General features: G+C 38.8%; 9 protein-coding genes across 15 annotated transcripts; 4 read left to right on the forward strand and 5 right to left on the reverse strand.

Moving 5' to 3' along the window:
* Positions 1–8054: 8054 nt before the first annotated feature.
* ap1m1 (adaptor related protein complex 1 subunit mu 1) lies at positions 8055–31201 on the reverse strand. Its single transcript, XM_061731000.1, has 12 exons — positions 31012–31201; positions 27217–27373; positions 25955–26022; positions 25719–25849; positions 23199–23346; positions 22834–22960; positions 22119–22261; positions 16277–16348; positions 15809–15967; positions 14957–15082; positions 9261–9336; positions 8055–8845 (listed from the first exon to the last, which is right to left on the reverse strand). Exons 1-12 carry the CDS (start codon positions 31051–31053, stop codon positions 8823–8825), a joined length of 1272 nt encoding a protein of 423 aa, XP_061586984.1. The 5' UTR covers positions 31054–31201; the 3' UTR covers positions 8055–8822.
* Positions 31202–38247: 7046 nt separating this feature from the next.
* On the forward strand, positions 38248–54664 carry tpm4b (tropomyosin 4b). Of its 4 annotated transcripts, none has more exons than XM_061731720.1 (9): positions 38248–38605; positions 42353–42478; positions 50140–50273; positions 52670–52787; positions 52890–52960; positions 53058–53133; positions 53293–53355; positions 53439–53508; positions 53675–53902. In XM_061731720.1, exons 1-9 carry the CDS (start codon positions 38492–38494, stop codon positions 53755–53757), a joined length of 855 nt encoding a protein of 284 aa, XP_061587704.1. In that variant the 5' UTR covers positions 38248–38491; the 3' UTR covers positions 53758–53902. The 4 variants fall into 4 exon arrangements, with proteins under 4 accessions (XP_061587704.1, XP_061587703.1, XP_061587705.1 ...); XM_061731719.1 differs by lacking the exon at positions 53675–53902 and adding an exon at positions 54084–54664 and having other exon boundaries at positions 38253–38605; XM_061731721.1 differs by lacking the exons at positions 38248–38605; positions 42353–42478; positions 53675–53902 and adding exons at positions 47102–47263; positions 54084–54664.
* Positions 54665–63687: 9023 nt separating this feature from the next.
* On the forward strand, positions 63688–69050 carry LOC133452430 (ras-related protein Rab-8A-like). The gene is made up of 8 exons (XM_061731723.1): positions 63688–63837; positions 64319–64379; positions 65357–65417; positions 65503–65580; positions 65658–65747; positions 65874–65939; positions 67765–67815; positions 67942–69050. The coding sequence occupies exons 1-8, from the start codon at positions 63714–63716 to the stop codon at positions 68029–68031; spliced, it is 621 nt and encodes a 206-aa protein (XP_061587707.1). The 5' UTR covers positions 63688–63713; the 3' UTR covers positions 68032–69050.
* Positions 69051–71498: 2448 nt separating this feature from the next.
* cib3 (calcium and integrin binding family member 3) lies at positions 71499–78367 on the reverse strand. The gene is made up of 6 exons (XM_061731001.1): positions 78133–78367; positions 77286–77320; positions 76971–77082; positions 73377–73524; positions 71726–71921; positions 71499–71640 (listed from the first exon to the last, which is right to left on the reverse strand). The coding sequence occupies exons 1-6, from the start codon at positions 78181–78183 to the stop codon at positions 71619–71621; spliced, it is 564 nt and encodes a 187-aa protein (XP_061586985.1). The 5' UTR covers positions 78184–78367; the 3' UTR covers positions 71499–71618.
* A 3703-nt stretch (positions 78368–82070) lies between these two features.
* Positions 82071–85926, reverse strand: admp (anti-dorsalizing morphogenic protein). Its single transcript, XM_061731410.1, has 5 exons — positions 85635–85926; positions 84677–84813; positions 84451–84573; positions 84168–84357; positions 82071–82489 (listed from the first exon to the last, which is right to left on the reverse strand). Exons 1-5 carry the CDS (start codon positions 85924–85926, stop codon positions 82071–82073), a joined length of 1161 nt encoding a protein of 386 aa, XP_061587394.1.
* A 1755-nt stretch (positions 85927–87681) lies between these two features.
* pnhd (pinhead) lies at positions 87682–105428 on the reverse strand. 4 transcript variants are annotated; one of them, XM_061731005.1, is made up of 8 exons: positions 105409–105428; positions 94053–94194; positions 93683–93778; positions 92312–92451; positions 91371–91647; positions 89721–89902; positions 88861–88919; positions 87682–88193 (listed from the first exon to the last, which is right to left on the reverse strand). In XM_061731005.1, the coding sequence occupies exons 2-8, from the start codon at positions 94111–94113 to the stop codon at positions 88043–88045; spliced, it is 966 nt and encodes a 321-aa protein (XP_061586989.1). In that variant the 5' UTR covers positions 94114–94194; positions 105409–105428; the 3' UTR covers positions 87682–88042. The 4 variants fall into 4 exon arrangements, with proteins under 4 accessions (XP_061586989.1, XP_061586987.1, XP_061586988.1 ...); XM_061731003.1 differs by lacking the exon at positions 105409–105428 and adding an exon at positions 105274–105375 and having other exon boundaries at positions 94053–94223; XM_061731004.1 differs by lacking the exon at positions 105409–105428 and adding an exon at positions 96985–97092 and having other exon boundaries at positions 94053–94223.
* On the forward strand, positions 99026–104343 carry LOC133451860 (serine/threonine-protein kinase NIM1). The gene is made up of 4 exons (XM_061731002.1): positions 99026–99379; positions 99501–99776; positions 101180–101448; positions 103404–104343. The coding sequence occupies exons 1-4, from the start codon at positions 99310–99312 to the stop codon at positions 104154–104156; spliced, it is 1368 nt and encodes a 455-aa protein (XP_061586986.1). The 5' UTR covers positions 99026–99309; the 3' UTR covers positions 104157–104343.
* A 4886-nt stretch (positions 105429–110314) lies between the features above and the next one.
* On the reverse strand, positions 110315–112293 carry ccl25a (chemokine (C-C motif) ligand 25a). Its single transcript, XM_061731007.1, has 5 exons — positions 112169–112293; positions 111680–111776; positions 111258–111375; positions 111033–111135; positions 110315–110941 (listed from the first exon to the last, which is right to left on the reverse strand). Exons 2-5 carry the CDS (start codon positions 111741–111743, stop codon positions 110912–110914), a joined length of 315 nt encoding a protein of 104 aa, XP_061586991.1. The 5' UTR covers positions 111744–111776; positions 112169–112293; the 3' UTR covers positions 110315–110911.
* A 4594-nt stretch (positions 112294–116887) lies between these two features.
* LOC133452190 (C-C motif chemokine 25-like) lies at positions 116888–117499 on the forward strand. The gene is made up of 3 exons (XM_061731411.1): positions 116888–117003; positions 117114–117216; positions 117309–117499. The coding sequence occupies exons 1-3, from the start codon at positions 116888–116890 to the stop codon at positions 117336–117338; spliced, it is 249 nt and encodes an 82-aa protein (XP_061587395.1). The 3' UTR covers positions 117339–117499.
* The last annotated feature ends 7501 nt before the right edge of the window (positions 117500–125000 follow it).

Consider the following 125000-nt stretch of genomic DNA (forward strand, 5'->3'; position numbering starts at 1 on the left):
CCCATCCTTCCTTCCTTTTCTCCCATCCTTCCTTCCTTCCTCCCTTCCTCCCTTCCTCCCTTCCTTATTTTCTCCCTTCCTTCCTTCCTTCCTTATTTTCTCCCTTCCTTCCTTCCTTCCTTCCTTCCTTCCTTCCTTCCTTCCTTCCTTCCTTCCTTCCTTCCTTCCTTCCTTCCTTCCTTCCTTCCTTCCTTCCTTCCTTCCTTCCTTCCTTCCTTCCTTCCTTCCTCCCATCCTTCCTCCCTTCCTTCCTTCCTTCCTTCCTTCCTTCCTTCCTTCCTTCCTTCCTTCCTTCCTTCCTTCCTCCCATCCTTCCTCCCTTCCTTCCTTCCTTCCTTCCTTCCTTCCTTCCTTCCTTCCTTCCTTCCTTCCTTCCTTCCTTCCTTCCTTCCTTCCTTCCTTCCTTCCTTCCTTCCTTCCTTCCTTCCTTCCTTCCTTCCTTCCTTCCTTCCTTCCTTCCTTCCTTCCTTCCTTCCTCCCATCCTTCCTCCCTTCCTTCCTTCCTTCCTTCCTTCCTTCCTTCCTTCCTTCCTTCCTTCCTTCCTTCCTTCCTTCCTTCCTTCCTTCCTTCCTTCCTTCCTTCCTTCCTTCCTTCCTTCCTTCCTTCCTTCCTTCCTTCCTTCCTTCCTTCCTTCCCTCCCATCCTTCCTTCCTTCCCTCCCATCCTTCCTTTTCTCCCATCCTTCCTTCCTTCCTTCCTTCCTTCAGTTTTACACAAAAACGTCATCAACAGGAATTTATCGTTTTTTACCGCGAGATGACAAATTCTTACCGTGGGAATTTTTTTGACGGTTTATCGTGAACGGTAAAATATCGCCCATTCCTAACGTGCACTTGACTGCCTTTTATTCCAATCTGAAACACGAACAGGTTCCTGAAAGCTCTTCCCAAACCTTTGAACTTCTATCCAACAGCCAGGTGTCCTGGGCTTCCTCAGAGATGACAGACAAAGGCTTTAAACTCTATTGTGCGACAACAAAAGCCTTCTCGATTACCACACTGCCACATTTATTTTGATGGTCTCATTCAGGGACAGAAAAGAATGAAAGACTTCCGTCTTTGTAATAAAACATAAATTATGCCTGGTGCCATTTATGTGGAAGACATTTTTTTTCTTTTCTTTTAAAGGCAACTTCCTTCTCATAGAAACCAGACACATCTATATTTGTTCAGCGGGGGTTTGTTTACTTTCCAAGTTTTCCGGTGCCATCACACAGAGTTGTGAGGGGAGAACATTATTCAGACTCCATTAGAGCTGAATGGAAATGTCATTTTAGATATGTAATTTCCACATAATACCTCATAGGAGTGAAGGATGTTGTGGCGCTGGAGCTCCTCCGAATAAAGGAGAGACAAATGTGTGACCATGAAGAATATACAAACAGGGACATATTTAGAAAGCTATAACTCCAGTCTTGACTTTAAGTTTGGATAGCAGTAAATGGAGGACACATTACTAACAGACAAAACAAACAAAGCTCAACTGACAGTAAGCGGTAAGTGTCTTTTCTTTTTTCTTTTTTTTCTGCCTGACTGCATCCACAATATTTTCCAGGGCTGTTTCCCAGGAATATAAGCAGTGCAGCTTTAAAGGTTGAGCTGGAAAAAAAGAAAAGAATAAGTCACATATCCATGTATTTTCAGTGAATGGTTGGGCCCACTGCGTGTCACAGCAGGATCTCAGTGGACTGCATTTTCAAACGTTTCTTGGCCGTGGACTCTTAAGATAAAGCGATGTCTGTCACCTTATCATAAGCTGTGCACTTTACGTGGGCGCGAGTTATGAGAATTTTCAGTCATGCTTACACGTCTGACCTGTGCCAGACTGAGCTGACTCAGCAAGTATTGAGTAGATTTCCAATGTTTTTTATTCTAGAGCAGTGGTTCCCAACCTTTTTTCCTTGGAGCCCCCCCAACACATACGTACTAACACCAAAATAGTCTTTAATTGAAAAAATAAACATTAATTATGTTTTTTTGATACATTTCTCTTTGGTTTACTCTGTATACATATGACTTTGTTTTTCTCCAATGTCACCAATGTATAAAATACACACAAAAGGACATAAAGAGAAATAAAAATATTTCTAAAAAACGTCTCTTTTAATATGAGATCAAAATTTTTTACATTTTTCCTTTAACAACCTGTCGGAGTAGATTAAATGATATAATAATAAGGAATGAAATCATTTCCTGCAGTGTCACCAGTGTATAAAAAACACAAAAAATATTCAAGACATTCATAAATTATTCCTAACAATGTCTTATGAATGACTCATTCGCAAATACAATTTTTACAACTGCATAATTTCAAAGCAGACAAAGTTTTGCGCCCCCCCAGAGATCTCTGGCCCGGACCCCAGGTTGGGAGACACTGATCTAGACCAGGGATCAGCAACCCAAAATGTTGAAAGAGCCATATTGGACCAAAAACACAAAAAACAAATATGTCTGGAGCCGCAAAAAATGAAAAGTCTTGTATAAACCTTAGAATGAAGACAACACATGCTGCATGTTTCTATATTAGTTATAACTGGGTCCTCGGCTGCAAATGTAGCAAATGTCTTTCCACATGACTCTTTTTGTTACGTGAATCTATGGAAGAGTATTAGAGCAAGGCAGGAGAAAAATAAAAATAATATTTTAGAGGAGGAAGATTTTTTTTTTCATTATGCACTTCGAGAAAAAATGTTTTGAAAAAAGTCAAAATGTCGAGAAAAAAGTCAAAATGTCAAGAAAAATGTTGAAATGTTGAGAAAAAAGTCAAAATGTCGAGAAAAAATTCAAAATATTTTGAAAAAAGTCAAAATGTTGAGAAAAAGTCAAATTGTCGAGAAAAAAGTTGAAATGTCGAGAAAAAGTCAATATTTCGTGAAAAAAGTCGAAATGTTGAAAAAAAAGTTGAAATGCAGAGATTAATGTTGATGTACAATTTCGAGAAAAAAAGTCAAAATGTTGAGAAAAAATGCGCAGTTTCGACTTTATTCTTGAAATTGTATTTCAACATTAATCTTGACATTTTTACATTTTTACCCCCCCCATCTATTTCAATTTTCAAACATTTTTGAAAAAGCTCCAGGAGCCACCAGGGCGGCGCTAAAGAGCCACATGCGGCTCTGGAGCCGCAGGTTGCCGACCCCTGGTATAGACGATCCAATACCACAATATTTCACTAATCCAGACTAACAGACTAAATATGAGGGAAAAAAGTAGAAAAAATGAATCAATTATATATACTGTGCATAAATACACTGTGTATGCATGTATATATATATATAAATATACACATATAATTACATTTTTTTATCTCTTTAATTTTCTACTGACCCTCGGGTATATCTTGGAACCACTTGGGGGGTCTCACCCACAGTTTGGTATTTAGTTTACCACTCTGTAATAATACAGTCTAGTGTACAGTGAATAGGGTTTTATGTCGTCTTGCTGATCTTTCAGACTTTGCACTCCGTCATTCATGAGTCAGTTTCCATGACGAGACCCAGCGCAGCTTAAGTTGCAGGAAATCTTTAAAAGGAAGTAAATACTGTATAGCAACAGTGCCAAATGTTTACACCAATTTACACTTTAACCCAATGACATTGTAGGCGACCGATCCCATGTGAGAGCAATGATGAGGTTATATGACGGACCGTCACGTACTTGCACCGAGCTGTTTCTGCTATCTTTCAGCCGTGTGTGGGCTTGAGACGATCAGAGATTACAGCAGCATCTCAAGGCCGGTACGGTTGTACACTCAGCTATACGCTCTTTAAACCAATATTGTTCTAAAGTCTACACACGAGGGTGGAAATTTCCCTCTACTGGAGGCCTGCTGTAAAGCAGAGTGTAGACCACACACACTGAGCTCCTGGTGTTCTTCAACCAGTGTAACAACTATTTCAGGTTTCTGCGGGAGGAAGCAACCCCTCGCACCGTGATTTCACCCTAAAGTAAAATACCTTTCCTCCAGTTACAGCCTCAAAGTGATTCACCGACTTATTATTTTTCCACAACAGAGGGAGAGAGAGACTTCACACGAGATTACAGGGGCACTTCGCATACCTGAGAGAGGAACGACCTGGTTTTTGACGTCACGCTCAGATCAGAGTCCTGATGTGACACCAGAGGATTTCCCTCGGTTGCTAGGCGCCGGGGCTCCGTGTGTGGATAAACACAGGGTTCCTCATGACACACCTGTATTTGTAGTTGAGACTGTCACGCTGTCAGATCTTTACCTGTTGCTACATCGTTGTTCAGTAACCACGGTTATTTTCCATTGCCGGAAACAACTTAAAGGCATTCGGTATAATATTTACAGCAGGAGTACAACGTCAGCATGGCAACCAAATATAAAACTCAGGGAAAGGTGAATTTCCTTTTTTTAATTTTAATTCAGCTGAGGGCAAAAAAAAAGTTCATTAATTTCCTTTAACATCTGATTAAAGCTAAACTTATTAATCTTTAAAGCTACAGTGACCAGAGGAAAATTGGTGGTTTTAAGTTTCAAATCACTTGTTTATAATTCCAGAGGTGTCTTCAGTATTCACATTCATTACTCAGGTAGAAGTATAGATACTAGAGTTTAAAAATACTCCTGTAGAAGTTGAAGTATCAACTCAAGTTTTTTACTCAAGTAAAAGTATAAAAGTACTGGTTTCAAAACTACTTAAAGTATAAAAGTAAAAGTAATGTAAGGGGGAAAAAAGCCATTAAGGACAAAAGCCATTGAAAATGAATGTATCTTAGTATAATACAAGTATATTAAAGAACCATATATGTGTACTATTGAGCATTAACATGTGTTTCAGAGAGCAGACGCGTACAAACCAATAGGGTTTCGGAATGGTATTATGTTTATACTTCTCATCCAACCACAACCAAATTCACTCTATCCGGATGGAGCAATTTAACTGGATAGTTTTTTTTTTAAAGGCCGAAATGAAATAGAGTAACGAGGCTGTTTTTAAAATTTAAGGAGTAAAAAGTACAGATAATTGCGTGAAAATGTAAGGAGTAAAAGTAAAAAGTCATAGTCCAGTGAAGTATAGATAACCAAAATTTCTACTTAAGTAAGGTAACGAAGTATTTGTACTTCGTTACTTGACACCTCTGTATAATTCCTCCTCTTAAAAGGTATAATAACCGGGTTCGTATTCATTCACACGTTGTACTGAAGTACAGATTTAAACATTGAGATGTATTTTTAGGGCCACACGGTAGCGCGTTGTTCCCTCGCCGTTAGAGGGTTCTTGGTTTGAATCCCAGGAGGGGTTTTTCTGCACAGAGTTTGCAAGCTCTCCTTGTGCTTGTGTGGGTTTCCTCCCACAGTCCAAAAACATACGCGTCAGGCTAATCGCTGATTCTTAATTGCCCATAGCAGCGCATGTGAGAGTGTGTGTGGCTGTTCCTCCGCGTGTAGCCCGGGTATTAGGGTGTAGCCTTTAACCCAAAGAAAGCTGGGATACGCTCCAGGAGACCCCACGACGAATTGAAAAAAGCAGGTATAGATGGACGGTTATTTTTAGCTTCATGCCCAAGAACAGGATGAAGTATAGAAAACGGATAGTTTTCTTTCCCACCAGTTTTGGTTGCAGGTAAATATTGTGGTTTTACCTCACACCATTTGTTTAATACTTACATTCTTTACTTAAATATCTGAAATGTTGCAATCAAGCCCGGTTTTCTTCTTCTAAAAATACAGCACAATGGATCTGTAAGTCACACTAGCTCCGCCTCAGCCTAATACTGCCACAGTGACTAATGTTGAGGTATTAGTAAAAGTACTTTGATACATTAGTCTGACTTTCTCTGCTGCCTAAGTGGTTCTCCTGTAAATTATTTAAGTAAAATTTGCTAAAAAAGATTTTTTTTAATGATTTTTGGCCCGGAATCATAATGTTCTTTTAACGCTAACTTCCTTCCTTTTTAGAATTGTGTGACATGACATTTTATCAGAAACGAAGAGGGCGTTATAATAACTTTGCGGTCCGTTTTAAGGAAGAGGGTACATGTTTGGGTTAAATATTTGAGCGTTTTGCAGAGCTAGAGATGTCTGTATGCAACATGAGGTATGTCAGCTCTCCCCTCTCACTCCTCAGAGGTTGAATTCGCCTCATGAATGCTCCCTTCTCATCATCCGCCAAATACTATATTCACACGGCCTGCCAAGTAACACAGAAACCTTTTCCCAGAGTGGGAGAGCACACATCGACCAGGGCTGAGATGCTTACGTTATTGTGCAAGTAATAAGTGCAATTATGCCAGAGCCAACAGACCTTCATGTTACCTAGAGCGTTATCTTAGAGGCCGCTTAACCCGAGACAGCTGCAAAGCTCGATGTAGACAAGATAAAGCTAATCTGGTCTGAGTAGGTGCTATTACCAGCCTCATACCTGCGGATCTGATCGGTGATCTCAAAAACACAATAAGCCTCCAAACATGTGCACATTCATGCATTCAATTTGATCAAAACTACCACATTCAGTGTAAAATCATTGATGGATTACAGTTTATTTGGTATTACTGTAATGTTTAAATGTCAACATTAGTCACTGGTGTTCCAGGGAAAATAAATTAAGGGGGAAGACGGTTAAGATAACATTAATGTTATGCAATTGCCATATTTCTTTGTTCGTTTTTTATTTTTTGGTTACAGGTGATTTCTCTTTAAAACATGATTCATATTTGACTTTCATTCTCAACAGGTGGCATTTGCTTTAACAAAAGCAGGTGTGCCCAAAAAGGTTAAAAAAAAATAAAATAAAGATAATGACGATAAGGAAAAAGCCAAAACAAACAGAAGTGACTGAATCACGTTTAGCTTGTAAGGAGCAAATCTTACGTTTCCCTGCCACCAGAGGTGGGTAGTAACGAGTTACATTTACTCCGTTACATTTACTTGAGTAAGTTTTGGCAAATTTTCTACTTTTAGGAGTAGTTTTGAATCACTATACTTTTTACTTTTACTTGAGTAGATTTGTGAAGAAGAAACTGTTACTCTTACTCCGCTACATTAGGCTAAATTGAGCTCGTTACTTTTCTTTTATCCCTTTAATCCGTGTACCCGTCAATCTCATGATATCACTGAGTGATTCTTTGGGAAAAACGTTTGTTTTTGCATGTTTTGTCACATTTACACAGACTCAAACACAAACAGAGTTTCTATGAGTTCATGGGCTTGTTCTAGTTCTGCCTGGTTAAAAAAGAAAAGTACAAAGGCTTGAAATTTTGTGATACTTGTGCTTAATTAATTTTTTTATTCTGTTATTATTTTATTATTTATTAAAGTACTTGAATTTACTTTATTTTGATTTAAGCTATTTTTTATTAATTTTAATTTATTTTATTATTTTATTGATTTAATTTGCCTGAAGATGATTATTTTGTACTTTTGTCTGTTTGAATGGTTGTGTTAAAAAAATAAATCAGACGTTAATCAACAGTTACTCAGTACTTGAGTAGTTTTTTTCACCAAGTATTTTTTTACTTTTACTCAAGTAATTATTTGGATGACTACCTTTTACTTCTACATGAGTCATATTATTCTGAAGTAACAGTACTTTTACTTGAGTACAATTTTTGGCTACTCTACCCAGCTCTGCCTGCCACTGTGACGTGGCCTCCCCAACCTCCAGCACCTGCTTGGAGCGACTACTCGCATGAGTTTGGATTAGAAACTGTGGCCTTGCGGGACAAACTTAAGCGATGAGCTCATGCAAGCGCCGCTGCAGCAGCCCGGCTTGGCACAAACAATTACTAGTCTGTGCCGTCCATTCTACATTTCTTGAACACGTCTGCGACCGTTGACCACAGCTTGAGTCATATCCTTTCCAGTTCTCCTGCTTGTTTACGGAGCGCTTGCACCCAGCTGCTTATGATATAACGAGGCTCTGGGAATTAAGAGGCACACTGTTTGAAAAAGACCTCCAGAATGAAGTGGAAAAGACCCATCCGGGGTTTTACTACGACCACGCGGAGCCCAGGTTCCCCTCACGGGTCTGTGGTAAATATAAAACTCGTGATCGCAGTGACACAAGAAATGACACAAGCCGATGATGGAACCTTTTCCCTAAATAGACATTTAATGATTGAAAATATTATGCTTACAGATGGAGGAAAGGAAAGCAGGTGTCTGGGTGCTTCCCGCGCAGAGTTTTTTTTTTTTTTTTTTTTTACTCAATTGCAAAGCTGAACATCAAGAGTTGGAAAAAAGAAAAGAAAAAAAAAAGCACAATAGCTGAGCAGGAAGGCCTCGCTCTGGCATGTACAATGGCATCCCATGGAGATAATGACATAAAAAGAAAAACCTCTCCTTTGATTTACAGTTTGTGTTGTTTTTTTTGTAACCAATAACACTGTGTATGAGTTCATTAACATGTAACAAATATATACAAATAATCATCAAATAAGAATTGTGGCAGAAAAAAAAAGCAGCTTAATACAAAAAGTATCATAGTGGGACTGAGTGTCGCTGACCTGTGTGCAGGTGATTACAGTAACCTTAGATGAGTTTTGTAACATTCTTTCAGACCTTCTGACCTTCTGTGGTAGATTGTGTACAGCTCTGGCATCCGTGAGTGAGTGGGTGGAAACGTCACTCCTGCCTTCCTTGTTTTTTGAACTTTACCAAGCTGACGGCTCCATCTGATATTTGCATTGATCATACATGAATAGAGCTTTAACCAATACAGAAATAAAACAAGAAAAGGAGATACTGACAGTCCTCTGGTGTCATGACTGCCACCTGCCATCGAGGGCACATTAGCGGCTTCAGCTCCACCCCGTCTTGATTTCCACCTGCCCGATTCTGGCCGGGGCGCTGCCTCCTACTGGGTCCGGAGCTGGTAGTCTGGGGAGGAAATGGACAATCTTTAATCAAATGGACAAGGAAAAAAGGGAATTGAAGAGAAATCAAGTGGGGGGGCGGCTGATGCTTTCCACCCAGAATGAATGGAACACAAAGGAAATGAGATGAGGATGTTTGGCAATTACTGGCAACATTAGCAAAAAAAAAAAGACCAGCATGTGCAACACTGGTAATCTCTGTATGAAGATCAGGGAAGCTCAAGAAAAGAAAGTTCACTTTCTCACATTTGGCAGGACGTTGCCACATTGCCACTGTTCTGCAGTGTATCCCTTTTCATAGAACTGCATCTGTGCAAGGTTAGTTCCCACCATCTTGCACTGCGTTGCCCAACTGTTGCCTAATACCTGCTCATATGGGCACTCTGCACAAGTACGGTACATGTGAACTCTTAACCTACCTCCATTTTGGGTGATGTAGCGCACCCATGGCAGGGCCTGGTATCCACTCTTCTCTATGATCTTTAGGTAACGAACCTGCAAGGAGACGAGAAGAAAACTAAGTTGTTGCCTGAATATCTTAAATACAGAGACAGTTGGTCATTTTTTTGTTTGTTTTCCTTTTTAAACCCAATCTCTTATAATCGTAGATCGGTAGGGCTGGGTATCGGTTCAAATGTCAAGAATCGATACCGATTCCGATTCTTAATATTCAGAATCGATTATCACGATTCGATTCGATATTGATTTGGCTTAGTGTTATTTAAAATGTTTTTTGAGCTGTTGCCTGAATTATATGACTGTCAAATAACTAGTGAAATAATAATTTCACAATAATTATTGTGAAATAACTAAGAAATAAATAAGTCAAACAGGCCTTTCACTATCCATTTAAAGTGCAAAAAAGAAAGAAATTGCAACAGTTCATGCAGTAAACAAATCATTTTAGCTTATCTAATTTATTCTGTCTCCACGCACACACATATTGCCATGAAGCACCTGGCATTTTTCAGAAGTGTCATGACAAACTGTGTGTCCGACTACTGGGATTAAAGTTCACCTGGAAAAAATGATGAAGAAAAAATAAAAATAAAAAATAAAAAAAATCGATCTTTAGACATAAGAATCGATTTTTAGGAATTAATATGAGAATCGATTTAGAATCGGAAAATCGATTTTTTTCAACACAGGCCTATAGATCGGCCCGACATTCAAGTGTCAAGTAATGCAGAAACATTATGTAATTTCATATGGTATAAAATGCTTCATCCTACACATTTTCTATTCGCACTCTAAACTGCAGACGGTGGCTGGAGAACATTAACAGCATGAAACTAAGATGGCAAAACTCCATGTTTAAAAAGTTCAACAAAATCATATCTGCAGGAGATTAAGCAACCTTAATTCCCTTTCAACTCTTTGTCTTTGGACTTTAAAAAGAACAAAAACACACTGGAGGAAAACACACAGGAGATATTTACCTAGACAAAGTAACAAAACTGACTCTAGTACAACATTCAGGTAAAGCTTTGTGTAAATGTGCCTAAAGCCACAATAATGTTACTTTATTCCTAGTGAAGCTGTAAGCGCTGAATATTCAGGGGAAAGATGTGTTGTGAAGTGGGCTTCTTGTACTCTTACTACACATCAGTAGTACTACAGCTGTAGCCTGTAGTAATAGTAGTGTTGATGAGGAAGCAGTATTATGAGTCACAGTGAGAAGAAGGAAGCAGCTAAAGAACAGCTTTCAAGGGACACACTATGTACATTTGCATAACTGTATTTTTCAAGGCCTGGGAGGGAAGGAAAAAAAAAAAAGTAAAAAAAAAAAAAAAAAAAGCACATCAGCATAATCAAGATACAACTTTCACAAGCCATTAACCGATATTTCAGCAGGCGAGTGTTACCACAGAGCCGAGTTCCCAGAATAAACGCTAAAAAAAACTTTTTAAAAAACATTATGCCACAATGACCATTGTTGACCACGATTGCACAAGGTCGAGGAAATAAAACTCTTAAGGAAACGTGTGCTTTTGCAGTTTGTAAATTATGAATTATTTCTTCAGATAAATGACAAAACGGATCTAATATTACAATTCATGTGTTAGAAATGTCCGTAAATGTGCCTTACAACGCTCATTACTGACATATCTTTCATGCCACAGTGTGCTTCTGCGATCAAAAACTTTCCCACAAGCTTTTTCGTGGAAAAAAAACATCCAACGGCAACTCGCACGATGAAAGCGCAGCCATGGCAGAGCCTACATGACTCCTGGGCTGGGAGAAAAATCGCCCTGCGAAGCCTCCATCATGGCAGTTCTCAGCTGAGACCAGGAGTAAACAGCGCAGGAATTTGTGGGCCGAGTGGCGGCAGGGCTCTGGTGAGGCCTTTGCACCGGCCGCCTTGTTATTACCTTCAACGACTCGGTGAGGTCAGAGTGAGAGAGCGTCGTGGTGACCGGAGACATGACGACAAACACACAGACACGGGATCACCAAGTCTGCAAGGCACAGCACTTCTTGCACCCTGCACCCAAACATGCAGTTGGCCTGACCGTGGGTACGTAGTCAGCAAAACGGCATCAAAGGCCGACCTCCACAAAATATCATTATGGCTTGTAAGATGAGAAGGGAAAAGGAGGATGTTTGTAGTATCTTGTTTGGTAAGTACAGACTACATGTGTGGTCTGGATTTATCAGGCTTTTCGGTAGATGCTTTTGCCCAAAAACTCTCTGGCAACTTGCTCGGCCTCTCTCGCCTACAGAGGCAACGTTTGAAAACACAACAGTTCTGCTCTAAAAAGTCGCTCGGCCAACGTGTGGGGTTATTGCCATTTCTAGTTAAAATTTACAAGGTGGAGCTACGTGCATCATACATACTTCACATATGCCCTCCCCTACACTTAGTGGTAGCGTTAAGAGGAACTTTCTCAGGCTTTGATATTTACATGCATCTAATTAAACTTCTCAAACGTGGAGATTGGTGTCACTGGCTGCATTAGAGTGTGAGACTCGGTCTGCTCCTACCCTGTAATAAGGACAGCATTACGGGCTTGAGACAAGAGTTTGATGGGAATATGGCTTTTTTGCTAGGTCATCTCTGAGATAGTGGGTAAACCGTCAATAAAACTATGAGAAAAGTTTGCTTTTGGTTACAAAAACAGACCACTAAGTTGGAGAGTGAATGACTTAAACAGCTTGGGAACTAGCAAACGTGCTTCGTATCGTTCCAAACTACACTGTCAAGTTTTTTTCTTGAGGGAAAAAAGAAAAAAGTGGGTGTTGACGTGCTTGTAGGAAGTATTGTATTTAAAGATTAATTCATTTTGAATCCCATTGCATGATTTGAGCGAGCTAATGCAAATAGCATGCATGTACATCTTTTACAATGAAAGTTGTACAAAGATAAGAAATTGTTTTAATCTGACAGTGCATGAAGAGTTAGCGTGTATGTTCATGTTCCATAAGCAAACCAGGGCAATATGGAAAAATAAGTCATACTGATAGTGACTGGAACAAAAAGCATTCAAAGGAAAAAGCCTGTATTTGAGGAAACGTAATGCGTATCTGCTTTTAAAAGACTTGTTCAATCATTCTATGATCTTTTTTCCTCCCCAATAACACTTTCATGACAAATGTTTTTGCTCTGGTTACTCTACAACTATTGGTTGCAACTTTAGAAATATTAAAAAAAGAAAGTTAATTTCGGGAATTTAAGCCAAAGAGTCATTTCTAGCTTATCACACAGGCAGTGAAACTCATCCAGGGTGTGTCAAGACTTATTTGAACAGGAAACACTTGATGCTTTAAAGCCATTAAAGTTTGCAGAAAACCACAAAAAAAGAGGATCTATCACCACGACAAAGATAAAGTCAAAATTACATCTACAGAGACCACACTGGTTCATTTTTGGTGTATTATGGTACAGGACTTTAACTGATGCAAACACAAGTGTGTAAAAAGTATTTCATATGTATGATTTTATTCATCATCATATAATTTTCATTTTTACACAACCCTATTTGAAAAAAATAATAATAATGTTTCGGTGGGTTCCTCAAAAAAAGAATTTAGCTTCTCATTTCCACATACTGTCATATACGGTATCATGTTGTCTTTGTTTACTGAAATGTTCTAACTAATACTGTAAATATCAGATTGTAATGTAGGGGAATCGTTCATCCCAAAATATTGCCAATCCAGTCAAATCCTGCCTTTGACGTTCCCCCAGTTACATTCAGTTGCCCTTTAATGTGTGGGCAAAGGAGATGAAAAAATTGATCACTTTTTTTTTTATCAACTGCCAATTCACTTTGGAAAAATGGCCAGAAATCTAACATTGCCTCCTCTGATTAAGTATCATGCATTTCAATTACCTTCGTTTTCTGCCCTTTATTTCCGAGTGGGCTGCATAATGTTTTCAGAACTTAATAATGTTTTGGCTATCATAGGAAATGCTGGGGAGGCTGGAAAATGTGACCTCTTAGCTCTTTTAATGACTTTTACAGAAAACTGTATTAAACATTGTATAAATTAGAGTTTGGTGGGCAGAGTTTTAAATAATGAAGTTTTAAACATATTCCCCATGTTAATTTAAGTTTTGATAAACTGGTTTACACTGGCAGAGACAGTTGCTTTGGTTGGCTGGAAAAACATTTCATTGGCAAAACTTTATTTCAAACATATTCTACTTTTTAATAATTTTACTCTTAATTTTTATTCCATTGTATTCTTGTATTTTGTACTCGTCTTATTCTATCTATTTTATCTTCGTAATATATGCCTTTTATTCAGCTGTTTTTAAATGTACAGCACTTTTGTCACCTCGGTTGTTTTAAACTGTACTAAATAAATAAAGATTGAGTTGAGTTGAGAATAAACTGCAAATTCATCATAGAACTTTATCCCAAAAATGTGCTCCTTGTTTTGGACACAAGATTAGAAACTGAATGATTATATGGAATTGAAAAGCGTCCTTTTCTTTGGAACATTCAACACCCACAAAAAAAAAAAAAACAGGTTGGGCTGATTATTAAAATGCAAGCACTTGTTCTGGAGAAAAGTGCTGCTACATCAACTATTTATCTCCAATAAACGCATAAACAAGATTTGGTAGGCACCAGTAGTCAGTCTATCATTTTGTTATCTTACTTGTGTTCATTTTTATTGGCTCTATTGATTACTCACCAAGATTACAGTTTAGCTGCATGTCGCCAGTTAAAGGATTTCAAATGATAAAGAAGGACCATAGAAAATAATTCGTTTTTCCTCTTACTGTTAATATGATTTCTTTAGAAATACTTAAATGTAAGTATTTTAACAATAAAACCCCTAGAATTTCTTCTAAATCTGTTTTGATCAGCATTTTATCCATTAAAATGTTTACAAATATTTCAAGAGCCGTGGCTCTCAATAAAAATGTACGCTAAATCACCTTTAACGAATGGCAAACCCGGAATACAATTATGTAAATGTACCTGTGGTAAACACTGCTTTTCCTCTGAAGCAATAATATGATATTTTCCAAACGAGGTGAGCATCGTTTCCACTCACCAGGACACGGGAAACCTTAATTTTGTGCTGTGTTGCTACACATATAATCACAGTACAACTGTGATTATGCAGTAAGTGTAGCCCATCTGTGCAACTCTGTGGTCAGCATAAGGAAACATGAAATATAAACATTACCTTTTCCCTCTATCACATGGGAATTACAATCAAAATCCAATTAATCTACTAACACGTTACTAGGAATGACATTTCATATCACTGTGATTACGATAATAGCAGAGGGCCAAGTTCAAGTTGATGAGCAGTTACTCTCTGGATGGTTCAACAGTCACAAACAGAGTTGAACAGTGCTCCCTTACTGCCCCCTTTGGCCAAATTGTTTAGATTCCTGCTCTCTGGAAGGAGGGCAGATGTGGACCGTGTATACATACCAAGAATTCTAAGTCCAGTATAATCATCAAACAGTAGGTGCAAATAAGCACCATTCATTTAAATCTGCTCCCAGGTTTGTTATGGAGGAATGATAAACAGTTAGACTGACAAGATTGTAGTTAACGTTCTTGCAAGAAAAACCTCTGTGCACAGGTTCTGACAAACTATTTGGGGAATTATATTTTCCCAGAGGTCACGTGTGGCTGGAATATACCTGGATCCCTGAGGTGGTGAAGTACGGGATCTCAAACTTGACACTGATTGGTGGCTTTCCCTCTTTGTCTTCAGCTTCCACACTTGGCAGACCAAAGTGAGCTCGCATCAAATACTCCTTTCCTCCCTGTGACAAGTTTCAAAAAAAGCTCTTAAATGTCAAATCAAAAGTATTGATAAACCTTTCAGGAAGAATGATGATTTTTTATACATACACACTATATATATATATATATATATACATACATATATATATATATAAATATAAAGAGCGAAAGAGCAAAAGAAAGAGAGCGAAAGAAAGAGAGCGCGAAAGAAAGAGAACAAAAGAGCGAAAGAAAGAGAGCGAAAGAAAGAGCGAAAGAAAAAGAAAGAGCGAAAGAAAGAGCGAAAGAAAGAAAGAAAGAGCGAAAGAAAGAAAGAAAGAAAGAAAGAAAGAAAGAAAGAAAGAAAGAAAGAAAGAAAGAAAGAAAGAAAGAAAGAAAGAAAGAAAGAAAGAAAGAAAGAAAGAAAGAAAGAAAGAAAGAAAGAAAGAAAGAAAGAAAGAAAGAAAGAAAGAAAGAAAGAAAGAAAGAAAGAATTCCCGTTGATGACGTTTTTGTATTGGTATTTTTTTTAATCGTAATTTTTATCGTGATAAATGCCAGAAATTATCGTTATACATTTTTTAGTCCATACGCCCATCCCTAACATACATACATACATACATACATACATACATACATACATACATAAAACAGAATTCGTCAGCATTTCTTTGGATTCTCAATGTGAAAACTGTCACACAACCATGAGTTTTCCATGTCTTTTGTGCATGTCACTATGAAACTCGTGAGTCATGCTTCGTACTCACAGGGAACGACTTGATTGACCAGACGATCTCACTGTTCTCAGGCACCCACTTCACGCTGCCCACTGTGGTCTTGAATTTGGGTGAGTCGGCGTCCGTTGGCACAGGAATGTGAATCTCCACGTTGTTGGCTGTGGAGCGCCTTTTGAACTGGCTCTTTGCCTAAGGAACAAAACAAGCAGGTCGAGTTTAACGCGATGTGCAGCTTAAGCAAAGTATTGAATCAGGACTTTTATATTTGTTCAACATTAGTACTACACGGTTGGGATTGTCATGCTTGACAACATGATGAATGACATAATAATTCGGATAATCACTACAGAATACTATGACTATGAGCTGCATCAAAGCCTAATAGTTTGTTGCTTTTGTCTTTGCTTTTTTTAACAGAAACCATTGGAGCAGCGTTTGACAGCCTTTGTCATTTATTGAAGAATTGCTGCTAATGCACATCCTGAAAAAGCGACTCACCTTAATCATGTACTCGATGCGGCTGTGGGAGTGCTTCTCAATAACTGACTCAATCCAGATCAAGGGCTTCACCTGTGACACAAAATCAAACAAGATTCACTTACAACAATTATCCAATTCTACATTTTTTTTGCAATCATGCCAGTTTAAACAACGTGTCATAGTCGCCACCTGGTGGGCACCAGCTGCTATTACTACAGCAGAACATGTAAGAAAAGCATGTAAATTCATTTGTTTCTATAACTACTTGCAATCAACAAAACTGGGCAATAGTCATTTGATTTGAGAGGAATCCATGTTTTTGCACAGAAAATCTGGGTAAAACCAGATTGTGAAAAGCATGGGAGGCACTTTACACACTATTTGATTATGTAACACTATTCTCTGCTGATGCATCAAGATAGAAAACAGCCAACCCAAATACTTTCGGTCGTTAAAATTTAACACAAATAAAAGGAAAGAAAACAACAATTGAGTTTAGTTCAAAGCAAAGTGTTCAATAAAAGGAGGGATTCAGGAAAGAGATTCAGGAAAGCATCAAAAGAAACGTACATTTTCTACATACAAATATGTAGAAAAACTAAGACACTCCACCTTCATATAAAGTAACTTTAGTCATAGTCATAAAAAGGCATTTTATATTAAAATGTGGCTATTCCTGTAAGAAAATCTTGGTTTACTACTAGTTTCACACTCTACCAGACTCAACTAGTAGGAGCTTCAAAAAACATGAAAAAAAATTGAAAAACACTTTCATTTCCATGAAAAAACATGGAAATTACAGTATGTGTGGCTCATGATACAAATTACATGATTTTTCGTCCATTTTCCATCCATTTACTGTAGACCCTTTACATTTGTGTAGGGGTATTGGACTTTCTCATTTTAGGTGAGAATTGTCAAATATTTGCAACAAAATCTGCCCATGTCTTGGGGGGCATTCGATGAAAAGCAGCATCCTGAACAAGCTGAATTAATCCGATTGATGTTTGGCTGAGACCAAAATAAAGTGCATAACAGTAAATCAACCACTGAGCCGATAAATGTGTTAACTGCCAGATCCTCCCTGTTAAGAAAGACCTTAACTTTAGCCAAAAGACAAAGCTGGATTAAGCCTGTCTTTACAGCATTGTTGATCTGTTCAGTAGTCTTAAGTCTACAGTCAAGGGTAGCTCCAAAATTTCTAACAACTGGTTTAATGTACAGAGCCAAGGTACCATGGTAACACAAATTAAGATATGGGGTAGAAGATAATTCATTCTGTTCTTTCCTCATTCACATACATAACATTTTGTGACAGCAACAGCTTTTATACCATTAACAGAATTACAAAGAATTTAGTGTATCACAGTCAGTAGGATTCAGACGCAGAAATATCTGCAAATCATCTGCATAACAATGAAAAGATCATTTGATTCTGAAAATGACTGATTAAAGGTAGTAAATATAGAAAAAAGGGCATTGGATCAAAAAGGGAGAACACATTAGGAGAAGTCAAATAAGAAGAATAAGAAGCTAAATAAGAGCTAAACCACTTAAGCGATGTGCCTGGGATGTTAGAGCTGCAAACAAAAAAAAAGGACTGTCTGAACAACACGAGCACCAAAACAGGTTGGTTACCTGCAGCTACCGGCAAGGCAATGTTGCTATAAAAGTTCAACAGGGCTGACTCAGTTGTATGAAAGCTTTAAAATCAGGCTGAAATTCATCCAGGTGTGAGATGTTGTATATATGTAAATGTGTTTTAAAGTTCTAAAGTTGTTACATTGTCAACTTCAATCTTTTCTGAAGCATTCCTCCATAGAAGGATTTAAACATCCAGCACTAGTTGATCCATTACTGCAGTTTAGTCACTCAGCTGATTCTGGACAGCACTTTTTGCTGTATTCAAGTAACATGACAATATAAACTGTAGACTGTTTTTAATTTCCAGAAGAATCTTTACCAATATGCTTCTTTTTTTTTTTTTAAATAGATGTTTGCGATGTATCATTTTTATGTACGGAGGGCTAATCTGTTCTGAAGCACAGGCTGCACCTGGACCGTATTTTTCCCATGTGTAGATAAGATTATCAGCACCACTGACACCATCTTTTTGCTGCCAATTCAACAAAACTAGCAGTGGCTGAATATAAGACGGTTGGGAAATTGTAAATTGTGGCCTGCCGTCCTGTAAATCTATTTTCTATACCCGCTTAATCCTGTACAGCAGTGGTTCCCAACCTTTTTTCCTTGTTTCCCCCCCTACTTGTGTCTAAGACCAGCCAGGCCCCCCGACCCGTATGTACTAGCACCAAAATAGTCTTTAATTGAAAAAAATGAACATTAATAATGTTTTTTTGATACATTTCTCTTTGGTTTACTCTCTATACATATGACTTTGTTTTTCTCCAATGTCACCAATGTATAAAATACGCACAAGAGGACACAAATATTTCTGAAAAATGTCTCTTTTAATATGAGACCAACATTTTTTTTTTATTTTTCCTTTAACAACCTGTCGGAGTAGATTAAATGTTGAGTAATGATATAATAATAAGGAATTAAATCATTTCCTGTGTTTGTCACCAGTGTATAAAAAACACAAAAAATATTCAAGACATTCATAAATTATTCCTAACAATGTCTTATGAATGACTCATTCGCAAATATAATTTTTAAAACTGCATAATTTCAAAGCAGACAAAGTTTCGCGCCCCCCCAGATATCTCTGGCGCCCCCCCAGGGGGGGCCCGGACCCCAGGTTGGGAGACACTGCTGTACAGGCTCACGGGGGTCTGCTGGAGCCAATCCCAGCTCATGACAGGTGAAAGGCAGGGATACACCCTGGACACGTCGCCAGTCTATTGTAGGGCCACATATACAGGACTGTCTCAGAAAATTAGAATATTGTGATTTTCTGTAATGCAATTACAAAAACGTCATACATTCTGGATTCATTACAAATCAACTGAAATATTGCAAGCCTTTTATTATTTTAATATTGCTGATTATGGTTTACAGTTTAAGATTAAGATTCCCAGAACATTCTAATTTTTTGAGATAGGATATTTGAGTTTTCTTAAGCTGTAAGCCATGATCAGCAATATTAAAATAATAAAAGGCTTACAATATTTCAGTTGATTTGTAATGAATCCAGAATGTATGACATTTTTGTTTTTGTAATTTAATTACAGAATACACAATTCTAATTTTCTGAGACAGTCCTGTATACAAACAACAACGCAAACTCGCAGAGACACCTTTTGCAATTTTTTTTCTTTTTTTTAAATTTATTTTTATCCCGTTTTTTTCCCCCCATTTTATCACCCAGTGCTCCTACCTAAGTAACAGTCCTGGATCTTTTGCAATTTTGAAAGGTCCATTAACCTAACATGCATGCATTTGGACTGTGCCTGGAGGACACCCATGCAAGCACGGGGAGAACATGCAAATTGTGGACAGAAAGACTCCTGTCAGGGCCAGGAGTGAAACCAGCAACATTTTTGCTGTGAGGCACCAGTGCTAACTCCTGAGCCACCGTGTTTTGCCCCAGTAAGGTGTGCATGTAACTTTTATTACGTGAAAAGTGGTGAACGGATGCAGAAACACGATATTTGATCATTATCATAAACCTGTCTGTGGGCTTTGTGTCTGAATTTTCACCCTAGTCATTTTTTTCAGTAAAGTCCCAATGTCAATAATATTACAGTTGGAATAACTAAAGCATCACTATCAGACTAAAACATGGTAATAGTCTGAAACCCTTACAATCATATTACTCTGAAGTTAAAACAACTTTGGGACCATTGTTAAATGGTAGGGAGTGCAAACGTTTATTAAGGACCAAAATTACATCAATCAAAGCAGCCCTAACATCAATTGTTACTTTTCTGCTTTGATTCACACTGTTTTCCTCTGTGCTTGAACAATATTTCTCTGAACTGCTTATGTGTAATAACATGTTAAGCACTGAACTCTTGTATCATATTTTCGAAAGATCTCCTTAAAGTAAGGCTGCTTGATAATGCCAGAAGAATGTTAAAACATAAAGGCAAAATCTTGATTATTATTTAGGGCAATATTCAGAACACTAGCAACCTTTACAGTATGAATTGGACTTCTTGCAATTTCTTGAATGTTTTATGTAATTCAGGTGAGAATTTAAAGGAAAAATGTAAATAAAATGAAAGGAAGAGACTCTCTGAGAGACAGCACGGTGGCTTGGCAGTTAGCACCATTTTCTCTGGGTACCTGGTTTACCCCCGTCTTGTCTGGGTCGTACAAGCTCCAGCAAATCCCTGTCACCCTGAACAGGAATGTGGGTGTAGATTAGGGATGGATGGATCTAGGGCTGGGCGATATATCGAGATTTTAATATATATCGACATATTTTCAAACGCGATATGTTACGAGACAATATCGTTTATATCGGTTTAAAAAAAAAAAAATGTTTTATGATTTTGATATAGCTTATTTTGTGACAAATTGACTTAAATGTTTTATTTGAGATTTGCACAAATGTTTTGTTATTTGCACAACTGTCAACCTCAGTGGAAAAGTCTGCCTGTTACTGTCTACATTGTATTAATTGCACAGTGTATTTTAATTTAATTGTTATGCAGGAAAGGGATATTTGTTTTATTTTATTCAAGATGCATTTTTATTCTATATATGCAGGCAGTTTATTTTTATGTCATTTGTTTTATACATTTTGATATTGTGCAGACCTCTGTTAATAAAGGAACCTGCGTGACATTTGGCACGAGGCTTTGTATTAAAACTGACTGTTTTTTTAAGGGTTTGCCTCAGAAAAAATGAAGCTAACAGAGATGCTATGCTATAATGCTTTGGGGGAAACCCCAATTATGTCACAGAAAAAAATATCGATATATATCGAGTATCGCCATTCAGCTAGAAAATATCGAGATATGACTTTTGGTCCATATCGCCCAGCCCTAGATGGATCTGATCTTCCCAAGAACAGACCTATGAGCGTTGCAAAGAGCAACGAGTAGCAGAGTGGCCGTGACAAACCTGCGGTCAACAGGATACATGCACAGGAGTCACAGTAACAACCATGGAGACCAAGAAATGATGACTGTGAACTGATAAACAGACACCTCTGACTTAAGTTTGGTTTGTGGCTGCTATTCTGGACGACACAAATGACAATCTCCACCAAAACTGACATCGCAGTACCTGACACACTGGGCCATTTGCTGTTTTCAGTCCAGCATGCACCTCCAGCTTGTTAAAACCTTTTGTGTGCTCACACCAACTAACCTTTTGTCCTCTTTCACTTCCGTAGGTTTTATACATTACTCTACATCTTAAACTGTCTGGGAGTTATAGTTATGAGAAGCACTCCGCCAAATCCTGCTGGCGACGACAGCAAGGTCATAAAAGGGTTTGTTTTTTATTGTTTTAAGAGTAGTTGGTTCATTACACAAGTTTAATAAATCGCATATTTTTAACTAAACAAATCATTTTCACTGTTTTCTTTAGTTGGAACATCCCTTAAAAAATCTTCTGGAATTCAAAATGTAATTAGCGGATTAATTGTTCAATAATTAATTGATTAAGAGAGTATAAAATTAGCCATTAGTTGCAGATCCCAACAAAAATAAGAATTGTTTAGTTTTTGCAATTTTAGAAATATGCAATAGTTCAAGTCTCATTCGAACATGTTACATTACCTTATCACAATAATATCAACTAGACATCCCTGCATCCTACACACTCTGTACTTTAATGTAACTTGACTGGAAATGTACCTGAGCCGACGCACATTTCAGTCCCTTTCTCTGATTTATCAGTGTCATTTTTCCAACCACGCTGGTAGTTCATACACATTACTCACGTGAGTGTTGAGACGGTAGGACATGAGCTCAAACTCTCCATCAGGAGGAATGAAGGAGATGGTGCGGTCGTTCTCAAAGCGAGACAGACGGACGCACTGGTGAAACTTGACATCCTCCAACTCGACAGATTTACTCTTCCCTCCTGTATTGAGAAAAAAAAAAAGAAGGGACAAGTGTCTAAATGAGCAAAATAATCTACAGGACTGTCTCAGAAAATTAGAATATTGTGATAAAGTTCTTTATTTTCTGTAATGCAATTAAAAAAACAATAATGTCATACATTCTGGATTCATTACAAATCAACTGAAATATTGCAAGCCTTTTATTATTTTAATATTGCTGATTATGGTTTACAGTTTAAGATTAAGATTCCCAGAATATTCTAATTTTTTGAGATAGGATATTTGAGTTTTCTTAAGCTGTAAGCCATGATCTGGAATATTAAAATAATAAAAGGCTTGCAATATTTCAGTTGATTTGTAATGAATCCAGAATGTATGACATTTTTGTTTTTGTAATTCTATTACAGAAAATCACAATATTCTAATTTTCTGAGACAGTCCTGTATATAAAAAGTGATGATTTCTCTAGATACCAAGAAGTGTTCCATGGATAATTCATTAAATTTAACCGAATGTTGTAATACACTTTGCAAAAGTTACTTTTTAATAACCAAGTCATTTATTAACAGAAATGCTGCAAACATGAACTCACGTCCAGTGTTTTCAAACAGAACTTTGTCGTTGAGCCCCAGTCGCAACTCGGGCATTCCAGACAGGAAAACACGCATCTTAATGGAGCCAACAATCTCACTGCGCAACACGTTGCCATTGGCACTGACCTACATGATAAAGTTTGAAAGACAAAAGAAAGTAAAGATAAAGTGCCAAAAGGTCAGAGAGAAACAAAGAAACTCATCAAAAAAAGGTGTTAGCCACATAATGAAATCCCGGAGAGAAAGTCTCAAGATCAACTAGCTTGACACCGAGCGTACTTTGACGCAAATGAGGAGGAAGTTTACAATCACTGTTACTGGCATTCCTTGAGCAACACAGGCCTTTTAAATAAGGAGTTCCTACCAGGAGGTTGACTGACTCAATGACGTCCAGGAAAACCTCATTCTTCCTGTACTTGATGCCTTCTGACCTCCAGGAGACGGCGTTGGTGACTGTGGCGGGGGGTCGCGGGGCGCCCGTGTCCAACTTGTGTCCCTCCTGTGTTATGTACCTGAGACACAAACACAAAAAACAAGAAAAAGGAAAAGTAAACACTGAAGAAACGCTTTAAAAAAAAGAGGAAATGAACTGTCTGCAGTGATGTGTTCCCAGAAAGCATCAAAGAAGAACAGACTCCCATGGTTACAAGGGAGGATTTTCTGACTTATTGCTGCACTCAAAGAACTCAGAGGGAAAATCCAGAGTTAGCCTGCTACATATCTGCTTCAGTCACAGTCCCGTGAGGTTAAACGGTTATTTCCATATCATAATGAGGAAGACAATAACTTCTTTGACTTGCAGACACACTGACATGACGGGAGAAAGGTCACAAGACGGGAAAACTAATGCTTAAAAGTACCAATAATGTGAAAGATTAAGTGAAACTTAGTTGGAAAGCTGCACTTTCAAAATGAACGCAGTATCCAACACATTCAAGAAAAAGAGGAGAATTAATAGAAGTTACTAAAAATGTAGAGAAAAACTAAAAGGAGAGTAAATGGAAAAGAGATTAAGACTAAGAAATGATGAAAGTGGGGATTTAAATAAGAAAAAAACGTATAAAATATTCACCATGAATCTTCAGGCCATTTAGGACATCTTCTAAGTGTTTCTAATGTCACACGTGTGTACTGTTTTTTTTGTTCACATCAAGGATAAAATACTGCTGTTTGATCTTGAACCTATCCCGGCTGTCACTGAGCATGATGAGGGGAACGCCCTGGATGGGTCGTCAGTCCACCACATCCCTAACTGGAAGATGCACGCTCACACTAAAGCCATTTTCACATAGAACGCGGGAACACCAACGGGGTGGCGCAGACTCGGCGCAGGTGGGCGCAGAGCCGGCAGCGAGTGGGCGCAAGGTGGCTGCAAGTGGGCGCAGATTCGGTGCAGACTCGTCGCAGAGTCGGGGGCAGAGCAGGGCGCGCATGGGTCTCCAACCCTGGTCCTGGAGAGCACCTATCCAGCATGTTTTAGATCTTTCCCTGCTTCAGCACACCATGATACAAGGAGCTGTGTCAACAACAGAACTGCCCAGACCTTGATGACAAGTTAATGACAACCCTTGATTAGAATCAGTTGTGTTCATGCAGGGAGACATCTAAAACATGCTGGATAGTTTCTCTCCAGGACCAGGGTTGGAGAACCCTGGCGTACATATTTGTTGCAAGTTGCTTGGCGACCGAAAAAAAGTTTCATAATCATATATTGATAAATGGTTCAATTGATCCTGATATGAGGCATGGAAATGCTATATTATATTTTATATTTATATTAACATTTTATTGTTAAAAGAGCAAAAGAATATCACATTTCTACCACTTTTAAACACACCAGGTAGGCTATGTCCAAATTCTGGGAGATTTCTCTCCACTTTTGTCCCTTTTTATTGATGTCCCGATAGGCCTGCACTCTCATCCCACAGCTCCTCACACAGACTCACAGCCAAGATCATTCTTTCTTCCATCTTGATCGTTTCTGATCTATAAGCTGCAACTTTTCTTTTCTCCCTCCAGCACCTTCTCTCCTATTGGACACCGCCGAGATGCCGTCACAGGGCGCACGGTGAAATTAAAAAATGTTCAATTCGCAGCAGCAGCCTGGGGCGTCTTGCGCGGTAACCCGCGGCGTGCGTCCACTTGCGCCCTTTGCCGACGCGCAAACTCAGCGGCGTGCGCCCTGATGCGCGCCGCCTACCTCGGCGGCAGACCCTGCGCCCTTGCGCGGAGGCAGCACATACACAATGAATGGGATAGCCATGTGATAGCTATGTGAAAATGGCTTAAGAGGTGCAGTCAGTCCCTAATCAGTCAAACGTAGATGATTTTGGGCTGTAGAAGAAAGCTGATGCATCCGGAGAAACCCAAGCAAGCAAGGGGAGAACATGGAAATGGCACTCAGAAAGGCTCCACATGAAATTTATACCAGGAATATTCTTCCTGTGGGGGTGATAATATTAACCACCACACAACCAGACAGTCAACATATCAAACAGAAACCTCAAAACCTTAGTATATACCAAACTACAGGCTTATGCTGCAGATAAAACAAAATGTGATGTAAAAGGTAATTAGTTTTAAACATCTTTTTCACTAGCCTTCCATCATGTTAATTTGTCCACCTTTAATCTTTCTTGGTTCCAGGATTCAGCTAGCACACTTTTGTTTACCTTGTTACACCCTGTTTTTCTGTAGTTCCAGTAGAACTGGAATCAACCACTTCTCAGTGAGCTAATCCTTAATAATCGCTCAACACACGCGCAAAGAAATGTACATATATTCTGACTTCATTTTGACCTCAGATTTGAATTTAAACTATAAATCTCTAATAAATGCATCTAAATGTAATTCCAAGTGAGACGACAGCTGAGCGGATACTCACTCTTGCAGAATCTTGCTGTCAGTGGTCTGAGGATAGCCAAAGTCCATCAGCTCGTCCATCAGCTCGTATATGATAACAAAGTTGTCTCTGATGCTCTCTTCCTCCAGCTCCTTGAAATACTCTGAAAACACCTGAGGAACGAAAACGGAGATTTACAAATATGTTAATATGTTGCTGTAAATGTTAGGTTTTGTTTGTTTCGTGAACTAGGATTGCTTCAGATCATTCATTCCTACCTGAACAATTTTGTACAAGAAGGAGAAAACCAGTGAGACGCTGGCATTTTTCTTGGATGTTGCAACCACTGAAGGTGTGAGTTAAGTTCAGTTACAAGACACAGATCTATACCACACAGGACAAAATAATACCTCAAGTTAGGGTAAAAATACAGCCCATCTCCAAAGTATTTTTTACAATTTTATTGCATTACAACCTGTAATTTAAATGGACCCTATGGGGTCTCTTGAAGCTGTAATAACTGCATTAATTACAGCTGCAAGTCTCTTGGGCGATGTCTGTGAGCTTGACAAATCGAGCCACTGGGATATTTGCCAATTCTTCAAGGCTTAACTGCTCCAGTAGTGTGTAGCGATCTTTAAGTCAGACCACACATTCTCTACCGGACTGGGGTCTGGGCTTTGACTAGGCCATACTAGCACTTTTAAATCCATCCTGTTAAACCATGCAAGGGCTGCTTTAACAATATACTTATTGTTATTTCTGCCTCCAGTCCTGCTGGAAGGTGAACCTCCATGCCAGTCTCTGGCGGACTAAACATGTTTGTTTTTTTTTTACTCAAGAATTTCCCTACCACCACTATGGTGTCACCCGGGGAATATTGTTTTTGAGGTGACTGAAAAGTTCTCTTGATGGCCAAAAAGTTACATTTCAGTGTCATCTGATGAGAGCACTTTCTTACATACTTTTGGGGAGTATTGCAAATTTCTTTTGATGAACTCCAAATGTGCTTCCTAACTCCTTCCCACACCTCACCCACCATGAAATTGCCTTTTTTACGGCAGCTGTACCATAAAATCAATTTCTTCAAAGTCTAGAGTTCACAGTAGTCCTATGGACAGATACAGCGATCCTTGCTGTGTGAAGAGCTCAACTCCTTCTTTCTCACTTCTGATAGGTGGCCCTCTTGTGGCTAATCTGTTGTGGTGTCATTTCTTTTTTTTATTATCAAAAGATTATGTTACTCAATGAGACCCTCATGGCCCTGTACAGGATTACATAGTTATAAAAATGGATGGATGTTTCTCAATGAGATTTTCAAAGCTCTAGATTTGTTTTTATCTTAGAATTTCCTTTCAAAACAAGCTTCTGTTTTCTTTTTTCCATTATTCTTTATTCCATAATTTCCCTAACTCGGACTATTCTTTATAGGTCTGTTACATAGAACCAGAACAAAAATCTAATTAAATTGCAGGCTGTAATGCACCAACTATGAAATACTTTTGGAAGGCAGTATACAATCCACTTAAAATAAGGATACAGTAGAGATTATTGTGTTTGATCCACATGAAACGGACTCCGCCATGAGCGAGGATTGGAGAGAGAGTTCCCTCCTCCTCTTTGTCCATCAGGAGGGTCATGAAGTGCTCAATCTCTGACATATCCACATCTCCCCGATAGTTTCGGCACACCAGAACCTGAAAGGATCAGACATCAAGTGTTCAACATGATACTGTAGATACAATTGAATGAATTATTTTATTTTCGTGTCGGACATTTAAATGACCCATCCCTCATGGGATTACACAGGCACATTAATTACATCAAAATATAACATTCCGGTGTGCGAACCACCTACTTCCAGCTACAAATAATAATGATAATAAGCAGCAATAAATAATAATAAATAAAATTAAAATTAAAACTAAATAAAATAAAATATCCCACACTAGAAAATGAACAAAAAATACACCCACACGCACACATACAATGCTGCATAAATTCTGAGGAAATTAATTCATGTTTTATTGTGGAATGCTATTACACTGTTGTAAAAATGTTACATCACTGTAAGCAATCAATCGAAAGTGGTACTTGAAACTGAATATTATATCAAGTTGAATGAAACCATTGCATACAGGAGTGTTGCTCAAACACTGATTGACCTTTCATTTTAAGGCTGGTTATGATCTTCACTAGTTCTTGGATAAGAAAAGGTTACATCAACATCTTCCTAAATGGTATGCTCTTTCATCACCATGGAGACCCCCTCCGCCTTTCTGCAACTTTACTAATACTTAGTAACTACATATGCTGATAAATAACAAAATTGTGTGATGTCCTTTCTATATTATCAATTGCATCTTAATTACTAAGTCCCGAATATCTTGTAAATATCGGTAAATGGATAGCTCAATCCTTCACATGGGTATTTTTCACACAATTAATTTGGTCTTTTGTTGCCAACATAAACCCCATAATCTTTTGAGAATGATATGTTTCACTGGAATTTTTACTGCTTCTATCCCCCCCTTGTAGGAATGCTGCCTTAAGTTGATATGATGTCAAACGATACAATGTGTGTTCATCTAAATTATAGTTTGGTCGGAATGTACCTGCTACTAAACTGTGGACTGATGTAATATAATGTAGCTATGCTGGGTGCTGTTTTTTTTATAATGTTTTTTTAAATGTGGGATTTTAATCCTATTGCAAGTACTAAGTACTTTTCTGAATATTTTCTTCCCTAAAATGTTCCTCTAGGCTAGCTACAAACTGGATGATTTTTAGGTCCAATTTTGACCCCAATAACTGTGAGACCATGGGCTAAGGAGCAGATTCTCACAACCATTCTCAAGTGTGTGGTGACAATATAATAATTTTATTATTTTGATGTTTACGTTTTCTTGTCAGAATAACCACAATAACCACTAAAAGAGGAGTGTCCAGGTAGTTGCCCCACCCATATGTTGCACACTTTTACAACTTATGAACATGGCAACAAACAGAGCTCAACCTGGAGTTCAGATAGAGAAGACCAGCGTCTACAACTGCAGCAAAATGTGTTCCTTTATAATGTGTTATGAAAGATACGTATGCCAGTTCCATTGTCCTCCACATTCTTTTCCTGTTTCTGAAGTGTGAGGTGTGTGTCTCCACTGCATTCAGAGGATTACGATATCAGAATCATTTGAGATTTCAGAATCAGAATCAGGTTTATTAGCCAAGTTTGAACATGCCAGACAGGGAATTTGACTCAGGTTATTTTGCTCACTGTACATAACAAATAGACGAATGGCTCTTATTTACATATATACAGTTTTAAGAAAAGTGAAAGGTGCAGCAGTATGAGGTAGATATGGATAATGAAAGGTGCATTGTTACAGTATATGATTGTGGTTGTTATTATTATTAGGGCCCGAGCACTACAGCGCGAAGGCCCTATTGTATCTGTAGGAATTGTTCTCGTTTTTATTTTCTTCGTTTTTATTTACGTTTTTCGTCCGACAAAAGGGGGGCCTTTTTTCCCCCTAAACGTGCCACAAAAGTCACCAAATTTTGCACACAAGCCAGGTCTGGCGAAAAATTTGATATTTAATGGTTTGCATTAATGGGCGTGGCCTAATGGCTCAACAGCGCCCCCTGGAAAAACTTTGCGACTCAAGCCCCACAACACGGTTTGACGTACATGCACGAAAATCGCTACACACCTGTATCATGTGGCAATTTAAAGAAAAGTCTCTTGGCGCCATGGCCGAAACCGAACAGGAAGTCGGCCATTTTGAATTAATCGTGTAATTTTGGCGCAATTTATGCCATTCCTTCGGCCGTTAATACGGCCCGAACCGTAACATGCACCCAGGTGTGTTATACATCAAAATGTGCGTCTCAGGGGCATGGTGGCGCAGCTGGTAGTGCCCACACCCTGGGTGGGGTTGGAGAAAGGGCCTTTCTGTGTGGAGTTTGCATGTTCTCCCCGTGTTCCCTTGGGTAGCTAATGTGAGCTACCCTCACAAAAACATGCAACAGTCCTGGGCTACACATGCCCCCTCTGGCCAACCGGGGCGCCAGATGGGGTGGGGAGGATCTGGCCGGAATAACGTGATCCTTCCACGCGCTACGTCCGGCCGGAGAAGCCCCACCCTGTCTGGTGAAAAGAAGCTGCTCACTCCTCAGGTTAAGGAGGAGACCTGAGCTCAGTGTAGGGAATCCCGGGGTTGGTAGAGGATGGCAATGCCCAGGACTGTCACTTAGGTAGGAGCACTGGGTGATATAATGGGAAAAAACCAGGGATAAAGAAGAAAAACATTTTTTAAATGTGCGTCTCCATCCTGCGACGATGCGCATTACTTTTCTCAGTCAAAAGTGTTACCGTGGCGACGATAGACGCCAAAAAGCGCGGGCCCCCTTCATCTGATTGGTCCATATTTGATAGTTCCTACTTTCTGCCATAACTTTTGAATGATTTGACATAAAGACTCGTGGGTGGTGTCATGGGACTCGGTTTTGAGTTGTTGACCTTTATTGGAGCGAGGGCCCGTTCATCGCTGCTTGCAGCTTTTTTTTTAATTATTATTGTTATTGCACAGTTATTGATTGATTACTCTGAGACTCTGAGTGATGAGAGTTCATCAGAGCAGCAGCTTGGGGGAAGAAACTGTCTCTGTGTCTGGAGGTTTTGGGGTACAGAACTCTGTAGCGCCGTCCAGAGGGGAGGAGTTCAAACAGACTGTGTCCTGAGTGTGAGGGGTCAGGTCCTGGTCCTGGATAGATGGGAGGTTAGTCCCAATTATCCTCTCTGCAGATGGATATACTGTAGCTCTGCTCGGTGCTTCACACATTTAAAACCACGTCCACTGGGTAAAATCTGAGCCTAATTAATCAGATTCCTGTATTGATTCAGTAAAGGGCTTTGCTTCTAAAATACAAAACCTAAAATTGTACATTTACAGGTGACAAAGGTGGACTTTTGCATTTCAGTATTGAGACCTTTTGAAACCCGAGGATCACCTGACCATTACTCGGGGAGATTTCACCTTTTTACTTCATCATAGCCATAGCCACACACACTTTTGTTGTCCAAACATGGATCAAAACAGTTTATTTGGAGATTCTTGAACTTGAGTTAAACGTTTGCAGCAGGACGTGATGCCGCAGGTGCAGCTAAAGCCTGAATTATGGTTCTGCGTTAAATCGACGGCGTAGCCTACGGCAGAGGGTACGCAGCGACGCGCACCGTACACCGACGTAGGCTCTGCGTCCGTGTGACGCGGAACCATAAATCAGCCCTTAAGCCACATCATAATCCGCGCTAGCGAGGCTACCGTTAGCTTACCTTTCCTTTCAAATCCAGGACGTAAACAGCGCTGGCAGACATGGTGAACTAGTTTATACGAGCTGCCCTCGGCTCGCAATGACAACCTTATTAATAATCACACGTTTGTAGGTTCAGGGGAAACATCAAACCGACTTTCATTCATAATCGTTCATAATACTAGAAAAAAGGAAGCGCGACCCTTCCCTGTTTGTGTCAAGGTTCGTGCTTCGAACTACCGCCGCCCTGTGGCGAGGAGGAGGAACTACAGCAGACTGGTTACTGGATGCGGAAATATCTCTCCCCCTTTTAAATTCAGTTGGTGTCTTTATCATATCCATCCATCCATCCATCCACCCCGTACTCGAGTTGAGGGGGGGGTGAGGGGGGATGGCATCCCCCTGAAATAAAAACGGTCCAAATCACCCCCCCTGTAAAACTGCCATCCCCCCTTTCCATCCCTTATTTCATCAATGAATGTGGTTTTACTGCTATTTCAACATTTAGAGTCATCACCAGATAAAAAACACCAGAAAAATAACTTATTTGACAATTTTCACCTGTTTCAAGTAAATTTTCACTTGAAATAAGTAGGAAAAATCTGCCAATGGGACAAGATTTATCTTCTCATTACAAGCAATAAAATATTGTTCCACATGCAGATTTTTCTACTTATTTTAAGTGAAAATCTACTTGAAACAGGTGAAATTTTTTGTTTTTTCCAGTGACGAGTCTTGTTTTAAGTGTAATGACATTTTTTTACTAAAATTAGACATTTTAACCAGAAATAAGACAAATATTCTTGTTAAGATTTTGAGTTTTTGCAGTGATCCATTTTACTTATCCTGTGAAGGACAGAGTCATATTGATAAGTTCAGAAAAATGTTTTTTATTGTTGTGTTTTGATGTATTTGATGTAAACCCAGTGGATTTTTTTTTTTTCTAATATTTTTATCCCGGATTTTTTACCCATTTCATCACCCAGTGCTCCTACCTAACAGTCCTGGGCATTGCCATCCTCTACCAACCCTGGGAGGGCTCTGCACTGAGCTCAGGTCTCCTTAACCTGAGGAGTGAGCAGGCCGCATCTTTTCACCAGACAGGATGGGGTTTCTCTGGCCGAACATAGCGCGTGGAAGGATCACGTTATTCCGGCTGGATCCTCCCCACCCATCTGGCGCCCGGGTTGGCCAGAGGGGGCATGTATAGCCCAGGACTGCTGCATGTTTTTGTGACGGTAGCTAATGTGAGCTACCCAAGGGAACACGGGGAGAACATGCAAACTCCACTGCAGCTGTTTTGGTCACTGCTATTATTTGTAATATATTATATTATTTGTAATCAGCACAAATTATCTGTCCCCATATGATAAAATCCACCATCCCCCCTGATTTTTTTTTACAACTCGAGTACTGCATCCATCCAACCATCCATCCATCCATCCATCCATCCATTTTCCTTCCACCCACCCTTCCATCCATCCATCCATCCATCCATCCATCCATCCATCCATCCATCCATCCATCCATCCATCCATCCATCCATCCATCCATCCATCCATCCATCCATCCATCCATCCATCCATCCATCCATCCATCCATCCATTTTCCTTCCATCCATCCATCCATCCATCCATCCATCCATCCATCCATCCATCCATCCATCCATCCATCCATCCATCCATCCATCCATCCATCCATCCATCCATCCATCCATCCATCCATCCATCCATCCATCCATCCATCCATCCATCCATCCATCCATCCATCCATCCATCCATCCCTCTGCTGGATTCTGTACCAGCTCATTACAGGTGGGAAGCAGGGGCTCCACCCTGGACAGGTCTCCTGTCTATCACAGGGCTGTTTATTTGGAGGTGAAATCAGTAACAGGTCCTTATTGCAACACAATGGTTCCAGAGTGCATTAAAAAAGACATAATTGTCTGTCTTTTTAAAACAATATCAACTATAAGATGTATCTCAATTTCTTTCTGCATGCACCAGTGATATAGTGCTCTCGGTAGTGGTGTACATTTCAGCATAAACTTGCACAACATGGGGACTGAGAACATCACTTTTTTTTATTGTCATCCCAGCATGTCAGATGGAATCTAATCTTTCCTCTACATTTTTTAATCTTATCTCGTATTTGCCAACTTGGAACAACATTCCTAACAGGATAGTTAAAAATGATGACTTCAGTTTCACATATTGACATAAATGATATCATTGTGTAGTTAAACACCCAATAGATGGTACTCATTCAGTCATGTGTATTAAAAGTAATTTTCATATCTTGTTGTAACTTTTACACAATAATGAGCATGACCAAATAAAATGTCACCCTTTGCCAGCTCCTGTGATTTGAGAAAACAAATCAGATTCAGAATCATCATTTCTGAGTTTGTTGACCTCCTGCTTTCTTTTTCATCTCTTAGCTTCCCCTGCTGGAGAAACTCATGTTCTGCACCAACAGCCATTACTGCATGATGATAACCACAAAGTAGCACCATGTCAACTTTTTAACATTTATCTTTGTTCAAACCACTTTCATTTCATTTCATTTATTCTTTATTTCATTCAAAAAAATAAAACAATTCAATACAAATACAAATTTTCTTAAATTGTGAATGAAAAGGGAGCAGAAATAAGAAGAATCTTATCTGATCTGCCCCTTTTTCCAAGAAATAACTTCACAAATAACATAAATTAAAATAAAAAAAAACAAAACAAAAACAACTAAGTGAATAAAAAACGAAAATAAAATAAAATTACCGCCGTCTATGGGTATGTCAATCAAACTTAACTAACATATTTCATTATATTTACTTAACATACAGGCTTTAATTGTTCTTTTGAATGTAATGTTTGATTTGGATTCTTTGTTTTCTTTATTTAGATTGTTCCATAAACTGATTCCTTTCACAGAAACACAACGTTCCATCAAGCTTTAGTTTAGCTTTAGTTGATCATACATAAATGTGGCATTACAAATCACATATTTAGCTGAATGCCTTTAATCACATTGAACAGCAATCAAAAGGTAACCTTTTTAACTTTTTATTAAAACCTGTAATTCATCTTGGTCATAAGCTCCTAATAACATATGGACATTAAACCAGATGCAACTGATCAAACTACAGCTGTAGATGTGTAAAGCGTAAATGGCAGCAAAGCACCAAGCTATACATCATTTCAGAGGAACAGAGAACTGAAACTTAAGTAGTAGTCATTAACATATCAGTGCATTAAAAGCTTCTGGAGTGATTATCCAGGAGCCACGGGTTTAGCATTAAAATGCTAAAGCTTTTAAAAATTCCACTCGAGTACAACATTTTTAATGATTGACCACATTGCTGGTTGGTATTGAACCTCACTGTGACTACCCTTTTTTATTTTCAACACAAACAAACCAACAAACAACTTTTCAGCACTTGCACGAGATAACTTTGCTAAATGTTAGTGACAGATCTCTGATCCCTCGGCTGGTAGAGAGGGAGCCTGGACATTGTCGGGAATCCTCTGCAGAGGTGTCAAGTAACGAAGTACAAATACTTCTAGTTATCTATACTTCACTGGAGTAATTATTTTTCAGACAACTTTTTACTTTTACTCCTTACATTTTCACGCAATTATCTGTACTTTTTACTCCTTACATTTTAAAAACAGCCTTGTTACTCTATTTCATTTCGGCCTTTAAAAAAAAACTATCCAGTTAAATTGCTGCATCCGGATAGAGTGAATTTGGTTGTGGTTGTTTCAGATGTTCTTGTCCAGTTTTGTTCTTACATCCGTTCCCTCAGATTCCTACGACGGAGTATTAGGGCCAAACTAAGACAAAAGAAAATTGGAAATTACGAGAATAAAGTCATAATATAATGAGAATAAAGTCATAATATAATGAGAATAAAGTCATAATGGTGCGAGAATAAAGTCGTAATATTACGAGAAAAAAGTCGTAACATTACAAGATTAAAGTCGTAATATTATGAGAATAAAGTCGTAATATTACGACTTTTTTCTCGTAATATTACTAGAAAAAAGTCGTAATATTACAAGAATAAAGTGGTAATTTATGAGAATAAAGTGTTGATATTACGAGAATAAAGTGGTAATTTATGAGAACTCTAACAGGAAGAGCAGTCTTCTCCCTGTGTTAAAATGAGGAATATTGAGCATCTTGTGAAGTTATATTTATATATTTATAATATATTTAATATTACGACTTTATTCTCGTAATATTACGACTTTATTCTCGTAATATTACGACTTTATTCTCGTAATATTACGACTTTATTCTCGTAATATTACGACTTTATTCTCAAAATATTACGACTTTATTCTCAAAATATTATGACTTTATTCTCGTAATTTTACGACTTTATTCTCATATTATTATGACTTTATTTTCGTAATTTCCTTTTTTTTTTTTTGTCTTAGTTTGGCCCTAATACTCGTACGTCGTAGATTCCTGCAACTAAACTTGGATGTACATTCCAATAAACATTAGGATAAATGATAACATGCCTCTGAAGTTTGACTTTTTGCACCATTACAATACTTATAGGCAACTAGTCATCATATCTCCTGCTCTCTGAAACACATGTTAATGCTCAATAGTACACATATATGCTTCTTTAATATATTTGCATTATACTAAGATGCATTCATTTTCAATGGCTTTTGTCCTTAATGGCTTTTTTCCCCCTTACATTACTTTTACTTTTATACTTTAAGTAGTTTTGAAACCAGTACTTTTATACTTTTACTTGAGTAAAAAACTTGAGTTGATACTTCAACTTCTACAGGAGTATTTTTAAACTCTAGTATCTATACTTCTACCTGAGTAATGAATGTGAATACTTTTGACACCTCTGGTCCTTTGTTGCTGAACGGAGTTACAAGACCAAATTTAACAGGCTACTACTTCCCCCAGACAGTTCTGTTGGCAAAGTTACAGCCGTGTAGTGAATAAACATGTTGTAACTGAAGCCTTGGGGTTGAAAAGAGCTGACAACTTCCCCTCGGTTGGCAAATATGCTTGCCTTAGTGATTCAGCACATCACACAGGTGTTACATTTGATTAGTCACATGTGCAGGCGTTTCTGCACCAGAATCTTAGTAGATTTGCCTTATTGTCTTCTGAGCTGAACTCATATGTTTATAGCACTAAAGGAAGTATATACATGTAATAGTTTGTACTCTTCATGGCGGCACTCATGTAAACTCTCGGCTGTTCCCTCATTCTCATAGCTCCGTGATTTATACTTAGCAGGACTTTGACTCTAATCCCAAGGCGATACTGTGGCGTTTGGGGGAGTATTTTACCATACAAGGAGAAGAGGAGTTTAGCTTGCTTTCCTGTGGGAGGGTTCCGATTTCTCTCACTTCTCCTCTGATACACTCAGCCTCTATTTCTCTCTCCTCCACGCCACTCGCTCGCTTTTCCTCTCCTGGTGAAACCTTAGATCTTAATCTTTCTCAGCAATATGAAACCTGAGCAACTTTCAACCAAAATATTTCTTAAAAATACACACATATCCTACATGTGAGTTGTAATAATGACAACGTGTGAAGCCAGCATGTTGACAGAGCTGATATAAGTGACGTAGACACCACTCTTATCATTTGACATCATTACGTAAGCACGCATTAATAAAACACGCAGTTAAACCCATCAAACCGCTACCACTCTCATAAATAACTGCCAAAAAAGATCAGAAAATGTTGAAGAAAAATTCCCATATTCATTACTGACAGACTCTTGCTTGAATCCTTGTGCTGCTAGATTTTCCTGAAGGTTTGACATGATGGATTTCCTCAGAGGCATTTTTGGGGAGTAATATTTAAGATACAGATGCAAGGGGTTTAGCAGAGATTAGCTGTGTCATTTACATCTGTTACTCTTTGTAAATACGGTGAATGTGACCTTAAAGTGGGAAAAAAGAATCTTCACCAATTTATGACTTTAGAAGGACGACTAAACTAAGTAAAAACTCTTAATTTTACCTTTGGGACAGTCCACTAATTTGCATATAATCTATTTGATTGGTAAAATCAGAAATCAGAAATCAGAAATCAGATAAGGGTTTATTGCCAAGTTTGTTAACACACACAAGGAATTTGTTGTGGTGATTGGTGCAATACAATAAAAATAAAAATATAAAAACAAACAAATATATAGAGATAAAATAAGAGATAGAATAAAAAATGTATAAACAGAAATAAACAGAAATGTACAATATGAGGTTTTAAAGTGCCGGATATGAGTCTTTACAAAAAGTGACGTAGGAATGTGCATTTGCTTTTAAAACCAAATTCATTTAGTCAATTTCTGAAGACTTATGATCACTCATACACCTTAATCAAATTTGATTTATCTTTTAACTCTTTATTAAAAGGTTATTTATGTTTTATTAAGCAACATCAACCTGAACAGAGTACTGAAAAATGCTTTTTTTTAAAGTTTGGTGCAAAGCCACCCTCCATGCACTGCATTCTCTCCACCAAAGCAGAGTTAGGATGGTAATTGTGGAAAAGATAGTATTAACTAAGGAGATGCAAACATCTTGAGTCTGTAATCAGCAAATAAAAAGGCCTTTTCCCGGAACAGTCTTATGAGAAATGCATCCCGTTTTAGGGCTCTGCTCCTGACAAATCACAAAGAAAGTGCATCTCAAACGCTGCCTGCCAAACCAGCAGTAATTAAGATCTTAATTGCAGTGGACCTGTGGTCTCTGTCCGAGACGCTCGGCTGTAAACGCTCCGCCTGCCTGGTGTAGATCTCATGCAGACACATCCCCCCCCCCCAAATTTCTTTGGTTGGATCATTTTCCATCCAGCTTTTTTCATTCAGCGGTACAATGAAAACTATGTCCTTTCTAACCAACTCTGGTATTAACATCAATTTCAACATTCCTGAGTAAGAGCACAGGCATATACAGTAGACGACCCAAAAACAGAGGGAGAAAAAAGTCACTCATATTACTAATACGAACAATATGCTCTTTATGCCTGGGCTCTGGGTCTTTTTTGTGATTTGTATCTGTTATCCTTGTCTGATTCAATCCAAAAAAAAGTGAATAATAAAGAAATCCAAACAAGGACATTTCCTGAACATCTACATGACGCTGCGCCTCCAAAGAGACCAGGAGAGGTGAAGTTTAAATTAGGGAGGGGGGTGCAACTGTGACTTCTGGAGTAGTCAAAGGCGGGGAGTGGCAGAAGGGGTGAACGGGTGGGGAAGGGCTGTCACTGGGGACCGGGGCTGTCTCCAAACCTCCACTCAAGTTTAGATCACAGAGCTCTCCACCGACTCTCACTTTGCATCCTGCTGTCCTCTCCTGCGTTCTGACTTTTGCAGCAGCAGCCTTTGCTCCTCATCCCTCCATCTGCCGGTCGCCCTCTCCGCCTTCAACTCTGCAAGGTGTCTTCCTCTGAAGGAGAAGAAGAGATAAGAAACTCCAGAGCCCTCTGAGACATTGAGAGCCGACCGTCACCATGGAGGCCATCAAGAAGAAGATGCAGATGCTGAAGCTGGACAAGGAAAACGCCATCGACAGGGCAGAGCAGGCAGAGACTGACAAGAAGACAGCGGAAGATAAATGCAAGCAGGTAAGAGTGGCGTATAAACAACAGGGAATGAACTACATTAAAAATGATGCATATGCATTGCAAACATGTGTTAAATAAGATTTGACTTTTTGTGCAAAAATATTTCCTATACAGGAAAAAAAATGAAATACAAAAAGAGCGAATTGGGTCCTATTTGCATCATAGATAAACTACAAAGAGGCAAACATTGCTGACATTGCAGTCGTTGAGATTTTGTATTGATTTTAATTTCTTGATTATATATTTAAATGATTTCCTTATATTAAATTAATGAGTGGCTTGATGTTGATTTGGGTATTTATTTATTTAATTGGTGATTTGCTTTGATTTTTTAAGGATGAAGGTAACATGTAGACTGCACCTTTATTTTAAAAATCTTGTATTTTTTGAGGAATGTTTGTTATCCCTACAGAGGCAATTTGTTTTACGGACAGTCTTTCTCTTACTTTTTGCTTTTATTTTATTAATTTAATTAATCTTTTTGAGGGTAGGCAAATAATAAGCTTTGCTTCAGCCTACCCCTTTTTCGGTCTAGATGTTATTTGTTTATTTCTATACTGGAAACTTTTTTGTTATGTTTTCTTTGAACAATTGAACTTTTTCTTGTTGTCAGTTTTATTCTTGGTTTTTTATTTATTTTTTTGTGTGTCATGGCCGAAAATAAACTAAACTAAAACTAAAAAAAAAAAAAAAAAAAAAATGAATATCCGCCATTCACAAAGTCAAAAAATCTAAGATGGATTTGGTCATTTTTAAGATAACACAAAAAAATAAGTTGTGATGATTAATGCTTTAATTTCTTAAATTGTCAAGATATGAAAATTACCCAATGTGTGTAAACTGATGTTAAATATCGGTGTTGATGTAGACTTCAATTACAATTGAATTGTAAGCGGTCATGAGGAAATCACAAATACTTGCAGAACTGTATCTAATACTGCAAGACTGTACAGAACAGCTGACTGAGTCCTCAGGGAAATACAAATCATCACAACTGCAAGATGCTTAGTGAATGTAAGGGATTATTTGCAGCTACGCATGTGCTGTAAACATATCACCAAACATATCATCATCAATCAGTTAATGCTTTGTCTGAAATATACTGAGCTGCTCAGCTTTTATATCTGAGCTCTTGTCTGAAAAGTAAACATCCCAAATCCCAAATATCCATATTTGGTGCTGCAGCACTCCAGCGTCTGACAGTTTGATATTTCCAAGCCCTAACTTAATGATAGCAGACTTATCCTACTTGAAGCAAACAAAGTAGAGCCTGGAGATGGAACTGGATATTTGAGGTTTCTAAATAGAGGCAAATATTGCCCAGTTGGAGGTGGTGTTGTCATTAGGGGGATACGAGAGGAATGCTACAGACCAGAGCGTTAAAGAGACTCATGCAAAGTCGGGAGATGAACTAAAGGCAGTGGAAAGAATCCTCCCTCTGGTGGCCGGGGCCTTTATCATCCCCTCAGAGAGCACGGGGACTGACAGTCGTCACTAGCACTGCACACATGTCTTCCACGGCGGTGAACAGTCAGCATGAAATCCTAGAAGATTACCCAGAGCTCTTTAGTTTGTTAGGAGAGCAGCAGAAGCGAGCAGCGCTAGGAGACGCTTTCTTTGCTATTCTTGGCAGGATAAGTTGAACTCTGGGGTGCAGTTAGGCTGACAGAAGGCTCTGAAAATACTGTATTGCACAGAAACACCAGGTTCAGACTCCAGCAGACACCGGGGGACTGGGTCACCCAAATTACAAAGGAATGCCAAAAATTCAGGGGCTGAGTGTGTTTTCAGAAGGAATGTCACCCGTTTTTTCTGATAACCCACAGACCTCATGGAGAATGGTTTACAGATGAGCTACTTTTCTACTGATGGTGATTTTCTCTAAAAAGGAGAGACTGAATCATCACGTACTCAGATCTTTAACATACAGGCCCACCGGTGGGTTAAATTAGTCCAGCATGTGCCTCACAGACTGTGATTAAATAGTATCATGTGTATCATATAGTGAGAATGAACTAATATATTTATACTCACTGAGACGTAAAGATGAAGCTTACAGATTCTGGAGTCCTTGCTTGATTTTCTTGATCACTTTCATAATAGTCTCACAGACTTTTGTTTCAACTCAACCATCAACTGTGAGACCGACAGACAGAATTTAAAAAAAATCATTTTTAATTGGAAATGAAACCAAAATGATCAGTCGTAAGCCAAGTTCTTTTTTCACTTGGTGAGTAATTTCTGTGTAATTCAATTTTCTGAAATGTACAGAGGTGTCAAGTAACGAAGTACAAATACTTTGTTACCTTACTTAAGTAGAAATTTTGGTTATCTATACTTCACTGGAGTAATTATTTTTCAGACGACTTTTTACTTTTACTCCTTACATTTTCAGCAATTATCTGTACTTTTTACTCTTTACATTTTAAAAACAGCCTCGTTACTCTATTTCATTTCGGCCTTTAAAAAGAAAGTATCCAGTTAAATTGCTCCATCCGGATAGAGTGAATTTGGTTGTGGTTGTTTCAGATGTTCTTGTCCAGTTTTGTTCTTACATCCGTTCCCTCAGATTCCTGCAACTAAACTTGGATGTACATTCCAATAAAGGTTAGGATAAATGATAACATGCCTCTGAAGTTTGACTTTTTGCACCATTACAATACTTATAGGCAACTAGTCATCACATCTTCTGTTCTCTGAAACACATGTTAATGCTCAATAGTACACATTAGGGGTGTGCAAACAAGGGTACCTCACGATTCGATTCGATTTCGATTATTGGGGCCACGATTCTTCGATTAGTGTGATTTTTAATGCTTTTTTCCATACAAGATTGATTTTGTCTTCATCTGTGGCTACATTTGTAAATAAATAGCCAATCAATTAACTCAGTTCCTCTAACAACACTCATTAAGTAAATAACAAGGTTGTTTGAACATTTGACATGTATTTTTCAAAGACACAAAATAATGTATTTTATGACTATGTAAACATTTGCTCTTTGACTTACTTAACTTTGACCAGGGAAAGCTGCACTTGCATGAGAGCGCCCTCTATTGGCGGAAAACACTGAAAACGGTCAAGCCCTGGATTTAATGAGTTCATTAATTCAAGTAAACAAGATATGTACTTCCATCAAATTTATTTAGTGTAAACATATCTGCCATATTTCAAGTGAACAATAAGAAATGTGCATTCTTGAAAATGAAATGATTCCGCAGCTTATTCAGTCTGGAATCTGGATAGGATAATTTAAATTTTTTTTTTTTTTTTTTTTTTTTACTGGACCATAATCGATTACAAATCGTCACGTAACGCATCGCGATGCATCGACACATCGATGAATTGCACCCACCTCTAGTACACATATATGGTTCTTTAATATATTTACATTATACTAAGATACATTCATTTTCAATGCCTTTTGTCCATAATGGCTTTTTTCCCCCTTACATTACTTTTACTTTTATACTTTAAGTAGTTTTGAAACCAGTACTTTTATACTTTTACTTGAGTAAAAAACTTGAGTTGATACTTCAACTTCTACAGGAGTATTTTTAAACTCTAGTATCTATACTTCTACCTGAGTAATGAATGTGAATACTTTTGACACCTGGTAAAATGTCACACTGGATCACCTGATCAAATCAATGCTATAGCTTCTCCAACTGGTTTTCAGTCATGCTTACGTCCAAAGACCAAAGCCATATTTGCTGGCTGACTTCTGTCATGTTTGCCCCCTCTAAGCTGGAGGACGAGCTGCTCGCTCTGCAGAAGAAACTCAAGGGAACCGAGGATGAGTTGGACAAGTACTCGGAGGCCCTGAAGGATGCTCAGGAGAAACTGGAACTGTCGGATAAGAAGGCCACAGATGTGAGTTAACCACAAACACGCCATCTGAAACATATTATTCAGATTACAGTGCCGGCATAGCTTCTATGGTTTCTGTCCTGGGATGTATCAATATATGTTTTCCAAGATGGACTGAGCTGCAGATCAGTTCATGATGGCAAAATGATGAGTATATCATGAAATGCAATGGGTTTTTATTGCCCTTTTCTTGACTTATTCACAACGGTAAGGCTTTAATCTACTTGCCGCATTAACGTTCACATGCTTAGCCCGTACAGTTTATGAGCAATGTTTTCTTTTCCCTCTATTGCATAGATACTCAAACAATAAAGTTGCTGATAGACAGCTGTCCCACATCAGAGCAACAGAGACACGAGTTCTTCTCTGTCAAATTAGCTTTAACCTAATCATCAAATGAAGTGCTCACTGCATGCAGACTGTTGCTTCTCTTGCTTCCACATCCCAAAAAAGGCAATGTCTGGGCTTGCCTTAGTGTTTGGGTGTTTAAACTGAAAAAACACTGTAACTGTACTGATAAAACTCTAAAGTTTCACTATAAAATAATACACGACAAAGTAAGACAATCTAGGGGATGTTTAGTCCCAATAATTCCTTTTAACTCCTTCTTTTGTGTTTTATTAAGTTTCTGTATGAAATTAAGGAAGCCTGAAATGGATCATGAAATGACTAAATTCAATCTTTCGATGCAGACGGCACTGAAAATCAAGTTAATGGTGGCTCACTGAGGTCTGAAACTGAACTATTTCTCAAGCAGAGACAAAACTCAGCGAGCCTGTATCCGACCAGGAATTCCAGGAATGCAGCTTAAGCAAACAGAGAACTCCATACTGCGGTGTTTAATGAAATCAATGCTTTGGCCTTTTTTGGGGCAGATACATTGTACTTTCCCCCATCTGGCTTCACAGTGGATACAGTAGAGTCCAAGTACAGTTCCCAGTACGTCGAATGGCCTTTAAACACTGTTTTACATTCATGTCATGCACGTACTGCTAAAGCAGTTTTTTCCCAGCAATATCTCAGGCAGACACACAAAATGATGGGATCTTATTAGCTGGTTTTGTTATACTAACCGGCAGCTAAGGACACCTGGACACAGACATTTCTGCTTTATCTAAAGCAATGATACTGATAGGACACTAGAGATATAAAGTTGTAGTTTTCGTAATTGTTTTGACTGGATTGAGTGAGATTACTCAGGAATGTACATGCACAAAAGTACATGAGATCTTTTTAAATAGCAAGAACAATGCTCTTTGAACTTCTTGTAAATAAAATCTTAAAAATATTGCTTCATTTCCTTTTACTGAGACAAATATATGACTAGTTTTTTGTTGTTGCTTTTTTTCCTTAGACTTTCTTGATGTGTATTTTGCATATTCAGTATTTGCAGCTCATCAGATCTGCTTACTCTCACAAGATCTAGGCCTTTAAACTGTAACCGGACTGTAAAACACTATTAAAATACAAAAAATGAATATTGTACAAGTTACAATCAACAAAACTACCGGTAAACACAGAGTGTGAGATATCGGTTTATTAAAAGTCATCAGTAAAAAAAAATTTAAAGATGCTGTAAAAGGGCTGATTGCAAATTCAATCAATTTGCAGTTTAAAACACGGCATTTTATTTCTTGTTAAGCTTTTGGGGTCTTCATAAAATAACTGAAGTGTGAAGTGAAGGGGTTCTGGGCTGATAATGACGTCAGACACCAAAATAAATGGAATCAATCTTTGAAGCTCATTTTGTTGGTTTTATTTGTTTGTTTTTTGATGACATATGGCGCTCTGAACTCCCAATGAAATCAAATGAGACCGACTATAAAAGGCGAGAGGAGCAAACAGCTGACATCAGATGCCTTTTTTATATATTTCTTTTTTTATTTCTTTTTTTTGTTACTTTTTATTTAGTATTTTCAGCTTATACAACAAATAAACATAAAATCAAACAGGCAGAAACATGGGGGCTCCTATGTAGATGATGTTATGTCATGACAATGTCCAATCAGCTCAAGTGACCTGTTTAACTGAAAGCGTCCTCTATTCCTCCAATAAAGGCATACCATTTCACCCATTTCCCGTGGAAGATCGCTCCTTTGGACAAACAGAAAGTCATCTTCTCCATTGCATATATTTCTCTAACTCTGTCCTTCCACTGATTAAGACCTGGGGTCTCAGGTTTATACCAGTTCTTGGTGATTGTCTTTTTACAGGCCATTAGCAATATTTTGCACAGATACCAGTCTTCCTTCTTAATCACACCATCTGTCAAATCACAGAAATACAGAACTTTAACATCATTAGGAACCTTATATCCCCAAATCTTTCCCACAGCGATACATATGTTTTCCCAGAAAATGTGGATTTTTGGACATAACCAGAAGATATGAGAGTGATCAGCGTTCAAGTTTCCACACTGCCTCCAGCACTGTTCCTGTGATTGATATTTGGTGTGACAAAGTAGCGGATCAAATTTTTCCAACCAAATATTCTCCACTTCTTTGAACTTGTGGATGAATGCTGTGCTTATTTTTTTATTTCATTTGAAATCCCTTCTTCTGGCCCCTCGCAGCCTGTGTTGGGGTGCTGATTCATATACATGCAGAATGTACAAACTCAAACCAGGAGGATAAGGCTGCGTCCCAATACTCCCCCTCACCCTCGTTTTCTTCACTTCCCCTAAATTTTGCGCGTTCCCGTGAGGGTAGTGGTGTCCCAATTCCTCTTTTTTCACCTAGGGGGAGTGGGCATAACGAGGGCGAGGGGCTGAGAATAGCCCCTTCAAATCGAGGGTTTTCACATGCTGACTTCGCGAGCGAGGGGCTATGAAAATTTCTCAAAATGCTACGTAAACTACGCCGTAGGCTCTGCGTCGATTTGACTCGCCGACCGAGAAACAGGCAGAGTCGTCTCAGATTGTGACCAAGGGAGCAAGCATTTTTTTGTGAGAAATAGAGAGAAATAATCCTGTGACTCGTCAGATTTGTTTTGGATGTTTCTGATATAATAGTTTTCAGAAACCACCAAGTAATCCAGCTGTTATCTGGGTAATTTACACACTTTCAGATAAAGTTGCCGAAGATCACGCCAGAATAAAGGGATTTATGGCGTTACAGGCGTTATTTGGATAAACTGAGCCCAGGTTGGGGATCTTAACGGTTACTTTTGAGCCTGAAAAATATTAAAACTTAATAAAGTGCCATATTAACAGCGCTACAGCTGAAATTAAAACAGCTTTTGGCTCTCTGCTTCCTGATCAGGGTAGGGATGCAAACGATGGGGAGTAGGAGAAATGAGACAGGCACCTGGGCCAAGTGCCCTAGATCTCAAGTGCCCTAAAATCTCCCCCTTCTTTTTTAGGGGTTAGGGAAGAAAAGAAGGACGAGTGAAGTTGCATTGGGATTGGGCCTAAATGCTGGCCCTCGCTGGGATGGAGAGGAGGAGGAGGCAGAAGGGGGCGCTGGAGGAGTAAAGCCTGAATTATGGTTCCGCGTTAAAACGACGCAGAGGCTACGGCGTAGGGTACGGCGTAGGGTACGCGGCGACGCGCACCGTACGGTGTGGGTCGCCGCGCACCCTACGCCGTAGCTTCTGCGTTGGTGTAACGCGGAACCATAAATCAACCTGAATGACCTGAGGTCTGCAAACAAACCATTTAAATTCCGAGCCGCTGCAGGTCAACAACCCTGGATGAATAGGATTACCAGATTACCACCTCCACGGCTAATAAATGTGGACCTCTTTTTTTTTCTTTTTCCATATTTAACTTATTTCAATAATTCAACTAGAATATGGTGTAAAAGTTAATTTATTTCAATAATTCAACTAGAATATGGTGTAAAAGTTAACTTATTTCAATAATTCAACTAGAATATGGTGTAAAAGTTAACTTATTTCAATAATTCAACTAGAATATGGTGTAAAAGTTAATTTATTTCAATAATTCAACTAGAATATGGTGTAAAAGTTAACTTATTTCAATAATTCAACTAGAATATGGTGTAAAGGTTCATTTATTTCAATAATTCAACTAGAATATGGTGTAAAAGTTAATGAAAATACGGTACAAATCGTGTCCCGTATTAGTTCAATACGGGACGCAACATTTTTTTCTCAAATAAAGGACAATTCCGTATTTTACGGGACGGGTGGCAACCCTAACTTAGCAGTTAACTTTACTCTGTGTGGTTTCCATTGTGAGTCAGGCTGCTGCTGACTCTCTCCGCCGGGTTGGTCTCCTCCCACCCCCTTATCAGCGCAGAAAAATGCAGCATGTGCAACACCTAAACTTTGCCATAAAAGTCCACAATAGAAAAATCCCACACTCCCACTCACGTAAAAAAAAAAAGGAAAAAAAAGTGACATTACACAAAAGCCCAGTCCCTTCCCCTCCTCGAACCCGTGATGTCATCCCAGCCCGGCTGCTTCACAGGATTGGAGGATCTCGTCATAAATTTCCTGAAACCTCCCAGTCTTTTTTCTTTTTTTTTTTTCTTTCTTCCTCTCTTACCCATCCCATCGCAAGCCCTGCACGTCCCTGATTTCCTGCCCCGAGAGTGGAAAAGAAAAAAAAAAACTAACTTTTTCCCCATTCGGAGCCTGAAAAACATCAACGCCAAATCGATTTGACTCTTCTCCGTCGGGTGTGAGAAAAAAAAGCGCAGAATCGGAATCATGGAGATGGTGAAGAAGAAAATCCAAACCCTGCAGCAGCAAGTTGATGAGGCAGAAGATCGGGCTCTGGCGGTGCAAAGGACGCTGGACACGGAACGGGAAGGGCGAGAAAAAGTGAGATAAAGTATCATTTTAGACGCGGATTGTGCGCTTATTCCATCTTTTCTTACTAATGGCCAACTATTATAGTCCGGCTTATAAATCAGGGTGGTCAAACGCGTTTCTACCGTCATAAAAGAAACTTTTCTGGCTGATTCCCATTTGTAGATTTTCTGACTCTATTATCTTTTTGTGTGCTGAGATTGAATTAGTCGCTTGGAGGCATCAGTGCCGAGGCCGCTCTGTCGGGCTGTTATCTAACCCCAACACGCCCCTAGGCCAATCAAATACCTACACACGCAGTTTCCCATTAACTACCTGCTTGCAAGGGCGTAGGTTTGCATAGGGACGGTAGGGACATAACACTACCAACTTTTCAGGAGGCTCAAATTGTCCCCACCAACTTTTAAGCAACCTTATTTGCATTATATAATGAGTTCAGATATATAGGTTATTTAGATTGTCTTCCCAAATGTTGTAAGGATAAAATTGACCCTACAGTTATTAAGTTAATTATTTTAAAGCAATGTATTACTCTTGTGGTGAAGGACAATGTAGGCTAACATGTAGTTCCATATATAGGTTAAGTAGTAGTTAAGAGATTATTAATACGTTTGTATTTATTGTGTATGTTAATATAATTTAAGTTATGTTCAAATATTGCAATTTAAATTGCATCCTGGAATATTCTGGAAGTTTTCAAAATGTTTCTTTAGTAGTTTTTGAAAACAAAGGTTTGAATCGAATCGTGTATCAGGTGAACCGATACACATGAAAGTTAGTATAGGTCGATACAGATTTGTTTTGCATTGATCATTTAGCCTATCAATTAATTAGGTTCATGTTCGTAACAAATGTAGCCCTGACCCCCGTTCACCCAATCTGTTTGGTCTTATTAATGTCCCGTCCCCAGCAAAAAGTGTACATGCAGGTTATTATATCGTCCCTACCAATGTTGAGACCAAACCTACTCCCTTGCCTGCTTGTATAAATGGAAAGGAGTGCTTATAACGTGCTTATAAACTTTTATTTGGTCCTCAGCTGTGGTTTAAGACAACAGGAAACCCCCCAGATGTCTTTCTTCCCATTGTCCTTTGAGCCTTTTTTTGAATGAATAACTTTTGACACAAAGCCTGACAGGAATAAGGAGCTGTAGTCTTTCCTCATCCTCCCTCCCGCACAGGAAGAAGAGAACACACATGGGTGTCCTGATACCGGCCCTGCAGGACACATCCTGTGAAGAAACAACAGCTGTAGCATTTCAGACTTTTCTTTCAGGCCTACATGTGTGTCTGTTTTACTCAGTGTCAGCAGGATTTTGTTTTTGTTTTAAGTTGTTGCTCACAGCTTTCAAAGTCCAGAAGTCATTGAGGTTGCTAAAAGTGAAAATGGAAGCTATAACTTGACTTTTATATGGGCTCATGAGCGGATGCAGGTCCAGAGTAGCTGAAACTCGTCCTCCGCCTTTATGACATCTGCCTTAGAGGCCTGGACCGCAGATTATAGATATATGCATATAAAATAACTATAATAAATGTGTAAATTGTCATCAGAAAAAAAAAGTGTTGTAGGCGAAGTTGTGGTTTTTAATTTGACCCGTCCCGTGTGTTAACACGGAGGCCGTGGCTTTCAAAGGGCTGGAAACTCGAGCCGAGGATGCCTTCACAATGGAAAGTGAAACGTCTTGGAGAACAAAGGAAAAAGAAGTCTAGTTGCCTTGTTTCAAGGCTGTGAGAGTTACTGTGGCCTGGATGACGGAGAGTCTACACCGGGGCATAGAGGAAGTGGCGATTCTTGTGAAACCCACACCACAATCAGTCAGCAGGGACTGATCAAGCTACTGTAAATGATCCTGACTCTTATCAGGGGTTGCACAAATGATGTTAGAGCACTTCCTGTCTTCAACATGTAGTGTGACAGAGCTGCCAGTAATCATTTGTCATGTGGGGAAATCATGTAACAAACACACTGAATCACTTATCAGTGACTTCCTTCTACCAGCAGGGGGCGCCGTGACTTTGGTTCAACACTGGCTTCTTCTACATACAGAACATTCAGATTTGGACTACTGGATGTGATAAAATTCAGATATCTTGAAAAAAATAAATACATTTAAAAAAATACTTCCTAAATTAAGTGTTTTTAGGATGCTTTCCAGTTTTTATACATGCTGATTTAGTGCAGCATGATGATTTTGTCAGCGTTTGCATAACGTAACAGCTGTGTCATGGCTGCACATGTGTGTGTATTCCCACCACCAGCTTTTTTGTTTTGGACACATGATGATATGTGTTTAAACCTGTGAAATATTACACATCAAGACTTCTGCAAATGTACCGTCCGTGGAAATGAGGTCAGGATTATGACCAACACATGACTCTTACCGTCTTGGGAAAAACAGATACTGTATGTACGCAGGGTATAGCTACAGCATCGTCATGCACTTGTGATGCAACCAGCGTGCATGCTCTGATCTGTTGATATGGGAATCAAAACGCAGTTCATTAACTCCACATGCAAAAACTTTGCTGCTGCTATGACTTATGTTATTTCAATTCTATTAGCGGCACATCACTGATTAATTTTACCACACTCCTGCACAAACCCATATAACACACCTTTTCTTTTCACACGTTCTTTTATCCCTGGTTTATCCAAAATGTTATTTTTGCAGATGAAGAAGAGGTTTGAGAGGGACCCTCCATTGATTTTGTACCCAGGCCCAAGATATGCACGAATAAGATGTAACATTTTTAGCATGGCAAACTTTCAGATTCATTGATTTATACATTTTAATAAAGACTCCTGGTGTCAATTTTTAGTCCCCCTTTCCACTTTTGATAATAACATGTTTCCTAGCTGACCTCTGATTTCTCTTTATGTGGTTAAAGGCTGAGGGCGAGGTGGCATCTCTCAACCGCCGCATCCAGCTGGTGGAGGAGGAGTTGGACCGAGCTCAGGAGCGACTGGCCACGGCCCTGCAGAAACTGGAGGAGGCTGAGAAAGCTGCAGATGAGAGTGAAAGGTGACTGTCTGCACTAATCTGTACGTCCAGATGTGTTCATTAATAAGTATGTTGGGTTTTCAAAAATATCCTGATGGCGTAAGTACCGCATTACCTACACTCTTTTCCTATCACCATGTAAATGTTAAATAATCAACAGATCGGGTATCTGAAACCCCCCACCACCCTGTCCTCTTCTCCCAGGATGGAAATAGTAATTGCCATATTCCTGGTCTTCTCAAGAGTCCTCAGTTGTCTCCTTTATCTTGTTCATATTCAAGATTAGGTGATTGTTCCTACACCATGCACGAAACAATCCACCATAGTTCTCTGTGCTCAGTCTCGCTGATGCACCCCACAACAGTATAGTCAACTGAGTATTTCTGTGGATGAAAGGACTCAACATTATAGTGGATGTAAGGTATACTGAGGGGGGAGCGTTGAGCTACAGAACACTGCTCAGACACACAACCCTGTAGTCTCCTGAACTGTGGTGTGTTTGTCTCACGGTCGGTCGTCCAGGTGATGGTTGATGAATCTACCTGAGTACCCTGGAGTTTCTTACATAATAAAGCAGACGGAGGAGTGTTAAAAGCACCAAAGAAGGAACATGAACGTGGTCCACGCTAGGCCTGTGTTGAAAAAATCGATTTCCCAATTCTAAATCGATTCTCATATTAATTCCTAAAAATCGATTCATATATCTAAAGATCGATTTTTAAATTTTTTTTTTTTTCATTTATTTATGTATTTTTTTTTCATCATTACATTACAACTTTTGGTTATTTTTCTGTTTATCCCCAAAAAAGGAATGTTTTGTTGGACACGAGAATAACTGTTTTTGACTTTAAATATGTTTAAAGGTATGAAAACATTAAAGTGTTAGGTTATAATTGCATAAATTGTCTATATTTCATTACTGTATATACTGTCTTGGGGTTACATTTGCAAAAAATGCTAAAAACCAAATGCTCAAAAATTAAAAACCAAAATATAGCGAAAATGGAACAAATAAAAACGGAATGTGGGAAAAAATAAAACCAATTTCATCCATCTCTGTTTCCTCCCTGGATCTGTTTGGTAATTCTGACTCACATGATGTTTCTGAAAGCAGTTCTATCAGCATTCTGGGAGCTGATTGGTCCTTACAGCATCATTAGCTGCCAATACTTGCTGCTGAATCTCAATATAATACTAGTAGTAATATTTTGCATAACTACAGTCATATAATTCATGCAACAGCTCAAAAAAACGTTTTAGTAACACTAACCCAAATCAATATCGGAATCGAATCGAATCGGATCGAATCAAATCTTGATAATCGATTCTGAATCTTAAGAATCGGAATCGAATCGATTCTTGACATTTGAATCGATCCCCTATAATAAAGCAGACGGAGGAGTGTCAAAAGCACCAAAGAAGGAACATGAACGTGATCCACGCACTCCTGCCAGGTTTATCCAAATGATTGTGGGTTTGTTGGAGCAGCTGTATTGATTGCATCTTCAGCTCCAATCCCCTGGTGATATGCAAACTGCAATTGGTTCTGAAAGGTGCTTGTTTGCTTAATCAGGTGGGCCAATGCAAAGGATTCTCAGGACTTTCATGGTCTGTGATGTTAGGGACATTAGTCATTTAGGAGCGGATGGGTGATATTTTTCTGGGACTGACACAAGCAGGATGTCCCCATACATAGCTGATCTGTACAGGACTCTGGGGCTCGCACCACCTGGACCTGCAGTCTTGTTTTGATTAAATCTCCCCACCTGCCTCCTTCACCTGACTGCTGGAGACGAGCAGATGGCTGAGGGAGGCAGAGGTTATGGAAAAACACTCGGTTTTATGAGAATGTACACATAGAAGCTTTGTTCGTTCGTTCGTTCGTTCGTTCGTTCGTTCGTTCGTTCGTTCGTTCGTTCGTTCGTTCGTTCGTTCGTTCGTTCGTTCGTTTTTATTTATTTCGAACATGTATAAAAAAAAACAAGAAACAAAGATAAGAGAAACAAATACAGGTGGGCATTCCACCACATAAAGGAAAAAAAAAACACATCAAAAAACATATTTCAGTTACATGTTCGAAAAGGAGTGGGAGGAAGTATAAATGTATTTAATCCCACCCCTTTTCCACAACTAAACATACATTATATGCCTGTATTTACGTTTTATACTATACACTAATTTGTATAAATAAATATATATAATTTTTACAAAAATAACCTGTTTAATACCAAATGTAAGCTCTATCATAAATATAATATACAGTAACTATGATATAAATATAATATGACTATGATATAAATATAACTATGATATAAATATATTAAATAAAAAAATATATAAGTAAAAATAATAAAAGCTTAGTAACTACTTTTTTTTTTTTACATTTAATAACAGATGAGTACCTTCTTCTTTTACAGAGGCATGAAGGTGATTGAGAACAGAGCCATGAAAGATGAGGAGAAGATGGAGATCCAAGAGCTGCAGCTCAAAGAAGCCAAGCACATTGCAGAGGAAGCCGACCGCAAATACGAGGAGGTACGGACACAGAGATCATCAGTGTTTTTCAGTTTCCAAATAGATCTGATGATGTCATTTCTGCTGTTGCTCAGCTGTGAGTTTATGTCTTTTTAATGACAGGTTGCACGTAAACTGGTCATCCTCGAGGGTGAGCTGGAGAGGGCAGAAGAGAGGGCCGAAATTTCTGAACTGTAAGCACAAATACATTGAAAAGTTGCATTCCCAAGCACTGTATCCATGCGTTGCCAAGAGGACGAGTCATTTTATTTCTATATTCTCTTAATATAGTAAGTGTGGTGACCTGGAGGAAGAGCTCAAGAATGTCACCAACAACCTCAAGTCTCTAGAGGCTCAGTCTGACAAGGTTGGTTTCACACCAGTGCGCTGCTTGAAATGAAACATTTTCACACATTCACGTTCCTAAAAGACAAATTTTTTGTGAGATAAACACTTATGATGGACTAGACTGAATGATTACTTCTTTTGGCAGAATAATAACTGAACTATTGCTTTCTCTGTGTAGTACTCTGTGAAAGAAGACAAATATGAAGAGGAGATTAAAGTCCTGACTGACAGGCTTAAGGAGGTAAATTCTTCTCTTTTTAAGTTACCTGTGTTCATAGATGTGCACTGTTTAGATATAACTAATATGTATAATCTTTTGATAAGGCGGAGACCCGTGCAGAATTTGCAGAAAGGACAGTGGCTAAACTGGAAAAGACCATAGATGACTTAGAAGGTACACTTCATCTCAGTCACCCCTTTCCATTCCTGTTACTGTGTGTTTGTTTAAATATTTCGTGTACTCAAATCTTTTAACCTTTGTCATTTCTCTCTTTTTCCTGCACGCATCTTCCTTTTCTGATCTTCCTCCTCCTGCTTCCTCTTTGACCTTTGACCTGCAGACGAGCTGTACACTCAGAAGCTGAAATACAAGGGTATCAGCGAGGAGCTGGATCAAGCCCTCAATGATATGAACACCTTGTAAAAGCTTGCGTTTGGCTAAAGATGTTTTCACTTTCACTTTGTCTCCCTTTGCCTTATCAGAAGCCCTTTCTGTGTCTCTTCTGGTCTCCCTGCTCCTCTCTCATGTTTCGTTGAACTGAAGCTCAATAAAGACATTTTTCTGTTTTCACACTATCTTCTGTCAGTCATTCAGTCTTTCGCCAACTGTACAGTATATAGCACAAAAGTGTGGTGTCTTAATGCATAGTATGCACTATAACAAACCATTTTTTATTAAAGTATCCACTGATTATTAGCCACTGTGTTTTATATCTGCTGCCATTGTTTATTTTTTTATTCTCTTTGCAGACAACCTATCACATGCAAAAGAGGAAAACGTAGGAATGCACCAAGTCCTGGACCAAACACTGCAGGAACTCAATAGCTTGTAAAACAATCAAGCTGAACATCCAACAATTAAAAAGAAACTCTGTTTTTGATAAAAAAATATGTTTTACTTACCATCCATTCTTTGTCATTTCACTCTAATCTGTTACTGTTAAACACATTCATTCCTTTTATATATTTATGTTTCTTTTGTTTCTTTTCTCTTTAAACAAAGGTTTTGGGTCCAAACAATTTCAATATCAGGGCTAGAAATTGTGTTGTAGACCAGATTCTGAGCACAAATAAAGCTGCTGATGGTTTCGGTCTCAGTGCAGCAGCTGATAATCATGATGAGTGATCATTTGTGTCCTTTTTGTACTGATCTGCATGTTCCGCTATGTTTTTCTAGGCAACTTAACACACAGCTATACAGTGTAACGAGGAATGAAATAATCTTTCAGTCTGCCTGTATTAAATGTGTAAATGCATTTTTTTGTATGCTCAACTAAGACAGTGAATTTGCTGTTGTTTCTTGAAATAATACCACCTATTACACTTTTTTTCATAACATGTGAAGCAAATTATTGGAAAATGCAAACACAGTAACAGACACAACCCTCAGATGACAGAAAACCATTTAAATTTGTAAAATATTTTAGATTATATTTGAATCAAAAGCAATTGGGTTCTGATTTTTCTCAGGTAATGCTAGTGTGTAAGTTAGTTTAACTACAATTCATCACCTAGCTTTCCCAGATATACCCCGAAGATAACTACATTCATTACTCATTCAGCTCCTTTAGCCATGGAAAAGCTTCAATGTAAATGACTTGTAAATGAGCTTTTAAATGTTTATTTCACAACACAATGTCCTGTAATGAAATACAAGAAAGATGAGAGCAATCCAACATCTGATTAAGTCAGGGGAAATATTATGCATACAAGTGAAAGGGTACTATACAGGCTGCAACATGTGAGCTACCAGGCTACCAGACTCATCACACAGCATGCATTGGCACACACCTACGGTATTCTCTCGCCTGGTGGTAAGATTAAGGCTGCACCCTGCTGCCTGCACAAACAAATATGTTCCTGATCAGAATCACTGCCTCCCTCGAGTTGTAAGCAAAATAAGATCTGACATTTTAAAGACGTACAGCTTACATGGGGTGATCTGGGTTGGTTATTTCAGCTTGTACCATACGTTCTACACCTACAGTATGAAGGTACGATTGTAACGGTGATGGTTAAAGAGGAAACAGTTATAGGGAATAGGGAAAAAATATATATTACCCAAACATTTAGGAAAACCTTCCATAGATGAGCCAAATTCTCTCTGGTTTTGCTCATGTGAAAAGAGGCTACCAATTGTTCTTGAAATCAATGCATCTGTTTAGTTACAAAGGATGAAAAATTAACATTGTAGATGTCCTATTATTCTATAAAGCAGGAGCTAGTACAGGATACCCTTGATAAATCAAAAGAACACTGAACACTGCATACTTGGGGCAAAAATGTCAATCTTTACTTTTGAGTTAAAAGAAAATAAGATAATGAAAGAAATATCCTGCAAGCTTACAAGAGCTTGGACACATACCAGTGGCACTGTAGTCATAACTGGCACCAAACAGTCAGTCATGTACATAATATATTAAAATATTGCTTTGTTTCCCCATATGAAAGCCTTTTGTTGTCTCTTATCAATCCTGGAGATGTTATTCTTTTTTTTTCAAATACAAAATGGATTGATTTAAAAAAATTTTAAGTAAAAAAAAAATGGTACCAATATATCTTACATCATCTTATCATGATGTAAGATATGATAAGATGATTATTCGTACAGTCATCTTCTTCTTCTCCTTTCTGCTTTTCCCTTCAGCGTCGCCACAGCGAATCAGTTGCCTCCATGTGAGCCTGTCTTCTGCATCCTCTTCTCTTACCCCAACTACCTTCATGTCTTCTTCCACTACATCTATAAACCTCGTCTTTGGTCTTCCTCTGGGCCTCCTGCCTGGCAGTTCAAAACTCAGCATCTTTCTACAAATATATTCACTATCTCTCCTCTGGACATGTCCCAACCATCTCAGTCTGGCCTCCCTGACTTTATCTCCAAAGCCTCTAACATGTGCTGTCCCTCTGATGTCCTCATTCCTGATCCTATCCAATCTGGGCACTCCCATAGAACCTCAGCATCTTCATCTCTGCTACCTCCAGCTCTGCCTCCTGTCTTTTCCTCAGTGACACTGTCTCTAGACCAAACAACATCGCTGGTCTCACCACAGTTTTGTACACCTTTCCTTAATTTTAGTTGAAAGTCTTTTATCTTTTATTTATCATATATTATGGGGAGTGGTAGCCTAGTTCAATTAAATTCAATTTAATTTATATAGCGTAGGCAGGTGGAAGCAGCAGCGGGATGACTGGGGGAGGGGGGTGGGGGGTGGGGGGGGCTACCGCAGGCAGGTGGAAGCAGCAGCGGGCAGAGATGGGAAGTAACGAAGTACAAGTAACGAAGTACTGTAACGAAGTACACATTTTTAGTATCTGTACTTTACTGAGTATTTATTTTTCGGAGTACTTTTTACTTGTATCCGTTACATTTTTAACACAAGTATCTGTACTTTTACTTCTTACATTTGCAAAACAAGCTGGTCGTTACTCGTTACTTTTGTGTTAATGCACGACAACGATTAAATCATTAAAATAATATTTAGACCGGAATAAAAACATCTGTAGCCTAGCCTTTCTATGCTCCGCCAATCGTATGAAACATTACACAGGGTTCCCTACATCCCGGCTTGTGATTGGCTCTCTGTCCGTGTTCCTTCTTTTCATTGGCTATAAACCCGGACACTACCACCTCGCACACGGCACAACAACAAAGGCAACAGTTGTTCGCGTTGTAGTTTTCTATTGTCGCTACTCGCTAATTCGCTTTACAAACTTTAATAACTTGAACGAGAGATCCATTGATGTTAGCGAGAGCTATGGAACCGAACCAGGCAGCAGCATGTCCGACACGGAGGAGCAGGAGATTAGTGTTAGTGACGCCGACACGCCGGTAAACGCTGAAGACTCCAGCTCCCTGCCGGAGGACGACTCTGAGCCCGAGCCTGAACGGGACGAGGTATTTCAATCTTCCATACACAGTACTGCTTCCTACCTGCATGTATTTCATTGTTATATGAGTTATACCAGCGAATCTGCACTGTCATGAAACTGTAGTTGATCCTTTGCAATTTCTTCTAATAAAAAAATATTCAGGTCGAGGAGGACGACCAACCAGCCACTGCAGCTAGTGCCCAGAACGACCATCCATGGCCCTACTTGCAGGAGATGTTCTCGTTTGTCGGACTCGGCTCAAATAAGGATTCCTGGCTACTGAACTGTGTCATGTGCAGACCCCAAGTCAAGTTTCTGAAGTTTGTTACGCAACACTACCTGCAGAGAACACTACCTTCTCTCACCTTTGTTTCAGACAGAAAGTGTACAGTTACTTTCCTGTGCTGTTTTTGTTCCCCTTTCCATCTCTCCCCTATATTTGAAAGGAATGTTTTTGGTACTAAACATTTGCAGTAAGTAGACTATAAGCTACATCTTGTATGATGCTACATTCCTGTAGGCTACTTGCTCTGTTGTGGTTTTGTTCTCGGTTCCACTTATTTTGTTGTCTCTCCCTGAGTGAACCAAAGCAAATTTCAATCAACTGTTGTTGAGAAACTATGTTGAAATGGCAATAAATTCTTGAATATTGAATCTTGTTTTGCTTTTGTTTTAACAGGTCTACTTTTCCTAAACATCGATGTTTTAATTTTGCACAGAATGCATTATAGGCTACGGACCCCCATTTAATGGCATTTCTATCTCACTTTATATCGTGAGATCAATGTTAATTTAACTCTCAGACGTGTACAAATTACACTCGAGTTACATGTGCTTTCTACTGACTGCAGTTTGTGCTTTGTTTTCTTTTTGGTGTGGAGTCAAGTTTAAATGGTATAAGTGTTTAATCTAAATTGAGACTGATCAGGGGCCTGTACTACGAAGCGGGATTTGGGGTTAGCGAGGTAACTTCAGGTTTAACCCTGGGTTTTCAGGACTACGACGGTGGTTCACTTCTTACCGGGACACATCGCCATGGTAACTTATGCTGAACCGCTAACCTGCTCCGGAGCAGGTTATGTTCGAGATACAGATCGCCGGGTGTAAAAGCACCGCCCACTGACCAATCAGCTCTCTTGGAAAATGACATGCCCTTTCGAAGAGAATCCAGTGGAGCTCTGTGCGATCTTTTGCCAGCTGTCTTTCCTGCATTTTGCAGCTGCAACTGTGTTGCTTTTTGCCTGTATTATATGCCTATACTCATCATATTTCCGTAAAATTATTGTTTGCTCTTCGCTACTGAAATAAGCGGCTCTGACAGCGGACTTCTCCATGCTTGCGATTGGTCATGCGCTGAAAACACTGCCCCTTTTATGTGCACGCGCTCATATCCAGATTGGAGAAACCTGGGTCGATCTACCGAGTTGATAACCGCCGTCGTGTGACCGCTTAGCGTGATTGCAATTGTCCCGCTTAGTGAATCTGGATAAGGAAAAGATATCCTGGATATGTTGAACTTGCTTCGTAGTACAGGCCCCAGGTCTTAACGGATGTTTGTTATGAGGTAAAATACTTTGTACTTTTACTTTAAAAGTACATTTCACAGCCTGTACTTTTTACTTTTTACTTGAGTAATTATTTCAATGAGTACTTTTATTTTTACCAAAGTCGTTTTTTTTCACAAGTACTTGTACTTTTACTGAGTACAGAATGTTAGTACTTTTCCCATCTCTGGCAGCGGGATGACCACAGGGGGACCACAGGCCAGCACACAGCTCCTGAAGCTCCGGCCTGCAAACATGCACAAAAGAGAAAAAAGGGGGCCACCACAAGACACTACAGGAACGATGGACAAAAATGATAGCTATGAGATACTTATAATAAATAAAAATGGAATAGGAGAAGAGAGGAAGAAGAAGGGTGAGAGGCACCGCCCAGTGGATCATGTTGGTCCCCCCTGCAGCAGAGGCTTATAGTAGCATATCTACCACGAAGCTATGTTTGAGACTAACTATTATAGTCTTGTTCTATAGCTGCAGCTATGACTACTGACTCTAACACACTAGAGTTTACACTAACTAGAGATTTACTAACACCAAATAGAGATTTACTAAACACTAACTATAGGCTTTACTAAACAGAAAGGTTTTAAGTTTGGTTTTAAAGGTGGAGGTGGTGTCAGCCTCCTTAACCCAGATTGGAGGTTGGTTCCATAGTAATGGTGCCTGATAGCAGAACACCCGCCCTCCAAATCTACATTTGGATACTCTAGGAACTACGAGTAAACCTGCACTCCGAGAAAAGAGAGCTCTGCCAGGAACATAAGGCACTATCAGGTCTTGCAAATATTGCGGAGCTAAGCCGTTTTGGGCTTTATACGCAAGTAATACGATTTTAAATGAAATTCTGAATTTTAGGGGTAGCCAATGGAGCGACGCTAACACTGGAGAGACGTGGTCTCTCCCGCTGATTCCTGTCAGGACTCGCGCTGCTGCATTTTGGATCAGCTGGAGCCTATTCAGCAAATTACTTGGACATCCTGCTAATAACACATTACAGTAATCTAGTCTAGAAGATACAAACGCATTAACTAGTTTTTTTGCATCACTCTGCGAGAGGATTTTCCTAATCTTTGCAATATTATGGAGATGGAAAAATGCTATTTTACAAACCTGATTAATAAATGGTTTAAACGAAAAATCCTGATCGAAAACAACACCAAGGTTTCTCACAGTTGCACTGGAAGCCATTGCAACACCATCTAATCCCTTCCTAAAATGCTCTGGACCAAGAATGATAACCTCTGTTTTATCTGAATTTAGAAGCAAAAAATTTCCGGACATCCAGTCCTTGATGTCCCTAAGACATGCCTGAAGTTTAACTAACGGTTCTGTTTCATCTTCATAGACAAATAGAGCTGCGTATCATCAGCATAGCAATGAAAGTGTATGCTGTGATTCTGGATTATACTTCCCAATGGCTGCATGTATAAACTGAACAAGATTGGCCCTAGCACTGAACCCTGCGGGACACCATAACAGACCCTTGACTGTTCTGAAGAAACCTCATGTACATGAACAAACTGGAATCTGTCAGATACTGTAGATATGATTTAAACCAAGAACTGTCCCTTTAATCCCAACAACACGCTCTAACCTGGGCAGTAAAATGCCAAGATCTACAACAGTGTCAAAAGCAGCACGGAGAACCAGTATGGAAACTAATCCCTTATCCATAAGAAGGTCATTCGTGACTCGAACAGTGCTGTCTCTGTGCTATGATGAATTCTGAACCCTGACGGAAAAAACTTCAAACAGATCATCTCTATACAAATAGTCACATAACTGGCTTGAAACTACCTTTTCAAGAATTTTAGATACAAATGGAAGGTTGGAAATTGGTCTATAATTTAGCCTAGTGATTACAGAGGAGGGCTGGAGTTTAGAGAACCCAGGTTCAAGCCCCTGGATTGCAACCAAGGTCAACCACTTTGGGCCCCTGAGCAAGGCCCTTAACCCTTACTGCTCCCCCGGCGCCGTGCCATTGCATGGCAGACCACTGCTCCTAGTTTGACTGGAAATGGGTTAAATGCAGAGAATAACATTTCCCTATTGTGGGATTACTAAGGGAAACAATATTATTATTTATCACACCTGACACTTTTCTTTTTACTTTTTTTTTTTTACAGTATGTACAGTACTAGTTTAGTTTAGTTTATTTGCACATAAAAATATAGCCTACAACCGTTTTTAAAAGTACAGACGAACAGTATGTAGAAAAAAAAGGAAATAAAAAAAAGAAATACAATATAACAGAAAATGTGTGGGAGGAACCAAAAAAACCCATAAGGCCTTGTCGAGTGGTCCTCCTATAATGAAACAAACAATATCTACAGAAATATGTAAAACATAGTAACTAAGGAAAATAAGCTAAATTACTAGAAAACAAAAACAGGAATCTAATGAGGGTGTGCAGAGAAGTACTGAAAATGAATGGTTAAGCTTTGCTAACTTGGGCTAGCAAAAATGTTGTGATTTGTTTTTTTTAATTATTTGTATTCGAGCATTCTCTAATATGGTGGCAAGGTGTTTCAATAAAGAGGACCTCTGAATCTAATTGGAAATTGGGAAAAAGTAGTCCTGAAAAGGGTGGGATGGAGATTGTTTGCAGACCTAGTATTGAAGTGATGAATTTGGGAATTGATTTGAAATAAAGAATGAAAACAGGTTGGAAGTAGCTTGTGAATGGATTGATAGAGACAAAAAGACAAATCTGAAAAACATTTACAGCAAAAATAGCGAGAATACTTAGGGATTGGAACAATGGGGTGGATCTAGTAAGTCTATTGGAAAATGTAATAATTTTGATAAAACGTTTTTGCATGATAAAGATACAGTTGAGGTTGCTCATGAAGGTACTTGCCCAAATGACATTGCAGTATGAAATATAAGGATAAATCATAGTATAATATAAATTAATATAGATTTTTCTTGATAATAGATGCCGTATACGTCTGATTACTCCAAAATTCTTTGCAATCTTGTTTGAGATGAGTGCAATATGATTTTTCCAAGTGAGATTTTCATCAATCATAACACCTAGAAATTGATTTACCGTAACTCTTTCCAAAATATTATTGGAAATATGAATACTATGTACAGTTCTAAAAAACAAACATGCTAAAATGTCAACATATACAGCATTGTGATGCTATCATTTTACAGTTGTATAACAAAAAACAAAAACACCACCAACAACCAGGGGTGCAGATCCCATGTCAGGATTGGGGGGGACACCAACGTCATTTAAATTTTTAATTTTTTGCCAATATGCAACTCATACCATGCCATAAATTGGTAAAGGCTCGCCAAAAAATACTGCACAAGGACTGCCCATATGATAATCTATTGATCCACCAATTGATTATTGAAAAGGCTTCGTTGAAAACAGACGCATACGACCAGGGGCCTGTACTACGAAGCGGGATTTGGGGTTAGCGAGGTAACTTTCAGGACTACGACGGTGGTTCACTTCTTACCGGGGTACATCGCCATGGTAACTTATGCTGAACAGCTAACCTGCTCCGGAGCAGGTTATGTTCGAGATACAGATCGCCGGGTATAAAAGCACCGCCCACTGACCAATCAGCTCTCTTGGAAAATGGCATGCCCTTTCGAAGAGAATCCAGTGGAGCTCGGTGCGCGGATCGTGAGAGGATCCCTCCGATCTTCTTCTTGTCATTTTTTTTTTCTGTTTGCTGCAAGTAATGTCAATGCTATTTCATTGTGCTTTTGTATACTGATATCATCCTAAAACAGAGAGTGATAGAAACACTAAAGCCTTGTACTTGTTGTACTTCTAAGATATGAAAGTGAGCCTACTTACCGCTTTGAATTATGTTTTTATATTTATTTTTTATTTGCTCCCATGTGAGTTTCACTCCGCTGGGGTTGCAGCTGAAGGAATGAGGCTACAATTGTCATACACGCCATACGAATACATCTAAGCAACACATGCATTTAACAGAATAGACAACTGTAATTATAGTCAGATCTACTTATGCCCTAATGATGGGGCAGTGATGTTTATATCCCTATGAACTTACGCATTTATACAGTCAGCGATCTTTTGCCAGCTGTCTTTCCTGCATTTTGCAGCTGCAACTGTGTTGCTTTTTGCCTGTATTATATGCCTATACTCATCATATTTCCGTAAAATTATTGTTTGCTCTTCGCTACTGAAATAAGCGGCTCTGACAGCGGACTTCTCCATGCTTGCGATTGGTCATGCGCTGAAAACACCGCCCCTTTTATGTGCACGCGCTCATATCCAGATTGGAGAAACCTGGGTTGATATACCGAGTTGATAACCGCCGTCGTGTGACCGCTTAGCGTGATTGCAATTGTCCGGGTTAGTGAATCTGGATAAGGAAAAGATATCCTGGGTATGTTGAACTTGCTTCGTAGTACAGGCCCCAGGAGGAGGCAGGAAAACAGCAGAGAAGTGAGCCACATGTTGGCTACGGGCAGGTACGAATGTAAACAGAACGTTGACATAAAGTAATTGTCGAGCCCATCAAAAATTTTAAAAATATTAATTCAGACTAAAAAAAAAAAAAATGTATGGAGTAGCAATACTTTCATTCTGTACACCTCAAAATGCACCGTGGATGTATTATTTTTTTAGAAATATATTTTTAATAAATATTCTACATATTCAACCTTTAAGTCTGAAAATACATTTGTTCAATTTTGAATAATTTAGGGTATTTTTATTGGGTGGGACAATTCATGTTTTTCAGAAATTGGGGGGGACATGTCCCCCCCGTCCCCCCCGGGATCTACACCCATGCCAACAACAAGAAAACCGTTTTGGACTTTATGCTCCATTGCAGTACCGTCCACGGCCTCTGGGCGCCGCTGCGCTCTGATTCCGGGCCAGCAGGGGGCGCCGTTTCCGCCTCGCCACATCCCTTCTGCGCCGGGCGGGATTTCCGCAATAATACTAAGTATGGCAAAAACATACGACTATTTGTTTAAATTACTGTTAATCGGGGACTCTGGTGTCGGGAAGACCTGCGTCCTGTTCAGGTTTTCGGAGGACGCCTTCAACTCGACGTTTATCTCAACAATAGGTAGGTGTTTTTAGAGGAATATGAACAGCTTTTTTGTGTGTTTACAATACGCGCTGGGGCTACCGCTCTGGGTGCGTCTACTTCCTGGAGAGCCGTGTAGAAGACTGGGGAGTGACAAACATCTGACAATAAAAGACAAATCATGATTATTTCTCCAAGTTTTATTCATACATATAATTCCTAAGGATTTAAGGTAGATAAACAGTTAGTGAAATAATAGATATATCATTGACTCATGCCGGAATGATGGCCATAATAGCAGCTGGAACCGTCTACTTTCTGGCAGCTCACCGGAAAACCCCGATGTAAAGCACATTTATTAGAATAATAAAACAGCTTAAAAGCGTCTTTCTGCGTTTTTTAAAAAGTTTTCCTTCTCATTGTTGTGTATGCCGAATCTATAAGGCGTTATTGTAAATTAATGACAGGATTAAAGCAGATTTAGAGCTAACATTATCAATATCCTTCTTTATCCTTGCAGGCATTGATTTCAAGATTAGGACAATAGAACTTGACGGAAAGAAGATAAAGTTACAGATATGGTAAGTTTATTATTGCTTTTTAATGCTGCTTGACTTGTATGAAGGTGGGATTTGTCAATAATTTCCTGTTAGTTTTTATGGCATACACTAAGTACTCGAGTTTTAAAAAGAAATCAGGGGGGGTGGTGGATTTTATCATATGGGGACAGATAATTTGTGCTGATTACAAATAATATAATATATTACAAATAATAGCAGTGACCAAAACACCTGCAGAAATACTGCAGGAATGACATAGCAGCAGTTAAATGCAGCCTTCTGTAAGCTTTAAATATCCACTGGGCTTACATAAAAATACATCAAAACACAACAATAAAAAACAGTTTTCTGAACTTATCAATATGACTCTGTCCTTCACAGGATAAGTAAAATGGATCACTGCAAAAACTCAAAATCTTAACAAGAATATTTGTCTTATTTCTAGTTAAAATGTCTCATTTTAGTAAAAAAAATCTAATTACACTTAAAACAAGACTCATCAATGGAAAAAACTACAATTTTCACCTGTTTCAAGTAGATTTTCACTTGAAATAAGTAGAAAAATCTGCCAGTGGAACAAGATTTTTTTGCTTGTAATGAGAAGATAAATCTTGTCCCACTGGCAGATTTTTCTACTTACCGGTATTTCAAGTGAAAATTTACTTGAAACAGGTGAAAATTGTCAAATAAGTTATTTTTCTGGTGATGACTCTAAATGTTGAAATAGCAGTAAAACCACATTCATTGATGAAATGACATAAGGGATGGAAAGGAGGGATGGCAGTTTTACAGGGGGGATAATTTTGACCGTTTTTATTTCAGGGGGGGATGATTTGGATCGTTTTTATTTCAGGGGGGGATGGCATGCCCCCTCATCCCCCCCCAACTCGAGTACTGCATACACTCATTTTTGCACAAAGGTGCCATTGACCCTCAATGATGATAATAATAATGATGATAATAATAGATTGGTTGACCATTACTTCATGCTCTTACAGGGACACGGCTGGCCAAGAGCGTTTCAGAACAATCACAACGGCCTATTATAGAGGAGCAATGGTGTGTATCTTCATGTGTTAACAGTCCAAAGCTCTTAACCTGTATTTATTGCAGAATGTGTAATATGCTTCTCTTTGTTAAATAGGGCATCATGCTCGTCTATGACATCACCAATGAGAAATCCTTTGAAAATATCAAGAACTGGATAAGAAACATAGAGGAAGTATGTATTGTACCGGATGTGTTCCTTTTTTATATTTTTTTTAAATTTTTTTTAATCGTTAAAATTGTTTATTGCAGCATGCTTCAAGTGATGTGGAGAAGATGGTTCTTGGCAACAAATGTGACATCAATGACAAGAGGCAGGTGTCCAAAGACAGGGGAGAAAATGTAAGAAAAATATTTTTATCTTAAAATTTAGATCAGTTTATCTGTATGCTAGTTATCTAACAGGGGAACTGTAAAGTAGACTGAATAAAAATGTAAGTGGCATGTTTCCCTTTTACTTTCTTTCAGCTTGCCTTAGAGTATGGAATCAAGTTCATGGAGACCAGTGCGAAGGCCAACATAAATGTGGAAAATGTAAGCATCCAATTATCCTTGAAGATAATTTATGTTGTTGTTTTGTTTTTATTGTTTGGTTTTAAAAAATATGCTAATTTTAATAGATTGATTAAACTAGCACACTATATTATGTGTCCTGTGCCTGAGAATGAATTAACTTTGACATGAAATAATGAAAGGAATAATTTGAAACTCAAGCGTCTGTTGTGCATAGAACTGATATGAAATACGTTTTTCTTTAATTAACAGATTGTTATTCTTAGCTGGTGTTAAACTGATACTGGTTCTGGACCATTTGATACCAACGTTTCAATATGCCCCAGATGGTGCAGTTATTGGTATTTAATATACATTAATTCTATCTGTGCATTTATGAGGATGATGCTGCTAAAATTAGACAATAAGGTTTATTTAATGAATGAGTTTGCATCCTGCAGGTTTCCAGGCATTGCCAAACTCTTGAGTTATTTGGCTGACTTCACCAGAAGTAATTTAAATGTTGCAAAATACATAGAGATTGTTTCCTGTCAAATAGTAATAGTAAGTCAGACGCAGCCTCCTCCTGGCTGATGATATTTACCAATATAAAGATGCTCTACACTTATATGAAATGCCTGTCCTGACTTTGTTAAATTGAGGTGACATTCATCATTGTACTGACGATGCACCTCACATCTTTTAAGCACTGAGTTGCTTTGAAAAAACTCCCACAGAGGACGTCAGTCAGCCAGCAGCTTTGACGGTGGACTGAAGGGATTTTAGATATTCTTGAGTAGCAGACAAGTGACAAAAACACCAGGATGTCACAGAGCTGTGCCTTAGTTTACTTGAGAAGATTTGTGGATGATAAGTCCAGGCAAATCAAATTAGTTAAGATGCATCATAGCCTGCTTTGAATAATTGTTTATAAATTGTAAGCATGAAGTTGTTAACCTGAGTTTAAAATTGGTCGGAGACCTTTCTCGAGAACAGATGATAAGAAGTCACGTTGTGCAGGGTCAAATTTGTTGGTATCCTTCAGTTAAAGAAAGAACAACCCATAATAGTCACTGAAATAACTTGATATTTACGAAAGTAATGATAAGTCAACAATATTAATAACTGAAAATCAACTGATCAAAATCTTATAGTGCTTTCAATTAATATAATCATTCAACAATCTACTGAAACGGACCTTGACAAATTAGTTTGTACCCTAGAAAATGTTGAAAATAATTTGATTATTGATTAAGGTAATATTGACACAAACAGGATCAGCATCAGTTATACCAGTGTCTCCCAACCTGGGGGGGCGTGAAACTTTGTCTGCTTTGAAATTATGCAGTTGTAAAAATTATATTTGCGAATGAGTCATTCATAAGACATTGTTAGGAATAATTTATGAATGTCTTGAATATTTTTTGTTTTTTTTATACACTGGTGACAAACACAGGAAATTATTTCATTCCTTATTATTATATCATTACTCAACATTTAATCTACTCCCACAGGTTGTTAAAGGAAAAATGTTAAAACATTGTTGGTCTCATATTAAGAGACATTTTTCAGAAATATTTTTATCTCCTTTTATGTCCTTTTGTGCGTATTTTATACATTGGTGACATTGGAGAAAAACAAAGTCATATGTATACAGAGTAAACCAAAGAGAAATGTATCAAAAAAACATAATTAATGTTCATATTTTCAATTAAAGACTATTTTGGTGCTAGTGCGTACAGATCGGGGGGCCTGACTGGTCTTAGACACAAGTAGGGGGGGCTCCAAGGAAAAAAGGTTGGGAACCACTGAGTTATACACTTTAGTCTGAATATGATATTTCATGTCTATTTTTTTGGGCTCACAGGCATTTTTGACGCTAGCGAGAGACATCAAATCAAAAATGGACACAAAATTGGTAAGTTTGGTAATAAAACTTGTTTTACTTTATAATAATATACAAGTATGGAAATTGAGAAACTAAACATTTCTCAATTTATTCTGGAAAGAAAAGAAAAAGACCTCTTTGTTTTATTTGTTGCAGGAGGGCAACACACCACAGGGAAGCACACACGGAGTCAAGATCTCGGAGCCTCAGAAAAAGTCCAGCTTCTTCCGCTGCAGTCTTCTCTGAGGACCGAAGACTTCGGCGCCGGCAACAGGCCGGCTGGACGTAAACGGACTGTGCTTGCTTCTAGCACTTCCTGCCTCCTCCCTTTTCTCTCTTTCCTCCTTCCTCTTCCTCTCCAACCATCGCCTGTCCTCCGGGTTTGCATATACCACTATTGTCTGTAAGCGGAGGACTTCCTCTCCACTCTTCCTCTCCGGAATGCTTCCAGGTGCATCTCTTCCATTTAAGGCGATCTTTTGTCTTCACGGGTCAGAGTTCTTGGCTGGTGGTGGACTTGGCCTAAAGCATGATCCAGATGTTCTACTTCACGTTAAAAAAAAACACAGCTCTTAACTTTGTATTACGCACACATATTCCACACAGCCTGTAGCACATTCAAGGACGAAAAAAAAACCTTTATATTATTGTAATAGTTTTCAAATTGGAATACAAATGTGATATTTAGATCTATTTTTAATAAAACTCTCCCATTTATGTGACAAAGGGTAACCAGAGTCTGACAGGCTTGGCTGCAGTGAAACAGAGTTGTTTATCTTTATTTTGACAACACCAGCTGGGAATCATATCACACATTGTGTAAACAAGATCAGAGGTTTATTGGAGGTTTTTTTTTTTAATTTTCCTTTCACTCATTTAGTTGTCTCTAGTTTGTTTTCAGTTCTTGACAATCATATATGACTAAAACGGTGCTCTTCATCATGCCCCGATTAATGCCTCTAATTTTTTTTCACTGGGATTTAAGTCCTAGAAAGCAAAATTTGCCACATTTTAAATTGAACTAGTTGAGATTTCCGTCGTTTCTGCTTTCCAAGGATCAGCGGAAAGTCGGGTGGCATGTTTCTGTCAGGCTTCTCTGAAGTGATAAAACTTGCAAGACAGTTAAAACATGCTTTCACTGTGATCCAGGAAAATTTCTGAAAATACTTTACCATTTCTCCTGCAATTAACATGTAACTTGCATTTTAAAATGCTATTAGAATACCCAGTAGCCCGAGGAGAAGCCTTCAAGTTTAAACAAATCCCAATTTTATATATGGTGTAGCATTTGAGAGATGTGTTTGGGTCTTTTGCTTAAAAATTTACGAAAAGTAAAGCTGTTGCTTTACTTTTACTAATGTGTTTGGAGTTGAAATAATTAGACATTTTAAAGTATTTTAAGCCATTAATTATCTCTGAATCTTTTTTTAATTTTCTGTTCCAGCTCTCGTTTACTGCCAAGCTACTTGTCATTTCTGGTTATTTGATCAGCAATTAAAAAGACTGGAAGGTTCACACAGTCCGGCCCTTCACCCTGCCAACCACGCAGCTCTCCCAGCACTTTACCAATAAATCGTGTCTCGTGTGTAGTCTGTGCCAAGTGATAGATCTGCGATTCAGAAATACAACTTTGATCTTTTGAGCCTTTGTAATATAAAGGCACTATAATACCAATATTTTATATCACTCACTTATAAATGACTTGATCTTTCATGCTGTGTCACTGCTAATTGTTGAGAGTCCTGCTCACGTAACTTCCAGTGTAATTTATGTAAACTGTTACACACAGTATGTACATATGGAATATAAGATTTTTACCGTCTGCCCAAGTTGCAGTTTATAAATGGGGTTTTTTTTTTTCGGCTTACATGACAGCAGGCATGGCCAAATCTCATTTGAAGTATTCCTTTCTCCCATGTTTTTGCTCAATTGTAGACTTTAACTTTGAAAGCTAGGTGGCACCACAGGCCAGATCTGCATCTTAGGTGAGCACCCAAACTTGAATTTAGGTCAGTATTATATTGAGGCCAACAAGGCACAGTTGACTTGAACCGTGCTCTTCAAATGTGTACTTTTAAAATCTCACTCTGTTAATTTTACCTCGTCGTTTGCCTCCCCACATTTGTTGCTTGTCTGTCAATCAAGTTTATTAATGCAGAATATCAAGGGGGGAAGTCTGTTTTCGCTTGCTTGCATTATTTTAATATCAGATCTTTTGGGACCTCATGATTACCATGACCGTTTGTCTTAACCGCTAGTACTCAGTTGTCATTGGTGAGCTATGCATTGTGAATCTTGGACCTGTGCATATGTGTGTATGTGTGTGTGCGCGTGTGTGTGTGATGTACTTATCAGACATACTTGTAGACCTGTACAGTTGAATGTACGGGCTTATGTTATTTTTCTATGTTGTCATTCACTGAGCCAAAAGGAGGAAATGTTCATTTACACAACTTTAGCCTCGAAAAAAAGGCTTGTTGAACAGGAATTGTCTAAAATTGCTCTCTTGTTTGGGTGATACTGTAGCTTTAAGTCGTGCACAACCGCATACAGAGCAGGCAGGCAGAGCTCAAGCTGTATGTTTCTTTTTCCCATTGCGCTTCTTTCTTTTATTTTTATTTTTTTATCATATCACTTTCTTGAAGATTCCAATCACATATCATAAGAAGATTGACATCCCTTTCAGCAGCCATGTTTTCATTCCATCTTATATGAAGTTTACTGGGAGAATAAAAGTTTTTTTTTTTTGCTGGGAATAAAAATGGGGAGACACATTGTAAATATCACATGGAAAAAAGAGATGTACTTAAATTGTACTCTACTTTTTAAACCCATCTAAAATCTATCTACAGCTTGTAGATATGTGAACTTTTGAGTAATAAAATAAGAAAAATCAAATCAAATGTGACTTCTGTACTTTGTTTCAGTGTTTTATTTGGCTGATTATCAAAAGCAGCGGGTTGACTGGAGTTTGACTTAACCGGCCGACTGCACTGCCGGAATATTCTGGCATGTGGTTCTTTGATAGTTCATTGTAACCGAACCCCTCTTGATACAAAGCAAAAGAATTGTTGTTGGACATAATTAATGAGCCATATCTTGATGGATAAGCTGCACGGATCCATGGCTGGTTTAATGTCTGATGCTGAAATAACAAAGGAAATGGGTTTGGTGCAAACATAACCTCAAACTCTTGACAGTAAGGTGGGGTTTTTTTGTATTTTTTTTTTAATACTGCTTTCTGAATTTATTTTTCTTAATGCTAAATATTAAATACAATTATTTTCCTTCCTTCCCTGAAGATGAAGGTTTTCTTATCACTCCAGGTGTCCAGTAGGATTTTTTAGCAAGGCTCTTGGGGCTTTTTTTTTCCAAGCCAAAAGAAAATAAATCTTGGTTTAGTTTAGTTTATTTATTTAGCAATATAAGACAAATATGAACAAAAAATGAAAAACAATGGAATAACATGCAAGCAAAGGAAGAATTCTGGTGGCTTATATAGAATCCTTTCCATATATGAATAAAAAACAAAACAAAGCTACACAAGGGAGAGTAAAAAAAAAAACAAAAAAACACAAGAAAATGTAACTCAGATCAAATAATGAACATTACAAAGATGAAACAATAAGATAGTTCTTTAAATGTTTTTTGAATATTGGCAAGGATGGTGATGATTTAAGAGATTTATTGAGTGAATTCCACAAGTGGGGGCTTCTGTAACTGATGAAAGATTGATGTTTCCATGTTCTACAAAACGGTAAATTAAAATCATCTTTGTGCCTTGTGGCATAAGAATGAATATCGGAATTAACACAAAAGAAATCTTGAAACCCTTATATCCTTATGTGGAAGGTGCTGTGGAAACAAAATCGGTTCAGATCATTTGATGATGTAAACGCTGATATACTGACATACTGGAACCGGTTGCTGCTGGTTTTACCTGAGAAAATCTGGAGCTCTGACAATCATGTGCTGGAAATCCTCGAGTGAGAGACGCCCGTCGTTGTCCAGATCTGCCTCGTCTATCACCTTCTCACAAACCATCCCCACCTCTTCCTCTGTGAGCTCGTTACGGGTCAGCTTGTTCAGCGTCTTCTCTAGGTCGGATTTGCAGATGAAGTCATCGTTGTTAAAATCTGAAGAGGAAAAAAGACAAAACAAAAAAAAAACACTGATATAACGCATCCCTGCTTTTCAAAGGTGTCTGCTGATTATTGTTGTGATGTTGGACTCGGTTAGTGACAGGTGTGTTTGGGCAGAACCCCTTCACCACTGATCCGTTTATGGTGAAACAACACATCAGTAAGACGGATGGTTACTTTTATTTCTTGTATATTTTGTTACGCTGCTCTGGCTTACTGAGGAAATGTTATCCGTTTTTTTTATTATGGAGCAGATTCATGACACACCTAGTGTTTTGTTAGGATCATCCGTCCTATTCAACATTCTGCACTCATCCTGAAAGTCGTCTTCCCTTCCCTACTTTTACTTTTATAAGTCTTAATTAGGAAGCATCAGTTTTCTTGACCCACTGTGATGAATGTAACTTTTTCATCTGTCATCTCCTGTTAACTGACCATTAAAAAGGGAGAAAAAAACAGTTGATGGGAAAAATTGAGCTTTAGACATGCTTATTTCCTCTGTAATGACCTTTCTTTATTATTTAAATATTCCATGCAGCAATTAATGATGCATATAAGTTCATAACCAGGTTCCTTCACCATGCAGGTTACTTTACTATATAACTCAATGCATGATTGTTATGTTGCAAAACGTTTCCAATAATTAGAAGTATTTCCCTCAGAGGATTTTGAGCTGGTGCCATGTAACTGGATGCAGACATATTTAACATCCTTTCATTTTAAGGAGACAGAAGTTGTAAAGAGTTCTACGAAAAATTTCTACGAAAATTCTAAAGTTTGACACATTTTTTCTTGGATACTGTTATTTATCTTCTGGTTTCATTTGGATACCTCTATAATTTTGAAGTTGAAATGACAGGAGAAATATTTTCGCTTTGTTTCCCTTTAAGTATTCAATGATATGGGACATTGTTTTTTATTCTTTTAATAAAGCTTCTGAATCACATTTTATTACAAAAAAATGTCACGAGATGAGAATATATTAGAGTAGTGGCAGAATTTGACATTTCTTTTTCTTTTTTAATTTCTAAATAAACTTTGGGACCAGTTTTCATGTTAGTATAGACATATTGGTATAATGTTTTTAATACTAGAGTATGACCTAATTACCTCATATTTTGCAAGTCAAAAGTAATTTTTATCTAAATGTTTATTTGTGCTCATGCCAGTTAACCTGTGAGGAAATCTGACTTTACTTGCTCACTTATTCATGTTCTCAATTTCTCGTGTCTGGGAAGTCTGGGAAACTTGGAATGGTTGCTACACACTCACACCATAAATGTAGAATACAAATGTAGAGGATTCCCTCTAAATAGTGGTTATTTTTGCACATAAAGCAGTAGGATCTAGCAGAATTAAGAGTTAGGATGTCATGTCTCAGCAAAAGAGTGAAAACTGGATCTCCTTCTTTGTTTGAATTACTAACAAAGTACATATTTTATATTTTACCATAGATTTTGAAAGCGTAGTAGGCCTTGAGGTCACGGGGAGCCATCTCGCTGAGGACGGAGAACATGTCCAGGAAGTCGTCCAGGGTCATGTTCCCTTCTCCGTCCTCCGAAAAAACCTCAGCGATTCTCTGGCGGAATGGGTTGTCCTGGATAACGGAGGGGACACGCCAGAGCTTATGAGACAACCACATAAAATGTTCAAACACAGAAAATTTTGAGTCTTGAGCTGCAAACTGTTGACTTATCTAAAAAAAGAAAGAGGACAGTGCTGTTTCACAGTTTAGAGCAGTGGTTCCCAACCTTTTTTCAATGGAGCCCCCCCTACTTGTGTCTAAGACCAGCCGGGCCCCCCGACCTATATGTACTAGCAGCAAAAGAGTAAAGTTATTCGTTACAAACCGTTAATTGAAAAAATTAATTATGTTTTTTTGATACATTTCTCTTTGGTTTACCCTGTACTTTGTTTTTCTCACCTTCCTTTTGTGTCACCAATGTATCAAATACACACAAAAAATAATTGCAAGGACATAAAAATATTTCTGAAAAATGTCTCTTTTAATATGAGAGCAACATTTTTTAACATTTTTCCTTTAACAACCTGTCGGAGTAGTAGTATGATCAAATGTTGAATAATGATATAATAATACGTTTTTAAGTTTTTATCCTGATAAATAACTTTGCTTGCATTATTTTAAAATGACCAAAATATATTTTCAAGTGGGTTTATACAGACTTGGATTACTGTATTCTGTCAGGGTTTGACACTTCCCCCCAGTTTGAGTTTCAGTTCTGTCCCTCCTGTTTCCCCTTTGCCCTGATTGTGTCTGCACCTGTGTCTCGTCGTGTCTCGTTATCCCCTGTGTATATCTGGTCTTGTCATTCCTTTGTTGCCTGTCGGTCCGTACTGTTTGTTCCCTCCATGTACTCCTGGTTTTTACGTGAGTTTATCTTGATCCTGCCAAGCAGTGCTTTTGTTTTTTGCCTTTTGGAATAAACCCTTGTGTTTTTTTGAGAACTCCTGCCTCCAGCCTCCCTCTCTCTCCTTGCGTTTGGGTCCTCAACACCACGCCTTGTGACAGAACGGCCCGACCAGCATGGACCCAGCAGGAGAGAGTGCATCGGCCCCTGCTCCGGTGATGGTCCCGGACCCCCCGCAGCCTGCGCCTCGGACCCGGGTACCCCCGCAGCCTGCGCCTCGGACCCAGGTACCCCCGCAGCCAACGCCACGGACCCGGGTCCCCACTCAGGCAGCTCCGGGGATCCTCTGCCCCCCGACGCCGGCTCCCCGCATCCTGTCTGCCCCTGTTCCGGCGCCCCGCAGCCTGTCTGCCCCTGTTCCGGCGCCCCGCAGCCTGTCTGCCCCTGTTCCGGCGCCCCGCAGCCTGTCTGCCCCTGTTCCGGCGCCCCGCAGCCTGTCTGCCCCTGTTCCGGCGCCCCGCAGCCTGTCTGCCCCTGTTCCGGCGCCCCGCAGCCTGTCTGCCCCTGTTCCGGCGCCCCGCAGCCTGTCTGCCCCTGTTCCGGCGCCCCGCAGCCTGTCTGCCCCTGTTCCGGCGCCCCGCAGCCTGTCTGCCCCTGTTCCGGCGCCCCGCAGCCTGTCTGCCCCTGTTCCGGCGCCCCGCAGCCTGTCTGCCCCTGTTCCGGCGCCCCGCAGCCTGTCTGCCCCTGTTCCGGCGCCCCGCAGCCTGTCTGCCCCTGTTCCGGCGCCCCGCAGCCTGTCTGCCCCTGTTCCGGCGCCCCGCAGCCTGTCTGCCCCTGTTCCGGCGCCCCGCAGCCTGTCTGCCCCTGTTCCGGCGCCCCGCAGCCTGTCTGCCCCTGTTCCGGCGCCCCGCAGCCTGTCTGCCCCTGTTCCGGCGCCCCGCAGCCTGTCTGCCCCTGTTCCGGCGCCCCGCAGCCTGTCTGCCCCTGTTCCGGCGCCCCGCAGCCTGTCTGCCCCTGTTCCGGCGCCCCGCAGCCTGTCTGCCCCTGTTCCGGCGCCCCGCAGCCTGTCTGCCCCTGTTCCGGCGCCCCGCAGCCTGTCTGCCCCTGTTCCGGCGCCCCGCAGCCTGTCTGCCCCTGTTCCGGCGCCCCGCAGCCTGTCTGCCCCTGTTCCGGCGCCCCGCAGCCTGTCTGCCCCTGTTCCGGCGCCCCGCAGCCTGTCTGCCCCTGTTCCGGCGCCCCGCAGCCTGTCCGCCCCTGTTCCGGCGCCCCGCAGCCTGTCCGCCCCTGTTCCGGCGCCCCGCAGCCTGTCCGCCCCTGTTCCGGCGCCCCGCAGCCTGTCCGCCCCTGTTCCGGCGCCCCGCAGCCTGTCCGCCCCTGTTCCAGCGCCCCGCCTCCTGTCTGCCCCGACTCTGGCTCCCCGCCTCCTGTCAGCCCCGACTCTGGCTCCCCGCCTCCTGTCAGCCCCGACTCTTGTTCCTGAGGCGGTCCCGCAGCCAGTCTCTGTTCTGGAGGTGGTCTCTGTTCCCCTTCCTGAGGCGATCCTGGATGGATCTGCCGCAGTCCCAGACCGACCCCCTGACCAGTCTGCTGCAGTCCCAGACCGACCCCCTGACCAGCCTGCCGCAGTCCCAGACCGACCCCCTGACCAGTCTGCCGCAGTCCCAGACCGACCCCCTGTCCAGTCTGCCGCAATCCCAGGCCGACCCCCTGACCAGCCTGCCGCAGTCCCAGACAGACCCTCTGACCAGCCTGCCAAGCCCCCAGACCGACCCCCGGATCCGCCTCGCCTGTCTGCTCGGTCCCGAGGACGGCCCCCGGAACTTTGGCCGTGTGTGGTTTGGGCCCTCCTCCGGGCCCCCTCCGCCTGCCTTGGGTGTGGACTGTTGGGACATCTGGGATCTGTCCCTTGAGGGGGGGGGTACTGTCAGGGTTTGACACTTCCCCCCAGTTTGAGTTTCAGTTCTGTCCCTCCTGTTTCCCCTTTGCCCTGATTGTGTCTGCACCTGTGTCTCGTCGTGTCTCGTTATCCCCTGTGTATATCTGGTCTTGTCATTCCTTTGTTGCCTGTCGGTCCGTACTGTTTGTTCCCTCCATGTGCTCCTGGTTTTTACGTGAGTTTATCTTGATCCTGCCAAGCAGTGCTTTTGTTTTTTGCCTTTTGGAATAAACCCTTGTGTTTTTTTGAGAACTCCTGCCTCCAGCCTCCCTCTCTCTCCTTGCGTTTGGGTCCTCAACACCACGCCTTGTGACAGTATTCCATTAGGTGTGTTATTATGATTTTTTATGTATTTAACATGTGTAAATATAAGTTTTACAACTGCATATCCTCAAGGCAGACAAATTTTCGCGCCCCCCCGAGGGGGGGCCCGGACCCCAAGTTGGGAGACACTGGTTTAGAGGAAAGAATGATTTTGAGGATATTGGGTGTAGTTTTACTATGATCTACGACGGCTACCTCTCCCTTTGCCACTGACCAGTGTGCCAACACATGTTCATTTTGCTGTCGCTGCGTAAAGAAGCATATAATTGACCCATTTCTAACGAGTGTGTCCTCTTGGACCTGGGAGCCTTTAAAGGAGTTGGGTAACATATAACCTCTCAAACAATCCTGTCGATTAGTTGGTGATTAATTATGGATTTGGAACAGAGCGAGTGTGTGCAGCACCGGGCCTACCTTCAGCTCGGGCATGCTGCCAATCAGCTCATATGGTAACTTCACATCTGGCTGGCTGGTGTAGTCAAGAGGAACAAGCTGCGGTGCCAAATCCCGATAGCGGTAGAACAGTCTAGGGATGTTTAAAAGATATTCACTTGCAATATTAGATCATACGATGCAGCCTGGACCAACAGCAGGATCCTAGCAGCATCATTTAGAATTAAAGTATGGCATTGAACAGAAATAAAAGATTATTACTAGGGAGGACTTGGATATAATGATATGTAAGTAGAATAGCATCAACATTTTTTTTAACATTTGTTGTATGCTCACCTGAGAATTTCTTTCCTTGTGAAATACGTACAGTCCTGCAAAATCAAAGAGGTAATGGCGGGAAGGCAACGTCAGTGCAGGGAATACATTCAGACTTTCTACACTTGATGTTTATAGATGTTATACGGACAATTTACTTAAAGTAATACTATTAAAAGCTTACTGTACTAGATTTAAGTTACTGAACCGTATAACACTTCCTGTCTATGCTGTTATATTAATTTTCATTAATTTATGCCATATTTTAGCTATTGCTGTGTTGTAGCTAGTCAGGGCTAAACTTATGATTTATCTGCTTTGGATATGTTAAATGTTGCACTCTTTGGGAGCTTTTAAGCTTATTTTATCTGTACTGTTGCTTTACATTGACTATGATAAACTTAAATTTTGTTTTAACAATATAAAGGAAACAAAAATATTCTCCAATTAAAGTAGCATCAAGCACTCAGCCCTTAAATCACATCAATTCCTAAAGTTATTGTCCTTGTGCATTTGTCATCACACGTTTTGTTTTGCAGGAGTCAAACTTATAAAATTAAGCTTTTATAAATGTCATAAATAGGCATTTTGATAGTAATTTTGTAATTTTGTCTCTCAAATTCTTGAAAGATTGACTTTTACATGCATCAACTTTGGAGGATAAGAAAAAAAATCAGATCAGCAAACACGATCAGAGACCAGCACACGTGAAGGGCTGCATCACAAGACCCTGGATGTTCTTCTTTTGGTGAATAAACAATAATATAAAATAAAAAACAAAAAAAAAAAATAGAGAGACAGTGTAATTTGTTCTGCATAAAAATCCAAGAAGTGAAAGGTCTCACACAGAAAGCGGGCTGACACCCACCTGATAGGCGTCTAGCTGCTGTCCTGTAAAGTGGGTCTGTTTATTCCCCATTCCTGAAGCCCCGGTCACCAAGTCTAAGGTCCATCACTGCTCTCGCGTCCACTGTTAGTTTTTTTTAGTATGGCTAACGTAGATATGAAATACTTGAACAAAAGGAAGCCGGAGCCAAACAGGAGATCGGGTGTCCGGCTGCAGCAGGGCCTTTTGGCTGCCATTATAGTGGCAGCATTTTATCATTTTCTCATTCATTGTGAACAGAAGCCCCTCTGGTGATGAATAAAAGCAGCCGTCAAGCATCGTGCCAAGTGGTTTCAACCCCCTTTAGTGCCACTCTATGGCCAGCGCTTTGTTCACTGCTCGGGTTACATTCTTTAGAGACGGGCTTTTGTGATGTGCAGAAAGAGTTTTTGATGAGAGATAAGTTTTGTACCGACCGGGAACTCCGCCATTGTATATGTGTAAAAAATATATTATGGTTTAATGCTCAGTTTACACCAGGTTACACATATGAGACCTAAACAAAACTGTGATGTTTACCCCATCATCACAATTATTAAGATGGGTCATAATAATATTTCCATTTATTTCACCTTTACATTACTCTGTTGCTCTTAACCCATTACAACCTTTAGATTACAAAGCGTCCTTGATCATTCAAACATTTTTAGGATACATTTTTTCATGCAACATATTTATACATATATATTTGACAGCTTATCTCCATTCCTTCTGAAAAATAATTTGCCAAAGCCCCCTTTTTTTGTTACCAAACACTATTATTTTACCATGCACTACCATGTAACCTGCAATTGCTGAAAACAAATTAAGAAACTGTTAATAGACCATTGTCTGATGATGAACTTCAGATTAAATCATATTAAGTGGCTAATGTTTAGTTAACGATTAGCTGGTGATCAGTTGAAAAAACAAATTGCTGAGTTACCCACAAGTTTGCGTGACTTAATTACTAATGACTCACAAAAAAGTACATTTGTAATATCTTTTTAAAGACTAATAAGACTAGACGGGGATACATAAGTATGATAAGGATGAATTACTTTAAATGGCCACTAACCAATAATAACCTAATCATTATTAATTCAGTCCCAAGCCACAAAGCAATTAGTCCCTATTTCTTCCCTTAGTTTTCATCCAAGCAAATATTTTGGGACTAAATTACTCAATTTCTACACTATAATCAACTGCTTGTACCGAGCTTAATAATAATAGTGGATAAGCAATACATATTTGCTTGTGAGTTTGGCCTAGAATTAAAGTAAAACAAAATATTGTAGCTTTTTCCCCCCTACGACTTCTACATGATATTCTATTAACTACAAGTGTAAGCAACCCCACGTTTACTGTCTTTTCAAACTGATACTAAAACTCCTCATATGAGAAACAAATTATTAGAAACATTCAAATCATCTTTATTGCAACCAATATTCAACGTGACTTCAAATCACAGCCTTAATATAAACACAATAATCTTCCCAAAATCGCATTTGTTTTTACAGTCGCAATTATTTGAATAATTGCACAACCAGGGAAATGACGTAGGAACTAAACAGCGCCCTCTGCTGGAAGAATGCAAATGGTGCTTTCAATGAATCCCGTTCTGGATGTGAGTTGTCAAATCAAAAAAGTAAAAGTACTCACTGCACTAAGTGAAGATTTCACCATGAGATTATTTTGATTATTTAAAAATACAGTATGATATACAGTCACACTAAAGTATGATGCCAAATTTACATAATTTAAGACCTCTAATTCCCAAATTGGGTGTGTTCATACAGGTGAGAAATTGAGATTACGGTAGAGCAATTTTCATTTCACAAATTTCTGTGAGATCATCTTGACTTGACTCAAAGTAATTTCTTTGATGTGGATGGGCGCTGCGGCTACAGCCAACTTACTGCAACACGAGTTATGCAGAGGCATACTTGATAGAAGAAAACACAGAGAAATAGTGCACAAGATGAAATATCAAGGTGCAGCGTTGTTGTAACATCTTCCCACAGCAAGTAAAACTGTATATTTTTAGCATTCGCTATTCATTGCTATCATGATACTTAAGGAAATACAATATGCCTCAAATTGATTTGTCAAATACGTTGTAGGAAAAGAAGTTGTTGTTGAATGTGGCCTTCAATGACTAGAGAATGGGGGGCCGAGAGGACATAAACCTGAGCTGCCTGTACAAGGGTTGTAGACAGACAGCTCACCTGGCTGCTATACTCATAAGAATAAAATAAAAAGAAGGAAGAATTTAACTGCAGGCTTGCTACGATCAAACCTGTCATGTCACTTGTGAAGACAATTGACTTTCCTACTAATTAATCTCTGCCCTTTTTGTCTCTGATGGGTTTTTTTAAAATGCTTTTTTAAGATATATTCTGTTGCTTCCAAGCCGAGAGTTGTTATAAGTAATGCTAGAATTATTCCCAGCTATACCAGTTTTTCCAGTATGTAACAATCAGTGTGCAACTGTGCTTAAAACTATTCACGCATTAGCAACATTTCAAATTGATGGAGGGAAACTTTTGATTGCTATTGTGCCATAACAGATTAGTTTTGTTACCGAATTGCAGAGGTGTCAAGTAAAGAAGTACAAATACTTCGTTACCTTACTTAAGTAGAAATTTTGGTTATCTATACTTCACTGGAGTAATTATTTTTCAGACGACTTTTTACTTTTACTCCTTATATTTTCATGCAATTATCTGTACTTTTTACTCCTTACATTTTAAAAATTTCATTTCGGCCTTTAAAAGAAAACTATCCAGTTAAAGGAGCTTGAGGCCGGATTTTGGCAGGATTTATGAAAAAAATCCGTATACATTTTAAGTTTTCTAGTAATAATGTCAGATGAAGCGTTCCAAACCCAAAAGAATGAGCCCTCTAGTGTATCTCTCCGTTGCCTTGAACAGGCTGTGTGCTGCAAAATGTGCTGCAATTCGGTCCCGAATTTCCCGCGCTGCCCTGCGGATGTGACGTCACATGACGCTGCATGTGCGTTCTCCCCGTTCTCCCGTGCCGGCTTCGCTGTTGGCTGCAGTACCCCTAACGGCCGTCGTGGTGAAGGGTGGCGCTAACGAGTCTCATTTCTTAAAAGGAGCCTCAAGCTCCTTTAAATTGCGCCATCCAGATAGAGTGAATTTGGTTGTGGTTGTGGCACAGATGTTCTTGTCCAGTTTTGTTCTTACATCCTTTCCCTCAGATTCCTGCAACTAAACTTGGATGTACATTCCAATAAAGGTTAGGATAAATGATAACATGCCTCTGAAGTTTGACTTTTTGCACCATTACAATACTTATAGGCAACTAGTCATCATATCTCCTGCTCTCTGAAACACATGTTAATGCTCAATAGTACACATATATGCTTCTTTAATATATTTGCATTATACTAAGATGCATTCATTTTCAATGGCTTTTGTCCTTAATGGCTTTTTTCCCCCTTACATTACTTTTACTTTTATACTTTAAGTAGTTTTGAAACAAGTACTTTTATACTTTTACTTGAGTAAAAAACTTGAGTTGATACTTCCACTTCTACAGGAGTATTTTTAAACTCTAGTATCTATACTTCTACCTGAGTAATGAATGTGAATCCTTTTGACACCTCTGCCGAATTGTTAGATTGAAATAATAGAATTAAAGCTTGTGTTATCCTTTGTTTACATCATTTATTCAAACTGTACAAGAATTCACAGCAGAAACATAAATTATACAGATCTACATCTTCCACCGGATACCACTTCCATCAACGTCATATATTATAATTTATGGATATTCACATATCTACAATGTCTCTTGACTTGGAAAATGACTCATTAGTTAAGAGTTAAAGGGCAGCTGGTTGTTCTGAGCATAAAAATCCAACCTCAGTCTAGATCTGAGCATCCGTGCAGCATTCTGAACATCAGAGTCAGACGTCAGTGGCAGCCACAGCTTCCAGCCACCATGTCGTTATACTGTTTCAACACCACATTCTCATCATCATCAAAGTACAGCAAGTTGATGGAGAAGAGCTTGTCAGGCACACAGCACGGCGTATCAACACTTTTGATCAGCTTCAGGGCGTTGATGATGGACTGGACGGTGGCGTGGTTGGTCGGTCTCATGTTCTGGCCCAGGGGGAAGGGGCAGGAACCCTTGCAGTAGTAAGCGTTGTATCCCCTGGGAGATACGATCCAGCCCGACCAGCCAATCTCTTCAAAGTCCACGTACAGGGGAAGACGCTGGCAGGCCTTAGACACGGCCTCTTCTTCGCTGTAGTCCAGGGAGCGAGCTGAGCGGGAAGGCGGGCCTGGGAGCGGGGCCTGAGGGATGACGGAGGTGGCGCTGACCTCGTCTGGATCTGGAGGAAGAAAAAAACAAGAGCTTGTAATCAAACATGTAATCAAACAGAAAAGAGCGTTGAGGATCATTCATAAAGCAAATTACAGAGAACACACCACCAGATTATTTATTCATTCAGGACTTATTAAATTTAAAGAAATAGTTGAGTTACAGACATTATTAAGATAAGATAAGATAAACCTTTAATAGTCCCACAGAGGGGAAATTTGCAGTTTACAGCAGCAAAGGGGATAGTGCAAAACAAGAGGCATCAATAGAAAAAGTAATAACACAGTAATAATAATAACACACTATAAACAGTTAACTGGTATACAATAATAATAATAATAATAATAAGAAGAAAGATAAATAATAAGAAATACTAGTATATAAAAAGATAACTGACGGATATTTACAGATGGATATTTACATAATTGCACGTTGAAGTGAGTGAAAGATATATTAGTTATGCATAGGGCAAAAAGAAAAGTATAACCAAGTAATCTACAGCAGTTGTTTGTTTTTCCGAACCCAGAAGTTATAGATTATAGAAGGAAATATAATTTCAAACATCAGTATGCAAAGACCACTCTCAAGCAGATGTGTATATCGGTTGTGGGAGTAAAACTGTGGAACTCTCTACAGAATGATTTAAAGGAATGTACAAATTTACTTAGGTTCAAAAAAATGTATAAAGATAAAATATTTAAGTTATATGATCATGAATAGGCTGGGACTTAAAAAGTACTATACATATATGTGGTTGGTTTCTATTTAAAGGAGCTTGAGGCCGGATTGTGGCAAGATTTATGAAAAAAATCTGTATACATTTTAAGTTTTCTAGTAATAATGTCAGATGAAGAGTTCCAAACCCAAAAGAATGAGCCCTCTAGTGTATCTCTCCGTTGCCTTGAACAGGCTGTGTGCTGCAAAATGTGCTGCAATTCGGTCCCGAATTTCCCGCGCTGGGCTGCGGATGTGACGTCACATGACGCTGCATGTGCGTTCTCCCCGTTCTCCCGTGCCGGCTTCACTGTTGGCTGCAGTACCCCCAACGGCCATCGTGGTGAAGGGTGGCGCTAGAGAGTCTCATTTCTTAAAAGGAGCCTCAAGCTCCTTTAAGTGTATATTTTAGTGTAAATATTGGTTACATTGACTGTTTTTTTTTGTTTTGGCATGGAATAAGGGGCAGGTAAAATAAGACTTGTCTTCATCCTGCTCCTTTTCGGTCATGGGTGTGTAGATTGAAGTGTACAAATGTACTACTGTAATATTGTCAAACTATGCACTGCCATGCACGAAATAAATAAAAGACTAACATTGTGATTTCTGAAGTTAACAAGGACCAGAATTGGTTAAATGACTGAAACTCATAACATCTTTAGGTGCACCAGGTGTGCCTAATAAAGTGTCTGGTGAGTGTATGACGTGTTATTTTAGATTCTACAGAGTGTCATTGTAGGCTACTGAATGACAGCGATGATGCAACGGTTGAAGAAGGGAGTCTCATTTATTCCTTTAAACTCAACATTTCCTGCTTCTCAGCAAGCAGATCACAAAAACCTTACTCCTGGGCTTCCAAACAGCCCAAATTGATAAATAAAATGAAGCTGCAACAGACACTAATGCGTCTCCATCAGATCCTACACTTTTGGTCTATGAAATGATCTCAAAGTTGACACAAATCTCACCTGTGGTCTCCAGTGCAGTGGGGTGGCGGCCATCATCAGTGAAAAGAACCAGCATGGGCTGCTTGCTCTGGTGGTGGTGGCGTCCTGAAGCAAAGCGGATCAGCTTCAGCTCCATCTGACTCCCTCCCAGGGTTCGGATCACTACCTGGAGCCTCAAGTTGATCCCTTCTTCCATCATCCAGGAGCGGACCTTCGGGGAAATCCATCAGTCAGTTCTTACAATGTCCATCATTTACTGAAAGCACTTTAAGTGTTTTTTTTATAAAAAGAGGAGGATACTTACTGCTTGTGTGATTGTGAACACTTCCCAGCCTGTAGAATGGACTGGGATGAGCCGGGAAGAAAGCAGCTTCTTGTCCTGTGTGTTGTTGGTTCTGATGCTATCTAGCAGCTGATACACACTGACCTGGAAGGATCAAATAAGTACAGTCAGTTTAACAAAGAGTACATCCTGTTAGAGCATTAATCATCAACATCTGACCACGCACTGACCACCTTGTCTTACACACCTGGCAAAAGTGATGCCTGTTGAAAGAAAGCGTTGCCTGAGGTCGCAGCTTGAAAAGATGGAGCTCTGCAGTCAGGATCTTCTCACTTCTTGCAACTGTGGACACATTGAACCTGAACTCCACCTGTTCACTGTGCACTGCAAAGAAAAGTATCCCATTAGAAAACTGCAACAATTTATAGAGCGTATCCAGTACTCGAGTTGAGGGGGGATGAGGGGGGACGGCATCCCCCCTGAAATAAAAACGGTCAAAATCATCCCCCCTGTAAAACTGACATCCCCCCTTTCCATCCCTTATGTCATTTCATCAATGAATGTGGTTTTACTGCTATTTCAACATTTAGAGTCATCACCAGAAAAATGTGACAATTTTCATCTGTTTCAGGTACATTTTTTTATTAAAGTAGGAAAATCTGCCAGTGGGCCAAGATTTATCTTCTTATTACAAGCAAAAAAATCTTGTTCCACTGGCAGATTTTTCTACTTATTTCAAGTGAAAATCTACTTGAAACAGGTGAAAATTGTTGTTTTTTCCAGTGATGAGTCTTGTTTTAAGTGTAATGAGATTTTTTTTTTTACTAAAATGAGACATTTTAACTAGAAATAAGACAAATATTCTTGTTAAGATTTTGAGTTTTTGCAGTGATCCATGTTACTTATCCTGTGAAGGACAGAGTCATATTGATAAGTTCAGAAAACTGTTTTTATTTTTGTGTTTTGATGTATTTGATGTAAGCCCAGTGAATATTTAAAGCTGCATTTAACTGCTGCTATGTCATTCCTGCAGTATTTCTGCAGGTGTTTTGGTCACTGCTATTATTTGTAATATATTATATTATTTGTAATCAGCACAAATTATCTGTCCCCATATGATAAAATCCACCATCCCCCCTGATTTTTTTTTACAACTCAAGTACTGAGCGTATCATATCAGCTAAAAAACACAAATCAGATCTTACGTTTGTCAAAGAAACTGCGCACAGTATTCCCTTCCAGCAGGTACGGGTCCTTGGTCACTCCGTCCACATTGGCCACAGTGTTGTACAGATCCAGCATGTACTGGGGCGCCTGCATGTGTCCTTGGATGGCAGGGGGGTCATCCATCCCAAAAACCTCCAGAAGCCTCTTGATGGCCGATGATCGGACTTCCTCCGACTCTTTCTCGGTGGTGAAATGGTTGATGTTGTCGAGGGAAGGCCTTGCGCCGCCGAGGCTCAAGAAAGTGGCAAGGCTGATCACAAACATCAACATCTCTGGAGTTATGGTAGATTCCTGGTGCACCGGTGTCCTGGGAGGCAGATGCGTGACTGAGCAGTCCTGCAGGCTCCAGTTTTTATATCAAATCCCCCTGTTCCCTCTTCGGTGCAGCCAAAGCATCGGCAAACAGCAGTAAAGATGTTATTTGGCTGCAAATGTAAATCAGCAATCAGCGAATGTAAAGGGAGACTAATGGCGGTGTTAACAGGGTGTGAGCCCGATTGGAGATTTTATTCAAGGCCATTGTCTCCCTGTCTGGCAATAAATGCTCAAATAAACTATCTGCTCTTGAAAAGCGGGGGCTTCTATCGATCAACACGTGTGCTATACGTGGGCGGTATATGATGGATGGAAATACAAGAATAAGTTATAATTATAAAATGTCAAACCTATGCATTGTATAAATCTGGAACTGATCCATTTAGGTCGAAGTCTACCAGCAGGGGGTCAGCTGCGCGTAACTGAATCCATTAATTTAGAATAATGGGCACATTGTTTTAGGTGGAAACCAATTACTCAGATAAAGTCAGGAGTGTCGCTGTCTGCACTTCCTGAGATTTACATAAGGGTTTATCCAGTTGCAGCTGGAAAACCACCAAGGTAGCAGCTTTATTTGTGAAGGAGAAAGAAAAAAAAAAAGCAAGCCCAAAAAAGCCCATATGCAAATCAGAATAATTTCCTTTACTCTGTATATTCCACAGCAGGCTATGTGTTGTAACACTTTTAGTAGGTAACTGGATTTACAGTTAAACACCTCTCTGAATGCATTATCAGAGTACTCTCATATTTGCACCATTATCTAAATGCTGGATTTACATGGAATTTCATGCCTTTAAATTCACTTATCTCAAAGTATTTATTGCGTGTTTTGCCAAGAAACTATTTGCCATTTGCTTCTTTTGATCTTTGGCGCAATTACGCGCCGAGCACAGGACGCACTGATCCTGCAGGAGTTCTCCTCCTGCACCGTAATAAACGCTGGAGAGATCAAAGTTCTTTCTCTTCATGACACCTTAGAAAGTCATAAAACGTTTTCCTGTAGATCAGCCTCAAAAATGTGGTTTCACACGGTCATGTCAAGATAAGGGGACATAAAACTTGCACGTGTGTTTTTTCAAAGCAGTCGGTGTTTGTGCCAAAAAGTGATTGCCTGCCAGAATGTGATTTCTGGCCGCGGGAGCGCGCACAGCAGCCCGTTGAGCGATAAAACGTCAGATTATGAAGCTCAAGAATGAGATCAAGTCATATTTAGGCAGAAACAACTTTTCATTAATTGTATTTGGCCTTCGATCAATTTTTGGCAGGTGAAAATGCCTATTTTTTGTTGAAATTGTCCTTTAAAAGAGTTAAAAGCAATCGTGTGAGCTCTAGTATTTATATTATGAAGCTCAAGAATGAGATCAAATCATATTTAGGTAGAAACAACCTTTCATTAACTGTATTTGGCCTTCAATCAATTTTTGGCAGGTAAAAAGGGGAGAAATCAGATTCTGGCAGGCAATCACTTTTTGGCACGGCACCGGCATTTTCACCTCCTTTTTCCCAGTCTTTCAATCTATCTATTTTAAGGTTAATATGTGTATTTTTAAATTATTATTTATTTATTGGCTCCATTTCATTTAGTCTATTTAAAGATGTGGGTCTGAAGTTCTCAGGGGGAAAAAATCATAAATCTGAGTCAAAGATGGACCTTGTTATTTATTTTCTCCGATACTTCTGAGTTTAAATATTCATAAGTTCTCTTAAACTCTACAACACATATGTCTTTTCATTTTCTTACCTGAAACAAGAAGTTTGAATGTTTTTTTTTATTTTTAAACAAACTATGGCAATTGATAAAGGCTATACCATTGCCTTTCAGTGCACACTTTGTTCATGGTATAATAACAAACCATAAGATTTTCACATTAAATTTATTTACAAAATTATCATTTCTACATATATATTACATATAATACAATAGAACTTTAAGGTAGCAACTTCGTGTCAGTATCGTGGAGGAGAAAGCCAGGGATGAGTGCCAGTTTCTTTAAAGTCACTTGGGGAATGGTGGATTGTTTTCCTTTAAAGTCACTTGGGGAATGGCGGGTTGTTTTCCAGAGGATGCTGTTTAGTGTTGGCAGACGCAGGAGGTGATGGAGAGGACCGTGCGAATCTGCATGTGCTGGTTGATGAAGCTGTGGCTCTCGTGGCTCTGAGGAACACATGAGCTGGACTGTTTTTCAGACCATAACTGGCAGATATCTGGATCAGTCGGATTCCTTCAGGAAAAAACACAAATAACACAAAAGGATTAAAATCTCCTTTTCATCCCAAGGCACAACCCTATAAATGCTATTTGTCACCAAAACATTGAATTTTATTCTAAAATATGTAAGTTAGGATTTCAAAGAAATGTATGCATCATATTTACGTTCAGTGTGACTGCAACACGTTTACTGAAAGTTTAGATGTTTTACTCTAAATTACTAAAGTTCAGTGAGGATAAGTTGTGAATGAATTGTAAAACTTTTTTTTTTTAAAGGCTCAATTTGTTATGTCAATTTAATTCACTATGGAAAACTCAGATTCTTAAGGAAGTAAAATAAAACCCAAGGAAGCAAGGATTAATTTAGACATTTTTTTCTAAATGAATTTTTGTCTGTCAGCCTTTTCTCCTTCAGACATTAACTCAAATACAACATAAAAGAAAGTTGTTCTTTTTTAAATGTGGACAACTTATTCTCTTCACTTCACTTTAACAGATAATACCTTGCTCTTGCTACAACCATAAAGGCTGAAGGTATAAAAAGGACATTTGGTGAAGCAATTCAAATCAGCCCACCATGCTGAGTGCATGAGGTGTCAGAGCTCACAGGCAATTGTTACGAGTGAGGGCAGAGGAGGCGTGCGAGTGCACTTGTGTGTCACAGCTGTTTTCATACTTACCTGAGAAGACATTGGTTTCCTGTTGTGCAGCCTCCCAAACATCTGCCCACATCTATTTCCTGCAGAACATTAGCAACAAAGAGAAAGGGAAATCAGCTCACAGCCGGGCACAAATATTGACCCAGTTGTGTCCAGCTGTGTCCGAGGCCAGCTGCTGTTTAACATGTTAACTGCTTTTACTCAACACCTGCACGGACCATTTGTGTTTGTGTTTTGCTAGCACATTTGGTGTAAAACAACCACAGGAATTCAACTTAAACTCTACCTCTTTATTCTTTCGATACACATAATGTTGATATAATTTGTGCTTTGAGAAAGTAGTTTTTGCTGTTAATAGGAAGGTAATTTTAAGGAAAGATGTAATAACTTTGAAACCCTTTTTGCTTCATTTGCATCTTTAATGTTTTCTTCCTGCAAAATCTGCAGCTTGGAATCAGATATTTGGAAAGAAAATACATTTTCTTTACATTGATATTGAATACCAACTTTTTGCAGTTACTTTTTGCACCAACAATGTTGGAAAGGCTTTGACTTCTTTGTCCCACATCTTACTAAATGTTTTCTGCTTTGCATATGCATGATCAAGAAGGCAGCACATCCTGAAGCTCTTCACACCCAGAATGTGTGCTGCCAGACAGAGGATAAGTCAGCTTAAGTGCTGTCTTCCACATGAGTATAAGATGAATAAAAGCAATTAATTACGGTCTGACACCCAGCTAAAGCCAGTTTCCTCTGCACTCATTACAAAAGAGCGTGTAAGTGGTCTCATGAGCATTAAATACTAATAAAAGAAGGAATTATCGTGGTTGACTGGGTATGAACATAAAATATTTGACGAATATTTCCTTGATCACACTTACTCTGAGCTTCTCTTCTTTGAGTCCATCTGCATGGTGGACTACTTCATAATAATACTCCACATATGGCACCCTATAGCAGCTTTCCTTGAGCTCACAGGCCACCACAGTCTGGATCAAATCCATCTTGTTGGGGGTCTCCACCAAGGCTGGGTCAAACTTAGTAGGGACGCAGGAGAATCCCTCTGTAGGAAAGGACGGCAGCTCAGTTATCGTTTGTGATCAAACATTTGCATCTGCATCTGTGTCTTTTATGGACTGTTGCAATTTGGCTGCTTATGCAACAGTCTTTGGCAGTTTTGAAGAAGAGATCTCAAAAATGTATTTCCCCAGGTTTAACAAAAGTTAATACAAATTAATAATGAAGAAATTCTTAAAATCTGACAATAAAATATGATCTTTTGTCCCTACAGCCATCAGGCTTGGCTAAGGGCTGGACTGACGGCTGCCAAACCAGAGATCCGACTCTATCCTACTCATGTTTATTTTATTTTGTATAAAATGCATTGCCACTTTCCTCAATTTTTAACGAAAATAGCCCTTTAAAAGCCCTCAAAACCATGAAATAGCACTGTTCAGACTGCACATTTTATATCTATACATACATTTCATAGTTTTATTTTTCTAATAATTATTATTCTTTATAATATTTAAATTTTAGATTCTAGATGTTAAATTTACATTTTTTTAACATTATATTTACATTAGATTCGATTTATACGTATATTTGAGATTGCTATTGTATTTTAGCACATTGATATATATTTTACTTATTTTCAATTGATACCTGAATTTCTTTCTTTCTTTCTTTCTTTCTTTCTTTCTTTCTTTCTTTCTTTCTTTCTTTCTTTCTTTCTTTCTTTCTTTCTTTCTTTCTTTCTTTCTTTCTTTCTTTCTTTCTTTCTTTCTTTCTTTCTATCTATCTATCTATCTATCTATCTATCTATCTATCTATCTATCTATCTATCTATCTATCTATCTATCTATCTATCTATCTATCTATCTATCTATCTATCTATCTATCTATCTATCTATCTATCTAAAAGATGACCTCCGAAACAGACTGAATTAAGTTGTATTATTATGTATTACGTTTTATTATTACTTATTTATTATAAGTATTATTTCAGGTTTGTTTACAGGAGGTGCTTTTACATTTGACTGGCGTCTCCATGGCGATCACCTCTTCCCTACGTGTGGTGATATCTATCTCTTATAATGTTTTTTATTTTTTTTTTTATTGTTGTGGACTGATTCTTTTTTAGCCTTAATCCTTGAACTTGTATCTTTTTATAAATTTTATATATTCTATATTGTATATCAGGGTGCATTGGTCTCCCAGTTTTTATTTTTTGGTCTCCCAGTTTTTATTTATTTGTTTATTATGCTTATTTTTCAATCAAAATGTCAAAGCACCTTGTATTTCATGTACCTGGATGAAAGGTGCTATATAAATACAATTTGATTGATTGATTGATGGTAATAATTTCAGGCATGTACATCTCAACGCTGATTTATGGTTCCGCGTTATACCAACGCAGAAGCTACGGCGTAAGATACGCGTCGACGCGCACCGTACAGTGCGCGTCGCTGCGTCGATTTAACGCAGAACCATAATTCCGGCTATACGCGTACACACACATACACACACACCTGGGGAACCCTTGGATCGGGAACATCCTCCCACGTCTATGACCGTCTCGTACGGTGTTTCGGGGAAGTATGTCTTGAGCTTGGGGACGCGCAGGCACTGGTCCAGCCTGACCTCGCAGCTGCAGTCCTGCACCACCTCCACCTCCCGGGGCCCCTGGAACAGCAGCAGCCGCTCCACGCGCACCCCGGTCGGCTCGCACGCCTGCTCCATCCCGCAGGACGGCCGCTGCTGCAGCGGCTCCGACAGGCCCGAGGCGGCCGGTCCCCGGGTCCTCTTCTTTTATAAGATAAGGAACATTGTTTATTGTTTTAGTATAGACAGTTAAAACTGAAAAAACACAAAAAAAAACACTTTTTGGTCGAGTTTGAGGCTTCAAGAAAGATACTTTGGGGTTATCTGACTTTCATTAGTGACGCTTACTGTTCAATTTGTAAAATAAAGCCCCCCTTAAAAATGCCAAAATAAATAAAAATAAATTATTGATTATTTTATTATATTAAAAAAATATTTCCATTATGACTGATTAACCAAAATCCTGGAAAATAGATTTTTCCCTCAGCGGAAAAGAAGCTTACAGCGCAGCCCGGTGGCAGTGCGGGGAATTACAACAGGTTATCAATTCAATTCAATTCATTTTATTTATATAGCGTCTATTACAACAGAAATTGTCTCGATGCGCTTTCCAGAAACCCAGAACATGACCCCTGAGCAATTATTACATAAACATAACATAAAAAATGGCAGGTAAAAACTCTCCTAGTGGGAGAAAAACCTTAAGCCAAACAGTGGCAAGAAAAACTCCCCTTTAGGAGGGAAGAAACCTTGAGCAGGACCTGGATCATAAGGGGGGTGGGGCCCTCCTGCTGGAGGCAAGCTGGGCAGAGCAGGAAAAGAGAAAAAAGACAGAGAGAATGAATAACAGAGAAAGTTCTGTACTCACTTTCTTGCTCCTGAGAAACTCCAGCATTGAGGAATGTTGTGAGTATTCCTGCTGGCTTGCGTCATGTGATGATCGTGTTGTCACCCCGCAGTGTGATCTGCACAGTCCCACGTCTACACTAACAGGACTTCCAGAAATATCTGTAAAGGTCAAGATGAAAAAAGGAGAAGAGGAAAGTAAATCAAAGATTTTAATTCAAATAGTTTATCTATCTTTTTTCCCATGTCTGCTTCATTCTGTTCAAGATCAAAGTTGGCTGATGGAGCCTATCCCAGCTGTCATTAGGTGAAAGGCAGAGTACACACAATGAGCAGTCACACTCACTCCTGGAGAAAGTTTAGAATCAACAATAAACCTAACATGGATTTTCCTGGTGGGAGAAAAACATGTCAACTGCAAACAGAAAGACCTCAGACAACATCTGAACCAGGAAGTTTCTTTGTGTGGCGTAATCAGTACTGGAGTTGAGGGGGGATGAGGGGGATGGCATCCCCCCTGAAATAAAAAACGGTCAAAATCATCCCCCCTGTAAAACTGCCATCCCCCCTTTCCATCCCTTATGTCATTTCATCAATGAATGTGGTTTTACTGCTATTTCAACATTTAGAGTCATCACCAGAAAAATAACGTATTTGACAATTTTCACCTGTTTCAAGTAAATTTTCACTTGAAATAAGTAGAAAAATCTGCCAGTGGGACAAGATTTATCTTCTCATTACAAGCAAAAAAATCTTGTTCCACTGGCAGATTTTTCTACTTATTTTAAGTGAAAATCTACTTGAAACAGGTGAAAATTGTTGTTTTTTCCAGTGATGAGTCTTGTTTTAAGTGTAATGAGATTTTTTTTACTAAAATGAGACATTTTAACTAGAAATAAGACAAATATTCTTGTTAAGATTTTGAGTTTTTACAGTGATCCATTTTACTTATCCTGTGAAGGACATAGGCCTATTGATAAGTTCAGAAAACTGTTTTTTATTGTTGTGTTTTGATGTATTTAATGTAAGCCCAGTGGATATTTAAAGCTTACAGAAGGCTGCATTTAACTGCTGCTATGTCATTCCTGCAGTATTTCTGCTGGTGTTTTGGTCAGTGCTATTATTTGTAATATATTATATTATTTGTAATCAGCACAAATTATCTGTCCCCATATGATAAAATCCACCATCCCCCCTGATTTGTTTTTACAACTCGAGTACTGGGAGTAAGGGAGCCCACCACCAAATCTCTGTGCAATCATGTCAGTAAAAACTCCAATGATACTGGTAAACAAGTTGATTTTGATATGCAACAGATAGTTTTGGTTTAGTTTCTACACAAAGTAGAGAGACAAACTTGTGGTCACAAATATTAAGACTTTTTTCATCTTACCTTGTCCAATGTACACAAAGTGGCTCTGTCTCTTGCAGCACACTCGCTGTGTAAACAGGTTTCGGTGCTCATTGTATTTGGTCAACACTCCGCTCACTAGAAAACAAAACACAAGGATGTATTAGGTCATTTGTGAATGGGAAGCATTCATTAAGAGGTGTGCCGCCCCAGACAGATAGAAGAATTTCCCAAGTTACATCACATGTGTAGTGGACGAGGATGCTCCTCTGGAAATATTCATTCTGGGGTTGCAAGAGAATGTTCAGTGTATGGAGTTCGGTTCTCATTGTAGCATCACGATATTTTACCTGTCATATACACTTGTGATAATCCAAAAGCTACAGAATCAGAGTAAACAAGCAGTACTTACAGGCCAGATGAAGTATACACAGGAAGACAAAGAAATGGTGGAGTACGTCCATGACTTTCATTTAAATCTGCTCCTCAGCTGCTAAATCCTGAGTAACCCCTCTGCTCGCTGGTGCCTCAGATATTTATACAGGAACAAGCTTCTGCCACAGATATCATCCCAAAACAAGGCCTCAAAGTGATGTGGGATCAAAAAAGGAGAGAGAGAGAAAGGGAACGTGAGAGCTAATCAAATTTCCATGTTAAACGCCCTGCAGGCAGGGACCACTTCAAAGGAAGTTTCAGCGTCTCTGATTCTGCTGCAGAAGAGACCCAGTGGCTCGAGCGTGTTGGCCGGACCAGAGCTCACACTAATGAAGAGCTTAAGTAGCCTTGAGCCATTAAAGTGTCGCAAATTCAAAGGCATTAATCATCTTTTATCTCAGGGGGAAGGTGTTTAGCACCTCTGACTTAAAACGAAACCTGGCCTAAACACATAAACAGGATCAGCATGGGGGGGAGCCCCGAGTCCCCCCTTCAGAAAACTCCAGCACCTCCGTGTTTATTCAACATGATGCCAAATGGCCAGAGCCCCTTGGAGCTGCACTTCAAATCTCTGCTTCTCTTTGCAAAAAGAAAGATCAAGACCTACAGTAACATTCTGCAAATTAGGCCGTCAGGATTTCAGATTATATCTTTATAACGCTTGAGCACATGTGACTAAAATTACTTTAATTTGTCTTTTATATTACAATCCAACAAGGCTATTTTCTTTAGATAGATCTCCCCTTAAACCATGTGGATTAAAAAGCTTTATTTTTTAGCAACAGAGGGGAATATGTGCAGCTTGATTATAGTGTTGCGGCTTTACAGAATGATCATCCGTCTTAACAAATGTCTTACTTTGATATGCTGATGTGATCTCATTTTCACCAGGATCAACAAGGTGGGATAATCATCAGACTCCTTGATTAACCCCCCCCTCCCTCCCTTCAAAAGAGTCCTTCAACAGTTTTACATTTTCATTCCTTTTATAAATGACAGCAAATGTCAGTGAGCTCTGCAATGATTCTGCAGATTTCCTCATAGTAATGACTTGATTTAATCATGTAGGTCTCTCCGACCAAGAACTTGAAATGGTATTAAGTTGACGACTGAGCTTGGTTTCCAAGCTTGGTTCGAGGCCTTAAAATTAACTTTTGTCAAACTGTTCCTCTCCGAATCTGTTACATTTTTAATTGCAAAGTTCAGCATTATATTTAAAAGACATTTCAAGATTTATCAGAAGATTTCTTCCCACTTGGATGTTTAGGGTACAATTTATTTTTGTGCTCATTTTGCATTTAACTAGTGCTGGGCGGTATACCGGTTCATACCGAATACCGGTGTTTATTTTTCTTATGATATGAATTTTTCATATACCGTAATACCGGTGAGTATGTACAGTAGCGTAGACAACGTTGGGAACGCTGCGCGGCGGAACGTAGCGCTGCTGGACACTGTTTGTGTGGGGACTGTTTAGCAGTAGTGATGCACCGATTGTTCGGTAACCAAAATTGTTCGGCCGAAAATGGCAAAAAAAAAACACTTTCGGTGGAATAAGTGGGAAAAAAAACGAACAATTAAAAACGGCGTTGTAATATAAGGAAATAGACTGGCCGCTCCCGTACCGGTTGCAAACCACAAACATAAATCGTTGGCCAACCAAAAAGTAACCACGTAAGAATTTTACCTAACATTCACCAGGAGGTGGAACCAAAACAACATAATGCTGGAAATTAAAAAATTTTCAGTTTTTTATGTTCAATAAATATTTTCTACCTTGTAATTTTGTAAAAGATCAGTCAGACAACACTTAAAGGAGCTTGAGGCCGGATTGTGGCAAGATTTATGAAAAAAATCTGTATACATTTTAAGTTTTCTAGTAATAATGTCAGATGAAGCGTTCCAAACCCAAAAGAATGAGCCCTCTAGCGTATCTCTCCTTTGCCTTGAACAGGCTGTGTGCTGCAAAATGTGCTGCAATTCGGTCCCGAATTTCCCGCGCTGTCCTGCGGATGTGACGTCACATGACGCTGCATGCACGTTCTCCCCGTTCTCCCGTGCCGGCTTCACTGTTGGCTGCAGTACCCCCAACGGCCGTCGTGGTGAAGGGTGGCGCTAGAGAGTCTCATTTCTTAAAAGGAGCCTCAAGCTCTGACTGATTCTCTCACTTCATTAGAATCATAAGTGCCGCCACCTCATTGTAAACGGCATCATTTTGTGAGGCCATGCAAACCTGTATTTATACTAGTTAATGTTTTTCTACAATATTTCCTCCTCATGACAGTAAAATAGGCCATTCTAAGCCAATTTACTGCAGCAATTCCTTTCCAAATCATTTGAAAATGTGGTTAACACCCAGTTGTGCATGAAAAAAAAATACCGTGATATACCGTGAAACCGATATAATTTTGAAAAATACCGTGATATAAATTTTTTGTCATACCGCCCAGCACTACATTTAACAAAGATTGTTTTGCCCGCAGCTTTTGGATCTTTCTTCAATGCGATGTATTTGTTATTAATTTTTGAAAAAAAACAACGTGGCTGCGATGGTCTCTAATTTTAGACCAGACTTCAATCCCAACCACAGTTTCATTTTTGTTTTTCTTTTGTCGGAGTGATGCTTCTTGCCCTCCATAGAATGATTTCTTCACAAATGTTTTATTAAATCTACCATCTTTATTCCAGGGCCAGCTTCTTCCCACATGCCATAAGACTGCTGAACACTCTCTAACCGTGTCCGCAGCTACACAGGACTACCTCACTCACTCAGGATCCATCTGCCGTACGGCTGTACAATACATTACATACGGACTATATGTTATCACCTCCCATTTTCTTGGATCTATTTAAATATACTATTTTCTTATTTTATTTATTTATCTAAACTGTAAATATGACATACTCACGGCTGTGCCACATTGCCATTGCATCGAAATTTAATTTCTGATGAAAATCCGAAATGACAAATAAAGTCTGTCTATGTCCAAGTTGTATAAATCTTCAAACTGCTTTTTTGCAAACAGATATTTTAAAAAGAAAACTCCGGCACACCTTCTTCTCACCAGACTACTGTTTTATTGGGCCAACGTTTCGGTCATCGACCTTTCTCAAGGCATCAAAAAACAAAGGTCGATGACCAAAACGTTGGCCCAATAAAACAGTAGTCTGGAGAGAAGAACGTGTGCGGGAGTTTTCTTTTTAAAATTGGCTGCAGCTTTCCTCCTCCGACGCACCTTTCTGCATAACCGGTGTGCAAAAGGTTTCTTCTTTGCAAACAGATATTAAAACCTGACTTACAAAACCGTCTCTTGTCCCTGCCAGTGTCTGTACAATGAGTCTGTACTTCAGTGTTGCACGTGCAGAGGTGCTCATAGAGAATTGGATTATAATGAGTCACTTGCAACATGACCCATCAGCTTATGCACGATGATAAACCATCCTTGTGTCTACATCTGGGGACAGCACAGGTTGGGATGTGTGTCTGTGTGTCTGTGTTGACTGTGTCTGGGTCACTGTGCCGCTGTGTCTTGCACTGACAAGGTGGCACAGGGGGTTAGAAAGTCCCATCTCAAATTCTTTAGCTTTGACTGAGAGTTCAAGTGCAGATAAAACCAAATTTTCCATTCTAACAATAAGTTTAATTGTCATTTGACGTAAGCAGATATTTTTTTGCGACATTTTGAATCCGGCAGCATGTGAGGAGTAATTAAATGAGGGTTGTGCCTTTAAAGGTATTGTGACATAATTTTTAACATGCTTTTAACACTATTAAAAGTCTTGGCCAATATCCCTCAAATGTGTCTAAAAAGGTGTAACAAGAAAAACTTCACTCCAGTACTCCATGCCTGGCTTTTTATGACGGTATTTTTTTGCGCAGTGAAAAACGCGTCCTTTTCCCCCTTTCCTGTCAATCATTGCCCCGCTCCTCCTCCCAACCTCCTCCAACCCAACTGCTACACACTTCTGCCGTCTCCACACACACACGCGCGCACACCGAACCACAAACACCCACACACACAGCCCAGACAGGGCGACTACAGCCCGGGGATGAAGTCCGGGACCAGAGGACTGGAAGGCATCACCGTAGCTCCCCGCAAGCAATACGCTAACAGCGGCGTTGGAGAGTTAAGCCGGGAGCGACAGGCGAAGCATGCACGGAAAAGCAGCAGGGCGAACCACAGCAAACAATCACAAAAATAAAGGCATGCAAGCAGCAGTGTCCCCTTATCTTAAGTCCAGTCAGTGGCCGCGGGTCTTTTTAGCAGTTGTCCTCCGGTGATGAGAACAGAAGAGGCTCTAAACAGCTCCGTGTTAAGCCTGATTTATGGTTCCACGTTAAATCGATGCAGAGCCTACGCCGTAGGGTTCAGCGTACGGTGCGCGTCGCCGCGTAACCCTACACCGTAGGTTCTGCGTCGGTGTAACGCGGAACCATAAATCAGCCATTATGGTGCGCTGGAGAGGAGAGGAGACAGGGAGCTGGATGGAGGGGGCGGTGATTTAGCGGACCTATACGTATAGGTCCGCCACCCAACCACATGCACCGTTTTTGCATAATTGTGCGCAAAATCCCAGAAAGCACACAATACACTGAATGTTAAAAGTTCAGTTTTTGGGTGTAATTGATGTCAAGACACCCAACAAAACACAAAAAATCAAGAAAAATTGGTTTTTCATGTCACAATCCCTTTAAAGGCGTCAACCTCAGAGAACATCATGAAATGTAACCATCTTAGATGCACTTATAAATGTGCCCTTGTGAGCTCAGATGTGCAGAGACAGGGTCATCCCACGGATGTCCTGTTCAAGGACCTGTCTCAGATGGTCTAGGGGTTAAAGAAGCCTCTAAAGCCTGTCTATTGTCTTGTCTGCATGGGAGGAGTCCAACACTCAGGGATTACAGGACGTTATGTAGTAGTTGTGGATTATAGTCCACGAGACAGTGTTCCTGTGCACAGAGAGAGACAGTGAAAGGGAAGCAGCTGTACAATAGCAGTATCTGCACGGACAGTTGATTACTAGTGAAACATCATCTCCGCAGATTTTTTACGAATGCATGCAGAGGGTTTTGAATTTACTTCATGCTGTCCATATCTTTTCCATCAACATTTTTCCTCGACTTTTCGTTCTGTGAAAATTAGTTTTCTTGGCATTTTGTTACCCTTTTATTTTCCAAAACCTGCAAGAAAACCGATAGACGGAGTGAGCAACCGGTTTGCTGGACAGGAATTATGTATTTGAACAACAGAAATGTCAACATCTACAAAGAGAGGAGCAAGAAGAACATACCTGGGAAAAATTGTGAGTACAGAACCATTGCTTGAATTATAATATTTTATTATGTGATTAATCAATCCATATTATAAGTCTTACCAATATAACCCATAGACTAACACTAAAGTTCTACCTTTCTTCATCTCAGGCACTCACTTAAAGTCAATTCCCCAACATGAAAAAGTTATCATGCTGCCATCCCAAGACGAGAACAGAAAGGTGGACACAAATGAGAAGATGGCCGAGGAAGAAGAGGGGATGCAGCGCACGACGCTTGGGAAGGCCGTGTACGATCTGACCCATTCAGATAGGGTGATGAATGATCTGATATTTGGGCGGCGAGTTGGGTTTTACGAGCTGAGGGGAGAGATTGGCTCTGGAAACTTCTCCCAGGTTAGATTGGGGATACATGACCTGACCAAAGGTGAGATTTTGGATGCCTTGCACTTTTTTTAAACTACCTTAGTCACATTTCTAGCTTCAGTCATCAGATAGGATACGTAAACATAAGTCCTCACATTATTCCAGTTTATTGAGTGATATTTGTCATAAATTGTCAGAAAATGCCAAATCTTCCATTCTGCTCCCAGGTACAACATTAGAAACTTGCAAAGACTGCTAATTAAAGCAGGTCAGGGTTTCCTGCTAAAACTAAATATTAAAAGAAGCATTTATGTTTCTTATTAGAAATAAATTAATATAATTATTAGTCACTTATTTACCAACAACAAAAAACTAATTTGGCAATATATGCAGTTATTTGCATTCTTTTTTTTTTTTTAACATGTTTCTTTATTGGGTAGTCCATGTAATGCATATTACACAATAAACATTTTTTAAAGGATTCGACAGAATACCCCATTTTATATTTTACCACACACACAAAAAAAAACAACAAAAAGAAGTAAAATAAATAAGGAGACAAAACTTAACATAACAAACACCCCAAAACACACACACTGCAAAATATGTCATTATAAACAGGTCCCAAAGTAAGTAACAATTACCAATCAAACTCTGACTGAAGACAATAATAATAGGAAAAATAAAGTAATAAAATGAAATACAGGACACACAAAACAACAACAAAAATAAATAAAAATAAATAAAATGAAATAAGATAAATAAATAAAAATTAAAATAAACAGACATAAGAGGAACCCTAAGAAAATAGACATGGTTAGAAGAAGAAGCATTTTTATATGATATATTAAATCATCTTGTCCTCAAAATATAATAAAAAGAATAATTATGCAATATAAATATAATTAATGTGATATTAATGGCACCATTTAAGCACAAATGGTTAAAACACAAAAGCAGTTGTAATGCAGGTTCGGAACAGATTATGAGCTTTATAAATATTTAAACATTAAAATGTAAAACTATTTTACAGAATATGCACATAATGGTATTTTGAAGGTTTTACAAGGACAGTCTGTCATAATTTCTCTTTGTGGGTCATTATATAGCAGATATAGAGGCTTTTCTGTCTGGCGACCCGAGCCACGTGTTGGATGTGGACTCTCAGCTCTAAGACATGACTCAGCTCACTGCACCCACCTCAGTCAGTCTGGGTCATGCAATATGTCAGAAGACATGGTTAATCCCATCAGCCAGCCACCCAGTAATCCATAGCTTCTTCTGCATGGCGCTGATAAGCAGACCCTCTTTGTAATAGATTAAAGTCTGCAGCACATACAGAGAGGTCAAGACTAACAATACATGATCACAGAATGAGGACTGAACAATAGCAAAATTGCTTAGGGGGGAAAAAACTCAGTGTTTAATCTTTTCTGCCTTTTTCCACCTGTTTTCACCCAATAGAAAGAGTGGCTGTAAAAGTCCTGGATAAGGAGCGTTTGAGCAAACACTCACAAGTTCTTTTTGCATCTGAAATCGCGTGCATGGAGAGGCTCGCCCACCCGAATATAGTGCGCCTGTACGAGGTGGTAGAAACCTTCAAGAGGGTTTACCTGGTGATGGAGTACGCCAGCGGAGGGGAGCTGTTCTCCCATGTCAGCAACAGGGGGCGCCTGTCGGACCTGGAAAGCAAGCTGGTTTTCTCACAGGTCCTGTCTGCAGTGCAGCATATGGTGAGTCAAAAGTAGCTTTCAGCTGATCAGTATGAACATCATATTCAATAAGAACATTAAAGACGTGAAGACTGTTTCAGTGTGCAACATGTGGGTATATGCAGTACTCGAGTTGTAAAAAAAAATCAGGGGGGATGGTGGATTTTATCATATGGGGACAGATAATTTGTGCTGATTACAAATATTGTAATATATTACAAATAATAGCACTGAACAAAACACTTGCAGAAATACTTCAGGAATGACATAACAGCAGTTAAATGCAGCCTTCTGTAAGCTTTAAATATCCACTGGGCTCACATCAAATACATCAAAACACTTAAAAAACAGTTTTCTGAACTTATCAATATGATTCTGTCCTCTACAAGATAAGTAAAATGGATCACTGCAAAAACTCAAAATAAGAATATTTGTCCTATTTCTAGTTAAAATGTCTCATTTTAGTAAAAAAAATCTTATTACACTTAAAACAAGACTCATCACTGGAAAAAACAATAATTTTCACCTGTTTCAAGTAGATTTTCACTTGAAATAAGTAGAAAAATCTGCCAGTGGAACAAGATTATTTTGCTACGACGGAGTATTAGGGCCAAACTAAGACAAAAAAAATTGGAAATTACGAGAATAAAGTCATAATATAATGAGAATAAAGTCGTAAAATTACGAGAATAAAGTCGTAATGTTGCGAGAATAAAGTCGTAATAGAATAAAGTCGTAATATTATGAGAATAAAGTCGTAATATTACGAGAATAAAGTCGTAAAATTACGAGAATAAAGTCGTAACATTACGAGAATAAAGTCGTAATGTTGCGAGAATAAAGTCGTAATATTATGAGAATATAATTTATGAGAACTCTAACAGGAAGAGCTTCTTCTCCCTGTGTTAAAATGAGGAATATTGAGCATCTTGTGAAGTTATATTTATATATTTATAATATATTACGACTTTATTCTCGTAATATTATGACTTTATTCTCGTAATTTTACAACTTTATTCTCGTAATATTATGACTTTATTCTCGTAATTTTACGACTTTATTCTCGTAATATTATGACTTTATTCTCGTAATTTTACGTCTTTATTCTCATTACATTATGACTTTATTCTCGTAATTTCCTTTTTTTGTTTTTTTGTTTGGCCCTAATACTCCGTCGTATTTTGCCTTGTAATAAGAAGATAAATCTTGTCCCACTGGCAGATTTTTCTACTTATTTCAAGTGAAAATTTACTTGAAACAGATGAAAATTGTCAAATAAGTTATTTTTCTGGTGATGACTCTAAATGTTGAAATAGCAGTAAAACCACATTCATTATTGAAATGACATAAGGGATGGAAAGGGGGGATGGCAGTTTTACAGGGGGGATGATTTTGACCATTTTTATTTCAGGGGGGGGATTATTTTGACCGTTTTTATTTCAGGGGGGATGCCACCCCCCCTCATCCCCCCTCAACTCGAGTACTGGGTATATGTATTGATTATTGGTATTTAGTATCGGTACAAATGTTGAGCATTAATACATTTCACACACCATTACATTAATAGCCTGAGACCTGGGTTAGGTTACTTAAGCATTTACTGAAAAAAGAATAGCAGTGTTTTTATTGTGTTAGAATAATCCTACTAAATTTACTGATGTCACAAATGCTCCTCTTTGCAGTTTGACCAGCTTAACGGCCAACTTAAACAAACCATAAAACAAAATCCAAGCACTGGCTGTAGAGCAGGCCTTTCTTATTTTTTGCTGCCATAGTTTTGTCTTACTGCTTGGGGGTGAGGGGTGAGGTAAGGGTGCATTCATTTGGTAGCATTCTGCAACTCAACCACTAAATGTCACTATAGCATTCACACTAAACCGTAGGTAGCCTTTTTGGGATAAAGAAGAAATTAAACCTTGCATTACTCACTATTACAGTTATATTTCATCACCTCTCTTTTCTTTTCCCCTTTCCAGCATGAAAATAATATCATCCACAGGGACCTGAAAGCTGAGAATGTATTCTACACCAACACGTACTGTATCAAAGTGGGGGACTTTGGTTTTAGCACATCTTGCTGCTCGGGTGAAATACTTCACACATTCTGTGGCTCTCCACCTTACGCAGCCCCTGAGCTCTTCAAAGATAAAGGCTACATTGGACAATATGCAGACATGTGGGCGATGGGTATTTTGCTTTACTTCATGGTGACTGCCACAATGCCGTTCAAAGCTACGACCACAAACAGGCTGAAGTGCTGCATCCTGCAGGGTTCTTACACCATCCCTTCCTATGTACCACAGTCATGCCAAGACATCATTAAGGGCCTTCTGAGGCCAGTTCCTGTGGACCGCATCAATATGGCAAAAATCATGACAAGCAACTGGATGAGCGGCATTGAATACACCGAGGCCTACCCACCGTATAAATCTACACCGTCCCACCTGGTCGACCCCAACTACCTTCTCACTTCAGATGAACTACACGTGAAGGCCGCCTTGGAAGATCTTGGCATCACCCAGGCTCATCTTCACAATAACAGTGTGGATTTGAGAAGCCCGTTCACTGGGACCTATCGGATTTTGCTCCATCGGATCCAGAAGAGAAGGTCCGTGGAGGCTGCAGGCTACAGTCAAACGTGCAGAGAGTCGCAGAACAGATTCAGACGGAGAGCAGGTTCAGATGGGCTGCTGTACAAGCGCCACTCTGCGGTCTGTAGCCTCATGTAGTGGAAATAGTTAAAAGAATGCATTCTTGTTCCTGTTTTCTAAGAAATGGATGAGAAGATATGTATTATCAGATTTGTAAATGACCCACAGTCTCGTCTTTCATTAAGGTAATGGGGATGTGGAAATGTCAAATTGCAATACATCAATTTTGACTTTTCTTCCCTCTTTAATGATAAATTAGAGAAACAAGGGGGATATATATATATATATATATATATATATATATATATATATATATATATATATATATATATATATATATATATATATATATATATTAGGGCTGTGCGATTAATCGATTTTAAATCTAAATCGGATTTATTAATCAAAATCGATGTTAAAAAAGGAAAATCGGAAAATCGATTTTCCTTTTTTGCAGCTGGCTGCATTACAGACAGAGCTCGTCTAGTCTTTGTTTGGTCAAGAAAATTGTAAATGTTGTCACTTTACTAAACTCAAGGAGGATTTACAGTATCTTTCAATTGCACTTCATTCCCAATAGGGAAATTTGTTTGCTATTTTTCTTTAAAAAATAAAGATAAAATATTTTAAACAATTTATTCCATTGTCTTTTGTAGTTTTACCAAAAAAATCGAAATCGAAATCGAAAATCGGATTTTCAGAGAAAAAAATTGGGATTTTATTTTTGTCCAAAATCGCCCAGCCCTAATATATATATATATATATATATATATATATATATATATATATATATATATATATATATATATATATATATTGTATGCACACTTGTATCTGAAATGACTTCATCCATCCATCCATACTTGCTTCTTCCATGGAGGTTTGCTGAAGCCTGTCCTGAGTTTGTGGATGAACGATATGGATACACCTTGAACAGAACATATTTTAGCTATGTAGTAGAGAATTTTACTTAAATGTCAATTGATGTAAAAGAAAAATAATCAGATTTTTCTATATTCATATTCATGGTTAGTTACCAAAAGAAAAAAAGGCTCAGGATCCATCTGCCATACTGCTGTGAAACATACATTACATACGGACTATATGTTATCACGTCCCATTTTCTTGGATCTATGTAAATATACCTTTTTCTTGTTTTATTTATTTATCTAAACTGTAAATATGACATACTCACGGCTGTGCCACATTGCCATTGCATCGAAATTTCATTTCTGATGAAAATCCGAAATGACAAATAAAGTCTGTCTAAGTCCAAGTTGTATAAATCTTCAAACTGCTTTTTGCAAACAGATATTAAAACCTGACTTACAAAACCGTCTGTTGTCCCTGTCCAGTTATCCATGTTCTATTAGAGCCTGTACTTCAGTGTTGCACGTGCAGGTAATTGAGAATTGGATTATAATGAGTCACTTGCAACATGACCCATCAGCTTATGCACGATGCTAAACCATCCTTGTGTCTACATCTGGGGACAGCACGGGGATGTGTGTCTGTGTGTCTGTGTGGACTGTGTCTGGGTCAATATTTTGAATATCTAGTTTATGTTAGCTGGCTGGTGAAAGTTGGTGCCAACTGTGGTGAGTTACCAAAAGAAAAAAAAGCATTCTCCAAGAAATCTATTGAGCTTTAGGGGGTCCAGCCTGGATTAAACTGAAGTGGTGGCCTGGACAAACATGAGAAGATTGTCTCAGATGCTATTTAATTCCCGCAGCAAGAAGCTCACCATGGATGAAGGCCACAGAGGACATTTTAATTTTTTTTTTATTTTGCCTTTATTTAACCAGGTCGGTCCCGTTGAGACACAATGACCTCTTTTTCAAGGGAAGCCTGGCCAAGACAGCAGCATAAAAGAAATTACAATTGCAGACACAAGTCACACAACAAAAACAACAATTACAAGGCATAGAAATCACAACACACAGATAAAATACATTTCAAGGAGGAAGCAACAGGGCTAAGGCTCTGGATTCACATTAAAAACAGAAACAAGATATGAAGCTGCTCCAATTTCTCTCACACAAGTTTTCAGAGCTCCAAGATTGATGAGCTCCTTTAGCTTTAGAGTTTTTTGCAGTGCATTCCAGGCAACAGGTGCAGCGTACTTAAAGCAGTGCTTACCAAGTTCTGAGTTAACTTTAGGCACATTTAGTAAATAAAACTCGTTGGAACGTAGGTGGTAGTTGCTCTGGGATTTGGAGAAATAGTTGCATAAATAGTGGGGGAGCAGGCCCAGGATAGCTTTGTAAATAAAAATATGCCAATGGATAAGGCGCCGTGCTGCTAATGATGGCCATTCAACTCGGGCGTATAGAGTGCAGTGGTGAGTAAGGGCTTTACATCCAGTAACAAACCTTAAGGCACCATGATACACGGTGTCCAGTGAGCGTAGGCAATTTGCAGGGGCATACATATAAAGGAGATCGCCATAATCAAGTACAGGGAGGAAAGTGGCAGCAACCAGCTTTTTCCTGGTAGAAAAAGAAAAACAAGATCTGTGACGGAAAAAAAATCCCAGTTTCAGTCGTAATCTTTTTACCAGGTTTTCTACATGTGGTTTAAAAGAAAGCCGATCATCGATTAAAATGCCTAGATACTTGTAACAGGTCAGAAGTTCAATCTCACAACCTTGTAAGGACAAAATGCTGGGGGGAGACACAGGTACTTCCCTGCCATTGGAAAATATCATCAATTTGGTTTTAGCAGCGTTTAGGACAAGTCTTAGTTCAATGAGCTGACTTTCCATGAGGTTAAAAGCAGTCTGTAAGTTACCCAGAGCCTCGGCAAAAGTAGAGCCACAACAATATATAACGGTCAGTTATATATCAGTATACTGAGAGAAAGGATCAAAAATAAACATTTCCTGAATTTGTTTGAACGTGAGCTACAATTTGTCTTTGATGAGCCAGAAAAAACTAGAATAGAACAAATTGTGAGATGAAGTCCATAAGATAAAAGAGAACGATAAATGCGTGCAGTTAAACATGGTGGACATTCTGTCATGCTGTTGGGATCACATATTTTAGCAATGAATACATGGAAGCAATGTGGTGAAATTCATGACACTATCAAGTGTTAGGTGTTGGATCCTTCAGACAGACAACTTGGGGTACACATTCAGTAAAATAAGAAGATTGGCCGTTTTAAAAAAGCTGATAGTGACCTTTGATTTAAATCCCTTTTAAAACTTTTGGAGGGAGTCAAAAACTAACATTGCCCAAATTACACCTCAGGTTTGCTTCCATTAGGGAGGATATGGCTGTGTAGTATCATCAGAAGTTGGAAGTATGGCTTCATTGCACAAGGCTGTGACGCTCTAATTGGGAACATTTAACAAGAGTATATTGTGCAGAAGAATAAATCAATCTTTTGCTGCAGGCTGTCTGCAGATCAGTAAATGCATCTGCGTTGCAGAGTAATGATTTAAGTTCTGTCTTTTGTTCAATTTTCAAAGAAAAAGTCCAGGTTTTTAACTGTTGATACCAAAGCCAATTCATACAACTGGTAATCCTCCGCTGCAGCCATCTCCACTGTTAACATCACAATTACTGGGACTCTCTGCAAGGATGAACCGATTTGATTGGTTTTTGGGCATATTTAATGTGCTCCAACGAATGGCAACTAGACATACCCACAGACAGTGAAAAATATGGACAAAGCATTTAGTCACGTGACACAGTGGTTTCTGAAGAGCCGTTTTGAAGCCTCTTTTCCATCATACTGAGCGCTGACACATTGCTTGGGAATCCCACGGGAAAATGCCCGTGTCAATCAAAATTAGCTCTGGCTACCAGCCCCTTCAGCCGATCCCTGCCAAAATAGCTGCAGAGCTGCCAGCAGAATATACCGTTTCCCAGCTCGAAGGTGACATCAAAAATTACTGTTGCGTTGAACCAATGCTGGGTTAGTACAAACGGTTGCTTTGTTAAGTGCACTCACATGATAATTACAGACGAAGAAGTGATAACGGTTAGATATTGACTGAGCCAAATGTCAATCAATCAAATTGGAAATATATTTAATGCATTATATAAATTCTCCTGGTCTGGTACAAAAAAAACTTACCTCCTCCAGAGTTGTCATGGATGTGAAATTAAATTGAAACCAAAACTTAAAAAAAAAAAAAAATTTATCACGCTATAAATATGTTTGTTTCTGCTCTAAAGCTGAACGTGTTAACGTGGGAGTCAGTGGAGATGTCTCACCTTTGAAGTCAGCCTTGAGCACCCAGCAACAGATATAAATGTGCCCTTTTGAGCTCAGATATGAACCTCTCGCATGAACCTCAACCTGAAAGTTAAAATATATCTGCAAAGCAAATTTAGAATTGTTCGTAGTACATCGAGGTGTCTGGGCTAATTGAGGGTTGTACGCTTAAATAATGACTTATTTCTAGAAGCACCCACACATGTGTGTCATTAGAGTTAATCTCAAGATGTTTTCCCTTAATACACTTAAATTAATTAAGCCAACCTGACACATTTTTATCTGCACCTGTACTGCATTCACTCTCCAGGTTGAAAGATAGTACAGCATCTGTTACGACATGTTAGTGATTGTTGATTATTCCATTAAAAGAAAGATAATAACCCTAGTATGTCTTTTACGTAAGAAAGATGTCAGAGTTCATTGTTTCTTTTTTGCAAGCCTCCTATTCCTTTTCTTACATAATTCCAAATATTTTGGTTTCAAATATCAGTTCTCAATTTTCAGACATCTCCATTCTTGTAACTCCTCGTCTTTTTGTAAGACTATCCAGTGTTTGTTTTCATTCTTTGGTTTCATGGTTTTTGTCTTCATAAAAAAAAAAAAGGTCTAAAAAGGGGCTTTTATGCTGCCAACCAACACATTCTTGTCTTTCCTAAGCTTGCAGAAACAAGGAGCAGGGCTCTTGTTGTCAGCTTCGCTTTGATATAAAAAGGGAGAAACAAAACTTTGGCACCAAAACTGCTTTTAATGTATCTATTAGTCAAACACACTTCAATTTTGGATGTTCATCAATAGCTTATGTGAAATTAAATAGTTGGATATTATCTTGCATTTGTCAAGCCGCTCATCACATTTGCCTCTTAGCTAAATTGGCAATATTTTGTAAACACTTCAACTAGCTGATCCCCCCCTTTCAAATCTTGATTAGAGCACTTTAAAACTGTTTCAACAACAGAAATCTTCCTCTGACCTGTTTCTGAGGTGCAGATAAGTAGGAATCGGCTGACAGAAGCCTCAAGGTCCTGATACCGTTCCTTTAATCAACAAACATCTCATCGCCAATACATCACAGCGGAGTCTATCGGGGCTAGTATACATATGTATACATATATATGTGTCAGACACACTGAATCATCGACAGCACTTTTGTCAGCTACAAGCCCTGCCCTTCTTGTAAATATCCATTGAGAAAACGAAACATAAAAATCAATGGGAAAATCCAGCTCCAGATCAAAAGCAGATCAAAAAGGGCAGTTAATCATGACTTTTACAGCTGCCGACATTGAAGATGCCTGTCTGCACAGGCTTTTTTCTGCAGAATTGCTGCACACTGCACTTAAATACTTCAAAATGTAAGGCTTTATTTGTTGCTTGTGCAACTTGTGCAATCCAAATCATTTGCAGTCAAATTCTTTAGAGCTGTTCCAACTCGATGTTAAATTGCTAAATCAAGCAAAAAATGTACTCATAAATCATAAAAATATATTCATTAAATGCAGCAGTTACAACATTGTGCAGTTACTTATCCGGTCAGCTGGAGATCAGAAAGTGCAGGTGGAGGAAAACAGATGAATTATAGACTGTGAAGAAAGTCTGCATGTTGTAGAAAGATTATTGCTAGTAAACAGTAAATGATTTATAATACAAGACTATAAGTCTGTTTTTACAGTGTTCTTCAGTATAGTTTCATTATAAAGGTCTTTTAAGGTGAGAGTGGTTACACATCTGCTGCCTACATTGCGTTTCCACTGACATTTGTTTAATATGCCAATTAGATTAACAGTTGGTAATAAGGAAGCACTAAAATAATTCCATTAAATTTCCTCAAGATAACACACCATGATGAGTAGACCTGGACATTTATGATATACAATTATTTACAGTTATTTGGCTGAATTTTGGTTGAGATTTTACCAAATACATTGGTTTCTTAACAAAGTCATAGCTCACTCGCTATGAACACTCAAGGCAAAGTGTCCTTTATTTGTGGATACAAACAACACCAAGTGGGACTTGTTATGAAACTTTATTGATGTAAGTATTTCATAACACATATACTGCAATAAAGCCTGCATATAAAAAATGTGAAAAGAAAGAAAAAAAAAACTAAATGAAAATTAAAAGCTTTTTTTTCCCAATGAAAAATATTTATAAATGTCATTCACATCTTGAAATTTCACATGTACATTTATATTTGATAGGCATGTGGATACATTACATATGGACTGGATACTGTAATATCACATGTATAATTTACTGGCCACCATTTATGCGATTAGAAAAAATAAAGTTTATGCAAAGGATGATTTCTTAACAGGCACGAAAACTGTGACAAATGTTTCCTCTGAAGCAGCCATGTGCTTACAGGCGTACGTGTGCACGGTGTGGTGACCAGCAAGCTTCAAGTGCAGGAGCAAGAACAAAGTTGTGCTGCAACTCTTGACCAGCTTTTGACCTTAATGCAGAATGAAAGCAAAAGCAGTGCTACAACATTTCCATACTCCACTCATCACTGGCCTTTTAGACACCATTAAACCTCAATAAAACTGCTTGTTGCTCAACAGGGCAGATTGATTAACAGCGACCGGCGCTTTGAGCAGTCGTCTTCAGTTTTTAATTGGATGTCGTGGATTGTGCTACGGAAAACAAAGACATTTATACATCAGTCCACACTCTTTTAAAGACACTTGGTCAAACTTCAGCTCTAAAACAGTCTTCCTTAATTACCTTCAGGTGTTTGTATGCCTTTTTGTCTATCTTCTGCATCAGTTCTTTGACCCACTTCTCGTTAGGGTTTGTGCAAAACAGCCGCCCCCTCCTCATGATGAAGCTAAAAGACAAATGATGCAATTAAATATAGTTTCTAAAACTGAATTTTAGAAACTATGTCTGAAAACTTCTGTTAGAATCTTAATAATTAATTTCCATTCAGGGTTGTTCAGGAGCACTTACATTACAGCAGGGATGTTGCAGCCTCCATCTGGCTTCTGATGCTTGTAAGTCACTGCATGTCTCTGAGCCCTTTTATCTAATTCTTTCACATACTTTAGACAGCAGTCATCAATGGACACTAAAAGAGCAGAAATCCAGAGCGATCATTTTAGAAACAATGTGACCCATTCTGAATAGCATCAGAAATAATAAACAGAATAAACTCCAGTGTACAAAGTGAAAAATATGAAAAAAGAAATAACAGCATTTGGCAAACGAAGCAAAAAGTCCCCGGTGAGGTAACATCCACCCACAGGGGCACTAAAGCAATAAAAACTAATTGACCTTAATTTTATCTTTATCGTGTGTTTACTGCTCCTTATTACATGCTGGAATTGTGACACCACTTCCAAACACCAGCTGCAAATTTCAGAAGACTTTACCTTGTCCTAATGTGAGGCAGAGACAAGAGAGCAGCAGCAGGACGGACAGCGTGTTGAACAGCATGGTGAAGTCGGTGGTTACAGATCTGGAAAAGGCCTTAAAAATAAAACAAAAGATATTTCACATTAGTTGTCTTTGCATCGTCCACACTGCATGCACCTGACATGACAACTTCTTTTCCATTCACAGCTTGGACTAAGAAATCTGCTTCTGATTAATAAACATTTAGCTTTTTCTTCAAGAAAGCAGTCTCAGCTACAAAAGATTAACATATTTGCATTTGATGTCAACTGAATTGTACTCTTTTATTTTTATCATGGGGTACAACTTTTCACTCTGAAACCGTTTAGATAAAATGCATGAACAAAGGGTATTAAATCAGTTAAATAAACATGTGAAACACTAAATTTTGCAAATTTTGTGTAAAAGTCAGATCAAAGAGCGTAATGTCTAAAACAGAAAATGAAGACACAAATAGGGTGACTCACCTCCAATACTCCAGACGTGTCTTGCAGCTCCCTGTTCCTTCTCTATCAACCTGTACGGGCAGGGTTCTCTTATAGGACTCTGCCAGGAGTCATATTACCATAAATACATCCCATAAACCTTTGCACCTTTGAACATCATCTCTTCTTTCTCTTTTTTTTCCCTCTATGAATTTCACTCAAGCTTAGTATATATGTGTTTTTTAAAGTCTATCCTATTGAGTACATGATGGATATACAAAAGAAATTCAGTATTGCATGACGTGAGTTATAAAAGCATAAGAGCATGAAAAGTTCCACTGTGGAATGATATTATCTTCACTTTAGTTTTGATGAAGCCTTCAGTCTTAGAGGCTGATATGACCAAACGTAAACTCTGGACTCAGTTTTCCTTTTGCGGTTCAGGTTGACAGCAATGGTGGAATGACATGGGAAATGTTTCTCTGACTCACTTTGTGAGCAATCAGACTCTGTTTCAATGTTACAGTCTAGCTGTGAACTAGTACTAGTAGATGTTTGGGATGCTGCAGCAGGGGCAACTAGCAGTATGATGGTCCAGTGAACACATCTGTGGAAATTATTAGGTCAATGTAAGTGATATCACCATCAATCACAATTCCAAAGTACTGTATAATAGAATAATACAGCATACTATATTCACTATGTATCGATGTGTACCGTAGATTGCATCAACAGAAATGGACAAACCCTTCTACAGGACTGTCTCAGAAAATTAGAATATTGTGATAAAGTCCTTTATTTTCTGTAATGCAAAAATGTCATACATTCTGGATTCATTACAAATCAACTGAAATATTGCAAGCCTTTTATTATTTTAATATTGCTGATCATGGCTTACAGCTTAAGAAAACTCAAATATCCTATCTCAAAAAATTAGAATATTATGGGAATCTTAATCTTAAACTGTAAGCCATAATCATCAATATTAAAATAATAAAAGGCTTGCAATATTTCAGTTGATTTGTAATGAATCCAGAATGTATGACATTTTTGTTTTCTTAATTGCATTACAGAAAATAAAGAACTTTATCACAATATTCTAATTTTATGAGACAGTCCTGTATATGTTTCTAGACTGGTTTGAAGCCTAATTGTGTGAGTGATGGCGGCCCGTATATTAAATGCTGGTTAATCCAAAAATGGGTAAATAAACAGAATGAACAAAGCTGAGAGCTGGTTGGAAAACCTCCACCTGACCACAGTTACCACAGACTAGCTATCTTAACTTACTTTTGCTTGAGGCAATGTAAGATGTTTACTAAAATCTCCTTATATTTATTCTGATTGAATCTGTCCCTCTATCAGAACTTGCTACTGACACTGTATATTTACACTTTACACTGTCACTTTACACTGTATATTTATACTTTACACTGTCACTTTACACTGTATATTTTATTTAAACCACAGTCACTCTATTGTACATTTACATTCTGACATTCTTATATTTATATATTTTTTTGTACATTTTTTTCTTTGCACATTTCTTGTACATATGAGACATGCCCCACTTATCTGTTTATTTGATTTTATTTCTATTTTTTATTATCCTATTTGATACCTTCAACGTTTTGCTGCTCAGTTGCCTCGAAAATTGCCCCTCGGGGATAAATAAAGTTTTTCTGAATCTGAATCTGATATGATATCTGAAATGTTAACATCTGAGTCGAGGATGGATAAACGGAGCTATAAGTCAAGCTTTTAGAAATGTTTTCATACGTGGATCATAGGAGCCCAGCCCAGAGCTGGCCACAGCTGTCTTTTAGTGCACTTAATAGCACAACAAGCCATGTTATCTTACAAATAAGAAAGTATATGTTTTGTTAGGTCTTAACCCGCAGCTGAGTCATATTTACCAAAAAGTACAATGTGGCAAAAGTGATGAAAGCTCTTCACCCACTCATTCAGTGGTGATACATGTCAAATCAAGTTGTGGAGATCACAATTTTTTTGTTTTTTCAACCAGGTTGTGATTACGTTAATTTCATGGATCAATGGATATCGACTGACTTTTGGAGAGGGCTCCTATTGGCCATTCGAGGAACTGCATTTCTACCTTAGCAACAAAAAAGGCAAACCAGTGTTTGTCACTTCCAATCCAGCATTTATATGTGTAGATATGACTTAAAGGTGCATTGCAATATGGGCCAAGGTTCCAGTGTGGCCCTACCTGTGTTTGCCCACATATGCCCTCAGTGGGATCATGGGGAGAGGTATGATTTTTAAATTAAGAAAAACAACCCAATAAAATTACAAAACAAATATCTAATTAAATGCTTCTGCTTAAGATTTGCTTAAATCAGGGTTAAAAACATTACTGTTTACTCAAGCGTACTCCTAAATTAAACTTACCTGCTGTATTCTACCTTATTTTTAACAGCTTGTGCTTTTTATTATTTTACTTCTTTTCTTATCATCTTATTCTTAATTTTTTCAATCGTATTTGTTATTTACTGTCTAATTATGTCTTGCCGCTTTTAATGTCAATGTAAAACACTTTGAATTACCTTGTGTTGAATTGTGCTATATAAATAAATTTGCCTTGCCTTGCCTAAGATTTCATGGAGAAATCTACCATTAAAAAAGCTAAATTGACTCAATCACACTTTCACTCTTAACTTGCTGTGAAACTATTTGGAAGCTTCAGCTCGTAATATGACCGCCAAACACGCCTCAGCGTTCATGAAGATCAGCCCATAAGGAGTTTATCTTTTAGTTTTTCTTTTTATTCTGACTTCAGTAAACATGATGAGATGAAGTATTTCCCACCGGTATAAGTCTACAAAGTTTGAAACACTGGATGTGCCATTATGTAGAAAAAATAATGTGAAGATGAAAGTGTCACTGCTCATTTACTTTCGTTTACTTTTTATGAGTGGACATCCACAACAGCTGTACACTAACATTTTATCATGGTCATAAAGTCTGTGAGCTATGTCAGCATCACTACAGATCAGGTGGACTGATGACATGAAAAAAAACATTATCTGACCCTTGGAGCTGATTGAAAAGAGGAAATAAAAAGTTAATAAGTATCAAGCATGTCCAGTTTAGTCATAAATTAAGGCATGTGAAATGTTAATCTCTGAAGTCTCTGAAGTGATGAGTGACTGTATAAACAATTAGATAAAACAAGATAACGAAATGAGGACAAAATGTTAAGATTAAAACATATGAAACAGTGTATTAAAACTACAGCACATAAAATCAATGAATTAATTCTCAGCTCTTTCAAAAGATAAATCTGTGAGCTTAACTTTAAAAACAGAGATGGTGTCAATATCCCACTGATCTAGAAGCTTGAAGCTCTGCCTCCTAGAAACTCTGGGAACTGAAGGTAAGCCAATGCTCTGGGAGTGAAGAGCTCTTGTAGACAGACATGCAACAATGGAATCCTTAAAACAACATGGAGTAAGGCCAGTTAGGGCTTTACAGGAGATGAGGAGGATTCTGAAATTAATCAAAATTGAATAGACAGCCAGCATGGAAAAGGTTTGGACAGGAGAGATGTCATCTCTCTGGATAATCCAAGTCAATGGTCTGGCAGCAGTACTTTGGATACTTTGGAAGTGAAAGATTTTTATTGAATTTCAGTAAGCGAGGGTTAGAACGCCAAGGCCCACGCCTTCGACTGATATCGCAATACACATGTCCCTTCATACAAGTGATCGGCCTGGAGCAGGTCCACATCAAGATGAGTCCGCTAGTTCAGTATCTGTTAAGGATGCCCCCTGGTCAGTACTGGAGTTGAGGGGGGATGAGGAGGGATGGCATCCCCCCTGAAATAAATACGGTCAAAATCATCCCTCCTGTAAAACTGCCATCCCCCCTTTCCATCCCTTATGTCATTTCATCAATGAATGTGGTTTTACTGCTATTTCAACATTTAGAGTCATCACCAGAAAAATAACACCAGAAAAATGTGACAATTTCCACCTGTTTCAGGTAAATTTTCACTTGAAATAAGTAGGAAAATCTGCCAGTGGAACAAGATTTATCTTCTTATTACAAGCAAAATAATCTTGTTCCACTGGCAGATTTTTCTACTTATTTCAAGTGAAAATCTACTTGAAACAGGTGAAAATTGTTGTTTTTTCCAGTGATGAGTCTTGTTTTAAGTGTAATGAGATTTTTTTTTTTACTAAAATTAGACATTTTAACTAGAAATAAGACAAATATTCTTGTTAAGATTTGGAGTTTTTGCAGTGATCCATTTTACTTATCCTGTGAAGGACAGAGTCATATTGATAAGTTCAGAAAACTGTTTTTTATTGTTGTGTTTTGATGTATTTGATGTAAGCCCAGTGGATATTTAAAGCTTACAGAAGGCTGCATTTAACTGCTGCTATGTCATTCCTGCAGTATTTCTGCAGGTGTTTTGGTCAGTGCTATTATTTGTAATGTATTATATTATTTGTAATCAGTACAAATTATCTGTCTCAATATGATAAAATCCACCATCCCCCCCTGATTTCTTTTACAACTCGAGTACTGCCCCTGGTCACCTATCTGGGTAGGTATTTCTGGCTTGTCCAACTGGAAGAAACCCTCGGGAAAGACCCAGGACACTAGCCTGACGGATCAGACCCACGTCTAGAAAGATCTAGGGCAGTGTTTCCCAACCCCGGGATTCCTGGGAGCACACTGCCCTGCAGGTTTTAGATGTTTCCTAGCATCAACACAACCGATTCTAATTCATGAATGACTGCTGACTGCTGTCTAAAGTATGTGAAAGAGTTAGATAAAAGGACTCAAAGACATGCAGTGACTTACAAGCATCAGAAGCCAGATGGAGGCTGCAACATCCCTGCTGTAATGTAAGTACTCCTGAATAACCCTGAATGGAAATGAATTATTACGATTCTAACAAAAGTTTTCAGACATAGTTTCTAAAACTGAATTTTTGATTGCATCATTTGTCTTTTAGCTTCATCATGAGGAGGGGGCGGCTGTTTTGCACAAACCCTAACGAGAAGTGGGTCAAAGAACTGATGCAGAAGATAGACAAAAAGGGATACAAACACCTGAAGGTAATTAATGAAGACAGTTTTAGAGCTGAAGTTTGACCAAGTGTGATTTAAAAGAGTGTGGACTGATGTTTAAATGTCTTTGTTTTCCGTAGCACAATCCACGACATCCAATGAAAAACTGAAGACGACTGCTCAAAGCGCTGGTCGCTGTTAATCAATCTGCCCTGTTGAGCAACAAGCAGTTTTATTGAGGTTTAATGGTGTCTAAAAGGCCAGTGATGAGTGGGGTATGGAAATGTTGTAGCACTGCTTTTGCTTTCACTCTGCATTAAGGTCAAAAGCTGGTCAATAGTTGACGTGTGACAGTGTGGCCTTAGGACCAGGGTTGGGGAACACTGATGTAGGATACCCAAAAAGAAATCTAGATTTCTACCAGGATACACAAACACTAAGACGATCAATCACTGCTTTTGCGGTCTGTTTCACAGCTTAATGTATTTTCATTTATGGGGAGGCACAACAGTGTTGTCAATTTCCCAGAGGGAACCTCCCAAAGGGATTAATAAAGTCATCTGAATACAAGTCAGGCTGCATAGAAACTACAGTGTGAATTACAACATATGGGTACACAGGCCAGCTGACAGTCTTGCCTGGGCCCCGAAAATAATCTACGATGGGCCCCCCTGCGCCCGGATCTCTCCTTGTCCCTGTCCTGCTCTCCCTCTGCTCTTCAGGTTTTTATACAAGCTAATGGACGTTAACATTAGAGCTAGCCAGTTAGGTTAAGTTACAAGGTTGGTAAACGTTGGCTGCACTGTTTCTTATCTTGCTCTACGCTGACTTTATTAATTCCAGCTTCACCGTCACCACCCTTTTTAAATATATTTGTGTAGAGAATTTCTGAGGCCTCTATTTTCTTCTTCTATTCTCTTTTCTCTTCTTTTCTGTGCACCGGACTTGTGCTGACCGGACATTTTGACCATTCTAATGGTTGAATTAAATGATAACATAAAATTTTGATCAGCGGCCAAACCCTTTTTGTGTTGGGGGTTCTTGACCACAAGGACAATTAGGAAGAAAACAGATAACAAGCTTTTATGTAACTCAAATACTACATATCTTTTCCACAAATAGGCATATTTTGAATCATTTTGAAAAATTATTCCATAATTTAATAAGAATAATAAAAAAACATAGGGGGGGGCCCGTTTGTCCCCCCCGTTTGTCCCCCCCCTATCGGCGGGCGTGTGGGTACATAGCAGTGGCATAGATGTCAATCTAAAGTTCAAACATACTATACATTTCCTTTAAGGGTTCTCAGAAGTCTTTGGAGAATGTTGCTATAATGTGGTAACATCAAGTGTAAAAAATCAGATATCCGTTGAGACACGACAGGGGAGAATCTAAGCATTAGTGTCTCAAAATGGCCAACTGTGTCATTTTCAAAGGAATTTTTGTTGAACATTATGTGACAGATACTCACAAAACGTAGTGTCTAAGTGCACATGTGATAGGGCTGCCCACTGTTTCTACCCTCACTGACGCTGACATAGCTGTTAAAATATATGAGGCATAAAAATCTCTTTCACTTCTTGTGTCTGCAGGATACAAGTACTGACACGCACTGTTTACGATTTCAAAACACACATCTTTCTTATGTATAGAATGACATATTGATGGCTATTTTTCTGTATATAAGCCAGGCTTCTATTTACGATACATTAGAGTTCCAATGATTTATTCACACATTACTCATATTTGTTGTGCAACTCCAGTCTTGTTCTGCGTGTTTCCTGCCGGCTATGAAGGTTTAATGAGTCCAAGTGAATGTAAAATTAATTGGCAAGTCAACCTGAAACTCATTGACAAAAAAAAAAGAAAGTTTTTCTTCGGTGAGCATATTTGAAAAATCTTGATGGATTAATGGCCCTGAGTATTTGTTGGAATATGATGGTCCACTGCCAAGGCAACTCGGCTCATGTAAAAAATATGCCTTATTTTCAGCATTCACTTCAGACAATGTGATAGGTTGTTTTATCTCTTCATTGTTGCTGTCAGTTAACGTGCACTCAAAAGAACAGAATCATTAATCAGTGTGTGAGACTCTTTACTTTGGCAAAGAATAAAAAAGTTACAATATAGGGCAGATGAGGACAGGGCTGTCTCACTGGCTGCAGACTGAATAAAGATACTAATTCAGTACGTAGTGTTGCAACTATCCATTTATAAACTGCTGTGAAAAAGGGGGGAACAAATAAACCAAACATGGAGGAAAACATTATTGAAAGGGTAGAATAGGGTGAAATCTAACTCACGATTGTAAATGTAAACAGATTGTTTATTGTAAGTAAGTATCACAGGGTCAACATCTACCATCAACCATCTACCTACAGCCGGATAGATTATGATCCATATGGCCTCCCCATCAAAGGGGCTGAGCCAATGGTTGCTCATCAAACTGCCTTTGCACACATTTGGTTTGTGCTATGACCAGAGGTGGGTAGTAACGAGTTACATTTACTCCGTTACATTTACTTGAGTAAGTTTTGGGAAATGTTGTACTTTTAGGAGTAGTTTTGAATCACTATACCTTTTACTTTTACTTGAGTAGATTTGTGAAGAAGAAACTGTTCCTCTTACTCCGCTACATTAGGCTACGTTGAGCTCGTTACTTTTCTTTTATCCCTTTTATCCGCGCACGCGTAAATCTCATGACATCACTGGGTGATTCTTTGGAAAAAAAATTTGTTTTTGCATGTTTTGTCACATATACACAGACTCAAACACACACAGAGTTTCTATGAGTTCATGGGCTTGTTCTAGTTCTGCCTGGTTAAAAAAGAAAAGTACAAAGGCTTGACATTTTGTGCTACTTTTTATTTTTTTTATTCTGTTATTATTTTATTTATTAAAGTACTTGAATTTACTTTAAGCTTATTTTAATTTAAGCAATTTTTATTAATTTTAATTTATTTTATTATTTTATTGATTTAATTTGCCTGAAGATGATTATTTTGTACTTTTGTCTGTTTGAATGGTTGTGTTAAAAAAATAAATCAGACGTTACTCAACAGTTACTCAGTACTTGAGTAGTTTTTTCACCAAATACTTTTTTACTTTTACTCAAGTAATGTATTTGGATGACTACTTTTTACTTCAACTTGAGTCATATTATTCTGAAGTAACAGTACTTTAGTAGATCAGACTGACATCTAGAAAGATGTAGGGTCTGAAAATGATCCGGAAACAAGTCAACAGGAGAGTGTGTTGTTTGGGAGAGGAAATTCAATTTTTGCCACAGAATGTCGGCGAAAGAGCAAATGCATCTACCTTGAAAAGAAATTGCTTTTGTATGTTCCGTTTTTACATAAAACGTCTGAATCTTTAATTGTGGATGCCAAACCTGATTCGTTCATCCTTAGCTGCAGCCATGCTTACTTCCAGATTACGTCACCCTATACTTGATCCCGGCAATAGACCCTCTCTTCAAGTACAGACTGATTTGATTGGCTCCCCAAGTATTTTGGGCATATTTAATTATCTCCAATTGATTCTAACGGGCATACGGGCATACATCTGCAAAGCAAATTTAAATTTGCTAGTGGTACCTCTAGATTTCTAGACTAATCTATCTATTGATTACACCTAATATCAGGTGTCCAAAAATCAAAGAAAAAAAATTACCATAAAATACTAGAGAACAATAACAAACCAACAAGTGGAACCTTTGTGATCATTTTCTTTTTACCAACTCTCATTAGTTAAGACATAAAATGCTGAATGATGAGGTCTTACAGAAAGAGTTTTAGGCGTCATGGTGTAAATAAGTATAAAGGAGAAGGGAATTTAAATTACTAGGATTTTGACAGAAAGGGTAGATTATTCACATGTAGAGGTTTTATCAGTTTGGATTGCATATTTGCTCTTGCTGATGATGTAGTCCTATTTACTTCAAGACCTCCAGCTTGTGCTCCGGTGAATTAGTCAGGAGCCGTTGAAGCCCAGATGAGAATAAACCCTTGGAAAACTGAGGCCATGGTGGATTGCCCTCCCCAGGTTGTTTATTAACTGTTGTCTCAGTGTTATTACATGGAGGAATTCTCTGGGAATTTGTTGGTTTGTTCTACTAAACAGAGAAATGAGCTGAGACGCATAGGGTGGCTATACCCCAAGTGATGTGGTGAGGAGCTCTGTTATCAAGAATGCAGTTGGAGTGGAGTTGCTGCTTCTCCACATGAAGAGGAACCAGCTTTTGGTCCCACTTGTGGTCAGAATCCCTTCAGAAACCTACACAGTGTATGTTTAAGACATTTTATGCTGAGAAGAAACCTCAGATCAGACCCAGGACATTGGAAAGTCTTGAACAGAACTCTTTATGTTCAGAGTCATTCAGTGCCAAAACATTAACTACTGTTAACTGATTTCCCTTTATAACACCAGCCTTTAGTGTGTATTCTTGAATGGAGAACAATTCCTTGTGCCTGCAAGCAAGTTCCACAAATCCAATTTACCAATTTCATTCACATCATTTTCAAGTCAACCCAAACTATTTGACTCAAAATAAGTACTCTTTAATGTAAAAAGGATAGTTTTAAAAGCAAATACGCAAAACCAAACATCAAACAAAGCTGCATATGTCTGTGAACAACTGTGATCCTTCGCAACTCTTAGGAATTCTAATATACTGGTATTACAGGATGAGAAGAATGTTTGTTACATTGAATTAATGTGTTAAACATGCATTCTTGTTGCTTATATGATGTTTTATATGATGCAGTGTAAGAAAGCTTATAGCTTCAGAGCTCTAGGAAACCTTTGGCAAATTTCGAGGGATCAGTCAGTGATTTAGATCTGCATTGCCCTCTGGTGAGATTTTTTTCATGATTCTCTGAATATCAGTGCTCAGAGTATCTTTAACTCTTGTTATAATGAAGATAAGAAACACTCTCACACACGTAAAAAAAAGTAAGTTACCTGTTGGTAAACGGCTTAGATTTTGAGTTCACGTGTCAACACTACCTAGAAGTGAACTATCACTGTCACAACCAGAGTTGAAAACCTGAAATTACCCCGATTAGCCACCTGTTAATCACAAGGCTAACGTGTGGAAACGGATCAGGACTCACACCACAAGGCAATCGGGGTTGCATGTCACATGTCTTTGGGTATCAGGAGGAAATCCAAGCTGGCCCCAGGGATCAATCAAACGCTTTACAGGAGGGTGTTTGGGAATCTTCTCCTGTGATTTTTGTCTGAATATATCTGATGCTCTAAAACTGTACAGCACGTATAGTCTTGGGAGGTATTTAAGGCAAGGCAAGGGAAGGTTTATTTCTATAGCACAATTCAACAAAAAAGTGCTTTACAAAGATGTAAAAACATAAATAAAGAGCATGATTTAAAATGTTAAGAAATAAGAACAATAGATGAAAATCAGATAAAATCAGTAGTTAACATATGATTAAGTCTTCAAAAGTACCAGTACATATATAGAGCATTTCCCTTTGAATATTAGCTGGGGGGATCATTGGTATGAAGTTTATTTGTTCTTCCTGTTCTCCCCATGCCTGCATGAGGGTTTTTTTGCAGGCACTGTAGCTTTCCCCCACAGTTCAAAAATATGGATGTGCAAAGATAAAAAACAAAACAAAAAACAAATCAACCACAAATGAGCCAATGCAATTTATTAATATCCTTGGCTAGACTGTTACATAAGAATTGACATTATATAATGACATTTATACTATATTGGATTGAACTGGGACAAATTTAATAACAAATGTATTATACTTAATCGAATTTGTCCAGAGTAGAGCTGGATTACAACTGGACTGAACTTGTGTCTAAGAATAATTTTGTTCCGAAGTGACAATATTATTAAAAAAAACAACAGATTTGACCTTCTGTGTGCATTTAACATGGTCTGTCATTATGTTTTTTTTGTAGACTATCGAGCATTACATTGCTATTGTATTTTATCTGTCACAGCTGAATGTCCATCTCTGTATGTTCAAAGAGTCTCACACTGGTTAGTATTTTTATCAAATGTTATTCTTGGACTGCTCCCCTCATATCTCTGTGAACTCAGGGTACGCAATCAAATATATGTATAACAAATATGTTTGCCATATCACTTCATTTTAGGAAATTTGAAAAAGGACATGCTTCTTATGCACGGCTGCAGTTTCCAGACTGAAACCAGAACAATGATGGACAAAATTGTAGAATTCTTTGTCGATGATCAGCCCCTGCTGGTAATAAAAAAACACTTGATTTCACTGCGTAGTTGAACATCTAGAGCCGTGGTACAGTTTTCCAGGTTGGAAATGCAACTCTTAATATTTTTTTTATCTAAAGTAAGTTAGAATATAAAAAAATCTTAATTTATTATTCTGAGAATTAAACAGTAAAAACAACAAAATCTGGTATCAGAACAGTACTCAGTTCTAGCCGATACCCAAAGGCTCGGTATCAGAAAGAAAAAAAATTCATATCCAAATATCTCTAATTCGTGATGAACGGGGATCAAAAAGCAGCCATAGCATTTGTAACAAAATGACCATGTTATTAAATTTCCCTCCAGTTCCACCAACATGTTAAAATAGAAAGCCTACAATAAAGCCATAACTATAAATCCAATTTTTAAAATGCATACCTGTAAATTATCACTAGAGATGCAGCTGTGGTCTTCAGCTTCTCTCCAACATTAAGTTCTCATCATAATGTTTATCTTATTCATTTTTCTTGGTGTTGTTCTGTGACATCTGTTTAGTCCCCACCAAAGTGAAGATAAGCAATGCTGCTTGAGGCAGCGGCCTCTTGCTTGATGACAGTTGAGAGAGACACTAACAATGATGAACAGGATGAAACAGGTATAGAAAACAGACACATATATGATCAGTATAGCACATACTGTATATACAGTTTATATAAATACAGACATGCCAGTGTTTATTTGGCACTCCGGGGGCCTCAACTAAACGTCCTTAGTTGCTCACATGAAATAACATGTTGGCAGGCAAGTTTTTACACATCTGTGACCAATATCAGTCAAACGGATGCTGAGAGAACTGTCACTGACGTATTATGCCTGGAGCTGTCAAGAGTGCATTTTTCCCTTAATCTTGAAACAAAGACGTCCTAAAGCTAAGCACAATGAGACATTTCAGGAAACAAGACCCCACATAGAAATAAGCTGAGCAAATGAAATCACTTTCTGATTATATAACTATAGTTACAGCTGCTTTCCAATAAAATTCCCTTGAATTCTATAGAGAAGTTTTTGTTACAATAATTTGTAAAGAAAGAAGCTTGATGTCTGACAAAGGGTGGCTACATTTTGAGATGACCTAAGATTAGTAGCTATAAATACATGTGTATAACAGATGACAAAAGGACTCGATTGATGTTTCCCCATCCCTCAAAGATTAAGAGTCTGCATGAACAGATTTCTCAGGTACAGTACAACGTACAACTATCTAGAGTAGTATAATTGAATACTAATGATATATAGCTGTTTAATTAAAATTCAGTTACCAGTAATAATATGTTGAAACAGTATTGGCACTAATACACTAATGGAGAAAAGGAAAGTGAAACTGTTACTGCCTAAAGCACAAGCCAAGCTTTTCTGACAAATGAGCTGTCTCTGTAGCAAACAGCATGAAAGCGTGCAGCTGCTTGTCCGTATCAAGCTGAGGGCGAATCAGGGGCACAGTTCTGTCTCCAAACCTTTGTTAACATGTGCTTCATGAAGTGTTCCTTCATCTTTTCCTTCAACTTTGGTCCATGTCTTTCATCTTACTTTATAAAAAACTCTCTTTCTGATTACATGTTTGAGTTGG

The sequence above is a fragment of the Cololabis saira genome, chromosome 10, assembly GCF_033807715.1.
Source record: "Cololabis saira isolate AMF1-May2022 chromosome 10, fColSai1.1, whole genome shotgun sequence".
NCBI classification, from domain to species: Eukaryota; Metazoa; Chordata; class Actinopteri; order Beloniformes; family Belonidae; genus Cololabis; species Cololabis saira.

Bases quoted from the DNA above. Each gene is read 5' to 3' on its own strand.
- ap1m1 (XM_061731000.1), bottom strand. From the start codon at position 31,053: ATGTCTGCCAGCGCTGTTTACGTCCTGGATTTGAAAGGAAAG. The intron at 27,374-31,011 runs GTAAGCTAACGG...TGATCCTTTCAG, and splicing joins TCCTGGATTTGAAAGGAAAG to GTTCTGGTGTGCCGAAACTA. The intron at 23,347-25,718 runs GTGAGTATCCGC...TTTGTGTCTCAG, and splicing joins GACAGCAAGATTCTGCAAGA to GTACATAACACAGGAGGGAC.
- tpm4b (XM_061731720.1), top strand. From the start codon at position 38,492: ATGGAGGCCATCAAGAAGAAGATGCAGATGCTGAAGCTGGACAAGGAA. The intron at 42,479-50,139 runs GTGAGTTAACCA...ATGTGGTTAAAG, and splicing joins CGGATAAGAAGGCCACAGAT to GCTGAGGGCGAGGTGGCATC. The intron at 52,961-53,057 runs GTAAGCACAAAT...CTCTTAATATAG, and splicing joins AGGGCCGAAATTTCTGAACT to TAAGTGTGGTGACCTGGAGG.
- LOC133452430 (XM_061731723.1), top strand. From the start codon at position 63,714: ATGGCAAAAACATACGACTATTTGTTTAAATTACTGTTAATCGGGGAC. The intron at 65,748-65,873 runs GTAAGAAAAATA...ACTTTCTTTCAG, and splicing joins CCAAAGACAGGGGAGAAAAT to CTTGCCTTAGAGTATGGAAT. The intron at 67,816-67,941 runs GTAAGTTTGGTA...TATTTGTTGCAG, and splicing joins CAAAAATGGACACAAAATTG to GAGGGCAACACACCACAGGG.
- cib3 (XM_061731001.1), bottom strand. From the start codon at position 78,183: ATGGGGAATAAACAGACCCACTTTACAGGACAGCAGCTAGACGCCTAT. The intron at 73,525-76,970 runs GTAGGCCCGGTG...TCCGTTATCCAG, and splicing joins GCAGCATGCCCGAGCTGAAG to GACAACCCATTCCGCCAGAG. The intron at 71,922-73,376 runs GTAAAATATAAA...TTTCCTCTTCAG, and splicing joins CTACGCTTTCAAAATCTATG to ATTTTAACAACGATGACTTC.
- admp (XM_061731410.1), bottom strand. From the start codon at position 85,926: ATGTTGATGTTTGTGATCAGCCTTGCCACTTTCTTGAGCCTCGGCGGC. The intron at 84,814-85,634 runs GTAAGATCTGAT...TTTTCTTTGCAG, and splicing joins GCGCAGTTTCTTTGACAAAC to TGCACAGTGAACAGGTGGAG. The intron at 84,358-84,450 runs GTAAGTATCCTC...ATTTCCCCGAAG, and splicing joins TGTTCACAATCACACAAGCA to GTCCGCTCCTGGATGATGGA.
- pnhd (XM_061731005.1), bottom strand. From the start codon at position 94,113: ATGAAAGTCATGGACGTACTCCACCATTTCTTTGTCTTCCTGTGTATA. The intron at 93,779-94,052 runs GTAAGTACTGCT...TTTGTTTTCTAG, and splicing joins GTGTATACTTCATCTGGCCT to TGAGCGGAGTGTTGACCAAA. The intron at 89,903-91,370 runs GTGTGTGTGTAT...CCTTTCCTACAG, and splicing joins CCGATCCAAGGGTTCCCCAG to AGGGATTCTCCTGCGTCCCT.
- LOC133451860 (XM_061731002.1), top strand. From the start codon at position 99,310: ATGTATTTGAACAACAGAAATGTCAACATCTACAAAGAGAGGAGCAAG. The intron at 99,380-99,500 runs GTGAGTACAGAA...TCTTCATCTCAG, and splicing joins GAACATACCTGGGAAAAATT to GCACTCACTTAAAGTCAATT. The intron at 99,777-101,179 runs GTGAGATTTTGG...TTCACCCAATAG, and splicing joins GATACATGACCTGACCAAAG to AAAGAGTGGCTGTAAAAGTC.
- ccl25a (XM_061731007.1), bottom strand. From the start codon at position 111,743: ATGCTGTTCAACACGCTGTCCGTCCTGCTGCTGCTCTCTTGTCTCTGC. The intron at 111,136-111,257 runs GTAAGTGCTCCT...TTTGTCTTTTAG, and splicing joins TGCAACATCCCTGCTGTAAT to CTTCATCATGAGGAGGGGGC. The intron at 110,942-111,032 runs GTAATTAAGGAA...TGTTTTCCGTAG, and splicing joins AGGCATACAAACACCTGAAG to CACAATCCACGACATCCAAT.
- LOC133452190 (XM_061731411.1), top strand. From the start codon at position 116,888: ATGACTGCTGACTGCTGTCTAAAGTATGTGAAAGAGTTAGATAAAAGG. The intron at 117,004-117,113 runs GTAAGTACTCCT...TTTGTCTTTTAG, and splicing joins TGCAACATCCCTGCTGTAAT to CTTCATCATGAGGAGGGGGC. The intron at 117,217-117,308 runs GTAATTAATGAA...TGTTTTCCGTAG, and splicing joins AGGGATACAAACACCTGAAG to CACAATCCACGACATCCAAT.